This window comes from Drosophila bipectinata, chromosome 2R (genome assembly GCF_030179905.1).
Source record: "Drosophila bipectinata strain 14024-0381.07 chromosome 2R, DbipHiC1v2, whole genome shotgun sequence".
In the NCBI taxonomy this organism is placed as follows: domain Eukaryota; kingdom Metazoa; phylum Arthropoda; class Insecta; order Diptera; family Drosophilidae; genus Drosophila; species Drosophila bipectinata.
This window is the reverse complement of record NC_091737.1, coordinates 23,587,816-23,719,551: the sequence shown is the minus strand read 5'-3', so window position 1 is coordinate 23,719,551 and position 131,736 is coordinate 23,587,816. Positions and strand designations below refer to the sequence as shown.

Here is a 131,736-nt window from a genome sequence, read left to right as displayed (position 1 = left end):
TACTATGGGGTAAGACTTGGTCGTATCCTCAGAATTTTTAAAATCCTGTTGCTATTTATATCCAGGTAGGTTGCTGCAACCAATTGTGGTAATTGTTGTTGCCACAACAGTCACGGCGCAGATCCTTAAACCCGGAAGTAACACTCAATGGGGTAGAACTCTCGCCCGCTTACACGATGTCGGCATGTATGTATGGGTGCATTATGCAAAGTCCTGGTCAGTGATGGGAGTAGAACAAGGAGCTGAAAGCAGCCTCAGTGACCGACATGCGGACTTGGCCATTCAGCAACTGACAACTTATGCATCAGCGAGGTCAGAAATTCCGGATTTCGTAGGGAATCCGAGTTCCTGGTTCACAATGATCCGGCACTGAGCTCTGCCTGAGCCGGAGCTGTTTTCGTTGTGGTGTTTGGAGTCAGAGCCAGAGTCATAGCTGCAGTTGGAGTTCGGGGTTCGGGTTACGGGTTACGGGTTACGGGTTCCGGGGTCCAGGTCTTTGTTGTTTGCACTGCCATTAATTTCTGTTGCACTCGCCTCGCCATTTATTTTGTACGTAAAATGTGCCAACGTTATGAGTTGCCGGGAAACCCTTTCTGTCTCTTTTCTGTCTTCCGGAAAAGGATTGCTTAACCCTTTGGGGTTCAATGGGATAAGCATTTGAGTAATGGCTTGTTAAAAAGGATTTATTAAAAAAATTAGTATTTTCTTTAGTTTCTATAGAAGTATTTTTTAAAATTATATTTCCAACAACTGAATATTGCTTTTCCGGCACTAATGGGCTAAAGGTACAGCGGACCGGAATGGCTACCGAGGACCAGGCGCCTGCCAAGCGGAAGTGGTCGCGTGCGTTGCATCCTGTCGGCAATTATGCTGCAGCAGCAACAACAATTACAGCTACAGCTGTTACCGTTCCAGTTCCTGTTCCCCGCAGCCCGCCCTCTGCTTGGTTGTAAGCCATTTTAATTGCTTGTCTCTTTTTAATTTTCAGCTCTTTTGTTATCCTCAACCCTTGCCCCCTGACCCGCACCTGCCTTGTGGCACAAAGTCCCCCCCCTGCATACATATATATATGCATGTGTATTTGTCTTTGTCTGTGAATCCCTTCTTAGCCTCAAGTTGACATTTTTGCTGCCTGTGCTGACTTCTGGCCAAGAGGTCGCCGCTCCTGGGGCTCGGGGCTTTTTGTTGTTGACCATTTGCCGGAGCTAACGAACTAATGCCGAATGCACGGCAAGTACCATTTGAGCTTCCGCCAGCTCATTGACCAGAAGACGCCTGCCACTGCAATTAACAAAGGTGCCAGTCCCCTACCTCCCCTACCGGACTCCTTCTCTCCGGCTTTGTCACAGAAAGGACAATTGTTCTGGGCGTGGACATGCAATCCGGAATCGGAATAGTGTCCGATGGCAACTAAAACGTGTGTAATCAGAGCATAATTGTCTAAAATGGCTCAGCACTTACTGGGTGACCAGAAATGGGGGAAAACAAATCGAAAATCGATTACGTTCTTGCCCGGAATCCGCCTTCAAAACGTCTATAATTAACGCTTATATTAGTAGGTAGATTTTAGACTAAACAATTGTTTAAATAATTACAATTTCCACTTAATTTCAGGTATTTCAGAAAAACATACTTTCTGGCCCATTTTTGAATATTTTATAGAATGCTGAATACAAATGTTTGCAGTTTACAAAATAACTAAATTATGGCTTATTAAATTCCGCCGACTTTCGGTGGCTTTTCAATTATTTTACGTAATTATTTGGGGAGTTTAAAATGCTCTCCGAATACAATAAACAAAGTGCAAGCAAAGCGGGCGGTGCATTTATTTTGCATAAAGCCAGAATAACCGTCAGCCTGATGGCTAAAATGTTTAATCTAAATTCATAACGTGACATGCACAATGCAACACGGCACAGATTTGGCTGACATTCTGGCTAAATAATTGATTTGGCCCCAAAAGCAGAAAGAAGTGCAGGCTTTTGGGGATCTTTTTACGGTTTTGAATGCCAAATGCCGAATCCAGCTCGCTAAGTGGCGGGCCGTATAAAATGATTTAAATATTCAAAGCAGCAGCCAGCTCTCTCTTATTCCCTCACAGCTATCACACATTCTGGATTGCAATAATTTTTTTCTTTGTTTTGTTTATACGCATAATAAAAAGCCAACACGAAAAAAAGTTGAAATTTCTTTTACGGCCCGAAACCTCCACTAATCCACTTTGGCCGACAATTTTGGGGGCAACCGCAGGCGAAAAATAAATGAAATCATGAAATAATAAACTAAATTAGGTGCGAATTGTTGGCCAGTCTGACCTGGCCCTCTTTTTCTTTTTTTTACATTTTATTTACGCCACTAAAACAATTTGGGGTTTTGGCCACAAAACAAAGAAAAGCAGGGAAAGAATTTAAATTCTGGAGCAAAAAATTGTCAAAAACATTCAATTGCTAGAGAGCCGGTTGGATGAAAAGTTTTTCCCATTTACCAGTAATCATAATTTAATAATTAAATGTCAGGCCGAGTGACTTAGTCTCGAAAAGGTGGAAGTCGAACAACAAAACTAGGCTCCTGCTCCTCCTGCAATTGACTCACAAGCCCAATTCTCTGCCATCCGGTGGAAGGCAAAAAATAATTGTGGCATTTGTATGCCAAACCCCCGGCTCGTATATAAGTTTGAGTATGTTGTTCAGCTCACACACACAAACTTTTATAATAATTTGCGCAACAAATTTGAAATTGTAATGCCGACTCATTAGAAAGTTTTTCATTCGAATTTGCTGCCTTTGCTGCCTTTTCTGCGGCTACCCGCCCCGCCCTTTCGATTTTTTATGCTTACTGCTTGTTTTTCCTTGTTGTTGGTAGCTCTATTTTATTTTTATTTCTATTTTTTTTTTAGCTCTTGCACACTCTATAAAATTGCCTACAATATGGAAACAGCAAAGGAGGAGAAGCGCCCTCCAAAGCCAGCCAGCCCGCCTGGTTTGTTTATAGAATATTGTATCTCTGTCGTGTCTGTGAGTTCTGTAACTACGCCAGGATGCGCTACAGTAATCTGGTTTATCAGTTTGCCAAAGTTTCCGGACAACACACACACACACTATAGCCTAGAAGTTGCATATGAATGGCTTTGCGGCATCTTGAACTTTCAGCCGAAGCCCAGGATTCACACTAATGTTTTTGGGCTACGGAAATATTACAAAAAAATGTTCCAATTTTAGTCCTTAAGTTGTGAAGCTTTAAAATATTAAATTGTGTTATAGATCCAGTAATATTTAACTTGGTTTTCAGAGTATTTACTAAAAAGATTACAACATTCTTAAAACTACATAGTTCCCCTAAAACCCAGAACCAAACCCCCAAATTGTAGGGCATTGTTCTCATTATTTTGTCTTCTACTTGGGGATTAGTGTCAAATTGTGGCTATGCAACTTTCCAATATTTGGGTAAATGCAAACATATAGCCATGTTTTATTTTTTTTTGTCTTTGGCCTTGAAAGCAAGCCTCCCATTTCGCCATTTGTTATGCAGATTGGATCTGACATAGTTTTGCGAACACCCGACATTCAAGCCACACTGTTTGCTTGGCTTTCGAGGCGAGTCCATAACGAGGACGGGAATGCATTTAGCCGAGATCTCTTCACATTCGGAGCTTGCCAACAATCTGTCCGTTTTCTAGTTAATAAAATTCTAATTAGTTGGAATTGCATCTCCGTTGCCGTGGATTCAACATTTGCCAAGGTACATACATGTGTATATACACATTGCACATCCATTTCTCAGCTAATGTGGGTGTGTGATTTTAATTAAGTAGAGGCTCATTAGCATTTTTCATACATGTTTGCTTGTTTATTTTCGGTGGCTGGCGGCTAGACAAAGTTTATCAGCGACGTTGCAGGATAGCAACTCACAGGATAGAAACTGAGCAGCAAAAAAAGTTGAATAATTGCTATCTACATCCAATATACATCATTTAAACACAAGGAAAATAGAAATTTAAAGGTCTTATAGAGTCTAGAATATAGACCTAATTTAAGATTTTAGATTTTATCTGATATTATCAATTTTCCGCTCATCTCTGATGCGTTTTTTTGGGTGGAAAGTATGCTGGCTGGCAGACATACTATGAGAAAATTCTCAGGCACACCATCAGAAAAGTTCAAATAAACAAAATGTTATTGCAATGAGACGAGCATTGCGCAATGCAGTGGCGCACTGAAAGAAAATCATGAAAAGGGGCAGGCGTGGCAAGGGCATATGGGGGCCAGGGGGTGCCGAGGGGCGCCTCAAAGTACTCTTACAGTTGGCATACAAAATTAACAACTTTTTTGCTGCGGCAGTCGGACAGAGGGGAGCCGAGATGTCAGGGCAAGGGCATAGTTTTAATATGAATTTGCATGTAAGATTAACGATGGCAGCGCAACGTTCTCCGGGGATTCCCGGAGATAGCATCTTGGCTCTGTCTCTTTCGCTTTGTGTGGCGCCGTCTCTTTCTCTTTCTTTTCGCCAGCTTAATTGAGTTCTTGAACTTGGCGGCTGTTGTTTACAGCATTACAAGCTCCACTTATTATGAAATTGAGTTGCACGAAATAGCAGCCACACATGCGACAACTCATGAATAATGCAATTATTGTTGCAGGTGTGAGATGTTGCAGCAACACCAGCACCAGCAGCATCAGTTGCTTAATTAACTATTAATGTGCCAGTGTGTGTGTGTGTGGATGGTGGTGTGGTGGGGGCATGGCAAGATGGTGGTGTGGACACGAGCCTGGCTTTGACAAATGGCCATGTCACCCGACAGAGCCTGGAATATGGCCAACTTCACAACGGCTCCGGCCATGAGAAATGGCAAATTCATTTACGCGGCGTTGCATTTCTCACGCTGCTAAACGGAAAATGCAAAATGAAAGAGTTGGTTGAAATGGGGCTGGATTTCTGGCGGAAATGCGGAAGTGGCTGGCATGTACGTGAGGCAACAGCAGCTCTAACAAGTGACAACACCCACCACACCAATACCACCACCCTAGCCACCGAAAAGGAGAGGAAATTCCTGGAAAATTGCATTTTGAGTGCAAATATTAATTTCAGCTGCCGCCACAGCAACATACAAAGGCTGAAGCAACATTGCCAGCAACACCAGCATAGTGGCAGCAACATCAGTGCCAGCAATTGTAGCACCATCAGTGCACAGGGAGAAATTTTTATATAAAGTTTGCATTAAATTTAAATCTCTTGTGTTAGAGACTCAATTAGACTCTGCTCTTTATTCTTTATCTATTTTTGAATTACAATTTTTAGAATATTTTTCTCCCACTGCATTTTCGGATGGAGTTGGCTCTTTTTTAAGGCATGTCCGGGCTGCATCTCCATCTCCTGTTATTTGTGTTATGTAATTTTGAAAGCGTGGCTAGCATTTGCTAAAACGCATTCCACAGTGACAAATGCATTGCATATCCTGCAGCTAGCAGGATCCTTCTTCTTTGCACGGCACTTAGCTTAATGGAGCAGAGCTGCTGGTGCTCGGACATGTGCCACTGCTAGGAGGCGAGGGCGATAGCGATAGCGGTGGCCTGGCCGAAGTACAAGGGGGCGTAGGAGCCCGTGGAACATTTCCTCCGGGTGCGGCACGCATATCCAGCTTAAACGAATTAAAATGAAAGGCGTAAAAAGCATAAGTCAAATGCAAAGCTTGACCAAATGTGTCGACGGAACGGACGGAGTGGTTGCATTGGCGGGGGGAGGTGAATATTGCGCGCAAAATGGCTCAAGGACAGCTGGTAGCTGGATAGCTGGATGTACGACCAGCTAACATCAACCCATAATGGTAGCACTTTGTCTTGGCTGCCTCGTAGGAACTTTCTGCGAGTTTTTGATTTTTTTTTTTGGATGCCACAAAGGGTCATCGGAAAGTGTCACTTTATGCAAAAAGGTTTTGTGAAAGGGTGTTTGATCAGATTATTGCTTTACCGAGAGGAAGTCCTAAGGAAGGGCGCTTGCCCCAATAAGTAGGCAACAGAAAATTGTATGTTTATTATTTTGATTATTTCGTGTTTATCTATAGTCGATTCCCCTTCCCCTTTTTATTATTTATATTCTAAATTTCATTAAATGAAAACATCCTTAAATGACATGCTCTTTCATTTGGTTACAACTGCTGCACACACGCATTTGCCCCATCTGGCAGCATCTTGGCCGGATTCAATTAAAGTTGGCTTAAACCACACGCTAAACCGGAGGAGTCCCTTTGGAGGACACACCGAGAGTCGCTGGGCATGCTGCAAATTGCATGTTGGTCGCACAGCAACAGATTCGCGCGGCACAAAACATTTTCACTTTCCCGGGATCTCAATGTTGCGCATACGCAATGTATGCCAGATGCTGCAACACCTCCGTTGAGTTGGGGCGCCATTCTCGCCCCCGCCAGTCCAACACTCGTTAGACGTTGACACAAAATGTTATTTCACTTCAATTAAATGGATGCACGGAGGGGCGTGCAACGGGTCGGGGGTTAAAGGCTAGGTCGGAGGTGGGTGGGTGGTCGGTGGCAAAGATGGCGCCTAAGCCATTATGCGAACTTTGTGTTAGTGGATACAACGGCGTGCACCCGGGTGCGTTTGTGCATTGTCAGTCAATTTGGCAAGTGCCGGAACCGCGAAACTTTCTTAACGCGTCGCCAGATTGTTATACACATGTACTGGCGTACACATGTGTGTATTTTTAGCATCCTTACTTGTAAAGGAAGAGAGTTTCTATTGTTGTTGCTACATCAGGCTTCCGCCTGTAATTACGTAAGCCGGGAAGTTTGCTCACTCTGTGGCAGCCGTAAGGGCATCGCAGCATGCGCTTTCAATTTCCGCATTCCGAAATTGTTTGCCAAAATCAAATTCAAATTACAAAACGATTTCGGCTTCTGGTTCTGGCATCTTCCTCTTTTCCCCACCCTATCCCTATCTCTTTTTGTGGTACTATGTCTATCTCTATTGCTCCGGTTCTACCTGACTTGTTCATTGATTTTGGCGCAGACATCCGGCGGATGTGTTTGTCTCAGATTTCCCTCGGCAAGTGGCTGGGAATTCGGTGCTTTAAATTATTGCCAAATGCTGTCTTCAATCGGCATGCTAGGTATTTTGAGTCTAAGACTTAAGGGTGATATAATGGAGTGTAAGGGGATCTATAGGGTTATATACTATTCAATACATAAAAAAAGAGTTTTAAGGTTTTAGAGCCCAAGCTTCAAGCTGAGGAGAGTCTTTTTGTGTTACAAAGCTTTTCTTGTTTGGGGGTATTAATTATTAACTTAAGACTTAAAGTAGTCTACCCTACATTGCCTAAAATAATTTTCAAAGCCCTTTAAACCCAAGCTTTCAAAAACAGCCCCTTCTCCCTACAAATAGCAATGGAATTAGCCTCGCTGACTTGTCGCTTTGTCGACAAACTACTCTGTGGGAGGGTAGATATATAGATACTATATATGGGGGTAATGCCGGGATTTGTGTGCCCATATGTGACGGAGATAGGCTGCAGCTGGCCGTCGGCTTTTCTGGGTGTAAACTCGGATGTGCGGCAATTTGCGATGCATTTTTGCATGCAACATTTGCCGCCAGCGGACTTTGTATGGTTTGTGGCACAAGCCTGGTGGAAAGGATATGATTTGGTTGGGCCACCACTAAGCCTAATGATTTCTACTGCGCTGTCACCATCAATGAGTTTGGGTTTGAAAGAAGCCAATAAGTAAATAATGAGGGGAATGTGCATTTAAACAAAATATTGATTCGTTGTATTCCAATTGAATCGTTCGGTCATTTATTATGGACATTAACAGTTTAGTTGATGGGGAAACTGTCACTAAAATATACAGGTTGTATTAAAGCCTCTCAGCTGGGCATTGCTGAAAATGACTTGGTCAAATGCTTATGACCCTCGGCCAAAAATGGCCTCAACCTTTGCCCTTTTTTTTGCCAAGCCACCTTCTTGTTCATTTTTTGCTAAGCAGCCTGCACAAAGCCCTCGTAATTTGCTTGTTTCTTTGCACTCGAATTAGATGGGCCCATACATACATGTATGCGAGTGTGCAGGATGTGTGTTATTTTAGCCATGTCCTTGCAGCTGCGACACTTGTAAAGTCGTTTGCTTGGACTGTGCAAACAAAATGAGCGAGCAGCCAGCACGAAGAGAACAGGGCAAAGACTAGTAAATGCATTAATGGATGTGCCGCCCACTGAAGGCACCTGTTCCTGGCACCAGCCAGCCATCTTTTTCACCTGCTCATGTGAGTCGCTCTTGACATTGCCCTGAGTGAAAGGAGGCTTCAGTGTTTACGCTGCGATATGGCGAATGCTTCAGCCTGAAGAGTTCTCCTCCAGTTGGCTCTGGCCTCCTTTGATTGCGTCCTCGTCTCGCTGGGATCAGGGATATAAACACACACACGCCGATTGCGTATGTATGTCTTCTGTCTTGGGCTCGTTAAGTGTCGCCTCCTTATGGCATTTCATGCTATTTTAAATGCATTTGAATAAATAAACACTCACACGGCGCAGTCACAGTCGTAAAATGTTTATTACGTGGGTAAATGTTTGTGTCTGGCCTCATTAGGAATGGAAGGCGGCTTAAAGGGCGGCAACTGGTATGTGGTACTAGTGCTGGTGTTGGTGGGGGACAATGCAACTACATTTCGCACTTAATGCATTTTTAATTTAAAGCCGACAATGTAACCAACATTTCGTCTGTCCCAAGATCTCCGTGCTGCATCGAAATTGCTTTAATTGAGTGGATTTGCATGTGAAATACGAGGCCAGTGCAATCGGAATCAAGAGGTCCCCGAAGATCCTTCAAGGGCCCCCAAGTGATTGGCCGCAAGGTGTTTTCAAGGCCTCAATGGCATTTCTTTATTTCCGAGAGCGTGAGGAGTGAGTTTTAATTGATTGGCTATCAATTATGCAAGCCGAGAGTGTTTTGCGGGGCCCACGGGTGGTATGCGTAATATTTCATTTGTTTCTTGATTAACACACCGCCTCAAATATTTGCCTGGGAATCTGTTTAAATGTTTGCCCCAAAAGTGTGGCGCAACTATTATATTTGCATGTGAATTGAATATGACTACCCTTTGCCCTTTTATCCTTTAGCCTGTATATCCTTCGGCCATAACTCTCGTTTCTCTCTCTGTTTGACTGTCAAATGCTGAAGAAACATGGCTAAGATTCATGTATCTCGACTTCAGCTTGACACTTTAAGTGGAAGTTATGCAAATAAATAAATGTGGATTGACTTGACAAGTGGGTAGACAAACAGATAGACAGACAGACGGAGAGCCAGGGGGGCAGAAGGTTGGGATGACAGTAAAACACACAGTAGAATGGTGCGGGAACAAACATACGAATCTAATTAAAGTATCTGTGAGTCTCCTTCGAACGGCTTATTGACAGGCAAGTCAAGCTATGTGTACACTATGTCACACTGTCATACTCGACGATTCTCTTTCGACTTTCTGAGCCGCTGGACCGAATAATTATAATGAATCCTTTTTGTCAGCTAACTTAACCCTAATTTGAGCCAGCTCGCCAGGCCATTATGCCGTGGTGTAAACACATTTCATTCGCCATTGTGTTCCTCATGCAGGTGCGAAAACGGTTGAGAGCCAGCCGGCGAATAAAAAAAGCAAAAGCTGAGCAGAGTCTGAGCCTGAGCCTGCCACGTTTGCTAATTAAGCTCCAAAATGGAAAGGAGCCGAGCTGCAAAAACTCAACTATTTCTGCATTGTTGCTGCGACTTTTGTGCATAAACTGAGGCAGATGCTGCCGCTGCCTCAGAGCATCAGCCTCGTCCTCGAATCCTTAAGCCCCGATTCCCCTTTTTAAATACCTATTGGTTTATAAGGGTATGATGTATTCATAGGAAAATGGAGTACTTTCAAAATTTAATTCGATTAGCCATATACATAAATAGCCATTTTTCCTCTCTTAAGTCTCTTTCAGTCCCACAATTTAAAGGATATCCTATAGTTTGTATAATTTTTAAATCCTTTTCTTTTAGCTCCTTTACTGATGCGGGCAGTGCGCGAGTGGTGGAACCTTCAGCCCTGACCACATTTTAATTGGGCTAAGCACACGCCACATGCTGTTCCCCATTTCCCATTCTCATCGTCTCATTCATGCCCCTGCAACACCCTCCATGGCATTCGCTGTCCTGTGCATGTGTGGCATGCTATTAGTGAAACTTTTAAATGAGTTAGTTAAGTAAAGCGGGTTACGTTATTATGAGTTTTTGGCTCGGACATTACAAAAGCTTGTCAGCTTTTTGCCAGAGCTGGGGTAGCTGGTGTTTCACTCTTTTTTTCATTCTTCGTTCCAAACAATATGAAAAGGAAATCTAACTTTTCACGTTTACAAAGGTAGATTCTTTTTTGGTAATAGGAGAGTTTTTAGGGGACTTTAAAAATAGATAAATGGTTTTATTGAAATAGAAACCAAAATGCAATTTTTTATGATTCAAAAAATTTAAAGCTAAATGGGTGATAGCATTACTGTCATGGTCCACCAAAGCAGAGTAGAATATTTTTTAAAATTTCATTTCATCAAATATTCGAAACAAACAGTGGCAGAAATCTTTTTATCGCCTTTTTCCAAAAACATATCAAAAATCATCCGCACAATTCGAACAAACAAAATTGGTTTTTCATGCATTGACGCATTCAAGCAATCAGAAAAAAAATCCAGCAAGCCTGGTCCAAAAATACAACGCAAAATATTCGACGTTTTCGCCCATTTGATATTTTATTGGAGGAAAATTTTATTCACGTAATTATTCGGACCAAGAGGGCGCAATCAATTTTCAATTAGTCGCATACGATTATTCCTTGAAAGGCAGAAGGCAAAAACGAAGGCTATTGCTATTGCCTTTGGTAATTATTGCAAATTATATGGCGCTCGATATTTGTGTGTAAATGTATTGCAATCATTGCCATCGGAAGGACTTGAATGTGGCGAAAGAATGCGCCAAACAGGATCGGGGGTGGAGCGAAAAAATATTATTCAATTAAGCGCCATACCGAGTACAATGGCAGCGATGAGCATAAAAGCCTCCGCGCTCCCATAAATACACAAAGACTCGCTTTCAGTCAGCCTCGAATGTGGAGGCCATAAATTGAAGTAATAACAGTCATTGGCCCAGAGAATCCTCATAATACGTGTGGCAGTTGGTTCTGCCTTCAAGCGAATCTTTCAACTTTGATTTTCCAAATTAAATCGATGGAATGGACGGAGAAAAATTGAGAATTCGTGCCAATCCGAACGACAAATATTTAATAAAAATACCAAAAATTCTCCTCGGGTATTTCCGCCTTGGCGTGGCTCTGATTGACTTGCAAAATCGATAGAAATGATATTCCACACTCAATTAGCTGAGAGCCAGCCTGCCTTCGAGGATTCCACCTGGACACGGGCAAGGCCTGCATTGATAAAACCTGCCTCTGGCCTCGATCTCCCCCTGGAGGCAATTTACATAAAATTCAAATAAAATAAAACGACAAACGTAATAATCATTAGCCGACTCTCATGGGTGCAGTCGCTCCTGGTCAGAGGACTCTGGATAGTGGACAGTGGGCGCAAGAAGTCTGCAACTGGGAGTTTGTCGTGGGGGTTGACTTATTTATGGAGTTTCCATGTTAAGCAGCTACTGGCAGTAAATTAATTTAGTCCATGATAAATAAAACCCCAGGGTTGGGCATGAAAGATACTTAAAGGCACCTAAAGACTCCACAATGTTACTTTAATTTGTTTTATAAATTGGTTTTTTTTTGCTTTGGGTTATACCTAATAGGGAAATACATTTCAACGGACAACCATTTTTAACCCACCATAATATTATTTATTTATTTATTATAAGCCAATATTTTAATCCAGACAGCATCCTGAATTCATAACAAAAACACAAGACATAGTTTCAAGATAGAGTTGAGCTAGTATCCAATCCAATCCTGTAGAGCAATCTTTTGCAACTCGATTTGTTCACCCATTTTCTGGGTCATTGCAAACTGTATGAGTATCAAAAGGTAGTTGACCAAGACCGAGGTAAACTGAAAGTGAAACAGCAATATCTATTAAATGCAAAATATTTGAAATGTCAATAGACCTACCATACTTATAACCCTTCGATTGAGAACCACATCTAGACCGCCGGTGAACTGCGTCTTGGACTGCCTCCGCCAGCACATTTGGGATTCCACAAGAAGTCTCAAGGAGGGACTTTTGGGAAACCAGATATCCAATTGCTCGACCAGTCGAAGGCACTTCTTGGCTTCTGTGACGGCTCGATCGCAGTAGAAAGGAGCTATCAGGAGCTTGTAGAGCGGAGTGATCATACAGAGAGCCACGTAACCGAGAAGCCTCTGGCGCATTTCCTGTTCCTGAACATCATCATCGGTTTGATATCCTCCTCCCATTCCCACAGACTGGCCAAATAATATGTACAGCTCACTAGTGCTTATGGCCAAATCATGGGCCATGGCTGAGCCCAGGCTCAAAGCATAAATCTGATTTATCTCAATGATGAGATGATGGAGTTCCTGGACCATTGCCACCACCTGGCGTATGCGTAATTCCCTTAACTGAGTAGGTTCTAATGTAGATCCAATTGACATGGTGTTTCTATCTTCCTTACCTGCTTTTGCGGAAACCTCCATTGAAGAAATTTCGGATCAAGAATTCTCTGCAATAACCGGAACCGGATGGCCAACATTTCGGCCAAACTCATGTGGACATAGCCCGTAAAATGAGGTCCTCCAGTGACAATTGTGTAGGAGAATGCGGCCACCAGGAATAGAGCTCGGTGGCTGCTACTTACCTGGATGGCAGCACTATTAATGGCCACCAGGTAGACGAAACTCACCAAGGCCAATAAAACAATGTTCTTTCGGAGCATCTTCCGGTAGTTCAGATTGGCACCAAAATCTCGTACTAATCTATTGTCTAGGGCGGCTAATCGGGCGTAAATTCTCATGTGTCGTCGGGCGTAACATTGTAGGGAAAGGACACTAATCACATACACCATCGTCGACATGACCAGTTCCATTCCGGCAATACTGAGCACTAGACTGTCGGAGGCGAAGAGTCGTTTACGCAAGTCTGCGTCGGCAAGGAGGGCACTCAGGGAGCCATATAGCCCCAACAGGCCAAGTGTGGCCACCGTAAAGGAGTACAGCCTACGCCATCGACTGATCCGAAACTGGCTGCCACGCCCATAGAATCCGCTGCATCCCATTATGTATTGCAGGCCGCAGATAACACTGGCGCAGTCATAGACCGTTTCCGGTTCCCGGAAGACGAAGAGAACAGCCATTTGTTCGTGCGTTCTACGACAAACTGGTAGGAAACATTTTCATGGGTTTTCAAACAAATCAGAACATGGGCAATTAAAAGAATGGAAAGTTGACATACACTTAAATAAATTGGTGGGCACAATAATCCTAAACTCATACAATAAATAATACTTTTATGTCATAAATTATTTGGTTTTAAAAACTCTTATGAACAACTAATAATCTTTTATTACATATCGATTTCTAGGTCATGGAACAAGCAATTTTGATTCATGTGTACAATGGCGTTATCACATTAATCATGTAATTAGCTTAATTGTGTTTCTTTAACCTTTACAAATTGGCTCTCTTATTTATGAAATTGCGTTTCCAATTTGAAGTATTTCAAATAACTGACATAAAAAAACAAAACGAAATCATAAAAACTGGGTGGTGGATACTTATATGAAAATAAGCATACTATCAAAATTTCAACAGAAATATTTACGATCTACAAATCGTTTAAGGTATTCCGCTTGAGAATCGGATGATTATCGACAAAGATATGGCAATCGCTGTGGTCCATATTGTACTTCGATGCATTTTTGGAATTTTCGAAGGGGACCCACCAGAAAAATTGACGAAAAATTGAAAAAATATTTTGTTCCCAGATTTTGATGCAGATTCACGGAGAATCGATCTACAAATCGTTTAAGGTATTCCGCTTGAGAATCGGATGAATATCGACTAAGATATGGCAATCGCTGTGGTCCATATTGTCCTTCGATGCATTTTTGGAATTTTCGAAGGGGACCCACCAGAAAAATTGACGAAAAATTGAAAAAATATTTTGTTCCCAGATTTTGATGCAGATTCACGGAGAATCGATCTACAAATCGTTTAAGGTATTCCGCTTGAGAATCGGATGATTATCGACAAAGATATGGCAATCGCTGTGGTCCATATTATCCTTCGACGCATTTTTGCAATTTTCGAAGGGGACCCATCAGAAAAATTGACGAAAAATTGGAAAAATATTTTGTTCCCAGATTTTGATGCAGATTCACGCAGAATCGATCTAAAAATCGTTTAAGGTATTCCGCTTGAGAATCGGATGATTATCGACAAAGATATAGCAATCGTTGTGGTCCATATTGTCCTTCGATGCATTTTTGGAATTTTCAAAGGGGACCCACCAGAAAAATTGACGAAAAATTGAAAAAATATTTTGTTCCCAGATTTTGATGCAGATTCACGGAGAATCGATCTACAAATCGTTTAAGGTATTCCGCTTGAGAATCGGATGATTATCGACAAAGATATGGCAATCGCTGTGGTCCATATTGTCCTTCGATGCATTTTTGCAATTTTCGAAGGGGACCCACCAGAAAAATTGACGAAAAATTGAAAAAATATTTTGTTCCCAGATTTTGATGCAGATTCACGGAGAATCGATCTACAAATCGTTTAAGGTATTCCGCTTGAGAATCGGATGATTATCGACAAAGATATGGCAATCGCTGTGGTCCATATTGTCCTTCGATGCATTTTTGCAATTTTCGAAGGGGACCCACCAGAAAAATTGACGAAAAATTGAAAAAATATTTTGTTCCCAGATTTTGATGCAGATTCGCGCAGAATCGATCTACAAATCGTTTAAGGTATTCCGCTTGAGAATCGGATGATTATCGACAAAGATATAGCAATCGTTGTGGTTCATATTGTCCTTCGATGCATTTTTGGAATTTTCAAAGGGGACCCACCAGAAAAATTGACGAAAAATTGAAAAAATATTTTGTTCCCAGATTTTGATGCAGATTCACGGAGAATCGATCTACAAATCGTTTAAGGTATTCCGCTTGAGAATTAATTGTTAATTTAATTGGCAAAGATATGATTTGAAAGGCAGCTACATACTCTCTAATAAAGGCCCATCTTGAATCATTTCCAATAAAACTGAAATGAAACCAAAGAGCTTTCTTCAATTTTTGGTGACTTATTCAAATAATTAAATTTATACCACCTAAAAAAAATAATGGTCAAAAGTAATGTCAAATTGAATGCCATAATCTGAAGGATTATGGCCAAGCTGTCGGGTGGCTGTTCCGGAAAAAGTTTTAATTCCCGATGACAGAGCTCAACTCTTCGATCTGGGTCAGCCGGGATGGAGATGCAGGGAATGATTTACAGAGCCAGGCCAGAGCTGGACCAGGCCGGGAAAAGGTACAATTAACAGCAGATGTGGGCAGAGGGGACACATTTTGTTGGGTTTAATTAATAAAACTTGATTAACGGAAATTTTATGATTGTCCCGACGGCAGCACGAGGCAATCAATCATCGCTTTTTGCCCGCTCTCGTTCGCATTCGCGTTTGTTAATTATTTTGCATTAAATATTTATGAAATTCCCGAAGAAAGCCGCTAAGAGAGACAACTGAGAATGGCCAAAGTGTAAAATTAATTAGGCAGTGTCCAGCAAAAAAGCATTTAAATGGTTGAAAGTGACAACCAGAGGGGACAGTTAATAAATTGTTAGTTGCACACTTATGGTTCAATGCACAAGGACCAGGGCAGGAATAAATACGAACACGAACACGGAATTATTTATGCACAACTGTTGATTTTCTAGCTGATTAACCTCCGGGAGCCCAACTAGGAAATGGTATAAATAAATGGTGTAAATAAAGTGCATTATCCAGTCCCCGGCCCAATGATGCTCTGTCCGTACTCTGCTGGAAATCAGTAATGGAAATTATTTTCGAGAGCGAAGAGTATGTGCTTTTGTAATTAGTTGTGGTTTTTCACCCGAAAACCATTTATTATTTATCGCTTTCCGATTCAAAGCACCCAGCTAGTAACATATGCACCACTATTTGCATTGAAAATGACAATTAGCAGATCCGATTGGCCCTATAGTACGATATACGGAATTGAATTTAATTTGGCCTCGACTCAAGTGCCGTAGGCGTAAGAATGGCCACAGACTCATTTCCGGCCATTTGTCCTTGTCACTTGAAGGCTCCTTTTTCACGCTCACACTCGTCCTGACGGCTGACTGATGGACCGCCTGATTGACTTGCCGAAATGTCCTGAAGTAAAACAATACACGAACACAAAAAATAGAAATCAAATCTCCGACCATATGGATTCAATTAACGCTAATTTAAAATGCCAACATATCTGGAGAGGCTCTTTCAAACAATAAAAGGGAAAAAAGGAAAAAGACCTAGTCAGTTTTCCACATGACCCCCATCAAAATATCGTTGTCAGCAGCGGTTCGGGTTTGACACTCAAAAGGGCAACATCGGTGGCAACAGAAGCGGAAGGGGCAAAGTTCAGCTGACATCCAAACAAGCCTTGATTGGGGCCAATAACTGAGCCAAATTGAATACAGAATGTGTTGGAAATGTTTTGAAAATGACCAAACCGAAATCAATTTGACGGCAAATATAACTGCCAGCCCAGCAGCTTAATGATTAATTTATTTTGATTTCAAATGGTATTTATAGAAAAATATTTGTAATTCTGTATATGTGTTCAAAATTATAGCTAATAGGTGATTTAGATAGACTGTTTAGGTACAATTAAATCAATTAAAATATATCTAAAAACCTTCCGTTTTATTTGGAATTTAAAATACTACGCACCCTCTAACAAAGAAATCCCATTTGTAGGCACTTGGCCGAGTGAGTGCCTCCTAATGCCGCACACAATTAAATTAAATAACACCATAATTAATTACTGCCCACGCACATACACAGGCACACACACACACCCATACACAGACAGAGCCGTTCCCAGGACTTGATTTGCTGGCCAAGAAGGTGCTAATGTCCTGGCCCATTCATTTTGGATGGTGTGCGTGAGTGAAATAAAGAATGATTTATGGCGGTAAGCTAACTAACGTTCTGTTCTTGAACCGACCACGCATGTTCTTGTTCTCACAATTAGACCCGGGAGTTGACCCCGGGAGAACAGTGTGGTCGGGGTCTGTCCGGGCGGTTCCCCCTTTCAGGGCCCATAAATCCCGTCATAAATAAAGGAAAAAAGCGCTGGGATCACAATGGAGCCATCAACATTTGATGCAACTTATAACCGTATTTGGCCATTTCGGAGGCAATGGGCCTGCATTGATTGGAAATATCAAGTATCCTTAAGCGGTGGCCCATCAAACGCTCGAATGTCCTGACATCAAAGTCCTGTGATAAGGCAATAGTCAGCACTGTCTTCTTTTTCGACCAGAGGCGTGGGTCAAGGGGGATATCAAATATGCATAGTATCACTTAGTTATTAAAAGCTTGCTTTAAAAATAGTACAATCTCGTTTCTTTCTTTAGTTGGTTTTTATTCCCATTCCTCAAAAAAATGATGACTTTATAGGACGCCCATGCCCCAACCAGAAGTATTTAATGTTAACGAGCAAATGGTCCCAAGTAACTCAACTTCTTCTCCCACTCCTTGGCCCTTTTTATAAATTGTGTTATGCATAAAGTTTATGCGTTTGTAATACATAAGATACATATATATGTTTATAGTCAAGGGTTATCATCGCGGCTGCTTTATCTCGCCCAGCTGCTGAAATGCGAGCCCGGCTCCTTTTGCCATGCCACTCGCTATCTTTTCGCATCTTTTCCGCGCTGCATGTTCATTTGTGTGGCACTGGGCTGCTTGCTGCCTGCTGCACAGCATAAAATCCACTCAGCCGTGCCACATAAAACCAGCAAAAAACGATGAAATTATGTGCTGCCTGCCGCCTTCAGCCTGCCACCATTTTTTGCTGCCCATTGTGCTGCAGCTTCTGGCCCACAAAAGTCATCTTGTTGAACCTGCAACAGTGCAGAAGTTGCACAGATGCCCAGAATTCCATAGGGTTGGAGTTAAATTCTGAAATAAGTCATAATAGCTACATAGATTTGCTTAAACCTGAATGCTTGCATTTTGATTCAATAATTATGTGAAACATAATATTCGCAGATGCCGGATGAAAAGTGCTCTTTGATTAATCCATTCCCTTGGCGTTGCGTCGATGGGCTGGCAATCCGATTATGTTGCACGTTCCCTGGCCAACGTCGACTTTCCTTGCGTCCCATTGACTTGAGCCCGACGTGCGTCAGAACTGATTAATGAGCTGCAAATGGCATTATGCACAACGCCCGCTGCCTCGCGGGGCGGGCTGCGACATCCCAGGATGGATATGGGGCATAATGATGCTAATGATGTTGCTGATGTGGCATTGTTCGCGTGCGCAGACAGCTCAGTATTCATTGCTGGCATCTCACTTGTTGCAGCCCAGCTGTTGCCTTTTTTTCGGATGACATACCCCCCCAGGAAAAGCCAGCAATGAGATAAGGAGGAGTTGGATTTTACGTACCTCCCCCGGGGAGGGAGCCGAAAGCCAGAAACTTCCCCGCCAATTGGCAGATGTCAGCCTTAAGCCATTTTAAAAAGCAAATGTCTGACAAAGCTGCAACTAAAACTTTTTATGCGCCACTTTGCCCGGCCATTCACAAGTTGTACGTGGCAAATAAAAGTGCACCCTGGGACCGACCGAGCCAGCGACCGCCTGCGTATCGCTTGCCAAATCGGAGCTAGGAATAGATAGTCCTCCCAGCAGCCCCCCTGGTCCTATCAAGCTCGGATTTGGCCTGGAAACAGATTTAAGTATGCAGTTGTAAGCCATAAAATCAGCTTAATACTTCCGCCGAGCCACAAAATCTGAATTTATAGTCAACACACAAAGAATGGGGGAAAAAAAGGTCAACTACCAAAACCCGATTTATAGGACATCTAACCCCAGGCGGGTCTACATTTAATATTGTCCAAAATAAAGTAATTTAGAAATAGATGTATTAGATCATTATGGTATGTATTTACTAATTTTCATTTGTTACTATTTTCGACAAAGAATTTCACTTGCGAAACCAGAACCTAAAGGTTACATAAGATTCCCCAGATTGGGCCGTCAGGTGGAGCACCTTGTGACCCCGTTTAATGGCCAGGTCATCTCCGAGAATGTATGTTTAGTTTTTTTTTTTATTTAACCCCCCGGCGTGTGTTGTGATAAATGCTAATCCCACATCAGGTTTTGCTTTCGCCTTCGTTGCTGCTCATTTGGCCAGTTTCCATATTCATATCAACCAAAGTGAAAGTGCTTGATTGGCAAAGAAAAAATGAAAAGAAAGAATATTAATAACAAAGAAATCTGCCTGCTTTTAAAAACAAATGAACGTCAATGTTGAGTGATTGCTGCTGGCACTGGCAGTGATTAGTTTTTATGCAAATGAGTTCTTATTAAAAGTGGTATAAATCAATGTTAAAGTCATGGGCCAAGTTTGTTGTGCTTCTGAAAGATGAGCAGGAACCACATGTGGAGGAGGTCGCTCTTTCTGGGCTTCATAGTTCTTTTAAATTTTTTTGAAAACCCCTCGGGTAATAATACTGATAATACCACATAGAATTCAATAACTAATTCATATCATATTTTTAGCAAGACGTCTGGATTTTCGACCGCTTAAGTCCCTAGAGATGAAGGATTTGGAAAACCCTCGATCGGTGTCCAGTGGCATTGCTGGCTTGGCGGGATTCGCTATTGGATTGGGAAAAGCCCTTACTGCTGTTTTCATATACGATGTCATAACTGCCAATATTACGGAAACGGAAGAGAATCAGGTCACAGGAAATAGTGTATCCTTTCGAGAGGTATGCTTTAACATGGAGGGTTCTGAGGTTTACTTCGACAATAAGGAACAAAACGTTCTCCAAGGACCCAATGCTGATGTAACCTGTATCATTTATCAAGCACAGAATTAAATAGAGCCATCAATAAATTATAATTTTAGCAAAACCAGTTTAAGGGCCGCTGCTCTGTCAGAGGTCAGATCTTGTGGTATTTTTCATTGGAATTTTTCGATTTGCATATGCAAAATATGAAACTTTCTTTGCCCTGGCGTCACGCATAAAAGTCAAACAGAACGCAAGAGTTTCTTCAGTTAGATTTCAGCGAGATTGTGCGTGAGATCGCCCCAAAGATGAAGTCGTCCGGGAATGTGGCAGTTTGCCTAGTTATCCTTACAGTGTATTTTTTTGCTGGAGCTGAAGGTGAGTCGTGATAGAGTGAAAGTGAATACAATATGATATTTCTAAAGAGATATAAGTGATTGAGAACATAGTGCCCTAACTGGTCAATATCTAATCTTTTGGCAGCTCGCCGCCTCGCTCTTCGTCCACTGTCAACTTGGGAGCTAAGGGATGCCCTCGAGGAATCCGGAATAGGGGCAGATACTCCTGCTGGAAAGTCCGTGGTATCGGGATTGACGGGTCTTGGGGGGCTTGCTTTGGGAGTGGTGAAAGGTATCGGCGGCTCCATTCTCTTCGATGTGGTTACCTCAAACGTCACCATCGAGTACCTCACGAGCCTACTGAACACCACCTCGTCATCGAGCACTTCCAGTAGCAGTGGCACCGCCCAGGAAATTTGCTTCAACAGTCGGAGTGTCGATGGCGATATTATTAATGGCAGGAGCAACGATGAGGTTGATGCATATGATTATAGTGAGCCAGTGGACGATGGACAGTGGAGACAAAATACATCCACCGACTCCGGAACTGGCACGATGACCTCAGGGTCATCGGGCATTACTTGCATTGTTTTGGGATCGAAGGGTTCTCGGCGACGACGTCAACTGTATATTCGATCCGGAACTCTACGATCTGAGTCCCCTAGACGCCGCAGGTCTCATCGGCATCCAAACCGCAGATTCCGAAGGCATTGAATAAACTTCACTTAGAATTAGTTTATAGTTAAGACTATTTATTGACTTTTATTATTATATTATATTTATTAAAATCATTGATCTACAATTCTTAAGGAACAATATTATTTTTATTGACCAAGGTAACTTAGAAACTCAAATTTTGTAAAAATATTTCCCGTAGCAACAGTTTTAAATTATTAAAACCTGTTTTTGGGTTATAACCTTTTGTGAGGTCAAAGAATTTTTGTTGTATCTTTTAGAAATGTATGCAAAATTTCAAACTTTCTTTGACAAGCGATCAACCTTAAAAGTGAAAGGGAATTGGAAGGCGCTTTCAGTTTGGTTTCAACAATACCTCGCGAAAGATCATAGCTAAGATGAAGCTTTTCAGAATAGCAATACTTTCCTTGTTTATTTTCATAGTCGGGACTGAAGGTAAAATTAAAGAGTGAAAGTGTCTCCTCCAAGAATTATAAAAATCTATAGATTTATACAAACTATCCGTATAGCTCGGCGACTCTCCATCCGTCCACTGTCAGCTGGGGAGCTGAGAAATGCTCTCGACGAATCCAGCATTGGAGCCTATAGTCCGGCTGGAAAATCCGTAGTCTCCGGTTTGACGGGTCTTAGTGGACTTGCTCTGGGAGTTGTGAAGGGTATTGGCGGCTCCATTCTCTTCGATGTGGTTACCTCAAACGTCACCATCGAGTACCTCACGAGCCTACTGAACTCCACCTCGTCATCGACCACTTCCAGTAGCAGTGGCACAGCTCAGGAAATTTGCTTCGACAGCCGGAGTGTCGATGGCGATATTATCAATGGCAGGAGCAACGATAAACACGATGATAGTGTAGATCCCTCGGGAGAGTGGCGACAAACTTCTACGCCAACTGGATCGACCACATACGGGTCAAGTCCATCGTCAACTACTGATGTTACTTACACAAGTACCGCTGGACCTACGTTTTCTACCCCTACCACAACCTCCAATGCGAAGACCTGCATTGTTTTGGGATCAAAACTGGGGATCCGAAGACGGCGTCAGGTGGAGATCAGACCTGGAACTTTAAGTACTAGGTCTTACAGACTTCGTAAATCTATCCGACATTCAAAAACCCCAAAGAAATAAGTTTTGAAATTGTTTTATTAAAGTGACATGGACTTTAAATTCTTCCTCGTTTTCAATTGACTGGAATTGGCAATCTGAAACCTCAACTGCCAAGGCTTAAAGGTAAAAGCCATCTGACATTACTTTAACTTGACGTATTTATTGATTTCAATTAGTTTATTAAATTTTAATTGTTCTGCTTGCCGTTGGGTGGGCGGGATTTCACTATTAATGGTCGAATGACTTGTGGAAATTTCGGGATTGACATATTTTATGATTTTCTGACATGCACTCTGTGGCCTAAAGGAAGTAGGTTTTGCTTTTAAGTCCAGACTTTTTCATATGTGTAATGCACTGAGAGACTTAAAGGGTGACTTAGTATTGGAAGGAACATTTTTATTTAATACAAAAATATATTTTTTGGAGAGCCCTTTAAGTTCGCTTGGGTTGGGAAGGAAAATATTGTTTTCGGTGTGGGAATTCGCACCGTCACGCATATCGCAGTGTCAGGATGGTTATTAATACAATCAGCCACGCACGCAGCCTGCCTACCCCTTACCCGTAATCCCCTCCTCGGCCCAATCTCTTTCTGGCCGGATCCTTATGTAAACATTGAAATGTCATTGCCGTCGAGGGCAGCGCCCGACCACATAAATCCTCCTTGGCCACAATTTATTAACTTTAACACTAGCCAATGTCAATGGCCACCATTTACCCATATTCCACAGTTCTGCCAGAGTCCAGATATTGATTTTGATGAGAAATTTATGTGGCCAAAGGACCTCAACCCTGGACCCTGCCCAGGCAAACTATTAACTTTGAATCTCCTTTCTCGGCGAGCCAGTGCAGTGTTTATGTTATTGTCTGAACCCGAAACCTGTCTGTGTCATTGCTGGAATCAGAATTGCATTAGGGAATATTTATTATTTATGTTAATGCGTTAAAAGTCCTTTCAGAGTTGGGGAAAGAGGTTTAAGAAGGCAAAGGACTAAGGAAAAACTATACCAAACCTCAAACTCAAATTATCTCTAGGCTTTAACGCTTTCAAAGGCTATAAAAGGAATCTCAGGGTGTTCTTTAGAAAGTGTACAGTAGAATATCATGTAATAGAAAATTATCGAAAAAATTAGATGCACATATTATTTATATTTGTAGAAAAAACTATCTTTAATACTATCTTTAATAAGTCTATTGGGATATAGCTTAAATATTAACTCCTAATCGAATAAAAAATGGAAGGACTATGAACTCATTCCGAAAATGTCATTGTTCCATGTTGACCTTTAGAAGAGAGTCGTAATCCAGTAGTCCCCCTAAATTGTTTGACTCTATAATTTAAGCAACTTGTACTGTAATCAATAACCAATTTAAGAGAGTTCAACTTACAGATATTTGACTGTAGAAAAGTCCTTTGGCTTGTATGTAAATGTGTACACATATTCATGAGCGAATCAGCGGCAAAACTACAATTATTGTGCACTTTACCATCGTCGAGAAAGCTGGCTTAATGACCAAGGCCGTGACCCCAGTAGAGCAGTTGGAGCTCTCCGGCTATCACCACCTCCCCGCCCCCTTTAACCTCCTCCAGCTTGGTCGAAATTGCGTACTAAATGCGCTAAATTACTAACTAAATGCCGCAAGTGCCGCCCCCGGGTATGGCTAGAATTTCACAAACGAACGCCCTTTTTGGGCGGAGTGGGGCGGGTGGCGAGTGGGCTTAAGGCCAGAGGGGTTGCTCGGCTAACGTAAAGCCAAAAACTGAAGTCAAACCCAAAGCGAAAGCGAAAGCTAAAGCCAAAAACTGCCGACAGTCGATGACATTTGAGCGATAAGAAAAACTGTTGTGTGGCTTACTTGGTCGGCACCCCCTTGTGATTTTCCACAATTACGTTCGGGGGTGGCAGGAAGAGGGTAACAGAAGACGGGGCGGAAGGGGCAGCAGGGCCAGAGGTCCTGGCGAATATGCTGTTCCTGTTTCCTTGGTCCTTGTGGTTGCTGCTGGCATTAAGTATGCAGGCGTGTGAATTGTATGCCAAGAAATACAAATAGTTAACGCTCCTGCTCCGGCTCTTGCCCTGCTCCTGTTTTTGTTGTTATTTGTTTTCCTTCTGGCTTTTTCTGCTCCTTTCCAGGCATTTTTACAGTTATTTTTACAGCATTGAAAATTGTTTTAAATGTTAATGTTGATGTTGTAGCTGCTGCTCTTGCTTCTGATAATAAAATCGCCTTCTGCTCCCTGCTGCTGCTGTGGGGCAGGACAGTGCGAAAGTGCGAGGCTGGGGTGGGCGAGCGGTGGCGTCCCAAAGCCAACAAATAATTGAGATGTTTTGCAAGGGGATTGAGTGTTGTCACACATGCCTTCAAGCACTGAGAAAAACTACAAAGGTAGATCAAGACAAGGACTATAAGGATTCTAATTAAAAAAACATTATTAAAGCCTTTTAAGCCTTATTACAATTGAAACTTCTTCCTCCATCCACCTCCAATTATAGTTGTATAATTTCTCTCTGTGTAACCAGCCCCATTTTTGCCAAGGACTATAAGGATTCTAATTAAAAAAACATTATTAAAGCCTTTTAAGCCTTATTACAATTGAAACTTCTTCCTCCATCCACCTCCAATTATAGTTGTATAATTTCTCTCTGTGTAACCAGCCCCATTTTTGCCTCCCCCGTGGCCAAGAATCAGCTGTGAAGAGCTCGCACTTGTGTTAAATTATGCGGGTTTGATTTTTATTGCAGTGCCGCTCATTTCTTTTCCTTCGCGATTGTTTGCCTTGCTTTGGTTTCCTTTGTTTTATAGGCCTCCCCTGGAGAGCGGGTAACACGCACACCGTACACGCACACACACATACACTCACAAACATACACTCGAAATCAAAATCATCTCAAAAGTATAAACACTTTGGGGGGGGATGTGGTGGTTGGGCGGATGTGGCGGACACGCGTGTCTGTGCGGCTGTAATTTGGCCACGCCTCGTTGCCCTGACGAGCTGTTGCTTGGCATTTCAATTAATGGCACTTGCCACCCTCGGTCCTGGGACCTTCTCGGTTATGGATCCCCCCCAAAGGGTCATCACTTTCACCGCTGCACTCCTAATGAAGCCATCTCTGGGTTAAGCTCCAACTCCATCTCCTGCATCGCTACAGCGACGAGGGTGAGGATGAGGGTGGTACTTATGCACTGATGTCAACAGGATTCGAAAGATACAATTACACTTGAAATATTTGAGTAGTATTAGTATTAAAATATAAGTATATTTTTCATTTATAATTGTTGAAATAGGAGCCAGTTAATTAAACATTAAGGTGCATATTACATTTCACAATTAAAAGTTTTGCTTGTCTTACTTTTTATTCTTTTTCTCAGAATGTTTAGCAAACTTTGTAGACATGAAGTCTAATAATATTAAATTACAATCGAAGTCTATTCAGACTTGTCTTCTTAACAAAAAAAATAACCAAAATATCTTTAACTTTTTTCAGGTATTGTCTGCCAGTTAAAGCTTATATTTTGCTGAGTGTGCGATTGCATCTTCGTGCGACACGTGACCGCAAAGGATATCGGCTGAGCCGGAATATGCCGCATCGCACGCCTTAATAGATTTTTGATTTGTTTGCTCAGCTCAGCTCACTCAAACCCTCGACCTCCGACCCACCCGGATCCATAGCCGAATCGAAATCCAATTGTGAGTCGCGCGTGCGTCTCTGATTGGAATAATGATTTGGCAAACGAAGCTAGAAACATAAACCGAGCCAGATTTTTTCCAAAATTCTTTTTTTTTTTGTTTTTTGTCAATATAGAAAATCAATAGCGATATTTTTGTTCAGTTTTTGGCACGCCCCCGCTGTTAAAGCAGCCGAGTAATTCAATAAAGAAATCACGCAAGGCAGGAGGCAGGATTCCAGCTTAGGGAAAAGCTCCTGTTAGGTGAATTGAGCGCTCAAGGCTCCGAAGACGAAGATTAAAAGCGAGACCTGAAAGTTTGTCTGTTCTTTATTTTTGGTGGGTCTGGGTATTGGGCAACATTTTACAAATTGTTTCAATTAAAAAGTTTACTGATTTTGCCTTTTTCGCCTTTAATTTTATCTATAATCGGCTTGCGATTGACACGTGCCACCACCGCCCAGCCCAATCGCCATCTTGGCCGTCTCCGTCGCCATCCCCAGATCGGTTGGCTATCGAATGGGAATAATCGCTTTTTGGGGCGCTAATTGCGACGACCTTGGTTGCGGGGTATTTATAAGCCCGCAAGTCGATTGCACAACAGTCTATACGGCTGTGGAGTCTGTCGTAAGCTGGGAAAGCCAAAAGCTGGGCCAATTAATTAAATATAATCAGTTGGAAAAAAGTTTTACCAATCTGCAAATATATTTCACAGTCGCTAATTAATTTAATTGATTTAAACGCTTCGGCTTGACCAATCGAGGGTGTGGGCACATCCAGAATCGAGGCCATCTATCGAGTGCATTTGATCTGTTTGTTTGTTTAAAATTAAATTGACTTGTAATTAAAAGTTTTGCAAATTGATTGAAATTCTCGTGTGTGCTTGTTCTTTGTGCGGAGAGGTTGGGAGTCGATAGGGTTTTGTTTCCGAATAATAAAAACCACCAAAAAAGGAGGGAGTCGAAGCTAAAACTGGGTAATTACAAGCATTAATTAAAAATGAATTTTTTGCTGGTCAATTGAACTGAAGAGAATATGCAGTGGAACCAAGTCACACTTTACCGGAAGTAACTTTCACTCAGGGATATTTTCTCTTTGGCTTTCACTTGTATAAGAGTCAGGAGAGGGTCTTATACGTTCATTTAACTGACCTATGCCAGGATGTAATTTCTTAGTTTTTGTATTGTTTTTTGAGTTTAGTTTTAAAGTTTATTTTATTTAAAATTAAACAGGTCTTACATACGTTAGAAATCAAAGGAAAAATATTTGTTTACAAACAAATTAAGGAATCTACGTAGGTGGCAAATCAAAATAAACATTTAACGCCATTTGAAATCAAAATAAACATTTGAAAACACAACATATACGCTGAAAATATTTTAATTTCGTCTCAAGAAAAGCTTATATATCTAAATATTAATTTTTTATGTTTATCCACCAGCATGCAAGCTGAAAAAAATAATATAAATAAAATATACTTCAATAAGCTCAATCGAGGACTTGCAATAAACAAACAAAGAGTCTTAATAGCTCCACTCCAAGATTCTTGGCAATTTCGTGCTCCAATAACCCGAGCAGGCTCAAAAGTCCCCATCAGCCACCCACCCACTCACCACCCGCCTCGTGGCCTTTCTCTCTTTGGGGCTCGCTCTTAGCCCGGAGCCGAAAGCCAAAAAAGGTGGCCCAAAACCGAGCAGCAGCCGAGGACTATGTGGCATTCGTTTCGCTGGTGGCGACCCGACCACCGTCCGCCACACAGTCAGTTTCATTCTGCAACTCGAAAGCAAAGCACGTGTTTCTGATTTATGTGACGCGAGCTACTAGCCACCGGACTTCTTTGTGGAAAGTGTTTTTTTGGGCTGAGAAAAAAAGGCCTAATGAGTCGAGGGCCCTGCGTGTTAATGGCGAATTAATGACGGGCGATTAAAATGCAATAGCCACGTGCATAAGCCCCATAATGAGTTGAACCACCCCACCCAACGGACCCAGGCCGCAAAAATACACAAAAGTTAAACTAGAGTGGAAACCGTGCGATAAATCAAGTAGCTCCTATTTAGCGGCTCTGTAAGGGGCTTTAGATCTTTTTCAAGTGAAAGGAGAAGAATTTGTGCAAAACTCACACTGTGTAGCTAAAAAACCAGAAAAAGGGAAAACGTTTAAGTGAAAAAGAACACAAAAAAAGAATAAAATAAAATATAAAGTAAAAGTAAAAACCGTGCAGAGGAAACACTTTCATTGGTCCCCAGGCAGAGCTTAGAACCGAGAGTTTTTCCCGGCACTAATTTGACGGAATCGTTAGTTGACCAACAAAGTCCTGTCCCCAGCAACCGTCTCACCCCCCACCACCGAGTGTTGGCGGATCGCGTGCCGAGGAGTACAAGCGTAATAACAATAAAGTTGCCGGATAACAACCACAGATATTGAGGATACAGCAGCAGACACAGAATGAGTGCGATGTCCCTGCCATCCAGAGCCAATTTCGGATTACTCAACTGGCTCATCGGCTGGATGCTGCTGCTGTCGATGGTTCTGCTTCGAGGTAAGTCAGCCTCGGCGTCGGCGTCGGCATCGGGCTTTTTAATTAAATAATCCAATTTATTTTCATTTAATTTCTAATTAAATTTAATTTGTTTGCACCCGTCCCCGGTTGCTGAGCTCTAATTGCCGCCAAGCCCCGCAACGCCCCAAAGCAATTGGGCGACCCCCCTCTCGAAGGTTTTCGTTTGTCGCCTAGGATTTCCCTTCCAATTTCCCGGAAAAACCCCAAAAGAAAATAGGGGGGAAAGTCCGCGAAAAGTTGGGGGGAAGAATGCGAATTGAAATTCTTTAATTTTTGTGCTAAGAATTTTAATTCCGCATCAGACGGGGAGAAGTTAACCTTTTTGTCTCGAGGAGTCAAAAGGTGAAAGCATTTAATGCCAGCTCCAGCAGCCTGAAAGGTCCTGGGCAGAGTCCTAGTCCTAGTCCTAGATTCGCAGGCGTCAAGGTTGGCCCAGCGAGTGGGTGAAGGGCCTGCGAGAATGAATGGACAAACATTCAACCATCCAACCATTCAACCTCAAAGTGTGTCCTGCGTCCTGCCACATGCAATGTGCGATACATATATGCCACATGTGAGATGTGCGATGTGTTGGCGAGTGAGTGGGCAGGGCAAACATTTTATATAATACTTTGCAACAGTAGGGCAAAAATCTCACTTTCAATGCATCAAATACTAGAAGCGCGCAGCTGAGATAGAAATGTGGGACTGCAACTGCAAAAAATATAATAAAAAACGAATAACAAATACTAACGAGCGGCAGACACTTGGAAAATGCTGTTGAAGCTTGGTCAGGGTCGAAACGCTCCTGGCTGCAGTTGCTGTTGATGTTGCAGCTGCCTCTCCTCCAGCCTCAGCCTCCGCCTCTGCCTCTGCGTTGCATGTGGCAGTTGACACACGAAACTAGTGCCAGTGGGCTTGGCTTTTTAGTTTTTGGTTTCGGGTTTTAGTTGTCTGTACTCAGGACTCTGTGCCTGTGTATGGTCTCAGTGTTCTGTTTTCAATTTCCAGCTTTCCGCTTTTCCAGCCCTCTGTTTGCCTTGCCCTGCCGGCTGGCCGGGTCTGTCATTTCAGTAAACTGCAAATTGCATTTTTATATAATTTTCCATCATTTGCCTTGGCGGTTCGTCGGCCCTTTGTAATTTTCAAATAAAATACTTTCCGAATGCAATTCACTTTTGCGCAAATTGTTTCCTTTGCTTGCCTTTGAGTTGCTTGCCTCTTTGCCCATCTTCTTGGCTCTTGGCTTTCTTCTGGCATCTGTCTGGGCATTTCATTTGGCTAAAAGCTACTTGAAGTTGGTTAAGCACAGACAAACAAAAATTACTCATTTTGGCAATTGAAAGTCTGCAGAGAGGCAAGCAATCAAGACGGCTTCCCACTGAATTGTTCTTTATATGCGGGAGATGATGGTTTTTCTTTGATCTTATTACAGGTGACGAATATTATATATTCTGAATACAGAAAAGTCTTAAAATTTAAGGTTTTAAGTTTAATTTTAAGAAATATTTATGATTCTTTTACCAAAAAAGCCCATCTCTTTTATAAAACCAATAAAAAATATCCCTTTATACGTCCCACATTTCCAATATACCCTTTTCTCGTAAGCGATACAAATAGTTCCATAATTGGTGTGGAAATTCGTAATTTCCACGGAAGCTCTCCCTTTTTTTTGGGTTCTGAATAGTAAGTTGTTTACCACTTTTTCCTCGATTAATTGACACCGAAAAATTCGATAAAAACACACGCATATTTCCATAATGAATTCATAAAACTTTTCGATCGTGTCCCTTCGCGGTCTCGTGTTGTTTGGTTTGTTGGTTTATTAATAAATAAATTTTACCCTTGCGGTTTTCACGTTTATGTTCGTATGGGTGTTACGATGTACGTTAAAATGCAGATATTTGCACAGCTGTTTGCCATTGAAGGCAAACAAACGATTTCCTTTTTTCCGCACATAACTCCATGCCATTCAGTGGACTTTTTCCGCACCCAGTTTCTGTTAAATATTTTTGTAAATATTTCTCGTGCCACTAAAAACGAAAAGAAATTATCAAACCGACAAAAAAATATGATAATAGCAGACGTGATTTCCAGTTGAGTCCAGTTAATGCACAAGTTATGCGGTTGTCAGGCGCTGGAGGATAAAAATAATAATAATTGATTGGTGGTTTGGGGGGGTTTTGGGTGGACTGGGCTAGCAATCAGTGGAGCACATCATTCAGCAGTGTCAGACTGATGAATGAACCCAGGAATTGGCCCAGACAAGTGCCTGGCATCACGCACACACCACACACACAGACACGCACTGCGAGGCGCCTCGAAGTATGCAAAGCACATCCTCGAGGGTTTCGATTCGGCAGGGTAAGATCTATTTGCCGGCGGGTCCAGGTTATTCACACAAACATTCAGCCCGAAGCCCGGCGGTTTCTCCAAGTCCAGCCAAGGCACACATTATCAATAGGACGTAGGCGGCCGACCTGATTTCCCCCTCATACATATGTTTTTTTTTTTGGTAAAAAATACACACACATATTTTTTATTCCTCCAAGAAACTGCTTGAAGAAACAAACTTTCTCTGTTGTTGATTTTAATGGCATATGGTTCCGCTGGAACCCAAGACGAATGCGTGGGAAAGAGTTCAACCGGAAGGGCAGCAGACTCTGATTTGCATAAGGAGTGGATAGCTTTGCGGCGGAACTTAATGGGGTGTCATTAATCATTTAATTGGCATTTGGGTTACGATCTGGTCAAGAAGTTTCTTTTTTGTCTAGTCTTTTTATTATTTATGAGGTATGTTTTTCTATTTAAAGAATACCAGATATGTGGGTTCAAGAGGCAAGAGATTACTTTAGAAAACATGTTCTCTAGAAGGTATATTAATAGAAAACCCAAGTTCTTAACAGGTACTTGACTTCGGAGTCAAGGTTTTTTCTATAAAAATATTTTCTTTTAAATAAAATATGAAAAGATGTCATTGACAACGAAAGCATTTATTTTGCCAAAGTTTTTCTTGCTAAGGTTACGTTTTTAGGCAGGTCAGACCGCCAACATTTCGGTGTTGCCTTCGTAACACTTATGGATTTGACATTTATATGACAGCCAAGGTTTTTTGGGGTATTATGCGAGTGTGTGCAAAATTGTTGTTTCCCACACTCATCCCCTAGAGTGAGTTCTTTGTTGTTTTAAGGTTTTCATCAAAAGAACACGGAAAATTGTTTTTATTTTTCTCGAATTCGAATCAAGATTCGGCTGGGTAGTGGGTGTATGGGATGTACATCCATACTATATATGTGTGTTTTTTGGGGGCATTATTTTTTGATTCACTTGGCACAGCGTTTTTCCTGCAGAAACTCAACTATTTCGGTCACGTAACTCTGGCGCACAAGCAAAAGCAAAAACGATGGCAAAACGGAATCATCCAAGAAAGAGGAAAATTTATGCATTTGATTTCAACTAATTTTCAGAGTCCGAGCATGGCTGCGAATTGTTTTGTTTATTGTCGGCCAAATTAGATGCTGTCATAAATTAGCTTAAACTAGAGTGGCTCTCCACCAGGCTCCCCATGGCTCCACGGTCCATGGCCGGGTCTCAATTGTCTGTTGCCAGCTTTTATGACCACCAAACAGCCTTGAGCGCGCCCCAGAAGACGTGGCTATTAAAAAGCACTCCACAATCGAAAACTCTTCACCAGCTGCGCTTTCTCCCAGCTCAGCCCGGTTTTAAAGCCTTTAGCCAAAGTGCCAGCTCAAAGTGAACCAAAACACTTTCAGGGCAGACAGGAAGGCAGGACCGAAGACAGACAGGCAGTGTCGTAAAAAGGATACACTCGCTATCGCTATAAGTTTCGCTGTGGAGTATGGGAGGTGGGTGCCTTCGAGGTGCCTTGAAGTTGTCGATAAATCCACAGGAGCAACATAAACCAGTTGCGCGGCTCTAAAAATCGTGTAGGCCTCAATGATTTCCCAAGTAAAATTCGTTTTATTAACACGGGGACACGGGGACACGTCACACGTGCTGGGGACAAAGTTTTCCTTTTGGTTTTGGGTCTTGTTTTTGCTTTTTCTGTAGCAGTAGCTGTAGCTGTTGCTGTTTATCCCGGGGCGTGCCAGTAACCTACATGGGATGTTGTTCTGAGCCGCCTTTTCTCGTGCCTGTCTGAGCCGCTTTTATTAAAAATTCCTCACACAAACGGATGGGGATATGGGGTAAGGGTGGAGTACTACGAATGGAGCTGTAGGATCGGATGGGATATGGCGTCTGAGAAAGAGATGCCGAAATAAGCATGTTTAAGGCAACCAACTAGCAGGAAACAACCAACAATTGTCTATGCTGTTGCTTTTGCTTTTGCTCTGTTGCCTGTGTTGCCTCAAAGTTGCTGCGTGCTACTCCTATGTAGCAGTTTTATTGCTATGTCATTCCAGCATATTTCACACAGACACATCACACAGCAGCGACAAAGGACTGAGGCGTCGACATTTCGGAGCTGAGCCGCATTGGCTCCTTATCCTTTCGTCGCTGGATATTTAGGTGCTACCCTGTAGTTGGGTCGGAAATAAAGCACTTTTTGATGGATATTTAATACACAAAGCAATCAAATGGCAAAAACAATTTCGATCCGGATTAAAATATTAGTCTTAGTGGTCATTTTTTATTGCAATTTCATTAATTGCTTCTTTTCATGCATAAAAATTATGTTTAATAAATCAATGATGATGTTTGCTTTATTACTATGTGGCTATAGATTTAAGGATTTTAATAAAAACAGCCATCACTTTTAAGCTTTCAACGGTGAATAATAAATATTCAATTAGGATATTCAATTTTTTACTTAACACTTTTAATAAATAATTGTTTAATAATTGTTGAATGGGAGGCATCCCTAATTTTTTTTTTAAACACTGCTGTACTCTGTGCTATAAAAGGGGTATCAACGAGTCAATCGCCTCAGCACTTGTGCTACTACTTGTTCCTTATTTATTTGTCGTACATGTCTGCCTGGTGGGTCTGTTATTGTTGCAGCCTCCACTGCCTCAGCCCCAGCCTCCTCCTCAGCCTTAGTTGTTGGTATTTTTGTCAACAGCGTTCGGCGCCTGGGGGGCTGACGCATTTCTCATGCGCTCGCGCGTGTCATATTTATTTATTTCGCCTTGGACCGCTCCACCCCAACGCCTTGCCACCCATCCTCCTATCATCCACGCCCCATTCAGCCCCCTTTGTCCTTTTTTTTTTCTGTGGGATATGTGTCGCACATACTAACCGTTTGCAATTGTGTTGATGTGTCATTTCCTTTTTTTGAGCTCTTATATAGTCAAAGAGTTTTTCATTTCCCGTTTCGTAAGCCATTGTTGGCCAAAAAGTTTCCCACTGCCCCCGACGAGTTGATTTCGAGTCCTTTGATATGCCCTGGGGTGTGAGTATCCTCTCGTTTTGAAGTTGTTTGCTCCTGGAGCACTTAATTAACCCACGCAAAGCAGAGCACTCCTGGCCGACAACTTCAACCGTTTATCCAGCTGCGAACACGAATTGACAGCCAACTAACATTTATTGCCGCTTGTCATGTTCTACATTTTTATGGCTCGGTCTCGACAATTATGCGCATTTGCTTTCTCTGGAAAGCGGAACACACACCCAACGAAATAAAAAAAAACCCCAACTACAATAAAATAAAAAGAGAGTGAAATAAAAAGAATTAATGAAAATACAAGCGAGCAAGCAGCCAACCAACAACTGTTCCATATTTGGTTCACTGAACTCAAGCATTTGCCTTAATTTTGCGGTGTCCTTTGGTGGAAAAACTGAAACGAAATGGCAGCAAATATTTTTGTGGTACAAAGCCGACGTTTTAAATACACTTTTTGGGTAAAAGTTAGAGATAGTTCAATGGTAAAAAGTTATCTAGGCAAGGGATCTCTCTATTTAAGCTCAGGAAATTACGTATATCCTTTCTTCAAAACACATTCGAGAATACTTTTTCAAAACTTTTACCAAACTTTCGACACTTTCAAGTAGGCTTTTGTTAGAGCATCAACCGGCATTGCCACTGAATATGCAACAGCGACGGCGTTGCAACTGCGTGCAGTTGTAGGTATACTGTTCTGCATGTAGTATGTGTGTGTTTAAATGCATTGGCAAGTGGCCAGCAGCGGCAGCAATACCAGCAGCCACAACAACAATAAAGTAACAATTGGGTGGGCTGTTAAAAACAGCAGAAAGCAATTAAACTTGGTCGCGAAAAAAAGGAGAGCGGAAGACGCTGCGTATACGTAATAAACGAATGCCGAAAACTAGGCAAAGGTCGTTTGCGACTCACGACTCCCTCCGAGTCCTGCCTCACTTGGATTTCAGTTGTAAATGTGCTAGGATGAGGTTGAAGCAGAATGCTTGCGTCTAGCCTGGGTAATTACAGCTGATTGAAGGAAAAAGTTTCTAGGCCTTCGAGGCTGCTAGCTCGATGACCCCGAAAATGCGGTCAATTCGTTTGCCAGCCCATAAACATTTGAATTTCATTTCATATTTCAGCTCGACTATGGCCCCCCTTTCTCATTGACATTCATGGCTCGGCCGGCAATCTATTGAACTTTTTACGCCTGCTCGCAAAGTATCCTTTTATGTGGCTCGTTGCCGCCAGGTCTGGGGCCTCTGACCATTTTGTTGGCTGCTGTTTTGGGCCATCGGCCTGCCTGGTCGCTGTAATTAAGCCGCCCCAATGGCTGATCAAAACAGCATCGCAGCCAGACATGGCCGCCCCCGCCGGAAACGCGACATTGTGCGCGACCATGGCTAAATGTTTGTTTTCGCGCCAACTCCCATAACGCCTTCTACTTTTTTTGTGTTTTGTCGCACCCGAGAATATTAAGCTGGAATACGCGGCAGTTTGGTGGCTTTGTTATCTGAGAGTGCTGTTCTCTGACGGCTCTTTGAATGATCCCCTAGAAAAATGAATTAACAGAGGCATTAAAAAAGGGAGGCCAAATTAACAAAAACACCTTTTTTTGTAAATGTATCTATATGGCTTTGAAACGTGAGTGAGAAATGATGTGATACAGGCTTAGAGCTATGTAGTATTATAAAAGTAAATTAAAGCCACTTCTTTAAAGGGTATGCAAACATCCAACCTTAAAGTATATTATTTTTCCTCTTGGTTATTAAGAGGCGTTTTCATCTGGCGGCATCTGTAAATTATTCGAACAAATATTGGCATCGGTCCTGACTCAGGGAAACCTTGTGCAAATATGAAATGCTCCTGCTGCTGTTGCTGCCTCCTGACTTTTAATATTAATTGTACAAACAGCTAATGACCGACTGCTGGGCCTTCCAGCAGAGGCTGTTCTGTTTGCAGGACTCGTCCTTTCCGGTCCTCAATTCGGTTTCAATTTGCTGCCACGCATTTCTCGTTTTCACAATAAATTACGGCATTAAATAAAGTTTGTCAAAAGGAAAACCTACTACTAAGGGAAAACGCTTCTTTGTCCGCAAGGAGCTGCCCCGCCGTCCGTCGCTGGCCTCCCATCTGGTCTCAATCTGATTATCCCCTGGGCTCGATGGGCGTGTGTGTCCGTGTGGCCTGAAAAATTGCACAATTCTCAAATACACAGGACACACACTTACAAATTGGGGCACATATGTTAAATTTCACAGGGATAGGGCCGGAGGATGGCGGATGTCCCTGGACCGGGCTACGTGCGGACATTAGATGACTCTCCCAGGGCGGCAGGACACTGTCCAATCCTCGGGCGATTCCGATGTCCCACAGCCACAGCCGAGGACTGTGCGTAGGATGGATTTGATAATTTGCTGGCCGGGTCATAAGCAAAGCTTAGCTAAAAGCCGAGAGAATGGCCCAGCCTATGATGTACAACAAGTTCAGTTCTGTAATGTCCTGTAGTGTCCTGCGTGTGCGCCATCCCGGTTGGCAGGCTGGCAGCCCGAACTTTGAGCGACAATCTAAAATATTTGAGTGGCAGGATGAGCGCAGGCTCTTCCCCTTTTTGCTAAATGATTGTTCCTGTCCATGTAGCACTTAAGCCACATCCCATTATCGGGCCGAGAATTGTCTACACGTGTACTGGCCCAAAGGATGTGGGATGTACGGGGTTCATCCTATGGGAAAAAAGTTTAATTATAATTTTGGTAAGTTTTGGAATGTTTGATTAAGGCTGGCAGGAGTTCTCAGAAGTCGTCCCAACACATGCACCAGAAGCCGAAGCTGCTGGAAAATTTCTCAAATCTGAGGAAGTATTTAACACCGCATGACTTGATGCTGCACAACATGGCGTATGCGTAATGTCACATGCACATTGAAGTAGAATATGAAACCATCTTCAATTCCTGTTATTACCCAGCTGCTGAGTTGGAATCCTGGCTGAGTCCTGGCAAGCAATGTACGGCTCACAATAGCTACTGAGGAGAAAAGCTCGAAGAAATGACAGGGAGCCAGGACAGGACATTTCTTTGCTGTATGTGGGTATGTGGTGAGCGTGTGTGTGTGCAGTTATTAATTTTGTTGCAACAACTACGGGCAGGACAGCTTGGAGACAGACTTTGCCTGAAATTCCAGTTTCATATCCCGGCCAGATATGCCTTTCCTTGAACACTTTTTGCTGCTGCTCCTGCTTCTGCTACTGCTGCTGCCTTGGTTGCAATTATTTTTAATTATTTCTGTTGGCAACCACAAGCCGACTGCAGGTGCAGCTTCTGGTTTGTTTGCACGGAAAAAAATACGATTCGAATTACCATTTATTTGCCTGCTAACAATGGCAAACATTTGGCCAAAAATAAATATAGTTTTAACAATTCTAAAATCAAACATTTCATGCAAATAAAATCTGAAATGGAATTTCAATTGGAAGTAGATTTTGTGGAATTTATTCGAGGGCATGGAATTGAGAAATAAGAATTATATTACAAATTCCAAATACAGGGCATTTATTTTCTGACTGACTGCGTCTTTTTTTTTATTTTTTTTCGCTGTGCAACATCGTGTTGCAACTGCTCTGATGTATGCTAGGAAAGTTGTCAGGCAGTTAATAAGCTCACTCTTTTGTGGCAACATCCACCGTTGCCGTTGCTGTTGCAGCCGAGAGGCAATTTGCAGTTGGCTTAACATGCCTCGATGGCTGTTAGTTTTATGTTCTTCTGACTTGCAACAGAGGCAGGCCTTAAAGTTGATTTGTGTGCGGCTTGTGGCAAAAGTTCCTAAGCAAATGTTGACAGTTTCGCGCTGGTGTCGGACTTTCATTTCTCATTCCCGTTGTCCTTGCCCCTTGGGCGACAGCCACTGCTCACTCCTAACCCATGGGTGGATCATTTAATAACCTTGCCAGATAAAAATCCAATATGGGACCGCAGGCCAATCCCACTTTGGCTTTTAGCTGCCACGAAAGTCGCTTAATGTGCGGGCAGGGAGTCGAGTTGGGAAGTCTGTTGACAGCTTTTGCGCAAAAAGTTTTGCATACTTTTTGGCGCATTATATATTAATGATACATTTGCCAACTGTCTGAGGGTGTCCTGGGTGAAAGGTGGAGGAGGGCAGAGCATGTGGCAAGCACAAAAAACTGAGGAGGGTCTTTCGTCGACTCATTTCGGAGTCCCTGCATCAGTCAGTCAGTGGCACATTTTATAATCCACAATGATTGATATCACACTCAGTGTGTGTTTCAGTGTAGGCCTGTAGAGCTGTTGAGCTGTAGGGCTGTAGGGCTGTAGGGATGTCTATGAGGATTGAGGATGGTCGCATTATGTGCACTCACTTGGCGGAAGCTGCGAGACAAACGAGAAAACAAAGAGCCAGCGCCTAAAAGCCAGCAACACGAAAAATATCGCCACAGTTAAAAATGTCACAGTAAATTCATATTCATTCATTATGTTAAAATCCCCCACGGGACAAACACAAAAGGTCCATGGAAAGTGCACAAAAACAGTACGTGAAAGAGATGGGGCGATTGTCAGAGAAAGAGAAAGGGGATACCCACACACACACACACTCACTCACAGGAGCACAACACACATAGAATGTGTGTATGAGCGACAAAAGTGTTGAGCCCGAGTCGGAAGACTGCGAGTGTCGCATTCATTTTCATTAACCCGTTTTTAGGCCTGGCCCAGTACCCACCCCACACCCCGCGGGTCCTCATTCCCTCCATAAGCCCTACAAATTCTAGAAGCCCCTTCCACCCCAGCAGCTGATGTATCACTCGCTTAAATCTCCAGCATTCCTGCCAGAATTTTGTTGCTACTTTTGTCAGGCAGATACATATTCATGTAAATGCGGATACATGGCAAGAAACAGGGATCGTTAATAACTGTTTATCCTATTTAAAAGGACTTTGCCTGAGAGAACTGGAAAATAATACCAAGTGAGGAAAACTTTAAAAAGCCTATGAAATATTACCTACGATAGTCGGCAATGATTTTCAATTTGGAGGCTCTTATTTATATTCACATTTTTCCAGTCATGAGGATGCGGATTGCGAGATGAATTTATACATTTTAATTAAAGTCAATTTTTCATAATTAAAAATTATAAAAAGATGGTCATTAAATCTGCAGCTTCCACATCTGAATAAAATGAATGAATAACTTCATTAAAGAATATAATGAATCTATACTCCTTTTGTTTCAACTTTGAAAGGTTAACCCCCTAAAAGGACTCTCTTTAGTTCAATAATTATGTAAAGAACTCAGGCCTAGTTTCCAAGCCTGGGCATGAGTGCCATGTGTGTGACACATATTCATCAATTGAATATCCAAATAGGGAGCGAATCGATGGGCTAGACATCGATTTATTGATCAGAGCTCGTATCCCTAAGCTCCTTCGGCGTGGTGTCTATTAAAGAAACTTTAAATTGCTTTCCCCGAAGGCTCCTGGCAGAAATAATTGAAACGCAGTGAAGCAGCGAAACGTCTATTTGTGTGAATGTTTACCAGGCTTAATCATCTGTCAGCCGTGTTTGTATCGGTGTGTGTACTTATAGCTTAGGCACACACGTAATTGCTAAGCAGATACCCAAAGATCCGGCCAAACAGGCCGAGGCTATAACAGAGGGGAGAGGCAGCGGCGAAAGTCGCATCTGCCATTAACCAATCAAGCGCAAATTTGCCAAAGCACTCGGGCATTGAGAGTCTTATTGAGCAGTGTGCGGATGTCAGGTGGTTGCCATTAATTAAATCGCTCAGATAGAAAATTAAAGCAACAGATGGAAGCTGCCCCAAGTCCTTGGTTGTTGGTCCTTGGTCCTGGGCCAGATGCCTTCTAACGATTCACCAGAAAGTATTCATGTATATGCAGCTAATTAACATTTTATACTGCAAATACGATGAAACAAATGAATCTCTGTTGAATCTCGAGGCCCTTGGAAGACGATGGGGCGTATACGTGATGTGGTGGCCGCAGCCTCCCACTGTCAGCGTAAATATTTAATATGCTAATAAACAACCATATGGCATTTCATTAAATACATTATCATAAAAAAATTCCACACGCACTCTCATAATTTCATTAGCACTTCGGGGGGGAGTGAGCCGACTTGGGGGCCGCTTGAGAAATTCTGTTTAAAACCCGAAGATGCGAAGGGAAAGCTGTGCAAACAGACGATGGGAGAAGAAAGTGAAAGCGGGACCAGTTCTGAGTTCCGAGAAGGCAAAAAGGAAACCCTCTTAGCCACATCAGAGGCGTGTTGGAATTTAATTCTACTTAATGTTCTTGAATAAGAATGATTGCGCGCGTGGCGGACGGAGATTCGAGAGATTGGAAATTCGAATATGGTGGGGATATTTCGTTATGGGTTAGTCCTCGGATTGAATTAGCATAGATTGCTCATTCCGCTGACCCAACTGCGATTGCTTCTTCTAAGGAAGTCCACGGGACACAACTAGTCCACTCAAAAGGAGTAAAAATATGCAAATAATAGCCGAGGAATGGGGGAAAACAGGATAATGGAAGACTGGAGCTGGGAAAACCAACAGTGGCGGCAAAAGAAAAGCCTCTCAGCGGCGGCTTTAAACAGCATTTACAAATAATTTCCAAAGGATGAGACACTCCAACACACACACACACAAGCACACCAGCCCAGCACAGTAAGAACTCGAGCAGGAAGCAAAAGGACGATCCGCTTTACACATCCTACACTTGTAATCATTTTTTTTATAACTCGCCTTTCCGCGCACCCGGCTTGGGCCAAAAAGGATTTATTCTCGTGCTTAACTTGGCTTAGCTGACGGTTTTAAATGTAATTAGTATGCATGTTTGCATTTCGTTAGCGCTCCCAACCGCTCCCGACGACTGTGAACTTTTCATTATAAATCACGCTTGCACAGCCACGCTTGCCAGCCACGACCGCCGAGCAGGAGGCTCAGAAGGCGTATCCTGGCGAGCATAATGATTGCCAAAAAATGTATTTAAATAAATTTTAATTAAAGCCGGTACGCAATATAAAATAAATAAATAAAAAACGTAAGCGAAAGTGAAACTGATTCCCAGGTCCTTGGCCAGAAATGCCAGCAAATTGCTTAAGGGGCTGCCTTTTAAGAGGAGGCCGCTATAAGGACGTGAGGGCATGGCAGTGGCAGTGGCTTGCCGTGGAACAGTGGTTGCCGCTGTTGTTCTACTTACTTTGACTGATGAAGATTTATGCGGCAAAGTCGAGGTTATTGCTGTGGTTGCCAAGGTGCACAGACCTCAGACTGACGACCGGCGCGGCGACGAGACACCCAGGATGTGGCAATTTGTTTCGAGTGCGTCTCCTCCTAGCATCCTCGTATCATTGGCAACCAGGTGAGAGGTGCGTCGAGGCAGTAGTCCTCTGCCCAAGGCCGAGAGCAAAGCTGTCAGCCACTTACTGCCAACAAACCGCGACAGTGACAAATTCAAAATAATTTCATTTTCTCTTTATTTGCACTCGATTATTCATGGCTCCGGCCGAAAGTGGCGTTTAATTAAATTTGACAACATCCACAAATATCCATTTGCCAGTTATGAGTCCTGTGACTTCTCACATGTTTATATGCTTCAGTTAAAGTCCTTGAGGGAATAAACTCTTAGATGGTAATTATTGGCTTTTAAGCTACTTGAGGAAGACAAGTCAAAATATTGATTTTAATAACTTATGCCTAATAACCAGAATGCGTTATGAAGTCTTGAATTTAAAGTTAAATCCTTTAAAACCAAAAATGTATAAATACAAGCCTGTTCCACTGTTTAGCTCACTTTTGAGCCCATTGTTGTGTAATCCGATGCGAAAAGCGAATAAACATAGGTCAGAAAAAGTGTTGGCCAAGCAATTTGCCATTTGGCATCGGCTTTCCACCCTTTTTCACAGGCTTTCCACAGGGTTTCCTTTTCCCGATTTTTGCTTGCCGGCTGCAATTTGCAATTTGTTTGTTCGCCCGTTTGGGTGTACAGCTCTCACCTCTCTGGGGCCCCGTCCTAATGAATCTGGATTATTAATGTGCTCTCGTATTTCTTCACTTGATTATACATGTAATTTGCGCGAGGTCTTGCCTTGTCCATTTCGGTCCTTTTTGGTCCGGGCTCCTTTGCTTTCTGTTTGCTGATGTTTTCCTTTTCGGTTTACATTTCATGATTCCTGCCATTGTCAGTATCCTTGGCCTTCTCGGTATCCTGTCCAGCCACTGTCCAGTCCCGGCCAGTCCTATCTTATCCTGTGTGCCGAAATGTAAACAAAAACTGGCCACCAGAAACAAAGTGGACACCGACAGCAGCTTATAAATTAGTGACTGACTCAATTAATGAATGGGCCAGAATTAATGGAACTTCTGCTCCGGATGGCCGCAAAAAATATATATTATATAAGACAGAAATTGCTTAAAGGTGTCCTCTCCAGTAATTGCCTGACGGCGAGGGAAAAATTCATTTGCTGGGAAATTAAATTCATCAAAATTTAAATCACTTCTCGCCTAGCCTGCGGTACAAGTTGTTGCACTATTCAGAGAAAAAAAAAATAAAAGGAAAATACTTAATCATTTAAATTGCATCAAGAGCCAGCCAGCCAGGCAATCCAAATGTATTTAGCCGCAGAAAGTATGCCACAGTGAATTCCGTCCGTTGGCCATAAAAAACAGTGCAATTCAAATGGCTCCGAGCAAAATGGCCGAAAGGAGCAAGAAGCCAAGACCGAGCCAGGAAAGGAGAGTAGCCGAGATAAGTAAATCATGCAACAAGAGGAAGCTGGGAGGACTAAGTCCTGCCAAGGAGAGGCAAAAGGATAAGGGGGGAAAAATGTATAAAAATAAGTTTTGTATTAATCATAGAAATAGCCGGCAACAATGTGCCTCCTAATGGCGGAAATTTTATGGCAGCACTTTCTCCCTCCACTCCCGAAAGTATGCAACATTTTAAATGCGAAATCTAGCGAAAGAGATAGAGATAGCAAAAGGGAAAGAGATGGCTGGATGTTTAGGTGTTTAACTGCATTGCACTGCGGGCTAAAAATTTTATTACGTTTTATGCTCAAAAAGCCAAGTAATTAGTTTGGATATTCGACCCTGTGGGTAGTTGTTGCCCGTGTTTCCTGGGCACTCCTGAGGCTTCGCCAGGACCTTTCGCCAGGGTGTCCGTTTTATGCTCCGGCCAGGCTAATGAATAAGAATGTGTCTGGCGGGGTGTCCAGTGCTGGGCCAGCCTGAGCTCTGTGAAGGCGATAAACGTTTGCTGTGATTATTTGATTGGAAAGCCATAAAACCCCAGGCAAGACAAGGCAGTAGCCGCATATCCTTTGCTCGGATGCGAACAACATATATTACAAGACCAAACACACACTGACACGTGGGTCATCACTGGACTTTAATGGTCACTTTTATGGATACGCACTGCAATGCGAAATGCCTGTCATTGATCGCCCTTTTCGTCAGTCATTAAAATGTTTATGTCCCTGACCAGCACATCACAGACACAGACAGGGCTGGTGGTCTGTGTGCGTATTTTTGTGGCCTAATTGAAGAACTCTTGAGCCAGAAAGACGTACGTCGGTTCGGGATCGGAATCGGTTCGCTGGCCTTAATTAGGTTGTAAAACTTTAATTACGCCTCGGCGCAATCAGCGCAAATCATTTGGAATTTATGCCTATGGCCCAGCTCCCAGATCTAATTTGAATGGTCATGGATACGGACCATGGAGTGACAATCATCTGTCCCTGTCGGCGCATTAATGAAATATTCACTTGCTGCTGGATGAGGAAGGGGCATTCATGGTCGGTCAGTCCCCGGAGTGAGTGATGGGCAGTGCTTAAAGTTGCCAAATGTTGCCGAAAGGATCTGGCAGGGCGTAAAATCGATTTCGTGAAATATTAGACGGCACACATTAACGTGGCAGACTCACGGGCTCATGTGGAAAGTAGTCAGACGAAAAAAGCCGTGGGCATAAATTGGATGCTGGATATAGACACTCCCACAGACACACATACTCCCACTGCCACTGCGCAGCTCATCAAAATGCAAAACAAAATACGCACAAGTAATACCCATCCACATCGAGTTATTTATTCTCCAATATTGCCACAAGATGTTTCAGTCGAGCATCATTTACTTTAATTGTATGCTGAATAAGTTTGATGGAATCAGTAAACTTGGCCCATCAAACTTATCCCGACGCGCCAGGCCTCTTGCCAAACTGTGATGTAAAATATTCTCTGGCATTTTCCAATTTTCAGCCTCGCTTTCATGTGGTTGTTGGCTGCCTGCTGTTGGCAGTTACACATACTCTGTCAAGTGCTGGCAACCGCAAAACGTTTTCGCCATACATATAATTAAGCAAACTATTCAAATATGACGCATACGCCATGTGGTTGCGCATCAATTAGCGCCACCAACTGCAGTTCCCGTTAAGCATACATAAATCAGACGTTGTCACGGCCGATTCCAGTTACTTGACAACCGGCTCAAACCGACAAACAATAAAATCGGTTGACAACACAAAATTAAATGTACTTATGTCATTATCCTCTTGCCGTTTGTTAGTTTTCTCCTAAATTGGATGCATTCGGCTTTAATCCCCGGCGTGCTGCACCCAATTACTTGCCTCAAGGCTAATTGGCTTCTCTCGAAACAACAGATAGAAAGCCAAAAGTGGATTTTGCTAGCCATTCTTGCGGCTTCCAGAAGCGCACTGCTGGCCACTGCGAAATTATATTGATTAACTGGTAATTACCACTCATTGATGAACAAAGCCAGACAATTTATTAATTATGGAAGCTGTTGAATATCCAATCGATAAAGTTTTAAATCTTAATGGCTGATGGCACAACAGCTGCTGCTAGAAAGTTGTGTTTTGCCAAAAGGAACAGGACACTCCAGGACTCTGTAAGTAGAAAATCAGGTTGCCTGGCTGGGAGCAGCCCGGGGATTAAATGAGCCTTAGGCCCTCGGTGCTCGGATGGTGTTCCCGTGCAAGAGTTCAATTAGTGGCCCAAACAAATGAGTTGCACTTGCCCCCTTCGAGCCATCTAGGCGCCTCAATGTGGTAGTTGCTGTTGTGGTTTTCGGTTTACGCAATAGGCCGTACATAAGTTAACATGAAAAGGAAGCCCGGGCTTACAGGGCGGCTGAGTGCTAATTTCCAACTCCCGTGGCATATTAGAGGCAGTTGCCTTTGTTGCCACTGCCACTGCCACTTTCGGCTGCCTGGGAAATGATGTGGAAAATTATGCGGAGCATGCCTCATGCAAATTATGATTGTGTTGATTATGACGCATTAAAGCTAAACGAAGCAAAGACGCTATTTTGCAGCCTGCCATCTGAAATTAGCATACAGATTCCCATTGGCGACACGTAGCCATATTTGAAGACTTAAAGTTTTTGTGTTTTCTTTGTCATTTAGCTGACTGACTGGCTTCCTTGTTGGCTGGATGGCTGGCTGGCTGGCTGGATGGCTGGCTTTTTGGTGTTGATGTCGCAGGCCAGGCATAAAATTACAAAGGCCTCCTGAAATGGCATACTTTGGGGCGCTTTATGAGTGCTAACAAGCCCATAGACCTGACTATTCCATATCCCTACTCCCCCACCACACCTCCAGACGGACCAACCGACCCACACCAAAGTGAAGACATTAGCAGTGAGCCGGGCAAAGTAACCCAAAAATGAAGTAGAGTCCCCAACACAAAGGAATTTGGTAGCTGAGGCACTGAAATGAAAGCCAAGAGAGAAACCAATGACACTGAAATTGAATACAACTATTTATTAATTATATATTTTATTATTTGAAGGTTACTTTTAAAAGAAAGCTTGAGGGAAAGATTAGATACCTCTCTGAAGCAAAATCTAGTCTACATCTTTATAAGTCTTCTCCTTAAATAAAAACCAATATTTTCCCTCAGTGAAGAGCACTTTTCCGCCACTGTTTGGACCCTGGAAAAAATGCCGTCATTTGCATGCATTGTCAGGCGCAGGTTTTGGGTGGTGGTGATGGCATTTCTCTCACACAACCAAAAAAAAAGGTCAACTTGGGTCCCCAAATTGGCACAATAGTTGCGTAGGTGTTGAATTTGTGACCGGACTATGAATAAGCTCCATTCGTTCTCCAGCCCTCGACCCATGGAGGTTGACAGTTTTCCTGTATTTTTTCCTGCTTGGCTTTTCCTCTCGCAAACATATTTATTTGCACACTTTCATTCGTTCGAGTCGTTATGCGTTCATTGTATACTGTATAGTATAGTGAGTGACCCAGCAGCAGCCGGAAAAAAAAAACAAGAAAAAGCAGCCGTGTTTCCAGCAACAATGATACTCAATGCAAATTGAATAGAAGACAGGACGAGGGATGAGGACGTGGGATGAGGTCTAAGACCTGGACCCTTCGGACGTGGCGGGATGAACTGTGTCCCAACTTGTTGACTTTTAAGCCCAATAGAGTCGGCCATTAACTTGAGAGTTTTGTAAGCAGATATATTTACTTGGCCGAGGCCTTAAAGTGCCAGCTCATTGTGGTGGCAGAATTTAAGAGTTTTCCCTCAGAGTCCTTCAGACTCTGGCCGTGACGAGGCAGTCGGTATTGAAATCCATTTCAGGGAAACTCGTCCATTTCTTAGCCATTAAAATCACACGAATATGCAAAGTAGTAACAGCTGTAGCTGAAGAACAAATCAATTTGCATTTCACAGATTTTCATGGAAGGCTTATCTTCATCATGTTCTTCCATGGAACTCGCAAATATCATTTTCCTTGAATTTTTTTTTACGATGGTAGATTGTTGTTTTATTGTTCGTTACTGGGCTACAAAAAATGTATAAATTTTCCTGGAAATGTTATATCCAATCTGTCTTTAAAAATTCACCTTTGCATTCAGAGTTCCATGGAATTCTGTCACTAATTGCTTTAGCTCCCCGTCGGACTTAACGTTGGGCTATATAATTATATTGCTCGGCGATTGTGCCTATGTCAACCATTAACTGTAAAATTATGGCTGTCATTTACAAGCACTTTCCGCATTTTCCAGCATTTCCCACCACCACCACCACCGCGACGCCAATTTTTCCTTAATCCAGGTTTCGCCTTGGAAATTTATTTTCCTTTTCGTCCTGGTCTGGCCGCCAAGGCTGTACGAAAAAAAATTTCAATAAATGCTTGCGCCATTCATTACAATTTATTTTCGGGATTTTGTTAATATTCTTGTAAGCGAAATTATCGCGAAAGTGGGTCGATCCAGGAGGAGGAGCCTGGTCTGGCGGCTTTCGCCTTATCGTGTCAACTGTCAGACATTCCGCATGTGAAAGTACATGCCACACAATACTTACATGCCACCCAGTAAGAAAGTCAGCTGGGCGGCCGCAGGAATCCGGCGAGACTTGAGGGGGACTGAGTCCTTTGTGGCACGAAGAGAGGATGTCACTGGCAATGCCGCAGCATGCAACGCTGGCTCGGAGTGCAGTAAATCCGTTTTAAGGCGCATGTAAGTCGAAGGGATAAAAAACGAAATAAAAATTGAGCGACAGACAGAAAGTCAAGGCATTGCGGGTGGGTGGGACTTATCGCCCGGCCAGCACCTCCCCCAAAACTCCCTGCCAGTTGCAGTTGAATATTTTACGCACTGATTAAAGCAAACGAAAGGAAACTTTGCCGGGCTCTGGCATTTGCATTTGCGCTCGTCCCCCTTTCTTTGCGAATGCATATTAAATGAGATTTTCGCCGGAGCTTTCTTTTGCCGATGCAGCATTTCGTTGTAAGTTGTGTACTTTGTCGGCGAAAACTTTTGCAGTGTTAATGTGCTTAAGTTTGGGCGGCAAGGGCTTCATAAACACCGCGGGCTAATGAGCACTCCCACGCGACTCCCACGCGTCTCCCAGTATGAGTTCGTCTAGAGTCTAGACTGGGCTTAGTGGGTGCGGGCCTCAATGTAAGCCTCAATCCCTCGGCCCAAATAAAAATGCCATAAAAATCACTCATACGCAGCGTTGAGCCGCTCGCTTCTCGCCAAAGTAACCTAATTTGATGCGAGAGCCTTACTGGCGACAACAACAAGGACCACGACCTACGTCAGATGTCCTGGCAGTGGGCAAGGAATCTATGACTGCTCGCTCTTATCGACCAAGCAAAAACGGCTAATAAAATGCTTTAAATTATGACAGGACATTGCCACGAAAGAAAGGAACTAAAGAGATACCAGCAGTGGTGTTGTATTTCATTCTAGGAGAATTTTTTCAGAGCAAGTTGGTTTGAATTCTGAATAGTCCTGCCAAGACAAAATACCACATTCCTTAAACAAAACATTATAAACTTAATTAGAGAAAGAAGTTATAAGAAAATGTACAACCACAAGCAAGAAAACTAGCTGAAACTAGCTCTAGTGACCCCGTTTTGGAGAGAAAAAGGCTTCGCACACAGCACTCGTCACCACACTCGCAGTGGTATTGACCAAATGGCAATGGCCCAGGGGCCAGAGTTCTTAGCTGGCGGCATTTTGTTAAATTAAATCAGAGCGGCTAGCAAAAAGTCCCCCCCAAATGAGGCACATAATCATGAAAAAGTCAGTAATGGAAATACCAACAGAAACGGCATCGGCAACGGCAGGCGGAGATAACCATAAAAGCGTCGCCCGAAAGTCTGCAATAGTTCTTGTGTGTGTTTTGTTTTCTGTTTTCCGTACTAGTCGTAGTCGTAGTCCTGGCCGCCCAGTCTTAACTTTTGGCCCAGCCTGGCTCACACAGATACGAAAATGGGGCTAGCCAGTGTGAGTGTCCCGCATTGTATTCTCGATTTCCTAGGTTTCAGCTCTTTTTTTGGCCCAGGGAAAGTTCAATGCCTGCATACAATACCGTTTAGTATTGGCCCTCGACGACGACGATGAGCCACCTAGCGCCCCATCACTTGCACCACTGAGTGGGTTCGAGTGGGTCACAAGTTGTGAATGTCATTTTTGCATTTCTGCTTTGAAGTCAACCGGAAAATTTTCAAGGCAAACTCGCACTTGGGCCAACTTAAAGGGCATCGAAAACCAAAGGAAAAGGGGGGTAGAATGAAAGTTTGCCAAGATAGAAATCAATGCCAGGACTTGTTTATTGTTCCGACAGAACAGTTTGTTCAGCTCACTGGATTTCCCCCATTGCTCAACTCGAAATACCAAAAAACTATGTCATTGCCGGGTTATCTTTAAGTGGTTGCCCTGCTCCCACCCACAGACTATGTCTCTGGCGTGGTATTGCCACCACTCGCTGCTGATTGCTTTGAGTTCAATCTGCCGATTCAATCAGCACGCAATTAGCTCCAATGTAACCAAACCTGTGTGAGGCTCCATGCATGTGTTGGATACTGCCTGTGTGTGGGTGTCGGCATATCAGCGGCTAATTAATCATCACGACAACTGAACGACTGGGTCTACAAGTTATGGTGGCTCAAACTCGAGAACAAATAGGTCACTTCATGATATATCTATGACCTTCAAGCTAGATGGCTTCAACTTTACAAATATTTGGATGTCCTTTATTAATAAGCCTAAACATGCCTATTTTTGTAGCATCGTTAAATGGTGTTATATTGCGAGGCCAGTCTCGTTACTCATACGCCATGTTGTTCAATTATGGCCTGAATTTCATACTCCGCCCTTGCTCCCTGCCTCATTGGCATTCGCAAGCATAATTTATGGGTTGGCAAAGCGTCTAGGCCATAAATTAATTGTCGCGCCTAAGTGCGCACACTGTCGTCTGAGTACTCGGATCGACAGAATGGAAGCAAACTAATAGAAAATTGCCAGCACAGGACTGGCACGCTGGTCCTGCTCCACTGGTTCCTCTGGCTCCTTTCTTGCTTTTCGTTCCAATGCAGAAGTGGGCAAAAGTGAAATATGGCTGGGGGCTAAATGGCTGCGTTTGCCAGCGAGTGGCCTGCAATATGCCAATGATAATTGCCCGAACATTACACATACGCCGTGTGGTCAGGCTTTACGGTTTTATCTTCGCCATTAAGTGTAATCAATTTTGCGAAAGGCAAGGACTCGGCAAGGCGATGCAAAAAATATTCATTCTTTGTCGGTTAACCAATGTAGGATTGCATTTACAAACAATAAAGCAACTGAAATTGTTTTTACAATTGCCTTCAGTCCGTCACCGTCGTTTCAATTACAATTGCAATGCAATTGCGGAAACGGAAATGGAAGGGAACAGCGTCAAATCGATTTCGATCATAAAGTGTGTAAATGTGGAATGTGGAGTGGAGAGTGTAGTGTGTGTGTGGAGCATGTAAACAGCTCGAAAGGGAGATTCCCTGCTCCGATTAATGTCTATATTAAAGTGAAGCCCACTTGGTAGCTACAAGCGAGGGAAACAAACTTGCTGAGCTCAGCTGGAGTGCCATGTGTATGTGGAGTCTGCCACCGCCAGCAGTTGTGGTCCTGCAGATTGTGCGTCTGTTTGTGTGTGTGAGTTGTCAACAGGAGCTCGAGGGTGCAGCACAAGGATACGGTGCCCGCAAGTAGAAACGGATACAGACACACATCTGGGTCGTAAGCATCTCTCCACTCATTTCTCACCTTCAATTGTGCTGATGCGGTGCCTTAAACCGATTTCGTATAATTTCTGAGTTTTATTTCTCATTTTTTTGGTGGAATACTTTTCGAGTGATCTCGAATCTCAACACTCGGCACATCCATCACATGTAGCAGCGTTCAGCAAGCGTTTATCTGATTTCGTTAGGGATTTTTTTAAAACACATTTTTTTTTTCGGAGGAGGATGTGCCGAGGGAGGCAGGATGCTTGTTCTGCATGACATGTGAAACGCATGCAAATGCGAACGGGCGGTTTTCAAATGAGGCACGCAGACGGTTCTGCGTTTTTTTTTTGTGACTTTCGGCTTTCAGCTTTCGGCAGATAGAGCGGTTCATCTTTGCAACATTTTCATGGGATTTAACGCTCATTGAAATGCGACATCGTTTGGCATTGTCTAACCAAGGATCCCAAGAGTCACAGTGTTCAGCCAGAGAACAGAGCCACATATGATTGCCTAATATGTCGTTGCTCCAACTTGGCCGGCTCCTCATTGTGAGTCATGGCCGCCGCCTGCTTTTATAGTTTGGCCCGATTTGTATGCGTATTTGTATTTAAGCATTCATATGGCCACATTAGCCGGGACGAGAAGCGAAAGAAAAATAATCATAAATTCCAAATGCGGCACTTATAATGCCAACTGAGTGATGAAATGGCTGAGTGTAGAAAAGCAGACACAGTCACCCATAAAAATGGCGACACACGACAAAAAAAAGGAAATTCCAGAGAAGCTCTCTGGGCCTTGGGTGCTCTGGAACTTTATTTATAACGAAAAAATAAGCTAAAAAGCACGTCTGTGGCCTGTAAGCCAAAATATTCTCAGGCAGTTTGTTGCTCTGACTTCGTTCCGGCTCCTGATTAGACGCTCAATATTTTTCTGGCAAATTTTCATTTTGATTTAATTTGCTCGAGCAAATAGAGCACACAAAGTGGAAAGAGCAATTTGCTGTGCAAATATTTATATGCACCGCCTGCCACTCCGCGGAGCTCGCCCCACTGCCTGACACCGGAACGGAAACACTTTGCAGCATAATCGATAGTTCAGCATATTTCGAGGAGCTCCAGCTGAGGGAGCTGAGGCAGTCTCCCTCCCTGGGAAGCCCCGAAAGTCTAGACTCCAGACGGTTGTGGGCCAAGTTAAGAGCTCCGAAGGAGCCCCGTCGAGTGCATCGTCTGCCACTCAAAGCTTCAATGCCTCGATGTCAATGTAACCGGAGCTTAAGTGCTGGGGATCACGGCCAATCTAAGGAGGAGTCCTTTCTCGACAGGACAACGCATTGTTTTCTCTGTCACTAGGTATTTAACTCGCTTTGTGTTTCACGCTCAATAGCGGCCTTTCCTTAATCGTTTCAGTTTCGATTTTGGCCAATTTCCATTTATGCTTATTTGGCGCAAAGTGCCAGCATAAATATTCATATGTTGCGCTGTCAAACCCCCACAAAACCGCAAACATTTTCCACCACATTTGCTAATTTTCGGGTTGAAAAGTCGGCAAATATTTTTGGTCCTCCGACCGCAACTGGGGAGCGGGTCCTGGGCTTGAGCCCTGCCATGCATCATGTTAATTTGCAGGCGTCGAACGTTTTTGATTAAGCGCACGCTTAAAGCCAAAGCCCAAATCTGACAGCAGCCAGCTGCCGGTGAGCCCTGTAGTTATCGATAGCTGTTACCAAAACCGGCAGGCTGTGGAGGAGGTGGGTGAGGCGGGCTGGCAAACAAACTGCCTAACAACAAATCGGAGGCATCGACAAGTTGGCCCAGGACATGGTGGGATAGCAGGATAGCCCAGCAGCCGCATCGTTAATTTTCACAGCGTGAGCAAATTTTCCATGCATAAACTTAAAATTAGCACAAAGTTTGTAACACACCCAGCCGCACACAGAGTGTGGCCTAAAAATGTTGTGGGGAAAATCTTTCCAGTCCCGGCCATAAATTGCATGTTCGCTGATAAACAATAAATTAAGTTCAGTGTTAGACTCTGTCACTCTCCCTGTGCCGCTGTGCGTTTTCCGCTCGACTCGAATTTTCCGCGCTTTCCACGTCGTTTATGCCCCACGCACGCATACGTGCAACATTTCTAAGCTCATTTTCGTACGCTTTTGATACCCTGTTACCTATATTTCGGTATTCGGAGGGAGAGGGACTATGGTGTCTGGTGTTGTGGTAGGATGGAGGGCATGAAAGGAAAATACATATGGAAAATTCATTTTGGGAAAATTTTCATTAAAATTTCCAGCTTAAGTTCTACAGAAAGTTTCTCTTAGTTTCAAAAATAGCAATATAAATTAAAACAAATTTCAGAAAAGTCATAAAGATTTAATAGTTGAACCGAAATAAAAGTTCAAAGGTATCCAAATCTCGCCAGAACCCCCTGACTCCTCAAGGCCTATTTGCACTTTGAAAGAGCAATGCCACTTCGATTAAAGAATCAAACTTTTCGGAGCCCAAAAGCCCCCACTCTGGCGTTACACATTATTATCTATGGCGATGGCGGAATGTTTTGCATATTGCCCCAAGATGGAAAGCGGCACGTACGCAAATGTTGCGGGTGCGCATTAAATTTAACTTTGTGTTTGAAATTTTTCAAAAAGTAAATCGTAAAATTTGTCATGTTCCACAACGAGCCATCCACCCATCTATCCGCCATCCCACCCACTCGACTTGCGGTGGAGTCGATTCATGTTTTCACGTTGCTACGCATGTGGAAAAGTTTTCGCATGTTTCGCCTGTGAGTGTGTGCGTGTCCTGGCGAAAGTTTTCACTTCTTCTCCATTTTTTTTTTCTGCGCGTGCGGAAACGGAAATGTGCAACAGCAGTTTTCCTCCGGCTGGGTGGCTCTTTGATTCTTGGCTGTCGGTTGGAGTTCAGCCCCAAAACCCAAGCCCAGAGTTCGATAAACTGACGCCAATGGCAGAAGCGAACGAAGAGCTCCATCGCGTATCGTCTCATTCAATTATTCGTATTCCAGTTGGCTGGATGTGATCTGTGCCGATTTGTGCCTGGCTCCTCTTTGATGTGAGAAACTTTCTTCGACTTGTCTTCCTCAGTGTCTCAATGACGAACTTATTTCACCCGTTTCCTGCCCAGGCTCCTTTGGCCATTATCTGACTTCGTTCTGGGTAACTGCAGGACACAACTTTTTCTTCTCGGCTTTGACATGTTTAGTGGGCCAACTTCTACCAAAGTGTGCTGATGACCGGAAAACATTTTTACCATCATAATTAACATCTTTTCTGTTCTGGCCACAAGACAAAAGAGCTCATAATTACTGATATTTATTTACATTCATAATAACCTGTAAAATAGGATAAGAGATCCATTGAAATTGAATTCCAATGGTGTCTTCAAGTGTCTTAAAATGGGGCATGCCTCTGATTAAATAGAGAAGGCCTTTTGGGTGTTTAATGTTGATGTCCCTTCACACCAAAAACCAACCGAATAAAAAAATAAAAAGTCCTCACGCAACGGCAAACAAATATCAAAAAAAATAAAAATGAAAGTATAATTGTTTGTTGAGGATACTTTGTGCCAAACACACACACACACCCTACATCCCTCTCAGTGTTCATTTATTTGTTTTCCTCTTCGTTTTTTGAGCACAATTTTTATGCGAATTTTATTACTTTTCAGTTTCAGTTAGGACTCTGCCAGCCGCCAAAAGTTGTGGCCAGGCAGGACTCTCGCGGAGGGAACTAGGGGGTTTCGGGCATTTTGAATGCTACGCTAAAACCAACAATACGCCGCTACGTATGTGCAAATGAAAATGAAAATAAATTTCCATTTGGCACAAGTTTTTATGCCACACAGCCCTACATCTCACTCACTCTCACTCTCCCCCTCTTACTCCACCCACTCACCCGAATGTCCTTTTTTGTATTTCTAGGCTACACCGCTGCGATTGCCCCGACGCCGCCCACGACAACGACCACCACAATCTCGCCCTCGAATCTGCTGCCCTACTTCGACTTTGATGTGCCGCGCAACTTGACCGTAACCGTTGGCCAGACCGGCTTCCTCCACTGCCGTGTGGAGCGGCTCGGCGATAAGGACGTAAGTAGAAAGTTTACAGAAGCACCACCAATCGGACCCGGTTCGAAGCCGGCAGAGGAAGCAACTCTTCCATAACGAAAAATGCAATGCCCTTTCGGAAATGGCGGCCATTTCCATAAACACTTTCTGACTCGAAGTTAAGATTGGTTTATTGAAGTATTCTGTTTGTTTTTTCAAAATTTTGTAACTCATAAGAACGATAGGAATCTAAATACTGTATATTTCTACCTCTAGCATTCAAACTCCCCTATATATCCTGACTAACCAAACCTAAAAATAGAGTACTTTTAAACTCAATGGCTTAACATATGGAAATGCTGCGAAATAAATGAAAATTCCGCTAGGGATTTGTCGGCACTCCATCATTCCGGCCGTGATTGCCAAAGCATTGGGATACGGACCGATCCAAAGCCGAATGATTGAAGGTTGCTCCGGGCTGTTAACCCTTCGCCAAATATGGCCCAGAGCCCTTCGAAGAAGAATGCTGGACTGGTGGCGTTGCCGGGCCTAATATGTCAACATCACTGGCACATTAGGTGGGCGTTTTGGCTCTTGGACGGGCGGCTTAGAGGCTCTTGGCCGGTGACTCACAGTGGTCCAGAGCGGTGACAGCGGCCAATCATTCAAAATTCAGGGCCCCGAATGGATGTCCTCCTGACAACGTCCGGCCCTTGAACCAGTGTGCATTAGCAACCAGGACTCGTGCTGTTATTAAATGGTAAAAACGAGGAAAGGACCCAGACCAAATTACCGGGCTGCAATCGGGACTCGGAGGCGGGGAGAAAAATTGCCAAACAAGACGGGCGACAATGTCCTGGGGGAGTTGCCATTCCGGGCCGGGCCGGTCGGGTGCGGGGGCGTGGCTCGATCCTAACGAGTACCTCATACCCCTCATTTCGCCTTCCGTAGACCAATCCGTTATAAGTACAGCCTCAAATAGACTTGACTGATACTGACGCACACGGGCTAGAGCAAAATGACTAATTTATGAGCCATCAATCACGTGACTGGCTCTGCCATCAGCCTCGTGCTCTCGTGTTATCGCCTTTAATTTGCCCGATTTAAGCCAGAAGCGGGGGAAGGAGACGAGGTACGACAGGAAACCGGAAGTTGTGCGCCTTGGAGGAAGCAGCCAAAGTGCAAGCACGAACTGAGACAGGAAAAGGAAGGACAAGTAGAACAGGAGTTCTACACAGACTACCCAACAACACCATCGACATCGGGCCCACTGAGAAGCTCCTGAGAGCTTGGGTTAGTTTACCCATTTAATTTGAGCTCTCATCGGGAAAGTTCATTAAAAGCATTGAAAGTACATTAAACAAATGACACGCAAACAACGAAAGCCAAGCAAAAATCCTTGCCCTTGAGCCTTAATTACTTGCCCAGCCCAACTACCCCGTGCTCTGCCGCATCCTCATCCCAAGACCTTGCCCGGTTTGCCGTCAATGTCCTTTCAGTTGTCGCCTTCCGGCTGCTGCTGGTGTACATCCTGATGTGGCTCAGAGTGTTGCTCACTATCGCAGGCACTTGCGTCAGCAATCGATTCCACGGTGGCTGCCACAACGGCGGCCAGCACCTCGCTGTCCAGTCGTGTGCCCCACTTCTGGGCGTTCTTCTCGTCGTACTCCTCTTCGCTGGAACTGATCAGGATTGGGGGTGCCCGGGCGACATCCTGCTGATCGTGGTGGGTGAACATGGAGGCTGTAGTCGAGGCGGTTTCCCCCTGCTGGGCTCTCATCAGGCGACTCGGATTGGGGAAGGGTCGTCTGTTCTCCAAGATCAGCTTGATGTCCCTCGCAGACTGCCACCACCTGGGGATATACATGAGATAAAAGTTTTATAAATGGGGTTTAAATGGCTATCAATAACTAAAACCTTGATGAAAATACTCTCACTTTTGTTTATTTTATTCACTTCCGGTTGTTCTCACCGGAAGTTACTCAACCGAAGTTTGTTCAATAAGGATTTCTTATTCCGCTTAAGTAGTCTTTAAAGTCCTTAATGTTGTTTTCCAATAAAAATATTAAATTTCACTGGCTTTTCCAAACAATGTATTAAAGTATTGCAATTAATTTGCCACTTTTTTGTATTTAAATAAATGCTAATTATATTTTCCCAAAAACAGTCCAATTTGTAGTTTAAAATTAGATTTCTGTTTTTAGCCATGGGCTCTCCTGTTTAAAAATACACACACGAATAAATAGCCAAAAAATTAGCGAAAAATAAATTCCCACGCAATTGAACCGCAAAGTGGGCTAATAAAGTCGTTGATAGGCAATTGTTGGGAGCAACCCAATGGAAAATAACTCACTTACCGATACCAGGGCGTCAGCTGGGACTTGATCAGCATGTATATGTTGGCAAAGTAGACGGTTATCTGTGGGCGAGAGCGTTAATGGTGGCAAGGCGGGGGGAGCGAGTCCTTCACCACTGTCATGAACAGGAAAAAGAGCATCCACGACTTGGTCCAGAGCTTGCTGAGGCCCCAGGAGTGGGTGTGCAGGGCGTAGTACTGGATCCCCACCAGCAGTGTACCGATGATGCCGAAAGCCACCAAAGTGAGCAGCGAGAACATCTGGCAATCCTCCTGCAGTGCCCTGCGACTCATCGCCCTGGAGTACCAAAGTCGCAGCGACTGCAGACAGGTGTACCTGCAACGGAAGTGCTTCAAAATCGTGCATCTCCAACCTGAGGCTGCCGGAGGCTGCCAAAAACAAAAGCACCAACAAAGACCCGCCTGACAGTCTGGCAATTAGCAGAAGCCACTGCCGCAAAAGCAAAACCCGCCACAAAGCCAACTCAGCTGATTAAAAAGATCTGAGCCGCTGGCGTCTTTTATCTGCTGTCGCTGCGAGTGGCTCCTGCCAACTGGTACTACTACACTGTTCAAAAACGTAATAGTATATTATAGTAATTCGAATTAAAAGCTAAAAAAAATGGTACAAAGCTTAGAGAGGAAAGACCTCTATTATGCTTATGGAACTCACGACAGCTATGAATGCTTTTAAAGATAGGACCATGATGGATCCACTAAATATTTTTACAATTAAAGATACAAACAGAGAACAAAGTTATACTATTTTATACCAATAACAAAAACATTAACTAGAAAATTCCCATCAATAACCTATGTACTAGCCCACAAATACTTAACTTTTGTCAAACACCAAGTTACTTTTTGTTAGAGATCATAATGTTATATCATAATTATGTATGTTGGGTTAATCTGTGTTGTAACCTTCGGTTGTACTGATGCTGAACTTACCGCAGTGTCTGCTCCGTGTTGTACTGGAACTGGCAGAGCTCGCAGGTGGTGCAGCGCGAGGTGCTAATCCAACGCTCCAGGCAGTGCACATGGACATATGTCAGCGAGCCCTTGCACAAACAAGGCGACACGAGTCTGCAAACAAATCGGAGAGGAACAGGCGAAAGTTTAAATGGGCGTGGGCGTGGTTGTGGGTAGTGGGTAGTGGGTGGGTGTAGGATGGGTCTGGGTTGGGTAAACAGCGGCAACAATGAAAAATCAGGGGATTAAGTCAGACAGCCACCAGATAATCAGGGATAAAGTGCTCAATGGGGACGGAACGACGGGCTTTCTGTGTTTCCCTGGTTTGCCGTGTTAATTTTAATAATTAAAATAAATAAATGCATTCGCGCAACTGGCAGGCAGTAAATGCATTAAATGCCGCGCAATTAATTTCTTGCACAATTTGCGGCTGCACGTTCGTAATTAAATGGAAGTTACTGGACTCTATACCGGGGTTACTGGGACTAGCTATATCCTCAATATTGGCTTTTAATTTATTGTTTCATCATATTTCGGGTATTTGGGGATAGAAGGCTGAAAGTTTTGAAATTTAAACTAGATTAGTTGACACAGAAAAGCATTAACCAGAAGTCCTTAAGCCAGGTTTGAAATTAATGGATGTGTAATAGAAACAAGCCCCCTCTCACTTACTGCTCTGGATTATCGGCGTTGTGACAAATACGGCAGACTAGCGATCCCACCGATGGCATTGAATCGTTGGACACAGACTCATACTCCAGACCCAGGTTGTTGCACTGGGTGGCGCCGTCGATGCAGTGCCTCAGGGTGGAAATGGAGTCTGTGACAATGGGTGCAGGCACTGTCACGGGCTTGTCCAAGGGCGTAGTGAAGGCCGAACTGTTGGCAGCTGCCAGGGCGGCCTCAGTGCTGGCCATAGGATGCCCAGGAGTAAGTTTCTGGAAATGAACGGTCGGCTTGAGGCCCAGGGACACGGAGCAGGCAGCCTGTTCCACCGCCACCTCGGGAATAGTCTCCTCACTGATCGGCTGCTTCTCCCACGTGTTGATCCTTGTCTCCACCACAATCATGCCGGGCGGAGTATCGTCGGCACTACTGGAGGACAGGGCCTCCTCGATCTCCATCTCCAATGTGGTGTCCGGCTTGAGCTCCTCCACGCCTCGAATGCCATCGGGCTTAAGATCGCCGGCATTTCGGGTGATATCTTAAAAATTATAATCCCATTATCCTTTATAAATGGAACAGTAGAGAACTTACCACACTTTTCGCACTCCATTCTTTTCTTGTAGGGTTTTGGGCCGTAGGATTCCAAAATATAACCAAAAATTTTAATACATCATCTGTGCGAAGTTCAATCTGTAGGTTTTTGTCGGATTATATAGCTGAGATCGATCCGGTTGGCATTTAAAGCAAGGAGTGCCTGTTTTTCTCGAGATCCTTCTATGTCGTCTATGACTTTGGCGTGGGGACCCTGGGCGGTGGGTGAAAAACAAACTTGTCTCCCGGCCAAGTCGCCTACATTAATTGTAATTGACAGACTGGAACCGCGAGCTGTCAGTGCTCGTGCCCACGCAAAAAACTGGTCTGGCATCCTGCTCCTTCTATGTCGTCCTTCGTCCTGGGTCCTTCACCTACACTTGCACCCATAAACTCAAAATTGAAAGTGTAACAGTTACGGCAAATAACTTTGCCGGCGCTTGGCTTCCATTATGCGCCACTCCACGCGGAGCCGGCTTCCTCCGGGTAATTTATGCCCGTCCGTTAGTTCGTTAGCCGTAAGTATTCCCGTAGAGAGGTGGTGTCAGGGTGGCAGCTGGTGGCAGGAGGTGGGCGTCATTTCCATATCAGCTGACACGGCTCGGCTTTCGCAGTTATACTCTTTCCGAATCGTGGTCTATGAAGAATCTATCGGCTTTTAGGAAGAATAAGGTCCAATAGATCCCATTCTTGGCCTTTTGGAAGATCCTTTTAAATGCATTTATGTCCTTATACAATTAGTTATATTATTTCGATTTAAAAGGCTTTGGAATCCATTGGGATTGCCCTCATTAGGCCAAAATGTAAGCGCCTAAAGAGTATCTACAATATCGCCTTCCCTGGCAAGCTCCTGCCTACTTGTTTTCGACTGGCCCTGGCCGGAAGCTGGCGTTGAATCCGCTTGTTCAACTTGACTTCACAGGATTGTCCGTTCACTGTTGATTTATTACGCGTCGAGTGCCGCCAACATTTTCATAAACGCTCCGCGGCTACATCAGTGAACATGAGCACGAGCAATTTACTCGTGTAATACCAAAGGCCGCCGCAACAATACCAATCGCTAAGGCAACGCCGGCTCAGACAAAAAACTCTTTGCAAAAAAAAAAAAAAGTATATTAAACAAAGTTTTAGGCTTTTTTTGTGAAAAGGCAGCGAACCCTTTTTAATGCCGACAGGACAACCTTCGTTCCCAGAAACAGGGGCGCCCCAAAAAGTCAGAGGGAAAAAAATGCGAAATCTGTTTACAACTTTGTTTACAAAATGCTGGCATTGAAGTCTTCATTTGTTTATTGTCAAGACCCGAGACACAGTTGCCTTCAAGGGGAAACAATTAAATTTGGATCAAGTTCATTAGAGGAAGCCCGTGAGTAATTTTCGAATCGAAACCGCTCTTCGCAGTGCTTAATGGTTGTTCCTAAAAGTGGCAACAAACTAACAACTGCAACTGCAACATCAACTATTTTTGGCTCCGTCGGGTTTTTCGACCAAGTCTAAAGTCTCTCTTGGTTAGAGACGCAGAAAATGCGTCAGGAAAGTTTTTAATGTATTTTCGCCAAGTTTTCCACACGCTCGCACAAACACACCGACACTGAGAGAAACTTCCTTCATTTGAAAGTGCTGGGGGATGACAGAAAAACAAAGAGAAAGTAAGAGTTGTGGCAAGTTGAAGCCGGAGACGAAACCGAAGCCCAAACTGAAACTGGAGCTGAAGCCTGAGTTGCCCAACGAGAGTGGGGCAAGTCGAACCGAAAGTTTCTGGCCGCAACGAACACAAAGTGTTAAATAATATAAAACTATGCTTGTGGTATTTATTTAAACCTAAAGACATTACGAAAATTATACCCCGAGCAAAGTTCTCCACCATGGCACTCCAGGGACTTCAACCTGTCCCACGACGTCCCGCCTCGCGGAGGTGGAAATCCAACGTGCCGCTGAGATTGGGACAACTTCTTGACACGGGATATGGCTGAGAACAGGACTTGGGCTGTGTCGGCGCCTTGGGTGGAGTTGCGAAACTTTTCACTTTTGATTCTCGCCATTTTGCAGTTGGAAAATGAAATATTTAAGCTCTGGCCCGGAATATCTAATTGAGAGGGTTACTGCTTCTACAGATTCACGATCCTGGATTCGAATAGTTCTTTAGCTTGTGCCACAATCCACAGTTTACAGTTCATTTCGAGCTGGCTTTACGGCCAGATGGCATTGCTCATACGCACTGTGTGCCGGCGAGAGGCGACGGTGACAATTGCCTGACAAACGGGTAAATCGATGCTGTCCTGGATTTAACCGAGATTTGACCTTTTCCCTCCGAGGCGGGGGTGTTTAATTTACATTCGACCATGACAATTCGCCTATGATCCGGCCTCTGGACTGCGAGCTCTGGAGGGGCATAAAAGCGGCCGGCGCATAAAAGTTTTACAAGCAAATGATTTTTATTTTTACGAATTACGTGACCGGTTTGATTCCGTATTCGGTATTCTATGGGTTCCGCCTCAAATCGAATGAATTTATTAGATGGCCAATAGTTGTTGTCTGGCCATTTCGGCCCAATCGGGGATCTGGGGGGCCGCCACAAGTATTGCGCAAATAGTCGAATGGGCCAACTTGGCTCACAGGTCCGCGGGGCAAGACAATTAAATTTATTAATGAGGTAGCATATTTTCAACTTTAATGTTGACAGTGGGGCAACATTTAAAGTTTCTTGCAGCGGCGTGTGGCAGGGTGGCGGGAGGAAGTAAAACTTTTCCATGTAATTAAAATTGAGCATCACAATAGCAGGGCACAACAACGAAAACTAAGGTCATCAAATAAATTGGAAACAATGTGCCAAAAAAGGGCACAAAGTGTGTGGGCGGACGAGGAGGAAGTCGAGGAGGTGAAATCACGGTCAGCCAGTCAGTGCGGGCCAGAAAGACACAAAATCATGGTTAATGGCTTTCCCCAAAAGATTTTCCCGAATCCAAGAATAAGGGCGAATGCCGGGGCGCTAGGCAATCAAATGAAAATGTAATTCAAGCAATAATAAAAATGCCTTCCAAATAAAGGCTGAAAATGGCGTCAAAGCTGTCTCATTGCTGGCCATTTTCCTTAGCCTTCTGTTTCTGTTACTTTTTCGTTTTTTTTTTCCTGTTTCTGTGTTCCTTTAGTCTCGTATCTGGCCAGAAAAGGATTGAAGGCAATTCGAAACAATTGGAAATCGCGCTGAGCAAGCAGCTTTGACAAAATTGGGCCGACCGACCCATTGGCAGTCTGACCTTTCGGCCAGTCTGGCTCTGGCTTAAAGACTTTGCAATTGTCGAGGGCCATTTAAATGGGCGTTTGAGAACATCTCTCATTTCCCGGTGATGTGATATATTTCTAAGAATAATCTGGAGCCCTTCACGGTCTAATGTACTCAGCGTTTATGCTTTGGAACTTTCTCCGGTTTTAGCTTTTTGTCGGTTCCCGGCTTGCTTCTTTTTGTTTGTTTGCTGATTAAATGCCAGAGAAACAAAAAGCCAAATGTTAAAGATTAACCAAGCCAAGAACACCAAAAAATATAAAAAGCAACCTAAACTTTTCGCTTTTGTTTTTTTGTATTTTGCCACCTCATCCCATCATCCTCTCAGGCTCCATGTTTTTTGTTCCGTGCCACGGAAGGAGGACTTCCTCCTCCTGCCAGACACAACACGTTAAACTCACTTGCGAGAAAAAAAGTTTTAAGTGCGGAATTTGTAATGCTCCCAAAACTTTTCCAAAACGCCAAGCACTTCATTCCGATCCCCTGTTGTTTTCATTACCGTTCTAGGTCTCCTGGATTCGCAAACGTGATCTGCATATCCTCACCGCCGGCGGCACCACCTACACATCCGATCAGCGTTTCCAGGTGAGTGACACTTTTTCTTGCTCCATATGGAGTGGAAGTTGCAAGTTTTCTTCCTGTTTTCCCCAAAGGTTCTGCGACCCGATGGCTCCGCCAATTGGACTCTTCAAATCAAGTATCCCCAGCCCAGGGACTCGGGCGTCTACGAGTGCCAAATCAACACGGAGCCCAAGATGTCACTGTCCTACACCTTTAATGTTGTGGGTGAGTGTTTAAAGTCGGTGTTTAAAGCAATTTTTGATTATTGTATTTATACATAATAAAAGGCATTATTTGACCAAAAACTTGTAGAGTTAAAAACTTTGCCAGAATTTTTGACTTGCAACTAAACCTTGACTGATAATTTGTTTTAGAAGCCAGAATTTAAAACTTTACCCATTACCCGAAATTGCTAAATAGGCCAATAGCAAATAGGGGAAAATAAAGAACGAGGCTGCCTTAAAATTGGTCACAAACCACTGAAGTGATTACTTTTATGGGCTAAGCTCTTGAAACTTACCAGGCAGCACTTTCAGCAGACTTCCATGCAGGTTTCGTGTGCTTAAGCAAGCCATACAATATGCATGCTATTTTCGTAAGCCATTCTTACCCCCCGACACCCACCGACTCCGAGACATGTTGGCCACGTTAGCAGCAATTTGGCCACCCGCCGAGCCAAGCTGGTAGCCTTCTACTGCTGCTGCTGCTCGTGATTATAAAATTTTCAATTCGATTATGTGCAAATTGGCTTCCCTGTGTGTTCGGCCTGTTGTTTTTTGGGGTTAAGTGCGAGAGTTGGCTTTTTAGATAATGCTTACCTCTTTGTCTTGGCAATTGGGCGGGTAATTAGTTTGTACTTGGGTCAGGACCCGTGTCACACATCAGCAGTTAGGGACGAATGGAAGGATGGACTGACTGACTGCCGAAAGACGTTATCCTTTCGGACCGACTTGGCTTAAAGTTTGTGTGTGTTTTGGGGCTTGCTTGTGGATTTTCGGTTTCGTTCCTGTTCGGTGCATTTTTATCGCATTTTATATTAGCAAAATGCATTTGGCTAAAAGCTTTTGGTGCGGAAGAGTGCCCTCAATGAGCTTATTTGATCTCTGATTCTCGACAGCAAATATAAATTTCACAAAAAATCCATATATGTACATACATATGTGTGTATGTGTGTTTGTTGTTTTAGCCAAGTGGGTTCGGCCACACGGACAAACGACTTTTGGCCAACATAAAATACCATGGTCAGCCCGGGCCCCTACACCGACTCGGTTATGAATCTTTTAGGACTCACCGAAATATGAACGAGAGTTTTGAATATGAGTTTACACGCATTTGGGAGCAAGAATCCGGCAACTATTTGACAGACAGACAGACTGACAAGTCAGAAGCTCAACACACGCCCAGAAAAGTCGGGAGTCAGACACATAGAGTCATAAATATTACATTTGCGGAAATGCAAATGACTACGAAACGACTGCATATAACCGGCCACGCCCCGTGTGGGTGGACCGGGCCGGGCAGGACGTGTTGGGCTGGGACTCATTTGAATGCCCAAAAAGAAATGTGCATATAAAATATTCGACATGCCACTCACGCGGAAACAGCAAACAGCAGGTCACCCAGTACAGTGGTGGTGTTGGGCCGGCAATCGAATCAGTTCTGGGGGACACTGCCCATTCCTCTCGTTATTAATCTTGGCTCACAATTGACATTGACAGCTATTTTCAATTAAACTCCAATCCAATTCGAGCCATCATAAAAATATTTGACCAGATATTACCATGACTATTACACCATTTGTTTGTTTGCGGAACATTTCAACAAAAAACTGTCTAAATAGCCCTTTGCTATTTTCATATTTTTATTCGGCAGCTAGTTTCGAGCACTTAGTTTGGGGATCCACTGTGGTGGACTGTCTGCTGCAAACAAGTTTGTTGTTATGTTGGAATTTTTATGCGCTTATGCAAATAAAAATTGTGCACTAAAAATTCCATAAATTTGTGTGTTTTTCCCCTCACTGGCAGAGACGCCACTGAAATTCTATTACACACCAGAAAGTGAGATAAAAAAACAGCGGAATGATAAACAAAACAGCGCCAAGTTGACCAGAGCATCATAAACATAAATCGCCTCCCGTCTGGGCCATATTTTCCGCCTTCCTCTACTGCCACAATATTTTTGACATTTTAATGCAGCCAGCAGCCGCTCCAATTGCTTAAATTACCAAGTTTATGTACTCCAACCGAGTCCAGGAAGGAGACCAGGCGGAGGCAACTAGAGGTGTTCGCTGCCAGTTTATATGCGCATAGATAACTGAAGACGCCTTGGAGTTGTCACCCTCGACTCGATTTAATTTTGAATTTAAGGCAAATTACCAAACACGCTGATAAAGCGGGCAAATTGTAAATTAAATTATGTGTCCCTCAGAGAGAGTGACAGTAGAAGACGGCCGACAGAGCAAGGACAACAAACAGGATAAGGGACTGGATGGGTACTGAGGAATGGGGCTAAAAATAAAATAAGAAAGGTGTTGTTGAAGCTTCTGGAAAAATTTGTTTACCAGCGCAAATGTAATCAAGCGTAAGCGCTACCTTGCTTAGTTAAGAGTAGCGGGAGTGAAAAACAAATTGCACAACCGTCGCGCCGGAAGTGCTGCATCCAGGAAGAGGGATCTGGAAGCTGGTAGCTGGAAGCTGGGGGAATTGGAGGCAATTTGAATGCGTGGCTGACAAGATGGAGATGCCAAGAAGATGGCTCATTTTCGGGTCTGTAAACCAACACTTTTGCCGGTGAGTTGCTGTTGACATTAGCCAGCAAATTGCATGCCATCAGGAGAAAATAATAATCCAAAGAGCGAGCATAGAAGGGAGTTTTTGAATTCCTTTCAGCTAAAAGATTCCCTCCATTCAAGTTTGGATAAAAAAAGAAAACAGGACTTTATTAGAAATAGACAAGAGACAGGAGCTTTCTAACTTTCTACAAGTGTTGAAATTTTATTAAAACCCCATTCATTGCTGCCAAAAAGTTTTCATAAAACACAATCAAGTTTTTTAACAACTCTGTTCTCTGAAAATCTCCATCATCTAATAGATTTTCCACTTTACTCTATGAACTTTCTATATTTTCAAGCTTCCACATTCGAGTTCTTTGTAAAACTTAAACGATAATTACTTCCCTTGGGCCAGAAATCCTTTAAGGATATTATTTTGTTTATCCCAAAGCACTGAGGAAGTTTTAGCTCAGGAGTGTTCATTGGCAGCCTGAATGGAGTTCGAAAAATCCATTAAGGTGGCCTTCAGAAAAACAAAGAATCTCACCTTCAATACACAATTGTTCCCCGAGGTTAATAGAGGAAAACCAAGAAATTCTTGGCAATTATGATGCACATTGAGTGCTCAAGATGCGAACACTTTTCGGCAGCTTAAAAGTTAAGCGATTCTCATTGTCTTGGGAGCTGGGAATGAGAATTTGTTGCTGCATTTGGTGCCACCTGACCCCATTCGTATGCAAATTGTACGTGGGCAAAAGTTTTCGTTTGGCCTAGAAATTTAAAGAACCACAGAAGTGGTCTTAGGAGATAGACCGCCCACGGTGAGACTTTTGTGCGTGGCACAAGGCACAGAGTGAACCGGTGGGCATAATGAATTTTTATAAACACTCATCAAGGACGAGCTAAAGGACTGTGCTGCGCTATTCCGGGCCACACAATTTGCCCGGCAATCAAATGTTTTACTTCCCACTTCGTTCGTTTGCCGCTCAAATTACATTCTACGCCGAATGCCTAGACCAAAAAATGGACCAATGATAAATTACTGAGATATTGCCCAGAAATGGGATAGAAAGGCGGGACTTGAGGAGGATATGATTAATGTCTCTGCAGCAATGTCGAATTATTAATAATAATAATAATCACAACAATGGAGACCACTGAAAAGGCCCCAAACGGGACTCCGGACTCCGGATTCGGGACTAGGAGCCACGATGATGTTTTGGCATTTTCATTTCGGCCATTGTTGGGGATGGGACCAGAAATCCTGACAGGCAAATGGAACTGAATTGAATGCCATGGAGCAGGAAGTGGAAAGCGGGCAGGACGGGGCCGGCCGAGGCGAAAATACTTCATCAATTGTGCCCGGCAATGCGGCTGACTTTTACAAATTGAATTTGTTTATTTGATTTGACAATTAATTCCGGGCAATTGCACGTCCATGTCCGATTAATTGTCCGCCTCGAATTTAAAGAGGCCGTAGGCCGTAGCTTAAAGATAATGGCCGCTCGTCCCGGCCCAGTTTGATATTGTTTTTCGGGCAATAAATACCGAGATGTTGTTACATGTGTGCAAACATGCATCAACACTGGCGAAGGGTAATAAATTTTTACAACCCGGCCCGGCCCGGCTCCACAACGAGCATAAGGATACCAGAGTCAGGATGCCAGGATGGCAGGCCGGGCTGCAGTTGCCCCAAAAAGTATGCCATGTTTTGTGCCGGGCCTCTTTGCAAAGTTCATCGCTCTAAATGTTTATGGGCATATAGGCTTATGCGCATTTTATGCGCGAAATCAAGAAAAATGAAAATGCATTTCAGCTCCTTCTGCTGCTCTCCGTAGGATCTCCCCTTCTCCCCTTAAACAATCCTCCATATGCCCACCATTCCCCCCATTACTCCTCCTCGTGCATGTTTTTGCTGCGGCTGCACAAAAATCCTCCACAGGCCGAGCCTGAGCTCGTTGTGTGTAAACAAGACTCGGTAAGGACTTTGTTTGCTAGGTCGAGGGGGCGGAACTTTTTCGTTTTGACTTTGGCATGTGGCCAAAAGTAGACTTTGCAACTTTCGGCTCTCCACTTTCGGCTTTCGGCCTGGGTCAACTGTGGCCAAGCCTAATGAAAACTTCAAATAGCTGCGGCCCAGCCTGACTGACTCACTGACTTACTTTCCTCATCCTTAATGCAGCTCACCTATTGCCGGCAACACTTAATCTAATTATAGTTAAATAAGCAATTTTCCATGGGAGCTCCCCTCGAAAGGACTCCCATTCATTGTGCCCTGTCGTCGTCGTTGGTAAAACGAAAAAAAATGGGGAAAAATGCGGGTTAGCACCTGGATAACACTCTGTGGTCCTTGGGAAAACCCCATTCGTGGGAACCGCAGGCGCCTTGTCAGCTGCATGTACGTGGGAGACTGTGTCTATGTGTGTGCAAAGCAATAATTTTCACAGCCACGGCTTCCTGCACCGGGCGAGTGGCAAAAGTCATAGACGGTTAGCTACGCTGCCACAATTGTTTTGCCAGGTACAACAACAGTCATCAGGAGCGCCACTGTCACTGGCAGGAGTCGGGGCTGGCAGGAGCACACTCAGCGCTTTCCCTGCGACTTTCGGATTTGGTCCTGGGTGCGGGTCTATAAAACAGCCAGATAATCGCCCAGCATGTTCGAATTCCATTTGGGGTTGCTTCGCTCTTTGTTTGCCCTCTTTGTTGCGGGATGTATATTACTTTTGCTACTTGGCATTTCATTTAGATTAACATTTTTGGGACGCCATATCCTCGATGCCCGCCACACCTGATTTAAAGGCTCGTCTTAAAGTCGAATGCCACTCTATTTAAGGCTCGTTATTGAAAAATCATCATCCCACCCAGGCTGGGCTAGGCTGGGCTAGGCTGGGCTAGGCCTTTCATGCAACATTTTTTGCCAAAGCTTTTTGGAGCATTCAAATTCCGTTTGGTTCGGTTTTTGCCACACGATTGAATGGCAGCCAACCCGCAATAAAGCCACATCACTGCGAATGCTAGGGTGTGTGTGTGTTATGGGCCCAGATGTACAAATGTTCCAGTTGCAATTCCCTCTTTCTCGGCTGCAATTTATATCCACGGGCTTTGCGGTTGTTTAGGTTCTGAATGGTGTTCCTTTTAAATTTCTTTTTTTCGCCGCTTACGGGAGTGAAAGTAGAACAGAAACGAAAGAGCTGTGTTTAACACAAGTATTACGTATTGGCTGAAGAATGAGGGACACGTTGAGACATTTTCCATTAAGCCAACTGTCAGCAATCATAAGCTTTAACTACAAATCGTATTTCTTGGCTGTCCACGATGATATTTCTCAATTGAATCCATTGACGCTCGAACAACAAAAGGCACTTCAATGTTGACATTTTGATTTCGAGTCCCCCAATGGAGAGCAGAAAATTCTTCTTATTTCTTTTAAATTCCCAGCCCCGCAGTCTCGCAGCCTCACAGCTTCACAGCCCCTTTTGTCTTTTTTTGTAGACAATCTCCGAGAGTGGACCGAGGGAGGCCAGTGTCGGGCTGCAGGTACCACGGGGCGTATGAGTGCCGAGTGCCTTTTATACGGCATAACAAAAGCTTATCGCCAGCATAATAGAGACACGCGTCTGTGTAATAAAGTAGAGCCCTCCACCCACTCCCCGGACAAACGTGCACTTGGACGTTATCATTAACATTATTATTATTATCATTGTTACGCAAAAAAAAAGGCAGAGTCTTGCCAACTTAAGTGACTTTTTGTTCATTCCCTCTTATTTCCTGTTTTTTCGCCATTGCAGAACTGAAAGCGGAAATCTTTGGGCCTCCCGATCTGATGGTGAAAACGGGCAGCGACATCAACCTAACCTGCAAAATTATGCAGGGTCCCCATGAATTGGGCAACATATTCTGGTACAAAGGTGCGTATGCGTAATGAACTCTCAAACCCAAAACCACCCACCCCACCACCGCTGCCGCACCTCATTTACGCAATTCAATTTGCAACTCTTCGCATTTCAGGCAGCGAACTGCTCGATGGCAAGAGCGAGAACGAAATCGACAGCTCCACGGCCCGGATTCGCGTCGAGGATGATTGGACCGACGGCCTGACTTCAAGGTATGTAACGACTCGCCCATCATTCCGCTCCCTACCGCCCCGTCCCTCCCGCAAAACGTGCAAATGTGAGCCGAGCATTTCAGTTATTTCGCATTAAAATACCGCCTCACTTAATTAAGGCCAGACCCATCATTCGTGAACGGGGCTGGACGGGGCTGAACAGGGCGTGGCGGGGTATTTAAAGCCAACCTGGTCTCCCAAAGCCCAAAGCCTGCAGTTGTGCAGCTATGTACACATCCGAGCATATATGCCCAGCCAGTTGGGAGTGCCACCCAGTAGCAAGGAGTGCTATTCCTGCCGACTTTGAATGACATTTTAAGGCCAAAGCGAAGGACACGTCGCAGCTAACAGAGGAGGAGTCCTGCAATCTGGCTCTAAGTAGAATCGAGAGCTCTACAAGGATATCCATTGACCAGATTTGCTTTGACACATAATAATATATAGGACTATATGACTAGTAATTGCTTTTAATCTTTAAATGGGAGAACACTACCATATGTGGGATTTATTAAAAGAGATTTTTTTTTAAATATGTTCTCCATTTCTCCCAAGAATTACTCATGTTATCAAATAAATTGTTAAGTACCATCTAATTATTTTAAAAAGTAAACAAACAAAAAGGACTCTAAAAGGATTAGAAATGTTAAGTAGGCCATAGACAATCAGGATGGTATTTACAAAAGAGACTCCGTTTACATTTCACTCCACTTTGTGTTTCGAGTTAGCCATGTGTGACTTTTAATTTTCCTTAGTTAATGCCAGAGGTGGACTTAGAAAAGAGTCAGTAGTCAGTGGTAGTAGTAGTTACTGCCTCGGATTGTGGATGCCGCCCCATGATCATTGCCCATTTTTGCTGCTAACTAACGACGCAGACGACCATAAAATGCAGGTGACACTGCAAGAGAGATTAAAGGGGTAAAAGTGCTAAGAGAAAGGGTTAAGAACACTTACAGAAATTCATAAAAAATTTATATTTCCCTTAAAAGGTTTAGTTTAGGGATATTACCCGGTATAGGAAGTGAAAGTATACATTTTTGAGAAGCATATTCTTCTAAGTAAAGCTAATAAGACAAATTGTTTAGTTATGTATAATTTCTTCAAGTGTAGAGTAACTGGGAATTAGAGTCTGTGGTGGCGGCAACTCCAAGAGACCATTATACCATCGCATAAAGTAGCAAAAGTTTTGTTTTTTTTTTCTTGATGGTTCCCTCCCCCTCGGCTCACCGGAATTTGTACCTTTTTGCCTTTTTTGTTTCACATGCACTTTTGCTCCACTGCCATTCACTTTCTCTGTTCTCTTTCTCTTACCTTTCTGCGCTTTCTCCGCCTCCTGCCTGGTCCACCCGCCGCGGCACAGATTAAAAATCAAGCGCGCCATGCCCGGCGATACTGGCAACTACACCTGTGTGCCGACGGTGGCAAAAACGTCGAGCGTCTATGTGCACGTAATTATTGGTAAGTAAGGCTCCATCTCCAGCTCCATCTACAGCTCCAGCTCCGGCTCCAGCAGTCGGTTACCTTTAGCTTTAGCCGTGCTGTTGTGTTTGCAGTCGTGTTTGTGCTGTCAGAGAGTTTTGCATGTTTATGACGGGAAGTGGAAGTTGGCTGTTAGCAGCGGCACATTCGCAATTTGTAATGCCAAGTGCAGAACGGGGCGTGGCCGTGCAGTAATTGCATTGCAGCAGACTCGGCGAGAAAATTTGCTGCCGTTTTTTTTCCCCAGCCTTTTCCTGCATGTTTGTATTTGTGCAGCAGCACGGAAATTATTTCTAGCTAGCTAGAAAGTTTTCCAGCAAACGCTTGGCCAATAACACGGCCCAAACATGTGTGTGTTTATTATGCGAGAGGGGGTGCAAAGTTGAGGAGCTTGTCAGATTTATGGCAGCGGCAGCTTGTGTGCTCAAGAGCTCATCGAGGAATATAACAACTTGAGCTGCCGATGTTTTTCTTTGGCACAAACAGGAAATCCATGCATGCAACCTGAAGTCGATGTTATCTGGCGAAGGCTCAAAGGCAATCAGTGGTAGCAGGATGTTTACTTTGATCCTTGCACTCGCAAAAAATTACAGACAGTACTTAATAAGCATGCTACAGAATGGTTTAGTATTTAAGCTTTAAGAATTATAATTAATAGTAAATGTTTCAAGTGTAGTCGACCTGCCAATTAGCTGATGACTCCAGATTGTTCTCCATTTTGATTTTCGCTTTCTTTTCGCTTTCCCGTGCAGGCGAACACCCGGCGGCCATGCAACACAACTCGAGCAGCAACAGCAACAGCTTCTACTGCGGCATCTGCTGCATGCTGCTGAGCATTGTCTCCTGCTGCCTGCAGCATTTTTACCAGGCCGGGTGTGGATACGTCCGCAGTTCTTCAATGACGGCATTGTGGCCTTCTCGGCGAACGGCGTTAACAGCCATAAAAACACGCGTACCGGCGGCAGCAGCCCCGGCCATTGCATCATCCGCAACAGCAACAGCAGGAGCTGCGGCAGCAACATCCTCGCCGGCAACGTGCAACATGCTGAGAGAACGCCCCGCGGCGGTACAGTGCATGAGATGAAGGAATAATCAGCACACAGATGAGGCAGCAAACCACTAAGATTGCACCAAAAAAATAAGAGATACAAAATAACCAAAAAATTTAAAAACACACACCCACACCAAACACTTTACATATTCAAGGTGATTTAAGTTTTTTATGCATCGCATTTGGGGGGTTCAGGCATAGGTATTTACGATACTATCTTCTAAGACGAATGCACTTAGTGGAAGCAAAAGTATATTATCCGATAAGTATTTAATTAAATAGCAAGGAAGGAGACATAAGCTAGTTAAATGTTCTCAATGGTAACCTTTGAATAAGACAAACTATTATGTATTCTTTGCTATATGTTTTTGGATCTTGTGTACTGGTTTTTGAACTTATCGGACTATTGAACTGAATTTGGCAAGAGAACGAAAAGATAAACAATATTGCGTGTTGATCTCTAAATAGAAAATATCCATTGCACACCCATAGCGAATCTACTCACACACTGTCATTACGAAATAAGACTTACTAGCTATAACTAAGCCTAATAGCCCCAACCGAGACTACCAACCGAATGATTTGGAAACACTAGTATTCCGATTACCCACTTCAATGCAATCCTCCAACTGCCAAGGACCCGCACTCCACTAGACCATTTCATCAAATTGTTGGATAAAAAGTTGCTGTAAATAATTGCCATTCGAGAGAATATTATTCGCAAGTACTTCAATCTCAATGTAAGCTTTTCCGATTGAAAGCGATAATTGTGTTGTGTTTGAGTAGAGATAATTGCTTTGCACATTTACCATTTATCAGTTTTAGGCATTAGCTACGATTAGGTTAACATGATGATATATGTACTTATAGCCAATAAGCCTATAATAAACTATGAGAGCGGACTCTTCATTTCATCCATCAGCGTTTGAATATTATAGAAAATCCTTGTTGATGTCAGATCCGATTGGGGTCAGTCGCGTTTAATGTATATAATTAGTTTTGGCTAGAAAATAAAACAAAAAAAATTATACAAAAAAACTTGAAAAAAATAAAAATAAAAACTGATAACAAAAGAGGGGATAAATTTGCAAATAAATACAATTTATAATTGTGCTATCGATTTAATTGATACGAATGCAATGCGAATGTGCAGGCACTGTAAATAAATTCATTAGTAGACGAAATTGTAATTTTAATTAACTCTTAAATTATATAAACTGATTCGATAGTTGGGAACCCTTCTAGTTGGTAAGCCGCACACTGCGAAAAATTGGCTAAAATCGATACACACAGAGAAAACTATCTACAAGACACACAACTTCAAATAATAGATAAAATAGTTAAATTTAATATGGGCCCGCATCTTGTAAATAGAATGAATGGATCTTACATAAACGATTAATCGCAGCTGGAAATTACTTAACACAGAACCCTTGAGATCATTGTATTTGTGTCTAGGGGGACTTGGGTCCCCCGATTCAAAAAAAAAGAAAAGAAAAACAATAACGAAATCTTATCGAATACAGTACGTAAATCGTATGAGTGTATGTCACAGAATAGCAGCTAAAAAGTGTATTCATATATAAACCAGGTACTCTCAGAATATTTATACGTGTGCGTATCTATAGGTGGCCCACATATGCATATACAGATAGGAATGTTTAACAGCAAAATAACAAAAAAAAAAAAACCACACACGGACACTGCAGGCGAGAGTTTTGTGAAATGAAATGAAACCAAATCGATTCAATAAAATTATGATTTAGAAAATTTAACAAATCGGATGAGGCTTTTCCTTGGGGGTAAAACAGTCAAGAGGTTTAAAGACTTATAATATCATAGACCAATTATTTGATGAAATATCTGTACATCTTCATCCATATCCACTTTTTAGTGGCCATTTATATTTAAGAAGATAATCCGGATTATGATGAAATCACGCCCAGAACCTGTTTGAATCTGCTCTACTAAGAACTACGAACCGTGGTAATGCGTTCATTGACTCGTCTGGTAGATGTCATGGAATCTGTATCACATTTGCCTAATTTATTTAAATTATTCGGCGGATCCATCGGGGCGATAATGATGATGTTGTCGCAGATGCGATGCTGATGTGATGGGCTCTGTCCAATATTTATTTAATTGCAATTCGTCTCCATATTCGGGTGACGTGTTTACCGTTCGATAGTATTCGATTGCCGGCCCATAAATCCAGGCCAAAAGTATAAATAAAACCAAAGCCAGTGGGACGTATTTTAGTCCGTTCTAAGTCCAGGTCCAAGAACATGTTGCAGCATAGTTTGGCTCTGCTGTTGTTTCTGGGCATTTTTGCCGCCCTCCAGGCAGGTTTGTGCTTTCTGGAAGCTATTTTTTCAAAGACTTATGTAACAAATAATCCACAGCGCCCTCATCCTCCCCTGAGACTAAACGCGAGCAATTAGTGCGGGTCTACGAGATCAATGAGGAGCAATACGAGCGGGTCCTGCAACTGACCAAGGGAAAGAATCTCATTTCCGAGGCTCGGCTGATCAACGGAGGATTCGCCACTGTGAGTGAGACCCTCAGCTCCGGCTGGCACTCCCTTCTACGGATTGTGGGTCTCACCACAATCAGCAAGGCCGACGAGGCCGAGAAGATCGACTTCGATGGGCAGCCCTTGTGCGTGATCAAAACGCGGGAGGGCGAACCCATGGGCAGGGATGAGGAAGTGGCCGACGCTCGCAGTCTGGACAGGGCCATCGAGTCCGAAGACGATGAGTCCGCCATTCACTGCATTGTGGTCCTTAAGAAAGACGAACAAGAGCTCCCTAGCCAGTCGCCCAATCCAAGCTTCGCTGCTTACTGGAATCCACCACAAACCACAGAAGAGTCCCCAGTGGTGAAGCAGACCCCTGGGTCTGAATCCCCTGGGATTCCTGAATCGGAGGCAGAAAAAGAGGATCCTGAGAAGGAAGAGCCTGAAACCACCTCCATCGCTCCTCTTAAAAAGAAGAAGGGAAACAAGAGTATCTACCCGAGTGATGAAAGCACGGAAGATGCCCGCCAAATCCCAGGTGCTTACCCACTCCCACAATATGGAACACCCTATCCTGGAAGCTATGGAACCTACCCTTATGGTCCCAGTCCCTACCCCGGATCTTCTCCTTATGGTCCTCAGCCTTATACACCTCCCTATGGCCAGTCGCCCTACGGCCCTTACGGTCCATATGGACCTCAGCTACCTTACGGTCCTCAACAACCCTACGGACCACCGCCACCACCTCCTCCGCAGCAACCACCCTACGTTAGTCCGTATTATCCCCAGCAGGTATATGGACCTCAGCCCTATCCTGGTGCCTATCCTTACCTAGACAAGGAAGGGCAAAAGGCGGAGGAAAAGGAATACGAAGACCAGGATGAGGAGGACTCCGAGGAGGAAGACGACTACAGGAATCGTTACTATTATAAAAAGACATATGTACAGCAACCGTATTATTACCAACAGCAATAAATAAATATTAAATAAATCTTAACAAGCCAATTTAAAGTTTTTTGATTATTTTTAATTAGTAAAAGGGTTAAAAAATAAAAAAAAGGGTTAGTACAGAAGTTAGCTTGGTAAGCACAATTACCAGAAAGATAGTATAAGATATATTTTTATGTTCTGAAGAAGACTCTTCTTGGTGCACCTTAGATTTGGGTAGTTCTCTGAAATGGTTATGAGTCAAGCCATCAACGTTATCGTCCCATCAGAAAATCAGCAAGTCAAGACTAGCGTTTCAAGTTTTGACCAAAAGTCCCAGAGATGGCCATTAATAAAACAAGTATGGGCAGGGCGGCGGTCTGAGAGAATTGGGTCAACGCGTAAATTATGGAGATTCGCAATGATTAGGGCGCTGCTTTAACTGTAGATGAGCAGTTTAGATTGATTCATTTGAATAACAATGCCCAAAGGGAGCTTGGGTCCGTCAAGCCATCAACGCGGAGACATCGGAGAAAGACTTTCGAAATATATAAGCAAGTGATCTCCAAGATGTGGCTTATTCGCAATCGACATGAAGTTCCTACCGGTGCTGGCAGTGATCGTGCTTAGTTTAGCGGCAGCACAAGCTGGTGAGTCTGGGTCTTAGGAGGTGTCCAGTGTCAGGGACCTTATGCTTCTCTTTTCCTTCGGCAGCCTCCAGTCGCCCGCAGCTGGTGCGCCTCCACCAGGTGAGTCGGGTGGAGTACAACGAGCTCCTGCGACTGACCCAGGGAAAGCAGGAGGTATCCGAGGCGCGTCTGCTCAGCAGCTCCATCGCCGGCATCAAGGGTCTGGCTTCTGGCTTTGCCGCTGGCAACTTTATTCCCGCCATCTTCAGCTCCGGCTCCAAGGACACTACCAAGAAGGGCCGGCCTCTGTGCGTGATCTCCACCAACGATCTGGATAAGGATGAGGTGCGCTCGGGTCGTGTGGTCAGCATTGAGTACGAGCCCAACTCCGACTCCAGTTCAGGATCAGGTTCCTCTTCGGGATCGGGTCATGGAAGCCATGGTCATGGCAGTGGAAGTGGCCATGGAAGTGGCAGTGGAAGTGGACATGGAAGTGGCCATGGAAGTGGTCATGGAAGCGGACATGGAAGTGGCAGTGGCAGCAACGATGATGATGATGATGATGTGACGACCGTGAACTGTATTTTGGTGGTCAATGGCACCGATACAACCACTACAACCACCAAGAAACCTGACCACGGAGATGGAAATGGACACGGACATGGACATGGCCATGGTGACGGACATGGACACGGCTCTGGCTCTGGTTCTGGCAAGCCCAGCTATCCCCTGTACCCACCCTACCCATACCCACCTTACGGCTATCCCTATCCACCCTACCCCTACCCTCCACCATTCGCCTACCCACCACCACCACCTCCACCACCACCACCCAAGCACGACAAGCGATCCTTTGCCGAGGAGGCGGATGTGGGTCGTCTTATCGAAGCCTACAACGATTACTACTACCAGCCAGAGAGCTACGCCCTGAGGGCGGGAAAGCGCTCTAGGGCCAACCAGGAGATCTCTGCCTACCAGCCCGTCCCCTACCCCAAGCAGGAGTACGCCTCCAACTACCCCAAGGTGATCCGTAACTACGGCCTGACCCACCCCGCTCCCGTCTACGTGCGGTCCCCGCAATTCGATGAGGGCCAGTAAGGAAGCTGAAACTACCTTTGAATAAATAAATTATTGAGAAAATCCAGCTCTAATACTTTATGGAACAACGAACCTAAATGCTACGGACAGACGGACATTCAGTTTCCCAGCATAGCTTTGAAGAGGCTTAACTGATTCAGTGCAGGTTTCATAGAACTCAGCGAAGCATATCACTGACTTGATATGCAAACTGCATACCTCAAATGGGAGATTTCAGAGACATTGCAGAGCGGAGGCCCATCAAATGCAACTTGCAACATTCCACGCGCCTTCATAATTGGACGCTGGATTGAGTGGCAGAAATCGCTCATTTGTTGCTTGTTTGCGTGGCAGTGTGTTTGCTCATGTGCGAGTTTGATCAAAAGTGTTACAAGGTCCTGCCACTAACAATGCCAGAAAGAAGCGTTGATCTAGGCATCATAGCAGACCCAACATGTAAACAAGAAGCATTACACATCCACGTCCCCACAGCCACCCAGGCTGTCCCCATAAACGAACTATATTGAGGGACAGCGACAATTGAAAGTGTAACACATCGTTGCCTTTTGTAGAGCTGTTGTCTCTTTGGTGATAGTGCACTGAGAGAAATTCTATGCTTAGTAAGAAAGAAATTTGAACTTTTTGGGTGTAATACTTTAGGAGCTAAGTAAGCCGGAGATATAATCTTGAAAAAGGCCAGGCGTCAAGAGAATCGGTGGTTGTGTGGGTATTACTAGGACCTACCTAGTACTAGGATCTAGGATTTTTTTCCTCTGTACTACCAATACAGTGTCATACACACTAATACTCCTGCACTGGCGAAGGACAACGAACGCACAGGCATAAAAGAGAATAAATTAAAGAACAACTCAAAATAACCGCGGGGCAATTGGCACTGCTGCATCGTATGTAGGCGTAGGAGTGGACGCCGACATGGTCGGAGGCGGGTGTGTGGGCATGTGGGCGTGGCGATTTGAACGCCCGTTTGCTGTTAAGTGCAAGTGCATCGATGGCAGCGGCCTGGAATGGGAAAACTGAAACGAAACGAAAGGGAGAAGGATCTCTGCTGCATCTCGCCTTTGGCCTCATTGCGTTTTTAGCCGCGCCGTACGCTGGCACGCCCTCTGGCCCGCTTACGCCCACTTGGTAGCGGCAGTAGTTGGCAGCATGGCAGCCTGGCAGCCTGGCAGTGTTATGTCTATGCACTGCGAAATAATTACTTTCATATCCTGCGGCAATTAAATTCATTTAGTTTCCCACCACACCCATCCCGCCCACACTCTCTGATTAAGACATTCATTCCGCTTGGCATTCAACGGCTTACGCTTGTGGCTGTTGAACCCTATCCCCTCCGCAGACCCTCTTCACCCTCTATACACCCTCGACCCCCTCCCTTGACAGCCATCGTCTGACCAAGCAACTCTAAACTATGTCAACTGTTAACTTTTCCTTTCTATTTTTCCTATTTGTTGCGTCGTTGTTTTTGCAGCCGCCGGCATTCCGCTTCTATGGCCTGCATGTTTTTCAAGGACTCTACATAGTTTATCCAACAACATCAAGTGCGCAGACATTCACACACAGGACAGGCGGACAGGAGGGGCGGGGGTTTTGGCCTCTTGTAGCTGCCATTTCGGACATGGCTGAGTTGAGTGTAAGCAAATTGCTAAGAGCGTTGCAAGTCTGTTGCTCACACAAACCCGAAATCAAAAATGTTTAAATGGAATTGCCCCGAAAATTTTGGCTTCAAAAAGTGTGTAAGGGCTGAGAGTGTCCTGAAAAAAGTTCTTAACCAAAAAAGGTACTTTCTTAACCAAAAAAAATGGGTACTCCGCTCAAAGATCGGAATTGGAAAAGCTCTTCGGCGTGGGTCATATTGTGCCTCCCATCCATTTTCCAACTTTTGCAGGGAGTCCCTAGAAAATTGGACATAAAATTGAAAAAATAATTTGTTACTAGATTTTGATGCAAATTGGTGGAGAATCTCTCTACAAATCGATAAAGGTACTCCGCTCAAGGATCGGATAAGAATTGACAAAGATATGCTCTTCGGCGTGGGTCACATTGTGCCTCCCATCCATTTTCCAACTTTTGCAGGGTCCCCTAGAAAATTTGACAAAAAATTGAAAAAATAATTTTTTTCTAGATTTTGATGCAGATTGGTGGAGAATCTATTTACAAATCGATAAAGGTACTCCGCTCAAGCATCGGATAAGAATTGACAAAGATATGCTCTTCGGCGTGGGTCATATTGTGCCTCCCATCCATTTTCCAACTTTTGCAGAGGGTCCCCTAGAAAATTTGACAAAAAATTGAAAAAATAATTTGTTTCTAGATTTTGATGCAGATTGGTGGAGAATTTCTCTACAAATCGATAAAGGTACTCCGCTCAAGGATCGGATAAGAATTGACAAAGATATGCTCTTCGGCGTGGGTCATATTGTGCCTCCCATCCATTTTCCAACTTTTGCAAAGGGTCCCCAAGAAAATTTGACAAAAAATTGAAAAAATAATTTGTTTCTAGATTTTGATGCAGATTGGTGGAGAATCTATCTACAAATCGATAAAGGTACTCCGCTCAAGGATCGGATAAGAATTGACAAAGATATGCTCTTCGGCGTGGGTCATATTGTGACTCCCATCCATTTTCCAACTTTTGCAGGGGGTCCCCTAGAAAATTTGACAAAAAATTGAAAAAATAATTTGTTTCTAGATTTTGATGCAGATTGGTGGAGAATCTCTCTACAAATCGATAAAGGTACTCCGCTCAAGAATCGGATAAGAATTGACAAAGATATGCTCTTCGGCGTGGGTCATATTGTGCCTCCCATCCAATTTCCAACTTTTGCAGAGGGTCCCCTAGAAAATTTGACAAAAAATTGAAAAAATAATTTGTTTCTAGATTTTGATGCAGATTGGTGGAGAATTTCTCTACAAATCGATAAAGGTACTCCGCTCAAGGATCGGATAAGAATTGACAAAGATATGCTCTTCGGCGTGGGTCATATTGTGCCTCCCATCCATTTTCCAACTTTTGCAAAGGGTCCCCAAGAAAATTTGACAAAAAATTGAAAAAATAATTTGTTTCTAGATTTTGATGCAGATTGGTGGAGAATCTATCTACAAATCGATAAAGGTACTCCGCTCAAGGATCGGATAAGAATTGACAAAGATATGCTCTTCGGCGTGGGTCATATTGTGACTCCCATCCATTTTCCAACCTTTGCAGGGGGTCCCCTAGAAAATTTGACAAAAAATTGAAAAAATAATTTGTTTCTAGATTTTGATGCAGATTGGTGGAGAATCTATCTACAAATCGATAAAGGTACTCCGCTCAAGGATCGGATAAGAATTGACAAAGATATGCTCTTCGGCGTGGGTCATATTGTGCCTCCCATCCATTTTCCAACTTTTGCAGGGTCCCCTAGAAAATTTGACAAAAAATTGAAAAAATAATTTGTTTCTAGATTTTGATGCAGATTGGTGGAGAATTTCTCTACAAATCGATAAAGGTACTCCGCTCAAGGATCGGATAAGAATTGACAAAGATATGCTCTTCGGCGTGGGTCATATTGTGCCTCCCATCCATTTTCCAACTTTTGCAAAGGGTCCCCAAGAAAATTTGACAAAAAATTGAAAAAATAATTTGTTTCTAGATTTTGATGCAGATTGGTGGAGAATTTCTCTACAAATCGATAAAGGTACTCCGCTCAAGGATCGGATAAGAATTGACAAAGATATGCTCTTCGGCGTGGGTCATATTGTGCCTCCCATCCATTTTCCAGCTTTTGCAAAGGGTCCCCAAGAAAATTTGACAAAAAATTGAAAAAATAATTTGTTTCTAGATTTTGATGCAGATTGGTGGAGAATCTATCTACAAATCGATAAAGGTACTCCGCTCAAGGATCGGATAAGAATTGACAAAGATATGCTCTTCGGCGTGGGTCATATTGTGACTCCCATCCATTTTCCAACTTTTGCAGGGGGTCCCCTAGAAAATTTGACAAAAAATTGAAAAAATAATTTGTTTCTAGATTTTGATACAGATTGGTGGAGAATCTCTCTACAAATCGATAAAGGTACTCCGCTCAAGGATCGGATAAGAATTGACAAAGATATGCTCTTCGGCGTGGGTCATATTGATATTAAATATTACTTAAATATGTTACTATAAAATGACTTAAATATTATTGTGCATAAGTATTATAGGGCTTAGAAGTGCATTTTGACCGTTTTCGAAGGCAATATCTTAATTTATTTTGAAGCTTTTCTAATAAAGCACACACCGTTGCAAAATGTGCATAAGAAAATGGGCAAAATCTGGAATCATTAGGGAAAAGTGTTTTGTTTTTGATTTCCTCAAGTACTTATTGCGCTGATGAAGATAAATTAGATCTTGAATGATTTCACCGGAGGCAGCCATTTAGAGAGGCAGGCGGCGCCCCGTTGTCGCCATCATCGTCTTCATCATGTAAATGTCAATTTAACGGAATATTAATGCAAGCACGCCATTGCAAAGAAACACGCACACCCACACAGACTCACACACATATGTCCTTGGTATTGGTATCAACGGAAGTGCGCACACAAATACACGCTCGAGAGCCATTTTGTTAAGGCGCAAAAATTGATAAGTGCCTTGTGGTTATTGCGGTCTTTGGTGGCCATTAACACGACTGGAAAGGTGAAGATGCCAGGCGGGCAGGGAGGCGGGGATGGGCTTTGGGGTAAGGTGAGTTGTGCACATATAAATACACTCACGTATAAGGATAATAAAATTTATACAATAAGAGGCTGAAGGAGCAGCAGCAGGCGTTTGCACGTCAATCAAACATGGCGTCAAACAATCATTAACAACCACTGCCACAGTCAGACACTCTCCCCCACACACTCACATGGGTGTGATTTTCAAGAGGGGGGGTTGCAGGATTGGTTGCAGGATGTGTTTGTGTTGACTGTCATGTAGTTGTCGCTGGCATTGGTTTTGCTTGTTGTTGATTTGGCGGCTCAACTGATTTGCGGTCGAGAACACAGCACTTGGGCTGACTTTCTGGTGAATGCCAGAAATTGGGAAATTGAAAAATCTGCGAAAATCCCTTTAAGAAGTGTACACTTTTAAGGACGAGTGAGTGGCTGCCGCGTGCATTTAATAATCGCTTGTCAACTCGAGCTAACTAAAAACCTGACATCAATACATGAAATCAATAACAGACATTGGATACACCAGGAAAATAATGTAAAAAAAAAGAAAGACGATTTTAAGATTACACCTTTATGAAAAGCACCTAAAAAGCTAGTCGTTCTCTCTCGATTAAGCCTATAAGGGCAGTATTTTGGTTTAAGATTTCCCAGCTCTGAGTTAAGATTCCAAAACCTCTATAGGTTTTTTTTCCCCAGTGCATGTGCCACCTAAGCCACCTGAAGGCGGAAAACCTGAAACGTATGCTCCAAGCACTAACGAGCTGTGATTTTTCTTGCCATCAGCGGAGGCTGAATGGAGTGACTGCAAGTCAATGCGATTGGCGTCAATTAAGTGCCATAAGCGACACAACAAGCCGTCGTTCAGGCAGTCAGTCAGCCAGCCAGTCAGCCAGTCTGTCCGTTGGTACGTCCTTAGGACCATTCCCCGACATCCCACTATCCGGGCCGGAGTTTAGCAGTCTACCCAGTTCTTCAGCTCGCTCCGGCTTAGTTGGGCAACGCTTTTGACACACTTTTGCAGCATCAGATTGATTGGCGCCACTCAATTGGCAACCTTTTTGGCCTGGCCCGAACTCTCGGCTTCGGTTTACCGTTGACTTCATGTGCAGCATCGTTACACGCATCGCTGAGCCTTCGCCCCTCCCGGCTCCTAGTGGCCCCAGTGCCTCCTGCCAGCCACCATTGGACCATGTTTCCTTTTTTTTTTCTCCGACAAGCGATTAGAATAAATTGCAACATGCTGGCAAAACGACAGGCCTACAGATTGCGCGAATGTGTTCGAGAGGGTGCTGCAGAATCGGTATTGAGCTCAACGTTATGCATTTGACACGAGTGCCGATTTCTGCTTCAATAATTTTCCCAATATCTCAATGTACGTACTACTATGTACAATATCTCGAAACTTTTCGAGTGCGTCTGTGAGTCTGTGTGGGGGGCGAGTGAGCTGGCGAGCGGGTGAATGGGTGAGTGTAATCAATTTTAGTGGAAACTCAAAGTTTTTCAATGCGCTGCCATTCAATTAAAAATTTGTGCCGAACTTTATTTTGCTGTTAAGTGGCAATCTACATGCATCCTTTCCCACCCGGCGAATCCTCGCCGAGTTGCATATATAAATGTGTATATTTTTGTTGGTTGCATCGCGGGCGCACATCTGTAAATACAACTATAAATGGCTTTGAAGAGTTTTCCCTTTCGGCTTTCTTTTTTATGGTTTTGTTTGGGGTTGATTTATGTGCACACGCCAGTCAAATTGATGAATTGCCTTTGAGAGACGACCAAATAAAATCAGAACTAAAGCGAAAGGATAAATCCCCTACATCCTCCATCCTCCAGCACCTTATAAGTTTGTTTGCCGAATTGCTGAAAGTACTATCGAGAGACTGATTGCAAAGAGTTTCTTTTAATTTGATTTAAAATTTAAATTGTTCACAATTTTCAAATACATACCTTGTTATTGCTTTCTCAGTTGAAAATAATTGACTTTTTTACCTTTATTCTCACGTTTTGATGGGAAAAAATTAAATTATGTGAGACATACTGTATTAGATGTTGTATGTTTTGTTTGTTGTTTGGATGTGGCAAACCAAATTGAGTTTCCATGAAGAGCTTAATCAAAAATTGTTTAGGAATGCACAAGTATCATGCAAAAAAACACACATAAACGTACATATGTCCAGGATATCACACACACACACACAGCTAAGCCACTTGAAAAATGACATGAAACCAGGATAAGAAGCAACAGCAGCAGCACAGCAGATGACGAAGAAATTGAAAAATAATAACAAAAAGTTACCTTGGCAGCCGTTGTTGAATCTCCGCTCTAATTTAATGCGATGAGTTCTCTTCGGCTTCCTGGAATACTTTTTGTTTTTTAATTTATCCATCAGCCCGCAGCACTTTCCCCTCTTTAATGCACAGGACAAAAAAGATGTACCTTTTTATAGCCAACTAGGCAAAAGACTTTGTGATTTCTAGTCATAATTAGATATAATTAGATTTATTAAATTATGAATTTAATTCTTTATTTTTAATCCTTATTTTTTTAATAGGTATTATAATATTTTATTATATTTTTCAAGTGTGGTGTTCCCCCAGTTTGAGGCACCTGCCACTGAGTTCCTGTTGCCATTATTCAATCTGTTGGTGTCCTGGCTGTCATAGTTGCTGATGTTGCTTCTGTGGGTGTTGCTGCTTGTGCTTTGGCTATTGCTCGGATTTTGTTTGTGTTTATGTTTTAATAAAACATTGCCCGGCCCCTTCCCAAACTGGCCCCCTGGCGCCCAATCGCCCCGCCCCCGCCCGTACCCCAGCCCACTGCCACCTTGCCACATCTGCTTGCAAAGTCAGGAGTAAGTCATGAGTAAATCTTATTATTTTATCCTTTGTTATTGCATTCTCGATGGCTCTGCCTGGTCGGGCTTAGGCCCCCACCATCCTCTATCCGGATTGGCGCTGTTATCATAAATCTGCATGCCACCGAGCCATGTTTCGACTGCTCCGAGTTTTGGCTCTCAAACCAATCCGGTCGCACACAACGTCATATGTCAACTGCATCAATATTTGCATTTTGATTGAAACTTACAAGGAGGCAAAAGTCTGTCCCAATTTGCATATCCTTCCCTGCCAATCTCCTTCCAGCCATCTGTCCCATTCTTAGCCCCATTCTCTCTCTCCTCTCTCTTTCTAGCCCAGCCTAGGCCAACAAGAAGCTTAAATGGCTTTAAGATATTGCCAGTGGTCCTGGCCGACTCTTGGGCTATTTATGTCTAAATTGGCAAATAGCAAATGGTGATGGCCGAATGCAGTTTTGCTGTTAATTTCACTTACAACGCACATTAAATGCAGACCCTGCAACAGCAACAGCTCCTGCTGGCCGAGAGCAGAGCCACCCACAAAAGCCGGCAAAAAGCTGTTTGTCCATAATCAGTGCAAAGTGCAGTTGCATTCGAATTTGGCTGCAGTTTCGAGTGCTGCCCAGAGTTCAGAGTGCACCGGGCGGACAAGGGGGAATCCCCGACATTGGCTATAGCCTGCATGGCAGTTGTCGCCATTGCCATCCTCGTTGTCGCTCTCGTTGTCGTTGACGCTTTCGTTGTTGTTGTGTTGTTGGGCCAAATTAGGTCAAAATGCGTTCAATTCCGCACGAAATGTCAAAATAAACAAGTTAGCTAACGGCAAATGGCGAGTGTCTTCTGGAGAGATGATAATCTGGCTAGATTTAAGCCAAGGTGTGATTATTACTGACAATCTGGTCTACTAGTCTTTTTTTTTGAGATTTCTTTGGATCTTCTAGAACCATTAAACCACTTTTAAGATTTTTATTAGATTCTACTCTCCAGAACCATCTCCGATCGGCAGCCAGGATTTCTGCTTGGGTTGGAATCTTTGGCCATGGCCAGGTATCGCAATTAATTGGCACTTGCAACCGGCAAGGATTCAAATGCCAAAGCCAAACACCCTCTCCATGGAGGGCGGACCGAAGGCTGGTGCATGCAACATGGTATGTTTAGACAGACACATGCCCAACAATAGTGCGTTAATTTCGTTTAATTAAGCCTAGGCCAAGTCTCTGTGTCTCTTGTGTTTGCGAGATTCGCATAATCCCGACCGAATGGCCCCCAAGAAGGCCTCCGGAATGGATGCATGGTTGGGTGGCTGGATGGCTGTATGGTTGAATGGATGGATGGATGGGGTCGCTGTGGTCGGGCCAACAATAGCAACAGCTGCATTTCATTACAATTTTTCAATTACTATTAACTTGATGTGGACTCATTACTGGATTCTGGGCCTCCTCCTTTCCCTTTGGCTGGTTTATCGTAATTAATTTTGCGGCTCCTGCTTGTCTCTGGTTCCCCGTTCTCCGTTCCTATCCCTATCCATGTCCTTGTTCCCTTGCCTGCCATGCCTTCCCCTAGGCAGGCATTTCATTAGGAAAATTGTTTATTAAAAAATAAATAGAATTAAACAATAAGCAAGACGCAAATGGCCAGGGTGCTGTCGTCGCTCCTGTTTGTTGGCAAGTCTTCCCTCTTGCATCCACAGACCGCACAGCCACGCCCCCTTTTCCGTCATATCCGCCCCCTTTGGCTGCCTCTAAGTTGCGCTTATCACGGAGCATAATCATAAAAAGTTATGCGCTTGCTAATTTGATTAATGGCATTTCCTTGGCCGCAATCCAAATTCATAATGACTCTCTGCTCGGGCTAGGAAATTATTATTACTTCTAATTACAAGGAGACAACTTCATTAAGCCGCCCCCACCCTGCTCCCTGCTTTTGGGTGCTGGATGGGCCAAAAACGGAAACTCAGCTGGACATTAAAACAATCGCATCTGGCAATCAAATGGCGTAAATCATGAAATCCAATTATTGTCTGGGCTTTTTAGCAGCTGCAAAAAATCAAATTCAACTTTTCGCTTCAGTTTTTCGCTTTTGATTATTCGACCAACCTACACCACTGCCACTGCCATCCCGTATAGGTAACTCAATTAAAATCAAACAATTCCAGTTGTCCAAGGCCTGTGGCCGTAATAAATTCCGCCGACAAATATGTTGAAAATAACAAAGGTTCCTCCTCAAACTTTACATTTGACTGCGTCAAACGATTGAAAAATAAATCGCTTCAAATTGACTATTAACAAATATTCGACCAATCATCCAACGATGAGGGCAAATATTTCTAAAAAAAAAGTGGTTTGTTTTCAGCAAGCGAAATGGAAAAAAAAACGTATATTTCATCACAATATTTAGTAGAGTAGAGAATCGCATTTAATGTAATCGAGTTCATGGAATCCATTTGTCGGAATCTTAAAATAGCGGAAGCCATAATTGATTGGTGTGCTTTGTGGGGAAACCTTTTAGTCGATGGTAATTATGATATCTCCTTCTAATTGAAGCCACGCATCCCACACATCAGCCAAGCCATGGCCGAACTCGAGCGGAACAAAGTGTTGGGGTAAACAATTGCTAAGTTTTGTGTCATCCCGTCGATTGGATCAGCAAATATTTGCATGCAAGGAAGTGGACTCGTGACGGGCAACATGTCCATACAACAGTTTTTGTACTCCATACCCTACCTATAGGGGGTAGGACGAAATAGAGGTCACAATTTACTAAAATAGTTAGATTTCTTATAAGTACCATAGTACTAGAGTACTAGGTATATGCAACTATCCTTTAGAAATTAAATGTTTTATTTTAAATGATTTTTATTTTACGACCAAATGGAGCCACCCTGCTGAAAATACATGGCCGAAAAGGGCGTGCTGCTGACTGGACTTAGCCATAGTGCTGGCAAAAGCTGATTATTATGGCAATGACAAGCATATTGGTCACGTTAGCACGGCTTGGCCAGCGGCATGCACTTTACAAGCTGTCCAGTGCCGTTAATAACTGAAACGTGCCTCAAATTGGTCGTACAGCATTATGGCCTTGATGTCCCCGGCTCTATTTGCCGGCCAACTGCGATTGTCTGCGGCTGTCGGTGTGACCCTGGTTTGGTTTTCTGGATCAGGGGCAACTGCGGGAACTCCCCCTCACATCGGTATGCAAACAGGAAACTCCAGTCCGCCACCGGATTCTTCCGTTTTGCCATTTCTTCTGGCGTTTTGTGTGCCAACTCCTAGTCCCCTGTCTCGAGCGGCTCTCACGTTTCCCCACTTACTCGCCTTGATTCCGCATCGCGCATACGCCCTGTGTACATTTCATTTAATGCCGCCCTCGAACACCACTCTGCCGGACAGCCAGCCGCTAATTGCATGCATGACTATTGAATAAGTGTCTCGATGCAAAGTCCTGGATCTGGAGGCTAGATGCTGATTGATGTGCCGGAGCAGCCCAGGAGGGCACATAATAGCTCCAGCCCAGAAGCGCCAGTGGGGGTAGCTGGGGGGTAGGACCCCTTGCATAACCAGGATAAAAGCAGGACCGATGGCAAAATTGCATAATTAATCATGCGCGCATAAAAATGTCAACTGTTGGGGAAGAGCAAGAAAAAGCGGCAACATGTTGCTGCTGTATTTTAGCCCCAAGTCCCCTTCGCCCTTCGCCATCGTCATAAGCCATTCCCTGTTGCAAGTTGGCGTGAATAAGCGGATGGGGGAGGAGAGTGGCCAGGAGTGGTGGCTTGGCTTGGCTTGGGGCAGCACTGCAACGTCGAACATTTACAAACAAATCAAATTTGCATCAGAATTTCATTTATCTTGTTTTGCTACTATTGTGTGGATTTTGTTCTCTCCGTCACAGGAGGGAAGGCTACCCAGAGCAGTGGAGCAGAGCAACAGCATAAAAGTGAAATTGCATTTGGCCAGTTGCAAAATCAGAAATAACCAGCAGAATAGTCGGACTCTGGGCCACCATGGAATGCTGCCACGGAACTGTTGGGCTACATTAGCATTCGATTTCAAAATAAACGGGCGGAGAAACTACTCTAAAAAGTTTCAACTTTAATTCCATCATGATACGGTTTTTTAATTCGACAAACAGATTATATAGAAGAGATGGCCACTGATATAATGGGATATGTTGTGAGGAAAGGACCTCAACTAATATGCCCCATGACCAGCAAGTTGCCCCTCAAGTCGCCTACTTCCCCGGCCATTTATTAATGCCAAATGTTACTTCTTCGGACGGCGAACAAAGGGAAAATGGCAACGAACTATGCAAAAAAGCAGAAACATACACATAATAAATTGAGCCAGTGTCCAGAAATGACTTTAATGAAATAAAACGCTGTACTTTGTATCCGGGACGGGACTCGTTTTTCTAGATGTATTTGTGTGCAACAAAGTTAATAACCGTTTTATGAGTCTATTAAAAAGGGATAATCGCCGGGTTCAGACTGATGTCTGGGCTCTGTGTATGGCACTTATGTAAATGGTTTCACAAAAACAGAGAAATATAAAACCGAAACATGGCCGGCAGAAAAAACACCCCATCCCCATCCCAAGCCCACACACATCATCAACTATGAGAGTTACGAACTAGGGACGAACTCTAATCGCTTGCCCTTACCCTTTCACATGAGATTCATACATTAGTAAGTCAACCTTGGCCACAGGGCCCAGGAACCGCCTCCTCTCCCTCCTGTAAGTGGAAGTGGAACCTGGAACCACCTAAAATAAATAAACAAGTTAAGCGGTCAAACCCTTGAGGGAGGGCAACTTAAAAATTGTTTTTTATTCGCCGTCCGAGCAGAGCCGAGCCTTTTTAATGATTATACACACTGTGTAAATCAAACCGCTTGTGAAAGGGACCGAAAATTATGTAGATTAAGCAGCCGGTAACCAAACAGCATAAAAAAGGGTTCCACTAACCAGTATACGTGGTTTTGGCCACGTGTGTGTATGTGCACTAGATAGATATTATTTATGGTTATATGTGCCCGACAAACTGGCAGCATAATAAATTATGAAAATGCCACAAAATCTACATCGAACTTTTATTTTATTATTTTTTTTTTTTTGCCCCGTTACAGGTGGAGCATGTTGCGGTCTAGGGCAAATGGTGCTCCTCCTCCTCCTTCTCATATCGACCTTTCGGGGCAGGGCCAGAAATCAATAATCAACCGGACAGCAAACATGGGACTATTTAATTAATTGTGGCCCTAATAAATGGGCTTCTAAAAGCCGCCACTGGCCAGTGCCTCGAATGTGCATGTGCAGCAGCAGACGGCAAGTGCCAAAAACTTCCGTTTCTCCCCCTTTTGGGTTGCGGCGGGAAACATCTTAAATCTAACAGCTACGAAGCCAACTTCCCTCATCCGTTGGGCATAAATAACAACAAAAGTCGTTGGCGCTCCGTCCCCTTCCGTCTGCCAGGGGCAATTGGGCAAAACGCATACGCCGCGTATGCCCAAAACTTTGCAGCAGCTGCCACTAAATATTAAACATAAATATGGTTGTACGAACAGAGGGCTATATCTTTCGGGGCGCATACATCTGCATATGGCTGGTGCTGGTGTTGGCGGAAGAGGGCGCCCAGGACACCAGCAGGACCCTCAGATACTTCCGCCGCCGGCAGGAGCTGTGGTGGCAAACTCAGGGCTAACTTGGTAACCACTTGGCTTTTGCTGAGCGAGGGTAGCGACAAGAATACCAGGACTCTAATCTAATATTAAACTTATTATATTTAATAAGCTCGTAAAATAAAAAAATTAAAGGAAGTATCATTTAAATACTTAAAAGATAAATACAAATTAGGATTAATATTAGAAAAACTCTTCTCTCAACCCATTTAAATGTGCATATTATTTTGTTTATCTGTTCTCGGGTCTGGACCACAACGTATGCTGATGTGAAAAATATTACATCCGCCACTTCTTTTGGAATTTTTCATGCCTCAACCACTGTGGTTATCCCCAGCTTTCCCAGAGAACACCACCTTCGCCCTCGACTGCTCCTGATTCCAGGAAATGGGTACTGCAGCCAAGCGGATGCCTTATTTGATTAAAACTCCCGAAATTCAAGAGGCTCCTTCTAAGCATCCCCAGAACATACCCGGACTCCGGAGCAACCTGCCCGGCGTAATTAGAACTGTTCGGCACTGTCCATTTGCAGAGCCCGTTTTGGGAATGTCTGCAGCCGGAGTGTAATACCTCAGAGTGCGGCTAGACGGCATAAATCTGGCCAATTGCAGGGTCTGCCATTGTGCCGACTGCTCCTCAATCCTTTCCCTTGGCAAGTGGATATGCTTGGCCGGTTGTTTGTTCTGCCAAATGCCAAAATGGTCCTTCACCAGCTGTTCCATGTGGAGAGCAAATATTGCAGTTGGCAATCGGCAATGGGAAGTGGCACATGGCTTGACTCGACGGAATGCATGTCAGATGGGTTGAACTTCTGGGGAAACTCATTGTATCCGAATTATTGCATCAGTGGAAATTAAAATGGAAACACTCACCCCACATACCCGGTTGTTTTCAATCAACCAATTACCAAGTAATGTTCATATTGGAGTAGTAATTTGCTGTGGAAGCCGGCTTCCATCTATTAGTTCAATGCTCTGATTACTTTTGGCGGGGAAATCGTTTTGCGCATTGGATTGAATCAAATGTTTGTGGATTATCTATTTAGATTGGGAAATTCATCAAATTGGCAGGCACTCGGTGGCTGTCCGTATAATTTGCGGCTCCCTCTGCGGCTTTACGGACACGTCCGTAATGTATGGCCGACCACTTTGCGGCAGCCAATTAAATATGCAAGTTTTTGCAAATTGCGAAAACACCCACTCACCCACCCATAAGCACATCGAATATATTCATGCTGACAATGTTCCGCACACTAAGTTGCTAATTGACATGTAAACGCATCGATTGCCCATCAGCAACACTAGCAAATTGATAAAAACACCAGCAGCAACACTAGCAACAGCAGCAACACGGCCAACAGACACAGCAACAACACTTGCAGCCATGGCGACAACGGCGAACAAACAATAACAATGAAACATAGATATCGAAAATTGAAAATTCGATTGTTGTGCAAATTGATTTCAAATGTCACATAAACGTCAAAGTTTTGCGCTTCAAGGATGCTCCAGTGGGGGACTCGACATCCTCCATATATGTATGTGGATGTGTCTGTGTCTGTATCGCAGCCATCCACTTCCTACCTCGTCAAACTGGACAGCGGCCAGTGGCCACACACTAACAAGGATCTGACTTTTGGTTATAGTTAGATAAATGGTTGCCCGGGTGCGAGCTCCACCATGAATTTAGGTGAGCACCAATCAATAATCACGTTCGCTCTGGGTCTCCGCTCCGGCAGCATGGCAACATGAAAAATGACGGATGCCAAATGTCGGAGGAAGCGGACAAGGTCCCTCCAGGGCTGGGCCGAGGGGACAGAAGCCAGCAGACGCCATTGGCCATATGACTTTGATTTACTTGGCCAGTATCGACAGTTTGACACAAATCACAGCTGAGAGGCATTTTAAAACCCAGTTCACGATGGAAGTGAAAGTTTTTTCGATTCTCTGGCATTTTCTGGCAGTTCGAGCCCCACAAAACCACATCTAGGTGGTACCTTTTATTAAAGGTAGAAAACAGACTTAAACTGGGGAGAATACAGGGTATTGCCATTAACTATTTTCATAACTCAACAAACCTTTAAACAACCACTGGAGCTCAATGCTGGCAATCCAAAAAAACCGAAGGCCCGTCGTCCTGCAAGTCGATACTAACGCGTTGCCCTTTTACCTGCCAGGAATAACAAAAATCCGGCCAGCAACTTCCATGCCCGTCCGGAGTCAATGTCGCATGGCGCACTTAATCGTTATTAACGCCAAGTTTTTGGGCACACGTGTGTGAAAAAAATCATAATAAATCTGGGTGAATATATGTATAGCCGAGCCACCGAAAGGGCAACGAGAATTAAAGCATCCCCAGTGGTGGAGCGGAATTGTTGATGAGCGGAATCACGTGCCGCAGATTTTCCGTCGCAATGACAGAATCCGGAGCTGGCTTTTGTTTTCCCAACCGATCTGGGGGGTCGGAGATTGGAGCGGCAGGCGGAGACTGAGACTGAGACGGCTAAGCAACAGCAATTGGCTTTCATTAGCCGAACTAGATGCTGACGGGATTTGTCAGACATTTGTCAAGTTCGGGGCATATCAAACTTTTGGCAGCATATCAGCTTTCCATTGTTTGAATTTTCAACGGCACGGCATATCCTGGCGAAATTCGCTATAAATCTACGGACCACGTAGACACACGTTTCCAGGTGGGGATTGTCAACGTGTGTGGGTGCTCTTGAATTGCGAATTCGAGTGAAAGGACCAACGGACAGGCCTATCCGAGACAATGGGAGACTTTTCTCATAACTATATATATTTTCGTTAACGTAATGTGTATGTTTTTTTAAGGAATCTTTTAATAACACTCTTTTAGAATGGATCAAGGAATACTATTTGTAATAAATTCTGATAAGTATCGGATATCTATAGCTTTAGCCAAAAATAAGGTCTCCACATTCCACTGTGCTTGGTTTGCGGTTGACTTTAGTTGGCCTCCGTGTCATTATGCAAGTGTGTGCGAGTGTGGGTCCTTTGGACGTACATATGTGAGTCCTGGCTAGTGTGTGTCTGTGTGAGTCGTGGCGACAACTTCATCACTCAATGGACGCGGTCGCAGCTTGCGCTGACAGTTACAAATTATGATTGATTGGGTACAAATTCACCCAATCTGCCCAGATCAGCACTCCTTGGAACGCTATCGGGGCGCATTGCTCTCGTTGGTGGATTGCTGCCATAAATACGCATTAGAATTAAGTTGCATAAATTTCATATGGAAATCTGTTAGAATTTATCGAAAGCGTTTTAAATAAATTTCGAGCATCACTTCATAAATAACATGGCCGGGCATTATTTAGCTCCGGGACGAGAGACTATTAAAATTTAATGCTCGAACAGAGCATTTATTGAAACGAGAACTTATTTCGCTCCGCCCCCGAAATATGGAAAGTTCCGCACCGAGCCTTCATAAATCATTTGGCCAGCTTCAATACAGGACCAGACAGGACAACAGTTCGGCCGGCCAGGAAGGCGATGCCTCAGCTGGGAACCGCCAAAAAGCAAGATGAACATAAAAACAAGGAGGAAAAAAATCGGAAATATCCTGCTTCTTAGATACACTTGGATGGGAAAGTATGATGAAGGTATAATAATTAATAAAAATTAAACTATTAATCAAAAACAAGCACCAGTTTTAAGGAAGTTAATATTATAAGTTAAATTTTAAGTTTGATTTAAACAGACCTTTATTCTTTTTTAAATACCCTACAAAATTTGGCGAAAAATTATGTTCCATTTCATGCTTGCTTGCTTAGATAATTGCCAATGTTGCCGGGTGGGGGAGATGGGGCTTTGAAATTCAGGACCTTCTCGTTTTTCTCGACTTGCCAGTGGCTTACGGAATTTGCAATGCTATAAATCAACATCAAATAGTTGACTGCCCGGGCTACGACTTCTTCAGTACACTCCTCGGTACCTCCGCTTTTTTACTCCAATTCCCAATCGGGAAAATCGCATTACAGAGCTTTCCACTGATGATAATTCTCAATAATTAAAATCATTTAAGTTTAAGAAATCCTTTTAGCTGACTTAACTGGCCCCGGGGCACAAATTGACTTCGTTCCGTTCCGTTCGTTGTTAATAAATCATAAACCGGACTGGTGCCGGTGCTGGGAATGGCAATGGGGATGGCGACGGGGTATGGCCTTGCTTTGCGTAGTTCCGACGCCCCGAAACTGATTGCAAAAGTTAAATGAACTTAAAGTTTTCCGTTTTTTCGTGTCTTTGTGTTTTAAGCGGCTTAGCCCGGCCCGAAACTTGCTCGGCTTTGCATATTGATGCGGCATTAGGTGGCAAAAGTTGCGGCAATGTTGTAGCAACAAGTTCGGCGACGCAACTATGGATTGCTGTGGCAGGACGATAAACTGTATAAGCTGTATAAACTGTATCGCGCATACGCACTGTTGACGCCTTGGGGCAGGCTGCACATTGACATTCAGCCGGCGTTTGCCACAGATTCCAGATACCAGTTCCAGTTCTGGTGGCATGGGGGCAAGATTGGGAATAGAGATAGAGATAAGACATTGCCGATTGAGTGGGTGGCGGATGATCCGAATTCCGGATGCGGAATGGGATTTTTATGCTAGCCATAAAGTTGCCGCCTGCATTTCGGTTTCGTTTTGTTTGGCCATTAGCCTTTGTTTTGTTTTATTGCGCCAAGATCTGGGCCACTATGACTACTGCTGGCTATATATGTTATTTGTGACACTGCTCTGTTTACTCGCCATTGTTGTTGCACTAAATCAAAGTGTCGTTTGTTTGCGGCATGCAAAGGCCAGGCCACACCACCCAGCAAATCAAACACGATCCGGCGGGGTTGGAGTTTATTGGCACTCGGATTCCGATTGGGATTCTGTCTGGGATTTTATGGCCTCATTTTGGCTTTTGCATAGCAATTAGCCCGGCCCGATTCAATTCGCCAGCTTCTGCTGCCAGAGAGAGAGAGTGCCAGTTTTTTGTGTTCTGGTTGCTTAAAGTGCGGAAATTGAGGAGGAAAAATAATCACTTCCAAAATAAACAGGATGCAAATGAGAAAAATAAATCATATTTTCCCGGTTTCGAATGATGGCTGCCCTATCACATTCTCTTCGAAATATTTAGGCTTTTATAAGAATTTCACTTAAAACCTTTACATTCATAGTTTATAGCCAAGATCAAGTTTATTGGCTTTATTAGGCCTTTGATTTTACATTTGAACCGTTAAGATAAATTTAACAAAAGCCTCTAAAAATCTTTAAAAGAAATTCGTGTCAGTTTTGAAGTGAAAACAACTTTCTTGATTTTTATAGATTATTCTCCAGTCTAGCTATAGCTATTCGCATTTAGGTAACCCATTGGGATTGCCCTCCGGAGTCCGGACTAGGCAAGTGTCCTCAGACAGTTGAAATACCTTATCAGAGGACATGTATATCCAGCGAGGAATACAAATATCAAATAAACGACAGCGCACTGAACCGCGAGAGCTGCAAAATGTGCAAAAGTACATAAAGAAAATTGCAATAACAATTTGGCGCAGACAGAGCTGAAAAAAAAAACAAAAAAATCAACCGAAAATAAAATAGAAATATTTAACAAAAAACAGTTGAATTTTGGGTAGATTCTGTTGTTGCTACTGCTGCTCCTGGGTGCACGGCATTTGCATAGAAAAATTCAAATTAAGCGAAAATGTGCAAAATGCTGTGAATCGTTTTCTGTCAGTCTGCCTCGCCGCCTGCCACCGCCCTATCCCGGGCTTTATCTGTTTGCCACCAACCACCCACACCCACCTATTGGGCTTGTGGATGCAACAAATGAATGGTCAAATAAAAAAAGGACAAAGGATTGGCAAGTTGGGAAATGAGCAGCCAAAGCAAGGCAGTAGAAGAAGATACTAGGCGGTGGTCTGGTTGGGGGGGCTTTGGGCTACAAAAAAAATCACTGGCAAGGACTCGGCGTGAGAGGTATCTGAATATAAAGAGTGCAATCGAGTGCTTTAAGTGCTCCTCTAATGACAAAGCAAATTGTGTGTATTTTCTGGCACAACAGCCACCGGCTTGCCAGTTTGTTGTGCCGGAATTGGAAAAGTTGTAGTAGAGTTTTCAGCTATTTCTTTGCCGTATTTTCAATTGAATTAATCAAGGGAAAAGCCTGCTTGTAAGCCAACCGCAGGTGCAAGCAGTGCAGCTTTTATACCTGCCCTTTGTTTCTTTCCTACTACTCAGGACTCTCTCGCTTTTTCTTGGCAGGAGTTACACCGAAGGGCTAATTGTTGTTGCTGTTTGCACTGCTTAATTAAGACGTCTGTGCCACCTGCCTTCTTTCTCCATATCCTCTTAGCCGGCCTTTTTCTGTTTTTATTTGCATAGGCACCTCTCCAACTCCAACTCCCACTTCCACTCCACAATCCAGTCCTGGGCATTTCAACGTCAGAGGCTGTCGACGTCAAAACCCATGACTTTTCAAAACCCATGACTTCAATGGAGAATGAAAAGTGCCACTCCAATCCGCCTCAGGAAGCTATTGTAGTTGCTCCTTTCACACTTCCGACTTCGCCGAACGAAACAATTTGTTTTCCAGCTTATCCTTTTACGTACTGGCCCCGTTCAATCGCATTAAATCATCAGTCCTTTATTATTTCGCAGATATTCACATTATATTAACAGTCTCTTCATTTCCATGCGGGTAGTCCAACTGGCAAAAAGCTATTTAACAAAAAACACTTTAAATAAATGAAGAAAATTAAAAAAATAAATAAGGAAGATGCTATAAATTATTAAAATATTAGACTATACGTAAGATCTGGCTGTAGTCCTGGTAACCTTATGGCTTACCTTTTTTTAAGTCACCATTCTTCTCAGTGTCCCTTTGATGGAGCAGCCTAACGAATCCTTTCTTTTCCTTTTTCATCCTTCGCGCAGCCAAGTTGTTTCACATGCCGCCACAATTGCCTTCATCCGACTTCACTGTCTGTCATCTGGCTTTTTTCACATTTCCTCGCCGCCGCCTGCAGGTTCTTCTTGGGCTTTCCGGCCCACTTGCATTATGGCCCTGCTGCAGTCTGGCTTCTGAATTGTGATTCTGCGGCTTGCATTGTTCGAATGTAAATTCCGCTGCCAGGAGTCCACTCAAAGTTTGCGGTTCGAAGAACTAAATGTCAACAGTTTTCATAAATCTGCCAGGGGTGGTGGACATCATCAGATCAGCCAGCCGGCTTCCAGGCAGCCAGGCAGCCAGTCAGCAAGCCAACCAAGTCCCCTCCGCTAGTATAATCCTGATTGTCCCGTCTCGAAGTTAACTTAAGTGCTCCAAGTGGAAGCTGACAGTCGCTCCTTTTCTTGCTGGCTTGGTCTGGCTTGTTTGTTCGCTGTTTGTTTGCCAGTTTGGCCAGTGACTTTTGCTGAACTGTTCCTGACGTGTCCTTAAAGATAAATAATTTGACGAATGGTTTCTCCAAATGAAATTTGTAATTCTTGGCAAGAATTTTAAGTTCTTTGTACTCTGACTCCACAAAGTGTTTTCTATAAATATTGAGCTGTTTGAAAACGAATTACGACCTGTTTTGTTCCATTCTGTGGAATTTCTTGTCAATTACTTTCCATTAGCCAGCCATTGTAATGCTAAGCAGAACTTTCAACTTTCGCTGCTTTTGGCCAAATGTCCGAAAACACATATTGGCCAAGGCTCGGCTAAGGTGGCAACACAATAATATTTTATGACCCGGCATTAACATGGCCATTGACAGGTCCGAAACTAAACCATTGTGTCTCAGCAAATGCCAAAAGTGCCGTTGCCCGGAATCAATTCACCAGAAACCAGTTCTCATAAGCAGTATTCCCTCTCCTCAAGTCCGCATGAGATATGCTTTTAATTAAAGCCATCTTCAGGAGGGCCCACTGTGTTTTCACATTCCTAGAACATTGCCGAACATGAATCGTCAATGCAAATTAGTTGCGGCCTGACCCAAATTGGATGGCGATAAAATTGGTCGAGAGTTCCAAAATCGGTTTAGTCGTAGCCAGGGCCAACGCCTAAAATATGTATTAGCCAGCATGAGGCTGTCACTTCTGCTTTTGGTAATCCAGTCTTGGGCCCTTGTGGCCAGAGGTAAGTGCCAGCACAGTGATAAGCGAAAGTACAGTGAGTACTCACCATTGACGATCTCCTAACAGCCACTCCAGCCAAGCATTGGCGCCGTGCTCCTGCCCAGGGGGTGTTCAATGTGGATGTCTATGCCTACAACAAGCCCCGGATGAACCTGGTGCGTCGCCAGGCCGGTGGATCGTTGGATGCCCCGCCCATGGGTCACCTGCTCCAGCAGATCTCCCAGCACAGCCGGCGATCTGCTGACCCGAGGTCCCACTACAGGAACCTCGATGGCGATGTGAGCCAAATGCGAGGCCAAACAATCGAGGACCCGGCCATAAACATGCAATTAATGCCACTGCAAGTGAACTCCAGCCAGCACGCACAGGGCCAGAGCCATTTATACTCGAGCGAGTTCCATGTGCAAAATATTGGGGCCAAGAAGATAGTGCAATTGAATACCCTGAGCTCGGACCATGACCGTAAACCAGTCGTAGAAGAAGTTGTGGCCGAGAAGCAGGAACAACAGCAGCAGCAACCAGAGCAGCCGCTGAAGGTGAAGCTGTCACTGCCCGAACTGCCAGAGCAGCAGGAGCAGGTTGGGCTGCTGGAGCTGCCGGAGAACAATGTGGCTGCAGGGGCAGAAACTGAGCAGGACACAATCAAAAAACCAGATACCACCCCCTTGACAATCCCCGGAGCGGAAAACCCGACAAGTGTGAAGAAAACCATGGCCCCGAGTGGGACAATTATCGATATGGCAGCGACAGGAATGCAGGAGCTTGTCAACCAGTCGACAGGGCAGAATGCCGATGACACGAACACAAAGGCCTCGAACGTTAAAAAAAGGCCACAAGAAGCTAAAGTCCGGCCAGGACGACCGAAAACCAGGCGAAAGCAAACGGGAACGCAAACGCACACACCAACTGGAACGAGGACTTCTAATGAAACTGATACAAAGATGACAGCAAGTCAAGCATCGAATACTGCAGTCACTCCAGCTCCTGTTCTAAGCCCCATCCTGAAACCGAGTCCTGGTCCGGGGAGTGCCAGGCAGCCGATGAAGGAATTGGAAACACAATCGCCGAAAATCAGCACGCATCGTCCTTTAGCCACCAAGAGCAAGAGCCAGAGCAAGGGTAAGGGCAAGAATAAACGACGTCAGGGCGCGTCCCAAAGACGTCCTGCCAGCGGGGCAATGGCGGAGGAAATTGAAACTACGACAAATTGGTGGCAGATACTGCCGTATGCGGAAATTAGAAAATTTTTGAATACGATTTATGATACCATCGCCGACGATGTTGACGACGAACGTGCCACGGATGATGTGTGAAATCGTTGGGGTTGCGGGAATCCGGATTTAGTGTTTATAGAGGGTCCGGCCGGACGGCGAATTGAATTTCCGCCGGGACCCAACATTGTGTACTGATCAAATAGCCAGTAAGTCGGGGATGTGATTCGATTGTCACAGTAATTTGCAATAAAACGAAATATACTAAGATTAATGAAGCTGCCCACTGGAGCGTGAATTTTTCTGGTCAGCATTGGGCTTGGGAATATTTACGAAAGTGACAGCCTTTTGCAATCTTATTTATAAGTCAATTTATAATACGAAGCATCTCATTCACCCTTTGCATAATGAGGTTCACTTTCAAATGACTTTAAATGTTTGCCCTTATTAATCATCATAATCATAATATTGAAATCATCAAAGACAGCAAAGACGACTTAAATGCCCGATGATCAAAAACAATAACTCGGCTGGGGCACTTAAAAAGCCATCTATTAATTTTTGAATAAACAAATAGAGAACGCGAGAACCCTGTCAGCTTACTTCGCGCCAAATAAAATCTTATAGACAGCTTAATGGGCATTAGACCCGTGGCGTCGCAGGTTAAAGTTGAAAGTGGTCAGACGGCTTCCATTCGTAGCCCAAACAGGTCACGCCGGGCCCCAGACAGTTGGCCAGGTAAGCTTTGAATCAAGCCCCCGTTAATGAGCTGAGAATTTTGTTTACGGCCCGTGACTCAGCCGTAAGAAGACCCTGGCAACTGATTGATTGGCCTTGGCGAAAGATTAGTATCTAAATTAATAATAAGGAAGCTTTAATTTTTGTTATTAATTACATTTTTATTGAAATACCAGCAAGGCATATTTCTGTTTAGAAAAGTAATTAAAGGAAGTCCGACGTCGCAGTTTCCTTCTCCTTCTCCGTTCCGACTTCGGTTTCACTTCGGCCACAATATATATCCTCGATCCGCTGTCCTGGGGGCTCAGTTCGAAGACTTCTGGAGCAGGCATCGAGGGTGCTTGGGTGGTGGCTTGGGGCGCAGCTGCCTGCGGGAGGGGAACGCTGAAGGCATGACCCTCGTACAAGTGTAGCTGCCAGCCGCAGAGGTCAGGGGTCACCATGCACTTGACAGTGGTATTATCCGATATAAGTTTCGCTTCGGTCAGGTTCAGCTTTGTCAATTCCTGCAGACCAGTGGCTTCGACTGCAGCCGCATCCGCCGTACACATCGACAGTAATAATAGCCACAAAGAGCCTTGAAATGGTTGGACGGAGCTCATTTCAATTTCACCTACCACCTCATGGGGCCAAGATCCGACTGGTGGCTCACAGCCACTATTATTATTTGATAGTGGAGTGGGGCAACTGAAACCAGTTTGCATGAATAGATTCGCTGAAAGTGCTGTCATGTCAAAAGAATTATGATTCACATTCCGATGTCTTGTGAAGCGAATGGCACGGTATAGTAGCTTTTGAAACTGTGTTTATTCAAGGAAACACCAGAAAGTATGGTAACTCTTGATTCCTTTGTAAGTAGGGTTCTTTATTAAGTTGGTTGCCCCTGGGGGGTAGTGTTCTTCGATTTCTCCCTCGGACTCACCGTCGGTAATCGGTCAAAGGTATGAATCTTTGGCGATTTTTAGAGTTGGTACAAAGGTTGGGATAGTAAAAGCAAAAGTCAAGATCGTAGTGATAGCCTCTGTCATCATTGTTCCTTAACATTTCTTGGCAAATAGGCAGTGCCGGATAGATGTCACATAGACTGGGTTCTTCGGGAACTTCTGGCTCTGTAGGATTTGTAGGAGGTGATGTTTCTTGGCATAGAGGCAGCTCAGGAAAAATGTCACAGATTTTGGGTTCTTCGGGGACTTCTGGCTCTGTGGGAGGCGTGGTTTCTTGGCACAGAGGGAGTTGAGGATAAATATCGCAAATATTTGGTTCTTCTGGATTTTGGGGCTCTGTAGGTTTGGTAGGGGGTGTTGGCTCGGTGGTGGGTCGAGGGGTTCGAGTAGGTCTTCTTGTAGTTGTGGTGGTACTTCTAATAAATTTTGAAAATATGTTTCCCACATTCCAAACAGGTATTTTGATTTCTATTTCATGTCCATGCGAACTTGAAATAAGCAGACTTGTGAGGAATACGAAGAACGAAAATGATAACTTGCAGATCAGCATCATCCTCCTCGACTTTTGCTAAACTAATCCTCTTTCTTTTTTAACACCTTTTTTATACTCCCAAGCCTATTAAATGAAATCGAAATTTGCGAAATCGACAAAAGATAAACCCTCATAAACCAAAGGAATTAATAGATTCTAGAAATAGATCTATTGTGAATTTACTAATCAAATTAGCAAAAATTTATTGATGAATAAAACACAGCTGCGGCACGATCATCAAATAAATTATTAAAGAACTATTATGGTTAAGTATATCCACCTGTTTTTAGACGAAACCCATGTGGGCCCGAGGAATGTGGCGATTTCCCTTCGAGTGGGGATATTAAAAGTAATGGTCTGCCATTTGCATCTGATAATCTCACGAACTGAGCTTCTTCGGGTCTCATACACAAACGGGGGTAGTAGAAACAAAGAGACGTCATAGAGTGTGGCACAGTTTCGATCGAAAGCTTCTGCTCTGTCTGCAACACGTCATTTAGTGTTGGCTGCTTTTTGATTTTGATGGCATTTTTCTTCACAGAAGCTACTTTGGACTTCTGGCATTCGGGAAGATAATGATACTTCGAGCAGAGATCACGAGCAGGTGGAGTCGTTGTGGATTCCGGGGTTTCCTCGGTGGTGGATGCCTCGGTTGTTGGGGACTCAGTTGTGGCCTCGGTGGTCACTACACTTGCTGCTGTTGTAGTTTCTGAGTTGGAATCAGTAGTGGTTTCCACAGTTGTTGCAGCCTCAGTTGTTGTTGCAGGTTCCGTGGTAATTGGGAGGGTTGTTGTTTCTGTTGGGGCCTCGGTGGTAGTAGGATTTGTGGGCGGCTCAGTTGTTGTTTCAGTTGGTGGCTTAGTGGGCTTAGTTGGCTCATTTGGCCATGGGTATTCATACGGAGAATACAAATAGTAAGGTGGCCAATAGATAGATTGGTAAGGATCGTAATAATCGTAGGACTGAGGCCAGTATTGCTCCTTATAAGGACGTTCCTTTCTCCTCTGATTATTGGGTCGTCCGTTCATGAAACCGGTTATACCCGAAAAAATTCCATGTACATCCTTCACAGGAATTTTTACTTGAACTTGGCGGCTGGCACTCGTCAGAAGGTTCCAATTGGGTCCGGCACCGGCAAGAAGTATCCACAGAATCGCTTTATGTAGCATCAACATGATGACAATAAATGTATCACTGACTAGTAAAGACTAGAGACGCCCTTTTATATTCCATCAGAGATTCTAAATGCATTCTAGATTATTAATCACCAGAAAAAGTTCAGTATCAAGAATCTTTATAGCAGAAATGCTTTGATCTAATGTAAGATTTTCTTAAGTATATTTTAATTTATTGACTGTTTACAATAAATGATCTACAGATTAAATAAGACATTAGGGTTCCTATCGTACATGCATCTAAAAGAGAAAGCTGTTCTTGTTTCAGATTGATAATAAAATAGTTTTTATGAATATATATAGTATTACCACTCAGAGAATTTAAATGTTCCTCCAATTTAATCTAATCCATTACCTTTAAACATTATCCATTACCAATATATTAACCCCGTTGATTATTTTTTTTCTTGACTAATCGGTAAACATATTTATTTCTAGGTGTCGTGTATCCCCGGGCCGGTCTGAATCTATCAGGTCTTGGTAATGAGGCCTTTGGCCGTTTCGTCGTTGTTGGGAATGTGCGAGACATTGGAGTACCTCCGGGCATAATCAGAAGCATTGGCTTTCCGAATCCATCAGTCACACGCATATACTGCGCCTCCTCGGGCCGGGCACAAAGGCGTGGGTAGTTGTGGCACAGCGAGGTCATGGATTGAGGCGGGGATTGCACTGTCAGTTGTTGTTCTGGCCGAAGCCTTCCAGCGTCGGTTTCTAATCCTTCAAGACTTAGGACTGTAGGAATATTTATGGAATTGTGCATCTGGCTTGTGCGCAAAAACAAAATATTTCCAGTCTTTTTTGAAGAAACGGCTGTTCCTCCAGGTGTTGATGATCCTCCAGTTGTTGAAGATCCTCCAGTTGTTGAAGATCCTCCAGTCGTTGATGATCCTCCAGTCGTTGAAGATCCTCCTGTAGTTGATGATCCTCCTGTTGTTGATGATCCTCCAGTGGTTGATGATCCTCCAGTGGTTGAAGATCCTCCTGTAGTTGAAGATCCTCCTGTAGTTGATGATCCTCCAGTTGTTGAAGATCCTCCGGTAGTTGAAGAACCGGTTGGTGTTGAGCTGGGCACGATGGTTGTATTAGTTGCAGCCTCGGTGGTTGTTGAAGATGGGGTCTCAGTGGATATTGGACTGTCACTGGAGACAACTGGAGCTGGAGTGGTGGTAGTCCTTCTAGTGGTTGTGGTTCTTTTAGTGGTTGTGGTCCTTCGTGTGGTCGTAGTCTTTCTTGTTGTTCGTCGGGTGGTGGTACTCTTTCTTGTCGGCTTACGGGTCGGCCTAGGTCTTGGTCGATTTGGCCGATTTGGTCTCAGAGGCCTCAGTGGCCGTGGAGGTCGGGGAATCGGCATTGGAATAGGTATCGGCAAGGGCAAAGGTTCCAGTGGAACCGTGTCACCACCAGAGTTAGATCCTTGCTTTTTATTTAAATATTTTTGCAAAACGGCGTTGTAATAGCTATCCCAAGCTGAATTAATATCAGACGATGCCTGTGGCACTGGAGTGGTGCTGGCTGCTCCAAACGCGTTGGATAATCGAGAGTATAGATCATTCACATCCCACAATGGAGCATTCAACCGGAGTGCTGCCTCTGAATTCTCACTCCTTACACGGACAACGATTGTAAGTAAAATGATCTCACGGATCGATAGCATGGCCAGGTTTTGATTTTATATAGTTAATGATTGAGCTTAGACTAAATCCACTGCCGTGCCGAAGATGTCTTTTATAGACACAGCTGCAAATAATAAAAACTCTGATGATGCCCTGAGGCCAGTGCCGGCAAAAGAACCTTACAGTTAATGCGTCTTTCCACTTAACAAGTAAACAAATGACGATTGTTTCATGCCTTTCAAAGTTTGAGAGCATCGACTACGGAAAAGGTGCTGCATCGTCTTGCTTTTTAAACATATTTCTAACCAAAAGGTGTATCAATTAGGTCAAATTGCTAAAACTGGCTTGAATACCTTACCTAATTGAGCGGATCATCATATTTCATATTAAGTCTATTGTTTAAGAATGGCTTGTAATAATTATTTATTGGGTAAAATTCGAATCAGGTAAAGGAAAAATTAGCTTTGTTGGTCAGCGATCCGTTTTATAGCTCGCCAAAGGGTCGGTGGGTGAATGGGTTGAGCCGATCTTCCTTCGACTGGTGATATCAAGACTAGGGGCTTTCCATTTCCATCGGTGGCCTGCACAAACTGGGCTTCTTCCGGTTTCATACAGAGACGCGGGTAGAAGAAACACAGCGACGTCACAGATTGGGGCACCGAAATTATTGACAGCTGCTGACCTGGCCTATACTGAAAAGATGCTGCATTGTCTTGCTTTTCAGAGCTTTCATTAATGCCTATTTTTTTCGCGGACTGGCAACTTGGTAGATTCGGATAGGCAGAGCAAAGGTCAGAATCTTCTGGCGACTCCGCAATTGTTGTGGGTAAGGCAGTCGACGTTGTCAAAGCTACTGTGGATGATGAACTAGTTGTAGGAAGGGCAGTAGATGTTGTCGAATCCTCTGTCGTTGTAGAACTGGAGAAAGGAATAGCATTTGATGTCGCTGTTGCCTCAGTAGTCGATGAACTCGTAGCGGGGACTGCATTAGATGTGGATGTTGCCTCAGTTGTTGTTGAACTGGTTGTGGGAGCAGCAGTGCTCGTGGATGTTGCCTCAGTTGTTGATGAACTACTTGTGGGAGCAGCAGTGCTCGTGGATGTTGCCTCAGTTGTTGTTGAACTAGTTGTGGGAGCAGATGTTGTGGATGTTGCCTCAGTTGTAGTTGAGCTGGTTGTGGGAGCAGATGTTGTGGATGTTGCCTCAGTTGTAGTTGAACTGGTTGTGGGAGCAGATGTTGTGGATGTTGCCTCAGTTGTAGTTGAACTGGTTGTGGGAGCAGATGTAGTGGATGTTGCCTCAGTTGTTGATGAACTGGATGTGGGGAGAGCAGTGCTCGTGGATGTTGCCTCAGTTGTTGTTGAACTAGTTGTGGGAGCAGATGTTGTGGATGTTGCCTCAGTTGTAGTTGAGCTGGTTGTGGAAGTAGATGTTGTGGATGTTGCCTCAGTTGTAGTTGAACTGGTTGTGGGAGCAGATGTAGTGGATGTTGCCTCAGTTGTTGATGAACTGGATGTGGGGAGAGCAGTGCTCGTGGATGTTGCCTCAGTTGTTGTTGAACTAGTTGTGGGAGCAGATGTTGTGGATGTTGCCTCAGTTGTAGTTGAGCTGGTTGTGGAAGTAGATGTTGTGGATGTTGCCTCAGTTGTTGATGAACTGGATGTAGGGAGAGCAGTGCTCGTGGATGTTGCCTCTGTAGTCGATGAACTACTTGTAGGGAGAGCAGTGCTCGTGGATGTAGCCTCAGTTGTAGTTGAGCTGGTTGTGGAAGTAGATGTTGTGGATGTTGCCTCAGTTGTTGATGAACTGGTTGTGGGAGCAGATGTTGTGGATGTTGCCTCAGTTGTTGATGAACTGGTTGTGGGAGCAGATGTTGTGGATGTTGCCTCAGTTGTAGTTGAACTGGTTGTGGGAGCAGATGTAGTGGATGTTGCCTCAGTTGTTGATGAACTGGATGTGGGGAGAGCAGTGCTCGTGGATGTTGCCTCTGTAGTCGATGAACTACTTGTAGGGAGAGCAGTGCTCGTGGATGTTGCCTCAGTTGTAGTTGAGCTAGTTGTGGGAGCAGATGTTGTGGATGTTGCCTCAGTTGTTGATGAACTGGATGTAGGGAGAGCAGTGCTCGTGGATGTTGCCTCTGTAGTCGATGAACTACTTGTAGGGAGAGCAGTGCTCGTGGATGTTGCCTCAGTTGTAGTTGAGCTAGTTGTGGGAGCAGATGTTGTGGATGTTGCCTCAGTTGTAGTTGAACTGGTTGTGGGAGCAGATGTTGTGGATGTTGCCTCAGTTGTAGTTGAACTGGTTGTGGGAGCAGATGTAGTGGATGTTGCCTCAGTTGTTGATGAACTGGATGTGGGGAGAGCAGTGCTCGTGGATGTTGCCTCAGTTGTTGTTGAACTAGTTGTGGGAGCAGATGTTGTGGATGTTGCCTCAGTTGTAGTTGAGCTGGTTGTGGAAGTAGATGTTGTGGATGTTGCCTCAGTTGTTGATGAACTGGATGTAGGGAGAGCAGTGCTCGTGGATGTTGCCTCTGTAGTCGATGAACTACTTGTAGGGAGAGCAGTGCTCGTGGATGTAGCCTCAGTTATAGTTGAGCTGGTTGTGGAAGTAGATGTTGTGGATGTTGCCTCAGTTGTTGATGAACTGGTTGTGGGAGCAGATGTTGTGGATGTTGCCTCAGTTGTTGATGAACTGGTTGTGGGAGCAGATGTTGTGGATGTTGCCTCAGTTGTAGTTGAACTGGTTGTGGGAGCAGATGTAGTGGATGTTGCCTCAGTTGTTGATGAACTGGATGTGGGGAGAGCAGTGCTCGTGGATGTTGCCTCTGTAGTCGATGAACTACTTGTAGGGAGAGCAGTGCTCGTGGATGTAGCCTCAGTTGTAGTTGAGCTGGTTGTGGAAGTAGATGTTGTGGATGTTGCCTCAGTTGTTGATGAACTGGTTGTGGGGGCAGATGTTGTGGATGTTGCCTCAGTTGTAGTTGAACTGGTTGTGGGAGCAGATGTTGTGGATGTTGCCTCAGTTGTTGATGAACTGGATGTGGGGAGAGCAGTGCTCGTGGATGTTGCCTCTGTAGTCGATGAACTACTTGTAGGGAGAGCAGTGCTCGTGGATGTTGCCTCAGTTGTAGTTGAGCTGGTTGTGGGAGCAGATGTTGTGGATGTTGCCTCAGTTGTTGATGAACTGGATGTGGGGAGAGCAGTGCTCGTGGATGTTGCCTCTGTAGTCGATGAACTACTTGTTGGGAGAACGGTGCTCGTGGATGTTGCCTCAGTTGTAGTTGAGCTGGTTGTGGGAGCAGATGTTGTCGATGTTGCCTCAGTTGTTGATGAACTGGTTGTGGGAGCAGATGTTGTGGATGTTGCCTCAGTTGTTGATGAACTGGATGTGGGGAGAGCAGTGCTCGTGGATGTTGCCTCTGTAGTCGATGAACTACTTGTAGGGAGAGCGGTGCTCGTGGATGTTGCCTCAGTTGTAGTTGAGCTGGTTGTGGAAGCAGATGTTGTCGATGTTGCCTCAGTTGTTGATGAACTGGTTGTGGGAGCAGATGTTGTAGATGTTGCCTCAGTTGTAGTTGAACTGGTTGTGGGAGCAGATGTTGCCTCAGTTGTAGTTGAACTGGATGTGGGGAGAGCAGTGCTCGTGGATGTTGCCTCTGTAGTCGATGAACTACTTGTAGGGAGAGCAGTGCTCGTGGATGTTGCCTCAGTTGTAGTTGAGCTGGTTGTGGGAGCAGATGTTGTGGATGTTGCCTCAGTTGTTGATGAACTGGTTGTGGGAGCAGATGTTGTAGATGTTGCCTCAGTTGTAGTTGAACTGGTTGTGGGAGCAGATGTTGTGGATGTTGCCTCAGTTGTTGATGAACTGGATGTGGGGAGAGCAGTGCTCGTGGATGTTGCCTCTGTAGTCGATGAACTACTTGTAGGGAGAGCGGTGCTCGTGGATGTTGCCTCAGTTGTAGTTGAGCTGGTTGTGGAAGCAGATGTTGTCGATGTTGCCTCAGTTGTTGATGAACTGGTTGTGGGAGCAGATGTTGTAGATGTTGCCTCAGTTGTAGTTGAACTGGTTGTGGGAGCAGATGTTGTGGATGTTGCCTCAGTTGTTGATGAACTGGATGTGGGGAGAGCAGTGCTCGTGGATGTTGCCTCTGTAGTCGATGAACTACTTGTAGGGAGAGCAGTGCTCGTGGATGTTGCCTCAGTTGTAGTTGAGCTGGTTGTGGGAGCAGATGTTGTGGATGTTGCCTCAGTTGTTGATGAACTGGTTGTGGGAGCAGATGTTGTAGATGTTGCCTCAGTTGTAGTTGAGCTGGTTGTGGGAGCAGATGTTGTGGATGCTGCCTCAGTTGTTGACGAACTCGTCGTAGGAACTGCAGTGCTCGTAGAAGTTTCCTCTGTTGTAGGAACAGCAGTGCTTGTGGAAGTTTCCTCGGTTGTTGGAACTGCAGTGCTGGTGGATGTAGCCGCAGTTGTAGGAACAGCAGTGCTAGTAGTTGTTGCCTCAGTTGTTGACGAACTCGTCGTAGGAACTGCAGTGCTCGTAGAAGTTTCCTCTGTTGTAGGAACAGCAGTGCTTGTGGAAGTTTCCTCGGTTGTTGGAACTGCAGTGCTGGTGGATGTAGCCGCAGTTGTAGGAACAGCAGTGCTAGTAGTTGTTGCCTCAGTTGTTGATGAACTCGTCGTGGGAACTGCAGTGCTCGTAGAAGTTTCCTCTGTTGTAGGAACAGCAGTGCTTGTGGATGTAGCCGCCGTTGTAGGAACAGCAGTGCTAGTAGTTGTTGCCTCAGTTGTTGACGAACTCGTTGTAGGAACTGCAGTGCTTGTGGAAGTTTCCTCGGTTGTAGGAACAGCAGTGCTTGTGGATGTAACCGCCGTTGTAGGAACAGCAGTGCTAGTAGTTGTTGCCTCAGTTGTTGATGAACTAGTTGTAGGAGCATTTGTTGTGGATGCTGCCTCAGTTGTTGACGAACTCGTCGTGGGAACTCCAGTGCTCGTAGAAGTTTCCTCTGTTGTAGGAACAGCAGTGCTTGTGGAAGTTTCCTCGGTTGTTGGAACTGCAGTGCTGGTGGATGTAGCCGCAGTTGTAGGAACAGCAGTGCTAGTAGTTGTTGCCTCAGTTGTTGATGAACTCGTCGTGGGAACTGCAGTGCTCGTAGAAGTTTCCTCTGTTGTAGGAACAGCAGTGCTTGTGGATGTAGCCGCCGTTGTAGGAACAGCAGTGCTAGTAGTTGTTGCCTCAGTCGTTGACGAACTCGTCGTAGGAACTGCAGTGCTCGTGGAAGTTTCTTCGGTTGTAGGAACAGCAGTGCTTGTGGATGTAGCCGCCGTTGTAGGAAGAGCAGTGCTCGTAGAAGTTTCCTCAGTTGTAGGAACAGCAGTGCTTGTGGATGTTGCCGCAGTGGTCGATGTTGTGGGCACGTCTGTCGAAGAAGTTTGGACTTCAGTAGATGTTGTTGGTGCCTGTGTAGTCGAAGTTGAAGTCGATAGTTGGCATATCGGTAAGTTGGGGAAAAATAGACAAAGAGGACTTTGCGTAGATGTTGCTTCAGTTGTTGAAGTCGGAATCGTCGAAGAAGTTGTAGGTGCTTGCGTGGACGTTGAAGCTGGCAGGGCTGTGGAGGTTGTTGGTGGTTGTGTGGTTGTTGAAATCGTGGTTGGTAGAGCTGTAGACGTGGTTTGTATTCCTGTTGAAGTAGGAATAGCGGTGGATGTGCTCGGAGGTTGGGCCGTTGAAGATGTCTGAGGACTCTGAGTAGTTGTTGGAATTGTAGTCGATGTTGGTGGCGGTGCTGTAGTTGTTGATATTACTGGAGTCTGAGTTGTAGTTTGAAAGTCATATGGTGAATATTGTCCGAAATATCCGTAGGGGCCATAAGGTCCGTAAGGCCCATATGGATTGTACAGTGCTGGATTCTGGTAAGCACTCGACAGGTAATTGTAGTATTCGTTCAGATAGTTGTTATAATTGTTTTCGTTATCCTGGTTGTTGTTATTTGGCGGTCGTTGTGCGTTGGTGTTGTCATTAACAGTCGGAACTCCTGCGACGCGGGTAAGGAAATTTATAGGGTCCCACACCGGTATCCTAACTTTTATAGACTGGCCACCACCTTGACATGCCAGCAAGATCAACAAACCGACCGTAGACAGTAGCATTTCCAAAGAGAAATGCACAAGGCTCCGGCTAACGTATAACTGAAATGGCTGTGTCTATTCTTCGCAGCTTTATACAGATTAGTAGAGCCGTAAAATTAAGTCAGAAGACAACGCAAACAATGCCTTAGCTAGTTTATTCTAGGCAAACGAATTAAGACTGTTTATTGATTTAATTAATTTATAGTTCCAACACGGAAATCAATTTGAACTTGGCAGAAGTTCTATTCATCGCAACAGATGCTAATGTGAAATGCTTCGGAGCATGTTGAAGTGATCTCGTGAAACCCCCTAGAATTGACGATTAGTTCTTAACCAAAAGAGCCTTTTGCTTTTTAGCAGAGAAAAGAATTTGAAATAGAATTTTTTGCAGAATTTATTGAATATCTGTTTACTTTTTTTGTTTTATAATGATTTTTCGGATTTGCAATCTACTTCTTTCCCTCGTATGCAAAGTAGGGAGAGGGCTGGCCCCTGCGATAGATACTACTGTAGGGAAGATAGACAGGCTGAAGCTCACCCTCTGAAGACGCAGAGGCTGAGCTGTGGACATAAATTGGGTTAGAGTTGATGCGGTGGAGCTCGTAAGGATTGACCAGCGGGCGGTGCACGACGTGGTATGGAATGGGAGTGGTGTAATGCTGCCGCTGCGCAACTGCAGTGGAGGTAGTATCCGTGTCGGCTGGTGCAACTGCAGTGGAAGTACTGGCCGTATCCGAGGGTGCGACTGCAGTAGACGTTGCTGGTGCTGCCGTGGTTGTCGTGGTTGTTGTGGTTGTCGAGGTAGTTGAGGATGTCGTTGTTGATGGAGCAACGGCAGTCGAAGTGGTGTCCGTGTTTGCCGGAGCCACTGCCGTAGATGTGGTTGGAGTTGCTGCTGTTGTTGAGTCTGTTGCTACTGCAGTGGAAGTGGTATCTGTGTTAGCAGGTGCCACGGCAGTTGAAGTAGTCGGGGTTCCGGTTGAGGTCGGTAAGGCGGTGGAGGTGCCGGGAGCAGACGTAGTCGTCTCAATATTGGGGGCAACGGTGGTGGAGGTGGCAGCATTATTAGCAGCACTGTTTGGTCCCAATGCTCCATAAGGTCCGAACGCCCCATAAAGTCCGAAAGGTCCGTAAAAGAAATTATTCAACGACTGCTCGTACTGTACATATGATTGGTATGCAGCGTACTGTGCAGCCTCCGCAGCCTCAGCATTTGCGATGTTGTTGTTATTGTTGTTATTATTGTTGTTATTATTGGAAGAGCCGGATCCATTAGCACCTCCGCCTATTCCCAAAGCCGAAATAATGCCGGCAACTCCCGGGGGCAGGGGCAAAGACACTTGAAACTGGCACAGACCCTGGCCAGCCAGCAAGAGGAGCAATCCGACGGTTTTGAATAGCATCTCGAAACGAATTCTACGATGCTCCGGTTAGTTTAGAACTAAGGTGATACCAACGCGCCACGAACAGTTTTATACAGTTCGGCGGCTGTCATAAAGTAGATTATGTCCAAAGCCCACAAAAGACTGGGCTAGGGCCTAGGCTTTGTAAGCCAAATTGGAAATTGGAATTGTGCTCGTGGCCGATCCGTTTCGAAGATTTGAATTTTTATAGGTTCGTCTAGCGAAATCACAGAATTAATCTGGCTGCTTTCATCGCATAAACTTTCAAGTCTAATGACCTGTCATAATGTGTGCCTTTTATTTAACGGAATGCTGTTACAAATCAAGAATTATTTCTTATTTTTAAAACAATATAATTTAATGGCGTTGGCCTAGCCCAAGCGGTAGGGCACGTAGACTGGTCTATAGTAGACGTAATTTGTTGGGCGTCTGTAATAAAGGACACTAGAAGGTTTCGCAGGACCAGTTGAAGCGGTTGGCTTTGAAGTTGGCTGAAGCACTTTGTTCACGGGCTCGTCGATGTCGTATTTGATGCGCGACCCGTTCTTAAAATCTATGTAGTCGTAGTCCTCATCGTTATCAGACCCGTTGGCATCTTTTTCCACTGAGGGCTTTCGGGTAGTGGTGGTGGTGGCTTGGGCGAGAAAGTCCGCCAGCACAGCGGGTGAAATTGTGGGGCTAATCGTTCCAGGGCCCGACTGCTGCAAGCCCTGAAGAATGCCCTGCAGAAACTGCTCCCGTACAATGTTATTTGTCTGCTGAGAGCTTGGGGCTTCATCGGACAGCGGCAATTTCATATTTCCATTGCTGGCAGTTGTATCAACCTGTGGACTTCGTACTGGTATTTCGTCTTGTGGTCTCCGAATTGGGATTCCTGGCAGGGGTGCCCCAATTTGTGGCACGGCACCCGGATATGCCAGCAAATAGAGCAAGGGTAAGGCCGTACGGATGTTTTCTGGCCCGGAGTCCTGGGATACAACTCCTGATTGAATATTACTCACGGCGATTAAGCAGAATACGAGCCCGATTGGTTTCATTTCGAAACGCGTTTAGCTTACAACTAAAGCTGCCTGGGATGAGGTTTTGCAGATTTAGCAGATGTCTCGCGTCTGTGCTACAGAAATGCTAATATCTATTCATTAATAATCTTGTGGTTGGAGAAATCGAACGCGTCGCTCTTAGGTTTCTTTCCCATTCCACTTTTGTTTACACATTTCATTAATTAACAATCACTGATTATGCGGGATAAATCAGTTTAAAAGATATCGCCCCGATGGACCACACTACTTGGAATAGTTTTTTGATTCGATATTTGTTTTGGCAACTAAGCGGCTTATCTGAACAAACTTTGAACGACTTAATTTGAGGGGGAAGGATCTACATTAGGAACTATATTAAAAAGAAAACCACTCTTTCAAAATGCTCTAATTCTTCTCATTTTGATAGTTTTTATTTCTTACCCACAAACTGGTAGTAAGGATCAAACTGGGTTCCTTCATATATTGGATCAAATGGTATGAAAACAGGAATACGCTGGGCTGAAGCTGAAGCTGAGGCTGATGCTCCAGAGTTTGGAATGTAGATCTGTTGGGGATTAATACGATGCACGGTGTAGGGACTGATCAACGAGCTGGGCACAAAGTAGGAGGGTCTAGGCGTGGTATAGTCTCGAAGGTATAAGCTATCTGCCTGGTTTGGTATAACTGCCGTGGATGTAGTATCTGTATTTTGAGGAGCCACTGCAGTGGAAGTTGTGGGTGATGGCGTAGTGGTTGCTTGCGAGGCCACTGCTGTGGATGTGGTCTCAGAGTCTGTAGGAGCCACAGCCGTAGATGTGGTCTCAGAATTTGAAGGAGCTACCGCTGTAGATGTGGTTATAGGTCCGGTTGTGGTCGGTACAGCTGTTGAAGTGGTGTCTGAATTCGTAGGAGCCACAGCGGTAGAGGTGGTATCAGTATCTGTTGGAGCCACTGCCGTTGAAGTGGTAACTGGTCCGGTTGTGGTGGGTAGTGCCGTGGAGGTTGTAGGAGTAGAGCTGGTGGATGATGATGTGTCAGGTGCTGGGGTGGTTGTTGTAGTGGTGGTTGTGGGTGGTGGTGGATTAGGCCCTGGGTAAGGACCTGGGTAAGGACCTGGGTAATGCCCTGGGTAAGGTCCATATCCGTAAGGATTATAATACATCGCGTACAACTCGTAAGCTGCTAGGGATTGGTAATACTGCTGCCACTGAAGATAGCTGATGTAACCATTCAAATAGGCATCGTAGCCAGCTTTGGAGCTGGTTTTATGACCAGAACCAGGACGAGGACCGCCTCCTCCCGCATTTAAAGATGAAAGTATATTTTCCAAATTGCGAATTGGAAGCTTTAAGTCACACCAGCCTTGCCCAGCTAGCAAAACGATTAACGCCAAAGTCCTGATCAACATTGCGGATTAGGATTAAGCTCAACGCCATATGGTTCAAAACTGAAGTGACAGAAGCCAAGTCTGTAGAGTTTTATACAGAATCTAGGGGACTAATTTATTGTATTTGCTAATGGAACTCAAATCAAAGTCCAGGGCATACATTAATAACCCAATGAACTCCCGTAGTAGGAATGTTCTGGTTATCTATTACGAAACATCACAATATGCTAAACTGATTGACACCAATCGAGAAAAAAAGGTTTAAATATATATATATATTAATGTCAACAATAAAGTTGATTGGTTTTATTATTAAATTATGTAGAAATCTATTCGTCCAGTTTATTTATTAACGTTTATTTTATTTAGTTGCCAAAAGGTGAAACTCATGCTTACTTGCAGATTGTTTATCTTTTATTTAGTTTCCAAAAGTTGAAACTCATGCTTACCCAACGATATGTTTAACGAAAGTTTAATCCAAACTTCCAAAACCGGGATAAATATTAAAAGATAATTATTTTTTTAAAATTGTATGCATTTATTTGTTGTATAAAGTTATTTCCAAACATTTCTTAGTAATTTGTTTCCGGCCGTTCAGAATATTGAGTAGCGTACTGAAATTATTTTAGATTTTGGAGAAGATCAATAAATCAATCAATCAATAAAGTACTCTAGTAGTCCTTACCTGCCACTCATCGTCATAGATGGGAGATTGGAACTGTGGGATCTTCACAGTTTTAACATTGGTCAGCAGAGCCTGGTTGGATTTAAGATTTCTCACCAGGACACGGCGTGGCACCTTCCTTCGTACTATTTTACGATTTGCTTTTGGCACCAGGACAGGACCTACAACCGACGAATATTGCCTATAGTAACTAGGCTCCTGGACAGAATCGCTGAAGGCTCTGCCTCCAATCGTAAGGTACTGGACACTGGGCTGCCTTTGTCGGAATCCAAAGAGGTTGCGCAAAAAGCTTCTCAGAGAGAGATTATTTTGGCTGGAGGACAGTGAGAAACTGCTGTTTCCCATCAGGTTAATGGTTTGGAAGCCCTCGTTGCTTTCGGAGACCGAAAAATTGTTGACTTTAAACACGTCACGCTGCCAAGGGAAGAAGCCCAAAGGACGGTTTGAAAAACTTCCTTCGCTCACAGTTAGGGGATAACCCTGTAAAGTGTAGACTTGCACTTGACTTGCAATCAAGTTGGCCTGAAGGATCAGGACCATGCCGATTATAGACACCAACATTGCGACGAGGCTCACGAAAAACTATTTATTCCAGAGTTCAGGGTTCCAGATTTCAGACTAAAGTGTTTGGGCCACGGTGAGGATCTTTTATAATCAGAACCAGAGGCCTTATCTTTATTGTAATTAATGGATCAATTTTTTCCGCTCTTTTCGAACTTGCGGTGACAATTAATTATCAATTGGATCAGATTTGCTATTTCTTGGTAAAGTTGGTCTCAAAATATTGTCGGAAAGTTTTGTTCCAGAGCTAGAGATGAGTTCTCCAGAATTCTGAAAGATGGTAGAGCCGTGACTACTTCATTAAAATAAATGCCCTGTTCCTGAAAGGGTCAGTACTCTTTTTAAAATAGAGTATAACTCCAATAGGCCTAAAAATTTAACAATGAGGTTCTAATTACCTAATAATATCCAAAATAAAACTATAAAATTTGAGGACCATAGCTCGAAAAGAAAATGACAAATTTCTTAATTAACGCCCTAGGAGCATATTTTGGAAGAGATTTGTCGCTTAGTGGTAATCATACTTAACCGCTTCTATGCTCCGCAATAAAGAAAAGAAACTGGCCGGGCCTTTTGAGCCATAAAAGTGCAAAAACAACAAGCAACCGTTAGTCCAACCAGCTGGCTATAATCGGTGACGCCGATCTAAGAAAATAAAGCTGAAGCTTGTAACTGGTTGGGTGTGTTCTGAGCTGATTTTAATAGCCGAATAAATTTGCATGCATTCTCTTGGCTAGCAGGGTGACTAGCCATTTCTTTGGACGGATCTTTTGAAAATAATTTTGCAAAGTAGGTTAATGTTCAGTGGTTCAATGGGATCGTTACTGTTTTTGGCAATAACTCTGGTTGACTTCGTTCGGCGACTAGGACAAGTATAAAAAGCACAGGTGATGCGATCTGTCAATCAGTTTCAAGTGAACCTCTTCCGCCATGAGCACCAAGTTGGTTCTCTGCCTGTGCCTGGCGCTCTTCGGAGCCCTGGCCACGGCCCGTCCCGAGGTGGATACCGTCGATCCAACAGCCGAGCTGGAGAATAGCCAGGAGCAGGAGCTGAACAGCGTGGAGGACACCGACGTCCAGGCCGATCCTTCGACTTGGCGCAAGCTACTGGGAGACGGCAGCACCGGAAACCTGGTCATTACTTTCCCCTCGACAACCACCACCACCAAGCCGAAGAGCAGCAAGCGTCCCCACTACCCCTCTCCACCCAAGTACCCGACGTACCCGTACCAGCCGTACCCGTACCCATACCCCTACCCCGGGGGATACTATCCACCACCACCGCCATATCCCTATCCATGGACCCCGGGTCCCGGAGGTCATGGCGGACATGGAGGCCATGGAGGCCCACCCCCAAAACACACGACGACCACCACCACCACCACGACAACCACCACACCTAAGCCTAAGCCAGACCCTGGACACCCCCATCCTGGACACGGACCGCCACCAGGTCATCATGGTCATCACCCGTACCCACCTTACCCATATCCTCCCTACTATCCGTACCCACCACCTCCACCACCACCGCCGCCACCACCACCACCACCAAGCAACGACTCTGGGGAGAGCTCCGGCGAAACCACTACTCACAACAAGTGCAAAAACATCCTGGGCCTGGGATGGCTTTGCGCAAACTAAAACTCAAAACCTTTTTTATTTTATTTAATTGCAATTTATTTATTTCTCGAATAAAAAAATGACACATTACATTTTAATATTTATTTATTACTATATAGTAGCTAGAAATCATGGATTTTTGATTTTCCCCATTTTTGACCTTCAAAATGCCATAGCTTCTTGAATTTACATCGGATCGGGAAAACACATGCATTTCTATGATTAGAGCTCCGAGTAGCTTAATCCCTCATACAAAACCTTCCCTTAAAACAGTTTTTAAATTTTTCGAATTTTTCCAAAGGGTACCCCTTAAAAATCATGGATTTTTGATTTTCCCCATTTTTGACCTTCCAAATGCCATAGCTTCTTGAATTTACATCGGATCGGGAAATCACATGCATTTCTATGATTAGAGCTCCGAGTAGCTTAATCCCTCATACAAAACCTTCCCTTAAAACAGTTTTTAAATTTTTCGAATTTTTCCAAGGGGTACCCCTTAAAAATCATGGATTTTTGATTTTCCCCATTTTTAACCTTCCAAATGCTATAGCTTCTTGAATTTACATCGGATCAGGAAAACAAATGCATTTCTATGATTAGAGCTCCGAGTAGCTTAATCCCTCATACAAAACCTTCCCTTAAAACAGTTTTTAAATTTTTCGATTTTTTTCCAAGGGGTACCCCTTAAAAATCATGTATTTTTGATTTTCCCCATTTTTGACCTTCAACATGCCATAGCTTCTTCAATTTACATCGGATCGGGAAAACACATGCATTTCTATGATTAGAGCTCCGAGTAGCTTAATCCCTCATGCAAAACCTTCCCTAAAAACAGTTTTCAAATTTTTCGAATTTTTTCCAAGGGGTACCCCTTAAAAATCCCACAATAACATTGAACAATATTTGATGAAACCGTGGTTGGCGTATAGCGCCACCACAGGTGCCCTGGGGATGCGGATCTAATTGACGGCGACAGGCTCATTAACATGCTTGTCAGAACCAGAGACGTTGCAACTAAATTCGGATTTTGTTTAGCTTACATTTCACACTTTTTTGTGTGAAATTCATATTTGGTTTAGCTTTGAATCGAATATGCTCCAAAATCAAACAATGAGGATGAACCGAAGGTGGTCGAACAGCGTGGAGCTCATTATAAAGATAAAGTTCGAACAATGGAGTTGATGTCTGTCATCTAATAGCCCAGATTGTTTATCGGCACTCGGATTGTTGGCAGACTTTCTGGCGACACTAATTAAATGTCCGCTCGCCATTACTAAATCAAAACAATTCCAAAACAGGACAAACAAGAGCCGAAGATGCAGATACACAAAGGCCAGACCAGTTAACTATTTTATCCTTCGTCCCACTCAACGAAACTCGGATAGGATACGCGCCGCGTTCGTGTTCCGAAAATCGTAAATTTCGGATGTTGTTAAAAAAGTTTTTGGCAGCGGCATAAATCTGCGGCCAACAACAGGACAACAAAGTCAGTTCACTAACGAGCCAAAATCGTTGACTGGAAATCCTTGAGTAGAGAAATAATGCCTATAAATATGCTCAAGAAATTGTCTGTGCCTGTGCCTGGGCCTGCTGGGGCCTTTGTGGGAATCAATTGAGTCAAAGGCACAACTTTTTGCCAACCATCCGAAGGTCAACAGCGCAATTTGTTTTGCCAAATATGTGGTGGAGAGTGGATGGATGAATGGCCTCAAGCTGGAGGACCTAGGTGGGCCGCAATTATGAATACTTGCGATGGCCCGAAGGCATCATATCTATCGAAGAAAATCGGAGGCGAACTGATTGTTTAAACAAAGGCTTAATTACGCAGTTGCTATCGGGAAAGTGGGTAATTACTAGCAGATTACCAGGTTATTTATGAAATATGCAGAGCACAAATAAAATAGTATAAAACACGTACCCGGACTCCATAAATATGCCAACCGGCTTAGCCAGCTGGCCATAAACTATACATTTGCCGGGGCCAGCATTGTTCAAATGTAAATACCCCAGCCGACCGACCCCCTGCTGGCGGGAGCATCTTGGCCAAAAGCAATTCAATCCTGAGTTAGAGCCTGGCAACCGGCGGAAGTACTTGGAGTGGCGGAAATACAAATGAAGTTAGCCATATCAGTTGGACTTACTTAGTCGACATTTTTATGGTATTTCGCATTGTTAGGCCAACTTTTGGGCCAAAAACGAAACAGGAACATGAAAATGAAAAGTCAGCAAGCGCTTTTTATGTGCTTAGAGACTGTTATTAAAAATTTGATCTTCCTGGAAGCCCAGACATTAAACGTACTTCACTTGGCACTTGCCTACCAAATCGGTTTGGGAATTCTCCAAAAATAAAAGAAGAAATAAAACAAATTAAGAGAGAACCAGACAAATGAAACGAATTCAACTTGATTCGTTTGTGTGTTTTTTTTTGCAGCAGCAATTTGTTGAACAAATTTTAAAACATCGCTGTATGTTGAAGGATATGAGTGAATGAATGTGTGTGTGTTTTGGTGTGTGTGTGGGTATTTCAAATATAATTTGCACTCAACAAATAAATCGCCCGACTCTCCTTCAGCCAACCCTCGTCTACACTTGGCCATTGTTCACGACAATAGACGTCTGCGTATGGCTTTTCACTTTAATTGTGTGAAATTATTTTGAAAAAGTGTTTCGCTTTTCATTTGGTCCACTTCTCCATTTTTCCTCTCCAGCGTTTTGTTTCTTTTTTATTTTTGTATTTCTGGGTGCTTTTCCTACCATTTTCCGTTTTTGTTAACGATTCGTTTAGCACAAGGCCATATTTATTTGAATGGCAGCCTTTTAATGTCGATTTTTATTGTGCGCTTTTATCGCACAAATTGCCTAGACAAATGAGACAGAGAAAAACAATTTGAGGATACCTAAGTATAAATATATTTTTCACAAATATTAAACGCATTGCGTTTGATGAAAAAACGCTTTTTAAGTTCATGGAAAATGAATATTTTTTAAGCCTCCTTCAGATAGCCATCGAAGTTTTAATTAAGGTGAACATTAATTAACATCGCGGGCCAACATTCAGATGCCCATTCCCCGAACCAATCATCTCTATTCCAGACAGACTCATCTGCTTGCTTTCGGCCATCCTTGTAGGCACATTTACGTCAGAAGTGATTGTAATGAGTTTTTCATATTCCCCCACTGGTGTAGCCCCGCCACAGCTCTGTCAATTTGAAAATGACTTCGTCTTCCTTTGGCCGACTGTCTATCGGAGTGTCAGTCCAGAAAACACTCGCCTGTCAGAAAGAAACAAAAAATTACGAAATAAATGTAGTCCTGCCAGTCCTGCTGTCGAAGTAATCAAAATGTGACCGGAGAAATCAAAGCATCTAGAATAAATAGAGAATTAAATATCAGCGGGGTGCCATCTCAACAATGGAAGGCCAAATTTAAAGGCCGCTTTGCCATTTAATTCCTATTAGATTTTCCTTTTTATCCGGGCTCATGCAAAGCATTTAGCGAAGACAAGCGAGAAGTTTAGAGAACAGGGCACGTTGGGTTCTGTTTTTTTGGTCCAGAGCCCCGGAGCATCCGCCAACATCCAACAAAAACAAAAGTCGTCTACGGCAAAGGCGCCAAAGCGAAAGACACCCAACCACCTTCACACACACACTTGGAGAAGGACTCCAAGGTCCTTGGTACCTCGCGGTTCATCCACTTTTACTTTCACCCGTGGTCTTCTGCTGCTTTATCTTTTTTTTTTTAATTTCTTTAAGAGCTAAACAGAAATGGCGAAATAAGCATAATTTCAGACGCCATAAAAACAAAGGCAAGAAAAAAATAAATTCACACAATTTGAAAAACGCAAACACTCAACACGCGGCCACCCTGGCCAGGATCCAGCTGCTTAGCTCCACCGTTTAGACTCCTGCCACTCATACTTTGAGTACAGAGAGGGAAAATATTTTCAGAGGGTTTTAAATAATTGTATTCCATGAAAACAGAAAGAATGTGAAAGCTATTTATCTGATAATGAATTATATATGATTAATAATCTTTCTTTGGATTTTTCCCAGTGCATTTGGTGCTCCTGCAGCTGTTTAATGGCTTCCCCTCACATTGTCCTAGTGTGTGTGTGTGTGTGGTTGATGGCCAGCATTCTTTTCTGGTCTTCTAGTGTTGGAGGAGAATGAATTAAAAAAATGTTTACGACTCGACCGCTTGATTTTCAGCACATTGGTAAAATAGCCGAGGCCAAGGGAACTGAAGAAATGAAAAACTGGAAAACTGAAAAACAACAACATCGCGCTGAAGACCATAACCAAAAGAATGTGCAAAAGCACACCTCCCATTAAGAGCCCCCGTCTTGGCCATCCAACCATTGCAATGGCCAACCATTACTGGGGCAAAACCGATCCCAACCAGAGCGAGTGTGTAAGTGTTTGTGGTGACGGTTTTTTGGGTTACGTTGAAAATGTGGCCAAGGGGAAATCGCCAAGAGAAATTTATTGAGTTTGGACTATTTTACTTTCAATGGTTTTAAAGAGACCCACACTTTTAATATTAACTAGTTGATATTTGATAGAAGAGAACTATACTTATTATTTTCAAACTCGAAATAATATAAATTTTAAAGAAAAACCTACCAAGAGGGTAATTAAAAGTCAGGATTGGCTAATTTCATCTTTTTCTTCGCTATTATGCTTCTTTTTCAGCCCTAAACTTTTAATTATTTCATGGCTGAATCAAGAGCCCTCGCTGAATGGTCAGCATGTGCGGTAAATGAGGCTAAAATTTCGGGCTAGGAAAACAATTCAATAATTGGCAATCAGAGGAGGAGATAGAGAGTAGGAAACCAAGAGCCGAGGATGGCAAAGGAATAAGCCCGAAAATTAATATTGAGTAACTTCGATAGCTGCCACGCGAACTCGATAAACAGGCTAATTAGTTTCTGCTCTTTGGCAATGAGATTGTAATTAGCGGTTGACTGAACTACGGCCCAAATGCGACTCGATGAGGCCAAAATGAATAAATTGTTGCAGTGGCAATTGCAGACGCAGTGCCAGTGGCAATGGCGACGGCAATAGCAATGGCGGCATTCTGAGGTAAGGATGCTTAACAAAAGTACCCGCAACCAATTAACGGTCACATAAACCCCCCACCCTACAGCCCCCACAAAATAGCTGCCGTGTTGCAATTGCAGTTTAATTGAGCGAATGGCTGCCACATGTCCCGTACTCGGAATAAAAGGGGCGGCGGACACGGGCCAGCCCGCAAAATGAGACAAAATGTTTCAGAAGCGTAAGCACCTCGATAAATTCCACACTCCGCCCTCCGGCATTTGACAAATTATTAGCGAGTTTTTGGGAGTGGAGCGTGCGGCTTTTGGCTTTGGATAAATTTATGCAGCAGCTCGCAGGGTAACAGTGTGGCGGAGTGGCATGGTCCCAGGTACTGACTGGGATTCGGGAGTCTATTAAATCAGTTACGGAAACGAACTGAACGAATTATTTATGGTACGCATTTAGCCAGTGATAAAATATGATAAATGCCCGAGAAGATGCCAAGATCCTAGCGCCAGTGCAACATCTAGGCCCCATTATCTGCCGCCTCTCAGCTACCTGCCACATGCATAATTTAAGACAAATTGACTATAAATCAAGCCGCTGAACATTTTCGGCTGGCTTTGCCACCTTCAACCAAAAAAGCCAAAAAACAAAAAGAGGCCAATACCAGAATCGACATCAGACCGAAAGCAAGCTGTTTCACCTGGACACAGGTGCCGCAACAATGCCAGTTACAGCAGCAACATACAGAATACACCTCCCTGGAATGACAATGGGTGAGCAGGAGTATGGGGCCGTACCACATGCCACGTTTTGATGCCACAAAACAAGCGACGGCAACGAGCAAACCAAACATTTATTTTTAAATGTTTTTATAATTGCTTTGTCCCAAACGAATCCAGAAGCGGACAGGAAGCGTGGAACTATCCAAAAGGCTACAATTAAATAAAAACTTTATCTCAACAAGTGATTTTTGTGAGAAACCAATTAATTTATTGGATAACTCGAAGGATAACCACATTTTTTTTTTAAATATTAAAAGCCATTCGCTTGCTATTTATTTACTCTGTAAACTATTTATGTCATTCCTCTATATCTCTTTCATTTGAAAATTTTATCTAAAATTTATGGCCTATGCAATATTTATATTTATTTTTGTAAAACTTGATGGCCCATTGTGGATTTCTAAGCACTGGACGCCATGTATTTGTTTGCTTTTTGAATGTAATTGGCTGAAACATATAAATCTGCTAACAAAAATATATACATATACAATGCAAGAGGAAAAAATGATTTTTCAAAAAGCGGAGCACGTGCTTGTCAGCTCGTCCCCAGGCCCTCCACTTGGGGCATGCCCCGAGCTGTCCTCTGCACGCTATTAATCACCTGGCAACCCGGAAAACGCTGCCCTGAAATTCAATTTCCCAGCCGAGCAGGATTGCACATTCTCACCCACGACTTTTTCAACTTTTATGGTTAAAATTCTTAAATAACTTGTAAAAGATAAAAATATGCAATTATGTATTTATGAACTATTTATATTTGAAAGACTTTTACATCGTTGACTTCTTTAGCCAATTGATTTAATATTTTTACATAAAATAACCAACAATATATGGAAGATTTTAGAACGATGGCTTTGATAGCAGACGAGTCAAGGACCTTCGGGATGAAAAACAGTTTACGTCGTTTACCTTTCAGCGTCCGCAGAATGTCTAAAGCCTCTAAATATGAGCGAAGTTCCTCTAGCTCTTCAGTGGCTGAAGCACCTTTTAGACAGCACCCTGGCACTTAATTTTGCGCACTTTTTAGCAGTTGCCAAGCAGGGGTCGGGGTCGGGCCAGAAGCGATGCCAAACCTAGCAAGCCGGGCCAAGATGCTGGCGCGTCAGTCAAAGTGCAAGTGGCACTTGTTGCCACTCCAACTGTGCGGGCCCAAAACGGAAGCCTCTGTAATACAGTGAGAAAAAGGCAACCGGGATAGTTTCTATAAAATAAAAAATAAAACAACTTTAAGTTTTAAAGAAGCTCTGTGGAAATTTAATATTATCTTCTTAGAAACTTCTTATAGTTCTAGAATTAGGACATACTTTGAAGGATTTATTCTCTATGCAGAAGCGTTCATAGAACTTTTCATTTTTCTGCGACGTCACTGGAAATCCAACCCTAATTGCATCTACCTTGCAGGACTTGGCCAGCTTTCATTTAGTGATAGGAGGAGGAACCAAAAAGTATTTTCAGGCATCCCTTAGGTGGATCCTGGCTAACACATACATTGAGAAGAAGGAACTGCAAAAGACAAACAACTCAAGAGTACCAGCAATTATTTGCCAAAAGCAAAAACTAAATATGCTGGCGAATTTTTGTAGAATTTTTTACGACTCTTCAAGGATAACTAAGAAACTAGGATAACCCGGTTACTCTATGGTAGAAATTAAAAATTGGGTCTGATATGTGGCATTCCAAAGAAACTATAAATTCAAATGTATTTAACATGAATTTCCAATAGCCGCAAACCCCATGACAATTTGGTTTGTGTCCTTGAGTCCTTGTACATATTGATGAAGGACATGAAGTGGCCCGGAGTTCATAGGCCCTCAAATTCTCTTTCGGTCCTGCACTGTGTGCAAGGATACGGGCATGCAGCCTTCTGTGATTGGGAGAGGGTGTGTGTGGAAGGCTCTTCCCAGGGGAAATTTATGTAAATAAAATAACAAATAAAATTTGCAATTTTACAGTCATGTGCGGAATATTGGAGACTTCGTTGGACTCTTTCGTTCAGCCATTCATTCATTCGACCAGTTGATTTCGTTACGTTTCAGTGAAAACTGCATGTCCTCTTACTTCTCCTGTATCCCTGTTGTATCCTTTTTCCTCTGAGTGTCTCAATTGGTTTGTTTGCATTAAAAAAAGCGCGGCATATCTTACTCCAAGGACACAGAAGGAAAGTGCACTGAAAGTTATTAGGGACTATGTTTTAAATTATAGGAAGAGATATGTAAAAGTCTTGGGGCAACCCCTTCAAATCAATAGTTATTTTTTGTACATTTTAGATAAATTTTTTCATCTAATCCCTCGACAACATTATTCTATGTGTAAATGGAATTGTATCTGGGAATCGCCGTCTAGACGGTGACCTTAGAATTGTTGAACAATAGTTATGCAATCAATTTGATGGCCTGAAGAACAAACTTTAATTGCTTCGAGGCAGGAAAAAGTTTTTTAATCATGATTTTGCGCATTTTACAGATGTGCGAGTCGGAACAATTTTAGACAAAACAAGCCACCCACTCGCAACCACACACTAACACACATATGTATGTAGAGATATGAGCCAAGGACCAAAGGATTTTTCACACTCAACTAGATATGTAATAAGCAAAAGCTTCAGACTTTTCCTGCGTCGAAATGGATTAGAAACAACTTTGTCTGCGCCAGAAAGTATGCAAAATTATTGAAATTGAGCATTCAATTTATTTGCAAATGGCTTCCCATATATATTCATCCGAACGAACAGCTTTTGCCTTGTTTTCCGTTTTCAGGATTTCGCTTTTTTTTACCACACACACCCATATTGGTGAAGGGAAAAGTTTAAGGATAACTGAAATGTACGCACGAAGGCGCCAACATCTATTAAGCTTCAATGGAGAATATAATACATTATACATATCAAATATATATACACATATATTTGTGCACAGCTTCCCCGGGCGGGTTGTGTTGTGAGTAAGTGTGCGCGGGCAGCACAATCAATAATTATTTCCATATCATTAGATGCCAGATCGCAAAATGAAATGCAAGGGCAGAATGTATGAGGAAAACAAAAAGTCGTAGATTCCGCTCCTATATTGGTTTATGAATCATCCAAAGCCCAATGCCAGAGGGGAGTGGCCCCCTTAAAAAGTTGAAATTCCTATTTTTCTTCTATTCGGTTCCGCCAGCTGTTTCTACTTTCCGGCTAAATAAGCTAAAACAATCGCTGGTATTTGTTGGCCTAAAATTGTTTATATTAATTTAAGGGAAACGCTTGACTGACGCTGGAGATGCGTGGGTTGGATTGTTTTTCTCTGGATGAGGCTGGAGACTAGGCTTTCGTGCCTCACATGTGTGCTCGGCATCAAAGTTGAGAATTTAAATGAACCGACAAAATTAAGTTCATTTCCAATTAAGGCAAATGCAGCAAGAAAACTCATAAATACGAAAGAAAAACAAAATGGAAAACATATAATGAAGTTGTGTCACGACAGGGATGGTACTTCGTAATGAGCTAAAGATATCTTTTTCACTTTTAATGTTTTAGTCTCAGAGATAAATTTTAAAAAATTCAAAAAAAAAGTAATTCCAGACAAGAACTGATATGCTTAAATACTTAAAAAAGTAATATACTCTCAATCTCGGAGAGCACCGCTTAAAAAAACAAAAAAGCCATAAAAGCAAGTGAAGAAAACTCAAGGCAACCGCCTGCGAGAAAAACAACCTTCAAAAAGGTGAAAATTTTCATTTGGCGCGGGTGTGTGAGTGCCTTTGTGTGTGTGTTAGCCTTTTGAGGCGACACATGACACACAAATTCTTGCAAAAACACATATGTCGGCACATTAAAGCTGATTTTTCAGCTGATTAAAATTGAATGGCCAATGGCAAAAGGACGCAAACAAAAAATAACAAGTCAGGTGGCTGGAATTTCATGCCGAAACCGACGCGGCGTATACGTAATGTGATACATTATTCAATGCAACAGCTTGGCAGGGAAACAAGACCTTCGACAAATTGCAATTAGAACAATAGAGGCGAAATACTCACTTGGGGCACAACAATTCAATAATTAATAAACGAGCCCTCTGCTGCTGGGGGGAGTGTCCTTTGACCCCGATTAATCAAGTTTGATTTATGACGGAGCTGTAAGGTGCAGCAACCCGGGCCACTCACCCAGTCACATTTAATTGGGCCAGGCCAAGAGAGCCATTTGTTCCACGGCGGGCGAAAACAGCAAAAAACGGCAACAGCAATTGCACTCTGCTCTCCGGGCCGATTAAGGATCATTGGCAGCAGGAGCTGAGGTAGCTGGCAGCAGACAGCAGGATACGAGGCAAAGGTAAAAGAATAATTGTATGTATAAATAATTGATGGCAATAAACGGAACGAAGTGAAGTGCCTGGCGAAACAGAGGACTACCGCAAATGAGCGCCATCGAGTGTCGATGTAGCAATTGTTTCGCATTTGCCTTAATACCCCCCCAAAGAGGGATGGTGCCTATTAAAAGGATAAGCCAAATGGGCATCTCCACTAGGAGGACCTGGTCAAATACACAGTTTCTTCCAGTGAGCTCTCACTTTGCTGATTTCGCATGAACAGCGCATTGATATCTGTTTGTTGTAATTGACAACATCGTTTGCAGCTCGTATACGCAATCATTTATGCATGTGCAGCTTTCCTGCTGTAATTACATTGTAAATTTACAGCTACAAGACATTCAGGGGGGGAATCCACAGTCAGAAAAATTAACAAGGATATGTTATTGCCTGGTATAATGTCTGGATGAGGCTGCCCATAACTTACATATAATAAGTATTATCCAGCTTACTTTTCTCAGATCTTTCACATAACAACACCCTAGCTTATTTCTTTCAGTGCCCTTTGTACTTTAAAAACAAGACAAACACGACCAACTTGACTCGCTTGTAAGAAGCTGTTGACGACATGCTTGTAAAACTGTAAACACACACTGGGCCAGGATAATAACATGGCCCACACGCACACACTCATCCTCCAGCTCCCAGCTCCTAGCCGCTGCCATTTTGTGTGCGTGTGGGCGTGGCCGTGTCATTAGAAGCGCTCAATGTCTGTGGCCTGTTTGCTCACGAGACGCAACACAAACACTTTGATTCAATTTCGCTCAACCAACTCTGAGGCTCTGTGCAACTGCAACTGTGCAACTGCAACAACAAGTTTCCGCCAAAAGCCCCCACCACCCACAAGGCCACACTCTGGGTCGCGGAAAAGTTTCGGCTGGCACTAATGCAAAATTTAAGAGAGCATAAAATGCCATGCCGTGGCACGCACAAGTTAACAATCATTTAATTTCCATGTTTCAAATAACAATTTCTCTCGACGCCAAGTTTCGACCAGGCTGATAAACTGCTATTGCCGCAACTTCTAATTACAAATGGAAAATAATGGCCCCGGCGACGGGTCGAAAATTCAATGGGGATGCACTCTAGGTGCTATTGTAAATCTAGTTTTCGAACTTTTTTTGAAGCCAATGGTATACTAAAAGCGTAGTTACTAAGATATATAGTTAAAAAAAAAGTAATAAAATAAAGCTTAATGATTGCAAAAGCCATCCTGATTTTTAGACTAAAATAAGAGTAAGCCCCCAAGATATTTTTCATTTCAGAAAAAATAATATACACCCTTTTAAATGTAAAATATTTATATACACTTTTAATGAGTTACTGCACACCATGATGTTATATACCCTTATGTAAATATACCCTACGTTTTTTGGGCCAGACCCATTATCCAACTATTTGTACCTCTGGAAAATGTTATCCATGTAATTGCATTGAATACTCAGCACTTTATTTACCCGGCACACTCCGCCCAGTTCATTATGGGGTTCTGATGCGAATTTCCAGTTGTTGTTCTCCATTTTTGTTTGGTCGATGGTCGGGGAACGCAGTGCATTCATTTCATTCTGATGCGGCCAGAAAGTGGTGGTTCTATGTATATCCCAGTCGCTGGATAAATGCTGCCTGGGCATAATGAACTAGGACATCAGACACAGCGACTTTGACGTGGTCTGACAAGCACCCGAATTTAAATCCTAATTTTTCTATAATTACATGATGAATTGGCCAGAAACATGCTACCAATGAATGATTTTTTGATACATCCTCAATGAAAATGGCAGATGAAATAAGGTTCAGGGCCAATAAATCGTATTCCCATCAATTAGGGTGGCAGGGAGCTGGTATGTGTTTCCTTATTATTATTATTATTTGTATGGTTATGGGGCCATAAGCAGAACATGGTACACATCCGAATGGCAGGGAGATGGTTCATTGGATTGCCTCAACTTTGGCATTGGATATTTGAATTTAGTAACTGATACGCAACTCGAAACAATGGCCGCAGTTCCAGAGTCCAGCCAGGCAGCCAAGCAGCCAGAACCCGAAGGACGAAAAAAGAAAGCCATTAGGATGGAGGGCAGAATCGCTTTTTGGCAAAATTGCCACAATAAATGCTAAAATGTGATTGTGCTTTAATAGTGACGCTTTCCAGTTTGACTTTGAGTGCCACCAGAGGCGCACATATGTGTGTCTATATGCTATACATTTATGGGAATATGGGGGGCACTAGACAGCACGTGCCAGACCAAGAAAAAAGGTCCTGGCCTGGCCGAAAAAACTTGTCTGAGTCCATTGAGTTTGGCTTGTCACTGGCCGAATTGGTGGTGCCTGGAACATAACCTTTCTCCATTTATTTTCTCACCTTAAAGTGTTGGCTTGTAATTGTGTGGGTGGCAAATACCATAAACGTATACGTATGCGTATGCAACTTTAATGGACATACTGTCCAGTGGAATTTGAAGCAGAAGCCTGGCAGCCATTGCCTGACATCCCAGGACAGCTGTCCTTCAGGGTTAGCTCTGACGGGAGAGGGATATGTTACAGATCTGGGGTACAAGCCAGTGACTAACTTTCACTGACCCAACTAACTATTTTCTAGTGGCCCTTGCATAAAAAGAAGGAGCTTTTTATGAACATTTTTTTATAACTAGAAAATAAATTAAAACCCTGAGTATCGTTTCCCTGTAGAGTATACAACCCCTGTGTTTTTTATCAGCTCCCAGTTATTAAAACTTCTTCCTCTCCGTATATGAATGTCGGCTGTCAATAACCATTGTGGGGCTCATACATTGCTCTTGTCTGGCAAATTGGTTCAGTGGATTAGTGATGCGAGCGTGTATGTGTGTTCTGTGTGTGTTTGAGTGAGCCTGTCATTGTGTGGCAACACGACTCTGACAGCGGCACAAAATGGCGATACACTGCCGCTCAAACAATCTTGATGGCTTTCTGTATCTCAGCTAAAGGACTCCGCTTTTGCTTTTAAGTGGTAAGCCAGTAAAAAGGAAATAATTGGGCAGGCCACTGGCTGAGGACTCTGGACTCTAGACCGCATCTTTCAAAATCTATCAAAATCTCGCTTGTGTGCACAATGAATCAAGCTGATGTTGGCTTTAAAAGGACTTTGGAAACGAAACGAAATCGGGCTCCAGTTCACGCTCCATTCCATCTGCACAATTCACACACAGCCGTGTTAATCCGCACTAATTTGTTGGCCATAATTCACTGGCCGGGCCGAAAACGGAAAGCCAAGTCGGTGCCGAGCCGAGCCATTTTCAAGTTGGCCTTCATCCCTTTTAGTTTGGCATTTGCCGGGTGATGGATATCATGGAAATTATCCTTTTTAATTGACAGCTGTTATGTGGATTTGGCCAGCCTCAGCATTAAACCCTGATTACGCGCTAAATTTATTTTTTGGCCAATGCCACACCCCCTCCTCACATCCGGGGCAATAACTTCTTGTTCTTGAATTCGGTGCGCAGTCGACGCCGAATATCCTTCGGAACGCATTAGGCTGTCCATTTCTCTTGTTCGCCTTTTGCGAGTCGATACTATCGCCGGCATAATGAAGGACCTCTCCCCGGGACTCCCGCATAAATAAGGACCGAACAACCGACAGCGAGGCGAGAGCGGAACTGGGGTAGGACCACAGCGGAGACATCGCTGGGATAACTAAGCCGGGAGGCCTTACGTGCGCAGGATTTAATCGATGGACTTAGTTTATTGTTTTCAAATTGAAATTGCAAATTCAAAGCGCAACCCCCACGACACTTGCCGCCCCTCCATAAATTTCTGCTTCTGTCCCCAGTGAGCCGAATTCCCCATCATAAATATTTTGCATTTCCCTAGACGTCGGTTATTAAATTGGTTTGAAATTCTAA

General features: G+C 43.7%; 14 protein-coding genes and 1 long non-coding RNA gene across 16 annotated transcripts; 7 read left to right on the top strand and 8 right to left on the bottom strand.

The window, feature by feature from the left end:
* Window positions 1-11,950: 11,950 nt before the first annotated feature.
* On the bottom strand, window positions 11,951-13,329 carry Gr57a (Gustatory receptor 57a). Its single transcript, XM_017237986.2, has 3 exons — window positions 12,652-13,329; window positions 12,128-12,598; window positions 11,951-12,067 (listed from the first exon to the last, which is right to left on the bottom strand). The coding sequence occupies exons 1-3, from the start codon at window positions 13,327-13,329 to the stop codon at window positions 11,951-11,953; spliced, it is 1,266 nt and encodes a 421-aa protein (XP_017093475.2).
* A 6,482-nt stretch (window positions 13,330-19,811) lies between these two features.
* LOC108123085 (uncharacterized) lies at window positions 19,812-21,058 on the top strand. The gene is made up of 2 exons (XM_043211104.1): window positions 19,812-20,070; window positions 20,490-21,058. The coding sequence occupies exons 1-2, from the start codon at window positions 19,812-19,814 to the stop codon at window positions 21,056-21,058; spliced, it is 828 nt and encodes a 275-aa protein (XP_043067039.1).
* A 359-nt stretch (window positions 21,059-21,417) lies between these two features.
* On the top strand, window positions 21,418-22,169 carry LOC108122956 (uncharacterized). The gene is made up of 2 exons (XM_017237814.2): window positions 21,418-21,475; window positions 21,550-22,169. The coding sequence occupies exons 1-2, from the start codon at window positions 21,418-21,420 to the stop codon at window positions 22,167-22,169; spliced, it is 678 nt and encodes a 225-aa protein (XP_017093303.2).
* A 5,420-nt stretch (window positions 22,170-27,589) lies between these two features.
* On the top strand, window positions 27,590-73,217 carry dpr1 (defective proboscis extension response 1). Its single transcript, XM_017238402.2, has 8 exons — window positions 27,590-28,353; window positions 54,220-54,386; window positions 62,717-62,794; window positions 62,863-62,995; window positions 69,332-69,451; window positions 69,552-69,648; window positions 71,006-71,103; window positions 71,877-73,217. Exons 1-8 carry the CDS (start codon window positions 28,260-28,262, stop codon window positions 72,206-72,208), a joined length of 1,119 nt encoding a protein of 372 aa, XP_017093891.2. The 5' UTR covers window positions 27,590-28,259; the 3' UTR covers window positions 72,209-73,217.
* LOC138926113 (uncharacterized) lies at window positions 46,228-46,886 on the bottom strand. The gene is made up of 2 exons (XR_011442475.1): window positions 46,637-46,886; window positions 46,228-46,575 (listed from the first exon to the last, which is right to left on the bottom strand). It is a non-coding gene; the product is annotated as an uncharacterized lncRNA (long non-coding RNA).
* Window positions 55,634-59,090, bottom strand: LOC108123274 (uncharacterized). 2 transcript variants are annotated; one of them, XM_017238400.2, is made up of 6 exons: window positions 58,930-59,090; window positions 58,345-58,876; window positions 57,652-57,786; window positions 56,815-57,037; window positions 56,702-56,763; window positions 55,634-56,197 (listed from the first exon to the last, which is right to left on the bottom strand). In XM_017238400.2, the coding sequence occupies exons 1-6, from the start codon at window positions 58,946-58,948 to the stop codon at window positions 55,840-55,842; spliced, it is 1,329 nt and encodes a 442-aa protein (XP_017093889.2). In that variant the 5' UTR covers window positions 58,949-59,090; the 3' UTR covers window positions 55,634-55,839. The 2 variants fall into 2 exon arrangements, with proteins under 2 accessions (XP_017093889.2, XP_017093890.2); XM_017238401.2 differs by having other exon boundaries at window positions 56,818-57,037.
* Window positions 73,218-74,260: 1,043 nt separating the features above from the next.
* Window positions 74,261-75,665, top strand: LOC108123053 (WW domain-binding protein 11). The gene is made up of 2 exons (XM_017237956.2): window positions 74,261-74,521; window positions 74,578-75,665. The coding sequence occupies exons 1-2, from the start codon at window positions 74,461-74,463 to the stop codon at window positions 75,663-75,665; spliced, it is 1,149 nt and encodes a 382-aa protein (XP_017093445.2). The 5' UTR covers window positions 74,261-74,460.
* A 544-nt stretch (window positions 75,666-76,209) lies between these two features.
* On the top strand, window positions 76,210-77,344 carry LOC108122955 (uncharacterized). The gene is made up of 2 exons (XM_017237813.2): window positions 76,210-76,267; window positions 76,332-77,344. Exons 1-2 carry the CDS (start codon window positions 76,210-76,212, stop codon window positions 77,342-77,344), a joined length of 1,071 nt encoding a protein of 356 aa, XP_017093302.2.
* Window positions 77,345-98,534: 21,190 nt separating this feature from the next.
* LOC108123088 (uncharacterized) lies at window positions 98,535-99,982 on the top strand. The gene is made up of 3 exons (XM_043211055.2): window positions 98,535-98,670; window positions 98,736-99,247; window positions 99,305-99,982. Exons 1-3 carry the CDS (start codon window positions 98,616-98,618, stop codon window positions 99,980-99,982), a joined length of 1,245 nt encoding a protein of 414 aa, XP_043066990.1. The 5' UTR covers window positions 98,535-98,615.
* A 797-nt stretch (window positions 99,983-100,779) lies between these two features.
* LOC108122954 (uncharacterized) lies at window positions 100,780-101,169 on the bottom strand. The gene has a single exon (XM_017237812.2). It carries the CDS (start codon window positions 101,167-101,169, stop codon window positions 100,780-100,782), a length of 390 nt encoding a protein of 129 aa, XP_017093301.2.
* Window positions 101,170-101,655: 486 nt separating this feature from the next.
* LOC138926043 (uncharacterized) lies at window positions 101,656-104,923 on the bottom strand. The gene is made up of 4 exons (XM_070278342.1): window positions 104,420-104,923; window positions 103,807-104,362; window positions 102,643-103,250; window positions 101,656-101,817 (listed from the first exon to the last, which is right to left on the bottom strand). Exons 1-4 carry the CDS (start codon window positions 104,921-104,923, stop codon window positions 101,656-101,658), a joined length of 1,830 nt encoding a protein of 609 aa, XP_070134443.1.
* Window positions 104,924-105,340: 417 nt separating this feature from the next.
* Window positions 105,341-111,034, bottom strand: LOC108122952 (mucin-2). The gene is made up of 5 exons (XM_043211105.1): window positions 110,629-111,034; window positions 109,325-110,424; window positions 107,199-108,100; window positions 106,393-107,090; window positions 105,341-105,828 (listed from the first exon to the last, which is right to left on the bottom strand). The coding sequence occupies exons 1-5, from the start codon at window positions 111,032-111,034 to the stop codon at window positions 105,341-105,343; spliced, it is 3,594 nt and encodes a 1,197-aa protein (XP_043067040.1).
* A 428-nt stretch (window positions 111,035-111,462) lies between these two features.
* On the bottom strand, window positions 111,463-112,416 carry LOC108122951 (uncharacterized). Its single transcript, XM_017237808.2, has one exon. It carries the CDS (start codon window positions 112,414-112,416, stop codon window positions 111,463-111,465), a length of 954 nt encoding a protein of 317 aa, XP_017093297.2.
* Window positions 112,417-115,394: 2,978 nt separating this feature from the next.
* LOC122321291 (uncharacterized) lies at window positions 115,395-116,068 on the bottom strand. Its single transcript, XM_043211109.1, has 2 exons — window positions 115,508-116,068; window positions 115,395-115,436 (listed from the first exon to the last, which is right to left on the bottom strand). The coding sequence occupies exons 1-2, from the start codon at window positions 116,066-116,068 to the stop codon at window positions 115,395-115,397; spliced, it is 603 nt and encodes a 200-aa protein (XP_043067044.1).
* Window positions 116,069-116,998: 930 nt separating this feature from the next.
* Window positions 116,999-117,709, top strand: LOC108122948 (arp2/3 complex-activating protein rickA). The gene has a single exon (XM_017237806.2). It carries the CDS (start codon window positions 116,999-117,001, stop codon window positions 117,707-117,709), a length of 711 nt encoding a protein of 236 aa, XP_017093295.2.
* Window positions 117,710-131,736: the final 14,027 nt, after the last annotated feature.

Bases quoted from the DNA above. Each gene is read 5' to 3' on its own strand.
- Gr57a (XM_017237986.2), bottom strand. From the start codon at position 13,329: ATGGCTGTTCTCTTCGTCTTCCGGGAACCGGAAACGGTCTATGACTGC. The intron at 12,599-12,651 runs GTAAGGAAGATA...GAACCTACTCAG, and splicing joins GGAGGTTTCCGCAAAAGCAG to TTAAGGGAATTACGCATACG. The intron at 12,068-12,127 runs GTAGGTCTATTG...TTTCACTTTCAG, and splicing joins ATCGAAGGGTTATAAGTATG to TTTACCTCGGTCTTGGTCAA.
- LOC108123085 (XM_043211104.1), top strand. From the start codon at position 19,812: ATGAAGGATTTGGAAAACCCTCGATCGGTGTCCAGTGGCATTGCTGGC. The intron at 20,071-20,489 runs GTATCATTTATC...ATCTTTTGGCAG, and splicing joins ACCCAATGCTGATGTAACCT to CTCGCCGCCTCGCTCTTCGT.
- LOC108122956 (XM_017237814.2), top strand. From the start codon at position 21,418: ATGAAGCTTTTCAGAATAGCAATACTTTCCTTGTTTATTTTCATAGTC. The intron at 21,476-21,549 runs GTAAAATTAAAG...CTATCCGTATAG, and splicing joins TTTCATAGTCGGGACTGAAG to CTCGGCGACTCTCCATCCGT.
- dpr1 (XM_017238402.2), top strand. From the start codon at position 28,260: ATGAGTGCGATGTCCCTGCCATCCAGAGCCAATTTCGGATTACTCAAC. The intron at 69,649-71,005 runs GTATGTAACGAC...GCCGCGGCACAG, and splicing joins ACCGACGGCCTGACTTCAAG to ATTAAAAATCAAGCGCGCCA. The intron at 71,104-71,876 runs GTAAGTAAGGCT...TTTCCCGTGCAG, and splicing joins CTATGTGCACGTAATTATTG to GCGAACACCCGGCGGCCATG.
- LOC108123274 (XM_017238400.2), bottom strand. The intron at 56,764-56,814 runs GTGAAGGACTCG...TCTCGCCCACAG, and splicing joins TTTTCCTGTTCATGACAGTG to ATAACCGTCTACTTTGCCAA. The intron at 56,198-56,701 runs GTAAGTGAGTTA...GTATATCCCCAG, and splicing joins CAGCTGACGCCCTGGTATCG to GTGGTGGCAGTCTGCGAGGG.
- LOC108123053 (XM_017237956.2), top strand. From the start codon at position 74,461: ATGTTGCAGCATAGTTTGGCTCTGCTGTTGTTTCTGGGCATTTTTGCC. The intron at 74,522-74,577 runs GTTTGTGCTTTC...AATAATCCACAG, and splicing joins TTTTGCCGCCCTCCAGGCAG to CGCCCTCATCCTCCCCTGAG.
- LOC108122955 (XM_017237813.2), top strand. From the start codon at position 76,210: ATGAAGTTCCTACCGGTGCTGGCAGTGATCGTGCTTAGTTTAGCGGCA. The intron at 76,268-76,331 runs GTGAGTCTGGGT...TTCCTTCGGCAG, and splicing joins TTTAGCGGCAGCACAAGCTG to CCTCCAGTCGCCCGCAGCTG.
- LOC108123088 (XM_043211055.2), top strand. From the start codon at position 98,616: ATGAGGCTGTCACTTCTGCTTTTGGTAATCCAGTCTTGGGCCCTTGTG. The intron at 98,671-98,735 runs GTAAGTGCCAGC...ATCTCCTAACAG, and splicing joins TTGGGCCCTTGTGGCCAGAG to CCACTCCAGCCAAGCATTGG. The intron at 99,248-99,304 runs GTTGGGCTGCTG...GAAACTGAGCAG, and splicing joins TGCCAGAGCAGCAGGAGCAG to GACACAATCAAAAAACCAGA.
- LOC108122954 (XM_017237812.2), bottom strand. From the start codon at position 101,169: ATGTGTACGGCGGATGCGGCTGCAGTCGAAGCCACTGGTCTGCAGGAA.
- LOC138926043 (XM_070278342.1), bottom strand. From the start codon at position 104,923: ATGCTATCGATCCGTGAGATCATTTTACTTACAATCGTTGTCCGTGTA. The intron at 104,363-104,419 runs GTTGTCTCCAGT...ACAACCACCGAG, and splicing joins CTACCACCACTCCAGCTCCA to GCTGCAACTAATACAACCAT. The intron at 103,251-103,806 runs GTACTCCAATGT...TGCTACATAAAG, and splicing joins GCTTCTGATTATGCCCGGAG to CGATTCTGTGGATACTTCTT.
- LOC108122952 (XM_043211105.1), bottom strand. From the start codon at position 111,034: ATGCTACTGTCTACGGTCGGTTTGTTGATCTTGCTGGCATGTCAAGGT. The intron at 108,101-109,324 runs GTTCCAACAACC...TCGACTACAGAG, and splicing joins CTACATCCACCAGCACTGCA to GCAACATCCACGAGCACTGC. The intron at 105,829-106,392 runs GTTCATCAACAA...CTGAGGCAACAG, and splicing joins CACTGCTCTCCCCACATCCA to CGACATCAAATGCTATTCCT.
- LOC108122951 (XM_017237808.2), bottom strand. From the start codon at position 112,416: ATGCTATTCAAAACCGTCGGATTGCTCCTCTTGCTGGCTGGCCAGGGT.
- LOC122321291 (XM_043211109.1), bottom strand. From the start codon at position 116,068: ATGTTGGTGTCTATAATCGGCATGGTCCTGATCCTTCAGGCCAACTTG. The intron at 115,437-115,507 runs GTAAGGACTACT...AAATAATTTCAG, and splicing joins TCTATGACGATGAGTGGCAG to TACGCTACTCAATATTCTGA.
- LOC108122948 (XM_017237806.2), top strand. From the start codon at position 116,999: ATGAGCACCAAGTTGGTTCTCTGCCTGTGCCTGGCGCTCTTCGGAGCC.